The 144,179-nt window shown below is 45.5% G+C and overlaps 1 protein-coding gene and 1 long non-coding RNA gene across 11 annotated transcripts in view; both read right to left on the bottom strand.

Annotated features, from left to right (window-relative positions):
* Nucleotides 1-3,866, bottom strand: part of LOC149128140 (uncharacterized) — a 15,289-nt gene extending 11,423 nt beyond the window's left edge. Inside the window, exon 1 of one of the 5 annotated variants that reach the window (XR_016230432.1) lies at nt 2,762-3,866. This is a non-coding gene — a long non-coding RNA (uncharacterized LOC149128140). Of the gene's footprint in view, nt 1-1,801; nt 2,738-2,761 lie in introns of those variants that run through there. The other 4 variants (XR_016230433.1, XR_016230430.1, XR_016230431.1 and 1 more) reach the window with 4 other exon arrangements.
* Nucleotides 3,867-78,161: 74,295 nt separating this feature from the next.
* Nucleotides 78,162-136,806, bottom strand: ATL2 (atlastin GTPase 2). 6 transcript variants are annotated; one of them, XM_051839515.3, is made up of 14 exons: nt 136,659-136,806; nt 106,215-106,459; nt 95,483-95,617; nt 94,824-94,928; nt 91,507-91,557; nt 91,179-91,235; nt 89,209-89,301; nt 86,882-87,020; nt 85,969-86,096; nt 84,867-84,923; nt 82,832-82,903; nt 81,411-81,842; nt 79,977-79,991; nt 79,551-79,877 (listed from the first exon to the last, which is right to left on the bottom strand). In XM_051839515.3, the coding sequence occupies exons 1-14, from the start codon at nt 136,774-136,776 to the stop codon at nt 79,770-79,772; spliced, it is 1,755 nt and encodes a 584-aa protein (XP_051695475.1). In that variant the 5' UTR covers nt 136,777-136,806; the 3' UTR covers nt 79,551-79,769. The 6 variants fall into 6 exon arrangements, with proteins under 6 accessions (XP_002709959.1, XP_002709960.1, XP_089182666.1 ...); XM_002709913.6 differs by lacking the exon at nt 79,977-79,991 and having other exon boundaries at nt 78,162-79,877; XM_002709914.6 differs by lacking the exons at nt 79,551-79,877; nt 79,977-79,991 and adding an exon at nt 78,162-79,378.
* Between the last annotated feature and the right edge of the window lie 7,373 nt (nt 136,807-144,179).

Below are 144,179 nucleotides of genomic sequence, written 5' to 3'. Positions count from 1 at the left end.
CCCCCCCACACACACCGCACACTTGAGTTGTGGGCTGAGCTGGTGTTTAACGACCCTGCAGTGTGGACTTCTCGTCACTCCGGCATCAGTGGTGAGTAGGGGATGTAACCAACTTTGGTACATATTTGATAATTACTTAAAAATGACTCCATACTACCCAGTTTTGATGTCTTTTCCTGTACGCCATTTCATAAGGAAGACGTTAGCAACCATGGGTTCATGTCTGAGAAACACTTGACCACATAATGTCTTAGATTCAAAACACATTACTCGGTGGAAAAAAAGGCACCACCCAGCACCCACACCCGTCCTAATTGTGAATGGACTTAATTTCTGAGTTCCAGACGCTGCTTCACAAAGCTATAAAAACAGTTAGGGCCTCGTTAAAACCCCAGGGACAGAGCCCACAAACAGCAACTTATGTAGTCCCTGAGAGAAACGTACCTGAACAGTCTTTCTTTAAAAAAAATCATTGAGGTTTTTTAAAATATTTATTTATTTATTTGAGCAGTAGAGTTACAGACAGAGAGAGGGAGAGACAGGTCTTCCATCCACTGGTTTACTCCCCAGATCGCCACATGGCCAGAGCTGTACCGATTCAAAGCAAGGAGCCAAGAGCTTCTTCTGGGTCTCCCATGCGGGTGCAGAGGCTCAAGGACTTGGGCCATCTTCTACTGCTTTCCCAGGCCATAGCAGAGAGCTGGATCAGAAGTGGAGCAGCCAGGACTCGAACTGGCACCCATGTGGGATGCCAGTGCTGCAGGCGGAGGCTTAACCTACAGCGCTGCCCTGAGCAACCTTTCTAAACACTAGGCTGCCAGTGTGGTAGAGGCAGATGATCTCAAGGCAGAGACGATTTCCAAAACATTCAACACCGACCCATTAGAGGAGACAGCCAATCAATCCGGATAGCCCCTGATTCCGACAGGCAGCCTACCTTTCCTTACCTGTTAAACAGGTAAGATTATGTGGGGGCAGAATGGCTGCTGTGAGTGGTGGGAAGGAGAATCAGCCTGCCCACCCTAAGTCGAAGGAGCCAACCCACTCCAAGGAGGAGGCGTGGATGAAAAGAGGCAAGGGCGGAAGTGAGACAGGTGGAGGGAGCAGATGAACAGGGGTGGGAGGGGGTAGCATGGAAGCAGCAAAAAGCTAGGAGAGGAGTTGAATAAAAATATGATAGTGTTCACAAGTGATCATTTTCTCCTACCACTGTCGGGGCTGGGGGTGGGGGAAGGGCACACTTTCACTGCAAAGGGCCAGACAGTGACTAAATACTTTAAGCTCTGTGAGTGGTACAGTCTTTGGTCAACAACTCTGCCCTTGTGCTGCGGTGTGAAAACAGCCATAGACAGTGAGTAAACAAAGGGTGTGGTTGTTTTCCAATAAAACTTTGCAAAGACAGATGAAGGGCCAAATTCAGTCCACGGGTCACAGTTTGCTGACTGTTGGTATAGTGTAAACCCAGCAGACAAGGGTGCTTCTCACCTGCTGGGACCTCCAGAGTGCCTACCATAGTCCTTGGCACACAGTACCAGGAAATGTTAAGGACCACACGGAAGAGGCAGTTAATAAGCCAAAATAGTGGTCAAAAAGCCAGAAGTTTGCAATGGAATTTACAACTTTTGATCTACAAAATGGCAATGTTTCTATGTGTCCTCACACTGTGGAAGGAGCAAACAAGCTCCAGTGGGCCTCTTTTATCCTCGTCTAATCCCATTTGTGAAGAGGGAAGTGTCATGACGATAGCATCTCAAATGCCCTACTTGGAGCATCATCAGCCCAGTGGTTGGGTTCCACATACCGAGTCTAGGAGGACAGAGCCGACCTGGAGTCCGGCACTCCCGGGTCAGGCAGCAGCATGGCAGGGTTCTTGTGAGGGCCCTCCTCCTGGCTTCCAAGTGCCTGTCTTCTCACCAAGTCTTCACACGACCGTGTCCACTTTCTGCTCTTTTTTTTTTTTAGATTTATTTATTTGAAAGGCAGAGTTCAGAGAGAGAGGGAGAGACAGAGTAACACCATCTGCTAGTTCACTCCCCAAATGGCCACAAGAGCCAAGATTGGGGCCAAGCAGAAGCCAGGAACCAGGAGCTTCTTCCAGGTCTCTCACGTGGGTGCAGGGGCCCAAAGACTTGGGCCATCTTCTACTGCTTTCCCAAGTGCATTAGGAGGGAGCTAGATGGGAAGTGGAGCAGCCAGGACTCAAATGAACGCCCACACAGGATGCCACAGCAGCTTTACCTGCTATGCCACAATGCTGGCCCCAGAGCTGCTAATTCTTTTTTTTTTTTTTTTTAAGACTTATCTATTTACTTGAGAGGTAGAGTTACAGAGAGAGAAAGGGAGAGACAGAAAGAGAGGTCTTTCATCTGCTGGCTCACTCCCCAAATGGCTACAACGGCTAGAACTGGGCGGATCTGAACCCAGGAGCCAGGAGCTTCCTCTGGGTCTCCCACGCGGGTGCAGAGGCCCAAGCACTTGGACCATCTTCTACTGCTTTCCCAGGCCATCAGCAGGGAGCTCATTGGGAAAAGGAGCAGCTGGGACTCAGACCAGCTTAGGCAGATGCTTAACATACAATGCCGAAGCGCCGGCCCCAGGCTGCTAATTCTAAATTAAAGGGAGGCATGAGGGCCTCCCTTTCATGATTTGATCCAACCCTCATTACTTCCCAGGGGGCCTAACCTCCAAATACCATGACCCTGGAGTTTAGGGCTTCAGCAGATGAACTGTGGGGGGTACACATTCAACCCATAATACTTACGAAGGGACTTTCCGCTAATGTTCACCGAAACATCAGTACTTTTTCTTTCAACAAAGGAAAAGCGGCCTGGATGACGCTCCCTTGAGCTCCCTCTTGCAGGTGGATATTACAGCTGTGCATGGGAGAGAGCCTCCAGAGGGCTGATTGGGGTCCTCACACCCAGTGTTCAACGTCGTCAGACTGGGAGGGAGCTCTCCGTGCTGTACAGGCAGTGTCTCCACTGAGGGCAGATCCGGGCCGAGGACTGCTCCGAGACCAGAACGCAAACAAATCGTCCGCCTTTACTTCCAACCCATTCCTCCTCTCTCACCTTTGGCTCCTAGGACACTCCGAGCTTGACGGCAGCCTCTGAGAGGGGCACATTTTTCTTGGGAAAGCTTCTGTCTGGGGAGGCCGAGCCACTGTTCCGTGGCCGGGAAAACACAAGGCAGCACATGTGAACTTGATTTCGCGGTTGGTTTGCTTTCATTTATTTTCATTTGGCACCTGGCGCTGCGGCCATCTTTCCAAGCTTGCCTGACTCCTGACTTCACCCATTCTTCAGGCCCCTGTGGTTTTTGACATCTTTCTCGAGTCATTGACCAGGCTGGTGGCAAGCTGCCTTGTAAATTTCCAGACTGAAGAAATGACCCCAAGGGACAACCTTTTGAGGCAACAGGAGGAGAGGCACAGCTGAACCTGAGCAAAGCCTGCAGATGCCAAATGTTCAGAGAAGGAAAAGCTAAACGGGTCTAGCACCAGCAACAGCTTTGCCCTCCAAGGGGGACATGCAGTTCTGGCGTGAACGGAATCCTAACGTGGTATCCTCCTGCTGACTCAAGTGCAGAGGCCTGGGGGCCTGCGCTGTGGCTCAGCAGGCTAAGCCACACCCTGCGGTGCCCGAAGCCCATGTGGGCATCAGTTTGAGTCCAGCTGCTCCACCTCCGATCCAGCTCCCTGCTAATGTGCCTGGGAAAGCAGTGGAAAATGGTCCAAGTCCCTGGGCCCCCTGCTCCCAGGTGGGAGATCAGGAAGCAGCTCCTGGCTCCTGGCTCCTGGCTTAGGATTGACACAGCTCCGACCATTGTGGCCATCTGGGGAGTGAACCAGCAAATGTAAGACCTCTCTCTCTCTCTCTTCCTCTCCTTCTCTCTCTGTGTAACTCTGACTTTCAAATAAATAAATAAATCTTTAAAAAAAAAAAATACAGACGGTCCAGCAGGCATTTTGCCACTGCAGGAGTAACATTCCATTTGTGTGCAGGAGTGCATGTGTGTACGTGGGTGTGTGGCCATGGACACATTTGCTTTCCAACATTTTCCAGCAACTGTTGACAGAAGCACCCCAAGCCACCAGGCATCCAGTGTCTCCCCGCCTTGACATGACCTTTCTGCTCTCTAGAGCAGCAGCCGAGGTGTTGCAATGACAGATCATCCCTGTCCTTGTTGGTCTGGCTCCCTCAGTGTTCTGGAAAAAAAAATCTGTATTTCCTTCCTCCCCACCCTCCCTCTCCTCCCAGCCTGTCTGCTCCTGTCACGCAAAGTTAAGTCATCACCCAGTGGGAACCAGGGCACCCTGTTCCAAGGGCTCTGCACTGCCACCAAGGGGCAGAGAAGGGGAAAGACCTCTGCATTTATAACCCAGTGTTGAGCACAGATCTCCTCTCTCTCGCCCATCAGGGCTCCCCCTGGCTGAACCCCTTTCCTTCACTTCCTTTTCTGCAGCCCCTTGCTCTCCAGGACCCCACTTCTGAGATGGGGGACCAGGACTCCCTGACGTACAGAATTGAGCCATGTCAAAGCACTCCATCTTTCTCTGTCGCTTAGAGCTCAGCTTTAAAGCAACCAAGCTAGCTCTTCTTCCCCTCTGTCACTAAGATTCCTTTCTCTTGGAGGCCTTCGTTGGCACTATCTGATATGCTTTGAAGAATGCAGCTTTCTTTAAGACAGTTTGAGTTTACTAACTCTAGCCTCTGGGTCTGCTCTGTAAAATAGCAACACGCTATCTCACTCCCCGCTTCCTCAGAGCTGTGGTGAGGAGCAAATGGGGAAAGACACAGGGTCTTCCAAAAGTTCATGGAACATGCATATTATGGAAAAAAAACATTCATAGGTTTCAATCTTTTTGCACCAGAATGAACTTATCTTTTAATGCCACTGCCCACAAACTTTTATTTTATTTTATTTTATTTGAAAGGCAGAGACGGAGAAAAATCTTCCATCTTCTGGTGTACTCTCCAGATGCCCACAACAGCCAGGGCTGGGCCAGGATGAAGCCAGAAGCCAGGAATTCAATCCAGGCCTCTGTGTGGGTGGCAGCGACCCCAGTATTTGAGACTTGACCTGCTGCCTCCCAGGGTGCACGTTAGCAGGAAGCTGGAGTTGGAAGAGGAGCCAGGATTCCAAGCCAGGCACTCGGATACGGGCTGCAGGCTTCCCAAACGGCGTCTTAACTGCTGCACCACACACCTGCCCCAACAACCCTTTTGAAGTACCCTGGCACGTGCAGGAGCTCTGATTCATAATGGTGCTCAGGAAGAACACCTCTCCCACCCCTGTTGTTCACCGTGACTACAGTAAATTCACAATGGCAAGTCACACGCTGGAAGAATGCTTCCCAGCCACAGTCACCTGTGAGCCTCACACAGTTCTTGTGGCAGGCACCATTGTCATCTCTCACCCCTAAATATCCCCGGTGTACCCCTCTCTGACTTCCTGCTCTGATCTCAGATAGCATTCCTACTTGTTAGTGCCCTGTCTTTTTCCCCTCCCTACTGAGTTATGGGGAGATTTGCTATACAACAATAGATAACTAATACACTCCCCTTGCCACAACATGGCATTCTTAGGTCCCTAACTGCCAAATACATTTTCATTTTTGCAGGGGTTTCTTCCCCCAAAATGAGGCGGTTGTTAAATGCACATGGCCTGAGGCATTAGCGCCTTGTTCTTTCCTGGCTTGCTGGCTTTATTTTAAAAAGCAATGCCTTCTTTAGTCGCAGCTGATTCTCGTTGGTGGAGGCATCCTGAGAATTCATCTCTTAAGACGTAGAAGATGGGGACAGGCGTTTGATGCAGCAGTTGAAACACTGCTTGGAACACCCACGCCCCACACCCCATATCGGGTTGTCAGGGTATGAGTACTGGCTCCGTTTCCAATTCTGGCTTTCTGCTATTGCACACCCTGGGAGGAAGCAGGGGATGGCTCAACTTCTTGAATCTCTACCACCTGCCACCCGCATGGGAGACCCAGACTGAGCTCCAGGCTCCTGGTTTCGGTCTGGCCCAGCCCTAGAAGACTCCTCTCTCTCTCTCTTTCTCTCTCTCTCCCTCTCCTCTTTCAAATAGAATGAAAAAAAAAAAAAACTAGATCTTGCCTACAAAACAAATGAAAGATGACCTCCCTGTGTGAGGACACTGGATAATTCATTACCCAGGAATGCGCTGTGGAGCCTCCTTTTGCTCGCTAAGTCTTGGGTCCCCTTCTCCCCTGATTGGTAACCATGACCGCAGATGCTGATGCAACCTTTCTGCCCTTGAAACAGATCCTATTTCATCAACTGTGCTAACTCCAACAGGCCCCTGAGTTTCTTCTCTCCTGCTTGTACAGAGAAAAATAAATATAAATAGCACTTTAAAACAGACATGTTCTTAATATTAAGTACATAATATCTACATGGATGGGGTAAACATAAAAGTTCACGGAAAGTGGAATTAACAGGTAATTGTGGTGGGGAGCGTTAGGGTGCACAGGGGAGGCCCGCTGCTTGCGATGTCTGCGTCCCATATTGGACTGCTACTTCAGTTCCAGCTACTTCTGATCTGGCTTCTACGAATGCATCCTGGGAGATGGAAGATGATGGTTCAGGTACTTGTGCCCCTGCGACCCATGTGCAAGACCCAGAATGAGTTCCAGGCTTCAGGCTTTAGTCTGGCCGAGCCCTGCTTGATGCAGGCATTTGAAGAGTGAACCAGCAGGTGGAACATCTTTCTCTCTCTCTCTCTCTCTCTCTTCCCTAGATGATCGCGACAGCCAGTGCTGGGCCAGGCCGAAGCCAGGAGCTTCATCTGGGTCTCCCACATGGGTGCAGGGACCCAAGCACAAGGGTCATCTTCCGTTGTCCTTCCCAGGCCATAGCAGGGAGCTAGATATGAAATGGAGTAGCTGGGACTCAAACCAGCACCCTTACGGGATGCCGGCATCTCAGGCAGCTGTACCCACTCTACCACAATGCAGGCCCCCAAAATCAACTATTTTTAAAAAGATAATTGTGATGCAAAAGCATTTTGAAACCCATGCAAATGAGATGTCCTCAAAAAGTTCATGAAAAAGTTTATTTTAGGGGCCAGTGCTGTGACATGGCAAGTAAAGCCACCGTCTGCAGTGCCTGCCTCCCATATAGGCACCGATTCAAGTCCCAGCTGCTCCACTTCCCATCCAGCTCTCTACTGTGGCCTGGGAAAGCAGTAGAAGATGGCCCAAGTCCTTGGGCCCCTGCACCCGCGTGGGAGACCCGGAAGAAGCTCCTGGCTCCTGGCTTCAGATGGGCACAGTTCTGACCGTTGCAGCCAATTGGGGAGTGAACCAGCAAATGGAAGACCTCTCTCTCTCTGCCTCTCCTTCTCTCTCTATGTAACTCTGACTTTCAAATAAAAAATGAATCTTTAAAAAAAAGTTGATTATGAAAAAACTGTGCATGGTTTTCAGAAACTTTTTGCACCACAATAAGCTTTTGTTCCAGCTTCCACACACTAATGAAGCACTCTCCGACACTATACTTTTCTATCATATTCCTCCTTCTTTTGGGTTCTAACTATATTCATCTGCACCTTTCTCCTGAAAGTATTCTTATGAGCTCATAGCTTTTCACAAACTCAATTTGTATCAATTAGCCACATTGGTCTTAGCATGTGATGTTCACATTTGCACAATGGGGCTCATGGAAGCTCCCAGAAGCACCACCTCTCAGCTTCTGGAAAGTTCCTTGTTTTCAGGCTACAGCAACAAGATGTCCCAAGCCCTCCTTTTTCCTGCCCGAACACTGGAATCCAACTAATGGCCCAGAAATTCTGATTGCTTTAAGAATAGTATCAGGAATTACAGCCTACACGTCTCACATCGTCGTGAAGCAGTGTTGCTCCTGCGGCCACTGCTGCTTGGGGACTATTTTGTGACAGAGCCAGAAAAGGCGATGCTTAGGGTAGGAATTCCTACTGATTTTCTTCATGTAAGCGTTCTTCAAAAAGTCTGTGGGAAAATGGACTTAGAAGATAAGGTTAAGGGGCAGGTGTCTGGCATAGCAATTGAGACAACTGCATACCCTCCCACAGCACTTGAGTTCAGTGCCCAGCTCTGGTGAGCAGTTCCAGCACTGGTGATGAGACCCTCGGAGGCAGCAAGAGACGGATCAAGGAGTTGGGTCCTTGCTGCCCACACGGAGGACCTGGACTCAGCTCCTGGATCCCTGCTTCCACCACGTGACTCAGCCCCAGCCCTTGCAGGTGTGTAGGGAATGAGTCAATGACTGGGAGTCTCTCTCTCTCTCTCTCACTCTCTCTCTTTCCTCTCTCTCTCTCAGGTAAATAAATAATGTTTTAAAGGTAAGGTTATTTTGATGTAAAAACATTTTTGAAACTCATGCACAGCTTTGTCATGATATGCATTTTCCACAGACTTTTTGAAGATGTCTCATATGTGCAGATTTCGAAATTTTTCTAAACCACAATAAACTTACGTTTTAATTCCACCCTCCGTGAGCATCTCTGGAGCACCCCCACCGAAGGCATTAGGTTGCTCTGCATAGTTGTAGTCAGGGTCTCTGGGAAAAAAATAGGCTGAGTGTTCCTGGAATTTCTGGGAGTAGGCAGTGTTCCCGTCACACAGCGAGCCAGAGGGCTGCAGAGACCCCGCTGCTAAGCACCCGACTGCACCGCCCTGCCCGGGGCCCTGGGCCCGGAGGACAGCAGGGGGCTCGCGGCTGGCTCCAGGGCAGTGCCTACAGCATTGCACTTCCTTCTCGGGATTAGCGCTTTGCATCTGCTTCTTTTCTCCTCCATGTTTGTTCTTTGCCCACCAGCAGCTCCCATACCCCCTGCAGGGTGCCAACCACCCGGTTACTCAGGACTGAGGGGCTTTCCCAGATTGGAGGATTTTCCATTTGCAAACTAGCACAGTCCCAAAGCCTACCAGCTTGAGACCGTGACCCGACCCCCTAGCCCCCACAGCCGCCCACGCACTGCCAGCGGTTTCATAGCCGAACAGAAGGAGGAGCTCACATCTTCACAACTTTGGCACCACGCAGAAAACAGACGCCCCGCACGTTGCTCCAGAGACTGCGGAACACCGACGAAAAATGCATTGCGATGCGCACAGAAATCCATCGCTGATTTCAAGAGCCACGCTGCCGTACAGACAAATTCTCCAACACACGCAGCCAAGGTAATTACATGCAAAGCTGGGAGAGGCCAAGCGGTCTAACCCAGTAAACAAACAGCTGTGAACAATTTGGTCGTTCAAAAAGCCCTGGCTTTCTGGCTGCAAAGCCTGGTTTTCCTTCCCTGTCTCTGAGAGCCCCGTGGAAGATCTGAAATTCCACCAGCAAATTCTGTGGGAGCAAGGAGAGGGAGATGCAGAGACCACAGCCCTTGGAGGGGGGCACACTCGGAAAGTGCACCTCGTATTAGTGATCAACAATTCAAGTGAAAGTGTCTGAGAGTAGTCCAGAACGTTCATGGAAAAGTGGAAATGAAAAAGCTACGTTTAGCTGAAGGCAAGGTGCTACAGCAAGCTAAGCTACCCCGTGGGGTGTCTGTGTCCCGCATCAGAGTGTCCTGGATGGGGTCCTGCCTTGGCTTCCAACCCAGCTGCCTGCATGGCCTCCCTGCGAGGCAGCAGATCACAGCTCAAGTGCTTCAGTTCTGACACCTACGGGTGAGACCCAGTGGAATTGCAGACCCCTAACTTTGACCTGTCTCGGTTGTTGTAGGCATTTGGAGAGCAAAGCAGCAGATGAAGGTTCTCTCTCTCTCTCTCTCTGCCTTTCAAATAAATTTAAATAAATAAACAAACAAAATAAATAAATGGTTTTTCTTTAAAAGATAAGTTTATTTGGGTATAAAAAATTTTTTGAAATCCATACATCCAGGAGATCTTGCAAAAGTTCATGGAAAAGTCAAGGTGGCATGTGCCAATGCCATCTCACTACTCCAAGTGATCAATTTCAGTTCACAATTGATCATAATGAAAGGACTAAGAGTCAAAGGGAGCACATAAACAAGTCTAGTATCTGCTAACACCAACCGATAGAATAAATAAAGGGGAGAGTGATCCAACATGGGAAGTGAGATACTCAGCAGACTCATAGAATGGCGGATGTCCTAAATAGCACTCTGGCCTCAGAATCAGCCCTAAAGGCACTCGGATCTGGCTGAAAAGCCCATGAGAGTATTTCAGGCATGGAAAGCCAAGACACTCTGGCAAAAAGATCTCTGTGAGTGAGATCCCAGTGGAAAGAACAGGTCTTCAAAGAGGGAGGTGCCTTTCTCTGAAGGGAGGAGAGAACCTCCACTTTGACTATGACCGTGTCTAAACAAGATAAGAGTCGGAGAACTCAAGGGGCTTCCATAGCCTTGGAAACTCATAACTGGTGCATAGGGAGATTACTGATGCCATAAACAGGAGTGTCAATTGGTAAAGTCAACAACAGGAGTCACTGTGCACTTACTCCTCATGTAGGATCTCGGTCCTTAACGTGCTGTACACTGAGGCTTAATGCTATAACGAGTACTCAAACAGTATATTTCACTTTGTGTTTCTATGGGGGTGCAAACGACTGAAATCTTTACTTAATGTACACTAAACTGATCTTCTGTAAAAAAAAAAAAAAAAAAAAAAAAAAAAAAAAGAAAGAAATTTTCAATTCCCAACTTGACTCTCACTGGGATTAAACATGACAATAGGTCTGATCTGATTTCATCATCATTTTAAAAAAATCATCTATTATTTTTCACTTTATGTTTCTGTGTGGGAGCAAACTGTTGAAATACTTACTTAAGGTATACTAAGCTGATCTTCTGTATATTAAGATAATCGAAAATGAATCTTGATGTGAATGGAAGGGGAGAGGGAGTGGGAAAGGGGAGGGTTGTTGGTGGGAGGGACGGTATGGGGGGGGAAGCCATTGTAACCCATGAGTCGTACTTTGGAAATTTATATTCATTAAATAAAAGATAAAAAAAAAAAAAAAAAAGTTCATGGAAAAGATGTGTTATAGAAAAACTACGTGTGGGTTTGCTTTTTTTTTTTTTTTTTTTGGCACCAGAATAAACTTGTCATTTAATTCCATTTTTCCGGGAACTTTTTGGAGTAGTGTCTACTCACAGGCACCCTTGTGAATGGTGCTTTCACAACTATTCTGTTCAGAGCCTTGGCCACTCACATGCTGAGTGAATTTGTGACTCAGGCAGGTCCCAAGGGCTCAGAAGGCACTTCCTTGGGCCTTGAATGAAACTAGCAAGCCAGAGTCCCACCCGCTCCCAACCCTAGGGAATCTGATCCAACATCCACCTACAGATGAGTAAAGTGAGGCCTGGAGTAGCTGGACACTGGGAAAGCTGGGACCTAGAACCCTAATTCCCTGACTCTTTTCACCGACCGAACTCCACTGTCTTCCCGCAGTGCCCCTCCGAATGCACGCCTCTTGCTTCGCAGAATTCCAAAACAAACCTTTCAAGAAGAGTTTGAGTACCGAGTGTGAGCTGCTTTCCTGGACTTGTAATCGCTGAGAGCAAATCTTAGCACAGGAAGAGAGACAGCTGGGTCAATTTCATGGGGCACCAATAATATTCAAACACGGCAGAGCTCTTGTTGCCAACAGCATAGCCCTGACCCTGGTTAAGGGGGAAAAAAGCAGGCAAACTGAGTGGATTCAATGACAAAATTGTCCCTTCTTCTGCTTTTCAGACTGGACTGGCCCGCCACTCCTCCAGTAAGGCTTTAAAAAGCCGTAAACTCACTCTCACCTTAAAGTCTCCACTCTTGCTCTTCCTTCTGCTTGTTTGCCCCAGAATTTCACATGGCTTTTTTTGTGCCTCAACTGAGCCAATTGGTGCTTGCTCGGCCCCAGTCCCACCTCACCTAGTAGTCTCCAAAATCCGGGCACACCAGAGCCCCTGAGTGTGGCTTTATTTGGCAACAGCAGCTTTGCAGATGTAATTAAGTGAGGACTCGGATGACATCATCCTGCATGATGGTGGGCACTAAATCCAATGACGGTGCCTTAAAACCCTGCATCCCGTGACTCCAGTCTGCCTTGCCAGCCTCAGCTCTGTGGATTGTCTGCTCTGACCATCTGTTCCTGGCAAATCAACCTTTCTACCATCTAAAAAATGTGACTTTAGCATTTCCCCATGCACAACCCTGCCAAGGACCTGGGAAACCCCCCCTCCTCCCACCTGAGCCTGTCCAAACATTACTCATCCTTCAAAGTATGGGTCAAATCTCAAAATTTCCCTTCTTCTGTGGCGCCCTTCCTGATGCAGCCAGGCTGGGCACAAGGTCAGAAAAGACTCCAGCCCCACCATTCACACATCCTGCCATGCTGCCTCGGCATGTATGGGTTTCTCCCTGGAATAAAGGAGCCGTGTTGAGCCATGTTTCCAAGTCGTTCTGTCTATCTGTTTATTTGGATTGTGTTGCTAGTGTCATTTTCTGGCTTCTCCTTGCAGAGTCTTGAGTGATATATGGAATGAGTGACAGTACGTGGAATAAGTGATAGGTCACCTGTGTCGTCTAAACAAACATACAGCATAGTGCTCCGCCATGCTCCCACAGTAACACAGTTCTCCTGGGCTCTGCCTCCTAGGACGCAGGCCAGGCCAACTTTACCGAATGGATTCAGAGGCAGAGGAGGGAAGATGCCCAGTCCATTTTCTCAGGATGCTAAGGTCATTTATTTGATATCTTGATATTTCCAGAAATAATTGGGCAAACATTTGGAGATCCTGCACAATTAAGACAGGATGGCAAAACAAACAAACAAACCCAAACCAAAAACAACAAAAAAGGCAAAAACCAACCTCGCCACCTTCCTTTTGGGGTCACCATTGCTGCCATTGTCACCTCAAGAGCTGCTTCCTGCTATTGGTTGCCTGGAGTCACGTTGAGCTCAAACTACATGACCCTGAAATCGCTCTGCAGAACAGGGAGCACCCACCTTCTGCACGCGTGCGCCTGCACGCACACACACACACACACACACACACACACGCTGAGTCTGGAGGGACACACGATTGTTCTACTAGCAGCGCCTCCATCTCCAGGGCTCAGAATGAGCCAGCGAGCGCTGAGCGTCTCTTATCCTCTTCCCACCCCCTAAAAGTTATCTTCTGTACCTGAAAACACGCTCCTTCCTCACCCAAGCCCCCTCATCTCCTCTCCCCCTTTTTCTGCGTGGCCACAGCCCCTCAGGATTCCACAATCCACCGTTTCAGCACAAGGTTTGGTTCTCACTCAGGAATCAGAAACTGGAAGCGCAGGGAACAGAGTTTTGCCCAAGGTCAAAGTGACTCTGCCCCTTGTGAGACGCTGCACTGCGGAATTTTTGCTACCCAGCCACCCAGTTGAACCACACGCAAATGCAAAGCTTTTGTTTAAAACACTCTTCACGAAAGCCTCCACCCATCAAATAACTGAAAGCTCAGACCGCTGATCAGATTGTCAAACCACCAGGTTGTCAGAAGCAGTTTGAAATTAGGCTGTCAACCGTCTGATGGTGTCTTAGGAACAGACATCAATTGTGGTTGGCAACCCGAGTGGAAATAGCTATGGAGACAATGACGACCCTGGCGAAGGTGCGTATGTTCTTCCCCGCCTTCTGCCTTCTAAGGTAGGGGGGCTACTCACCCCATCACTGCCCTACACGGTCTCCTCCTGCTGGAAACACGAGTTCGCCACTGAATTCACTTCCAAACAGCAGTTTACCGTAATATACTTAATTTCATTTTCTGATCCATGTACTTCAACCTTGTATATTGGCACACACTAACTATAAATACACCAAGGAGAAAGGTCCTGTGTAATCTGGCCATTTATGGCCACAGCACTTGGGGAAAGAAACTTCGAATTCGCTCCCATAAATTAAACGAGTTCTCTGTAAGAGCTCTTGTTGAATTATAGCCGACACCAGTATGAACAGCACAGCCACACGACTGAATTCTTTCCAGCGCCAGCTCCATAATTCATCCTCTCCCACATGTCCTCCATCCTTGAACTTAGCAGCTTTTTCTTAACAAGAGTCACTTACAGGATCCTAATTGGGGATCTAAGAAGAAATAAGTTTAATAACCACTCCAAGACTCACAACATTTCAAGGAACAATTTTATTGTTTCTTTGAGAGGCAGAGAGAGAGAGAGAGAGAGAGAGAGACTTCCCAAATGCCCACAACAATGTGGGGGTGGACCAGGGTCAAAGCTGAGATTTGGGAACTCAGTCCAGGTCTCCCATGTGGGTAGAAAGAACCCAGTTACTGAGCCGTCACTGCCACCTCCCAGGGTCTGCATTAGCAGGAAACTGGAGACGGGAGCCGAAGCTGGGTATCAAACGCAGACCCTCTGGTGTGAGGTGTGGGCATCTTAACCACTAGGCCAACCACCTGCCTCCGCATCTTGCATTGAAAGACTATAGGTAAAAGATTGAGTGAAGTGTCTACCAGCTACCGTGCCCGCTACTGAAGTCTCTCACCATTCTGAGTTTCAGTCTTCTCATCTGCTAACTGTTCAAAGGGCTCAATCACTCACAGTAACTTTTATTATCTTCTAAAGTCCCCTTTAGGTATTGTGATACATACATAGCTAGATGGAGAAAAGGAAGGGGCGGTGTTGGCTGGACGGTGGTCTGTACTGAACTGTGACCTCTCCGTAATTCACCTGTGGATGCTCCAACCCCCCGCACCGCAGAACGGGACTCTGCACAGCTCTACTCAATAAACACTTTTCATCATGGTTAACTTGTTACTTGTAAGTAAATAGCTCTTCATTTTATTTAGAATATAAACAGTAGACCTTGGAGTTTGTGGCTTTAACATTTGTGAATTAGGTTCTTCATGTATGATTCCAGAGACAGATAACAGAGGCATTTGCTCTCTGTTTCCTCAGGAATTTGAGTCGTAAGAACCACGACATGTGGGTGATCCCAGTTGACTGCCCACCAGCCTCTTAAATCTGCCGCAGGCTTCTTAGGTTATTAGTGTGTATCCAGGAACTCTGATGAAACAGTAACAATTTTACTTCTGGATGAAAGTGGCCTGGAAAGAGAGCCGACTTCTAGTGCTGATAACGTAAATTAAACACAAGAAGTCTCAGCAAGTTGTGCTTCTTATCCAGAAAATAGTAATTCAACATAAATATCTAATTTGATAGTAACACCAGATGGAAAGGCTGTCAATTCTACATTCTGCAGAGAAACAGAACAAGTGATTCATGAGACTGTTTCAAGTGCTCAAATAAAAATTTATTTTATAAAGTAAACTATTGGTATATTTTATGCACTGGTTTAGTCTAATTTATGCTGTGTATATTGCTGTTGGCCACATTCGTATCCCCAGGGGCTTACTTCTCCCAGAGAGGTTTATCAGGTTTCTTTCCGTACCATGGAAGACTTTCCAGAAAATGATCCTCACATCGGCTGACTAAGACTGTTCTCCACTCCGTGACTCCCGACTGCCCTGTGACCCCCACATCGGGGAAGGACTGCCGACCACTCCGCTGGAAGAGGGGCCGCAGTCTTCCAGATACTTCAGGCCCCAAGCCCTACTTTTGAGGTCAAAGGAGAGTAAGTTGTTTCAACAATCTTGCCGAGCATTCCCAAGACCACCTTCTCTTAAATAATCTCTTAATTTGTCCCTTTACATTGGTTTTATGGGCACAATATAGAAGCTTGTTTCAGTTAGTACAAGAAAGTATCTTAGTTGACTGCAGAGTATTTTTTTTTTTTTTACGAATTCTACTGTGGAATTTCTCTCTCTCTCTCTCTGTCTCTGTCTCTTCCTACCTTCTTTCCTCCCTCCCTTCCTTCCTTCTTTCATTTCTTCCTTTCTTTCCCTTCTTCCTTTCTTTCCCTCTCTCCCTTCCTTCCTTCCTTCCTTCCTTCCTTCCTTCCTTCCTTCCTTCCTTCCTTCCTTCCTTCTTTCTTTCCTTCCTTCCTTTCATTACAAATAGTACAGTCGCTAGCCTTCCACACAGCTGCCAAAGATTCCTACCCCAGTTAGCCCCTCCTGCTGGAATAGGGCTGACCCACAGAATCACCAGGGCATTGCAGATACAATGGTGCACGGCTCCAGGATTAGGTTATACAAGAAGTTGCGATTTCTGCCTACCTCTCGGATTATTGTTCTGGGGGAAGCTGGCTGCCATGCTGTAAGGACCCTCAACCACCTCCATGGAGAGGCTAGCACGGCAAGGAACCAAGGCCTCCTGAGTACATCCTAACACTTATTTCCCAGGCATGGGAGTGAGTCCTTGGAAGGAATCCTCTAGCCTCAGACAAACGTTTACAAACCACAGCTTCAGTCAACATCTTGACGGCAATGTTATGAGCTGGTCCACAGAAACTGTATAATAAAGTTTCATTGTTCTTTAAGCCATCGTGCTTTGTAGTATTTTGTCTGCAGCAGTAGAGAACTAAGATAGCTAATTAGAAAGACTTGGCAGAGATTTTCCTAAATACCGTTATAAAGTCCTTGTTTAAAAAGACATACAGTCTTTTTACGGAGATCATCTAACTTTGTTCTCTAAATATTAGCAATCCTTGTCCCTGGAAGGGAGGTGACAAACGGGCCGATGGGAGCCCCCATTTTACTGAAGTACCCGGCACACTCGCAAGCTTACCTCTCTGTCGGGAGAACCCACAGGGTGAGCTCCTGAGTCCCAGACACGGAGTCAAGGTCAAGAGAACTCTACGGTTTCTTCTATGAACATAAAACTTAGGAACGCTTCCCTTTGTTTCCCGGATGTATTTTGATGTAGCACAAAAATCCTTTTTTTTTCCCCCTGTGCCATATGCCAGCATTGATTGACTGAGGTGTAGACTCGGGCGAAACGTTCATTTAATTACACACGAAGCTCCACTCCCAGAACAGAATTTCACTCCCAGAACAGTGGGGTTGTTTTGTCAAACGCTCAAGACCTCAATTTGCCGTTGGCTCGCCCCCAGCGCAGTCATGCGGTCAGTCACGCGAGTTGTCACAAAACACCGGGTGCCGGGTGGGCGCCGCAGCCGGAACCCGCGCTCCCCCCACTCACCCGCCCCGGCCCTCGCTCCCGGGAGCAGGTCTCCAAAGACGGAAATCGAACGTGTGTGTCGGTTCGGACTTAGTTCTCGCGTTTGTTTTGCCCAAAGCATGGAGCATGGCGGCGAAGATGGAGACACCTTCACGGCCTGTTAGTCACGTCTGACCAGCGCTTCTCAGTGGGCTGTCAGATGAGAAAGGCGCCTCCTGCAGCCATCTTAATCAGCGTCCGCCATCTGCGAGGTCACGGGGATATTTCAAACAATTTTCAGCTCTCATTAGTAGAGCGCGGTCCACAGGCAGGTCCTTATCTTTTGTAACTTTTGCTGCCACATCCTGAGACAGGCTCTGAGGGCTGACATGTTCCCCATGGGTCAGCCCGCCGTAATGAGCCAACAGGCCGTGTGGCCTTTGCACTCCCTAGCAGTACATGTTGATGTTAACCTTTCGTGTGGCGAGATGTCGCTTTTACCCTTGGCTTCTGCCATGGAAGTCTCATTATTTCTAATAGGCTGTGGCAATTAGGGTTTTGGGGCTGTCGATCGCAGAGCCCTGGAGCGGGGAAGGGGCGCTCGGGGAGAACAGTTGCTTTTTCTTTACGTGAACAATGTGATGCATAGTTCAGCCCGAATCTGCCGACAGCGAGGCCGCGGCGCACCTCCGGCCGAGGATGGGAAACCCCGCACCCAGCCCTTTCACATGTCCCCTCCGCGCAGCAGCTACGGGCTCTTTCCAACCCCCTTTTGTGCAGAACGACGTGCGTGCCAGATATTTCGGTGCAATGGACTTGGCCTAATAAGGAAGTCATTAAATGGAATTATTTGGGAGAGAGATGGGTCCATTCAAAGAGACCCTTTTTTCGTTTTTCAGAGACAGTTGGCTGTTTAAGGAGAAGGATGACACTGACAATCCCGCATCTGGGTGGCTCAGGGGCCCTCTAGGAGGCTGTGTTGAGCCTGACAGGCCCAAGAAGTCCGCTCTGAAGTGTGATTGTGAAATCTTGACTCCTGGTGCACCTCTCCAGGCGTCAGAACCTGGCGGAGTGTCTCCAGCCGCGGGAAAAGTTGCCCTTCCAGGTTAGAGCAATAAGGTGGTAGAATCCTACAGGCCTGGGAGATAAGAGGACGGAGTACGTAAAGAAACCACAAGGAACTGACAGTCTAACAGAGGCTCAGCACTCACATTCGCTCCCGGTCTGTGACCCGAAGCACTTTCCTTCTTAGAGGGAAGCAAAACAAAATTAAACCAGCTTTTTGCTGCAGATTAGCTGGGGCTGAAGATCAACAAGAAAAGCTTAGGCTAACTTGTAGCCATCACATGGTGAATGTTCTACATCAGGACAAGATTTTTCCAAACAAATGCAAGAAAAAGCCCCCATATTAATCTGAGTGTTTATGAAAATAACACTTGGGAAAGCCCCTCCAATGACTGTCTCATAAATTCAGAGTGTCGAGTGTCAGGGCATCTGGTGGGCTGCTGTTGAAATAATCTCTCCTGCTGACACAGCAGTGTGGTTGGTGTCTGAGCGCCCTCACTCTGGGAGCTGATTTACTCTTTGTTCTGCAAAATGTAAGTTCGTTTCAGTTGGCTCCGTCACAGTATAAACATTTGATAGCTGTAAGGTGGAGAGTTCAAAATGCATACCCAATAGACATGGAAACTTAATACTTCACTGAGTAAGAAACTTCCAGAAGAGACTCATAGGAATCTCCTCTCCCTCCCTCCCTCTCTCCCTCCCTCTCTCCCTCCCTCCCCCCATCCTTCCTTCCTTCCTTCCTTCCTTCCTTCCTTCCTTCCTTCCTTCCTCAGTTACTCGCTGTGCACTGTTAGGTTTTGGCCTAGGAGCTGTTGATGTTATGCAAATGGTACTGAAAGCTGTAACCTCTTCTTTCCAGGCTACTTGCTCCCCCACCCTACCCCCCCCACCCCCACCCCCCGCCCACCCCAAGCCTCTCTCTTGCTCCCTGCCTGAGAAAAAAAGAGTATGGGCCCCTATCCAGAGGGAGGGGTCTACTGTGGCATGGGGAGATTTAGCGGTGTTTAAAGATACTTTCGTACTTGTGGCACTGACTTTTGCGTTTCATTCTTGGGTCACTTTCCTGCCACTGAGGCTGCCTCACACGTGGGAGGCTCCTGCTGGGGGAGGTTCCAGCAGGAACAGGCTAGGGCTGGGGAAAGGAGGGCTCTGTCCCGCAGCTCTCAACCCACAGAGAAGAGAGCAGATTCCTCTTGTTCCTTGGGAACATCCCTATTGCTTTTTTCCCCTTTTTTAAAGATTTATTTATTTGAAAGGCAGAGATACAGAGAGAGCGAGAGAAGAGATACAGAGAGAGAGAGAGAGAGAAAGAGAGAGAGAGAGAATCTCCCATCCACTGGTTTACTCCCCAGTGGGCTAGTCCAGGCTGAAGCCAGGAGCCAGGAGTTTCCTTCGGGTCTCCCACATGGGTGCAGGGGCCCAAGCACTTGGGCCATCTTCCACCGCTTTCCCAGGTGTGTTAGCAGGGAGCTGGACTGCAAGTGAAGCAACCCTTATTCTTCTGAGTTGGTAAGGCCTTAGGTCCTCAGAGGAGGGTGTGGGCGTAGGGAAGGGGCCACACTGGCTACTCTGCTGCTTTTGGTCTCTGGAATATTCAGACCTCTGGGCAGAAGTCTTCCCTGCTCACATGCACGGCCCAGGTCAGTAGGACTCGAGTTTAGGAACAGGATCCGGGGGTCTGTTGGCAATGAGTTTACATCATTCTGGAGTCTCCTGGTTTTTTGTTTTGTTTTGTTTTGTTTTTTCGTTTGTTTGTTTGTTTGTTTACAGGCAGAGTGGACAGTGAGAGAGAGAGAGACAGAGAGAAAGGTCTTCCTTTGCCATTGGTTCACCCTCCAATGGCCGCCATGGCCGGCACATCGCGCTGATCTGAAGCCAGGAGCCAGGTGCTTCTCCTGGTCTCCCATGCGGGTGCAGGGCCCCAGGACTTGGGTCACCCTCCACTGCACTCCCAGGCCATAGCAGAGAGCTGGCCTGGAAGAGGGGCAACCAGGACAGAATCCGGCGCCCCGACCGGGACTAGAACCCGGGGTACCGGCGCCACTAGGCTGAAGATTAGCCTATTGAGCCGCAGCGCTGGCTTGGGGTCTCCTGTTTTTATAATTTTTTCCTGAGCCTGTGGAAACACCAGATGGTGGGTTGAGGAAGTGGGGCCTTGGGATTTCTGTGTGGACTTTACATTTTGAAGATCAATTTGTAATGTACAGAGCAGACACACAGGCACTCTTGACTGTGCTAGAACAGCAGTACAGAAAGGGCTGCTCCTTACTGTGTTGCCCTTCTGAGCAAGCAGACTGTTGATATAACAGGTCTCCATGCTGATTATCTGTCTATCATCTATCATCTATCTATCTATCTATCTAATCTGTCATCTATAATCTATACATCCTAGTTTTCTAGGGCTGCTGTAACAAAGTGTCATAGACTGGGAGGCTTAAACAACAGAAATTTATTTTCTCACAGTTCTGGAGGCTGGAAGTTCAAGTTCAAGATGTTGGCAAGGTTGGTTTCTTTTAAAGATCCACTCCTTAGTTTATTAATGGATGCCTTGTCTTTCTGTGTGTCTGTGTCCTAATTTTCTCCTCTGATAAGGACATCATTCATATTGGATCAGGGCCCACTTATATTATTTTTAATGATCTCTAAAGACCCTATCTCTGGGGCCAACGCTGTGGAGTAGCAAGTAGAACTGCCGCCTACAGTGCCAGCAACCCATATGAGCACTGTTTCATGACCCTGCTGCTCCACTTCTGATCCAGCTCTCTACTATGGCCTGGGAGAGCAGTGGAAGATGGCCCAAATCCTTGGGACCCTGCATCTGTGTGGAAGACCCAGAAGAAGCTCCTGGCTCCTGCTTCAGATCAGCCCAGTTCCAGCCATTGCGGCCATCTGGGGAGTGAACCAGCAGATGGAAGACCTCTTTCTTTCTCTCTCTGCCTCTGCCTCTCTATAACTCTTTCAAATAAAATAAACAAATCTTAAAAAAAAAAAAAAAAGACAAACAACCACCAACATATGTTTATCTCTCCTTTCATTGAAATATTTGAAGTCAAGGTTACTTAATGATACAATTGTAATAATAGTAGCAATGTTCTCAGCACAATTAATAGAAATAGGAAAGTCGAGAAAAAGACACACTGGAGTAATACAAGGTTAGTATAGGTCATTTAAGTTTGAGGTATTTATGTATGAGCAGGTGGAGAAGGCCTTCAAATAAATGTGGATCCAGGCCTAGTTCAGCTGATGTGATGAGAACGGAGAAAATGATGAGTGGAGGGAGTCAGTAAAAGGACTTAAATCCAAGGCACGAATAGATGAACAAACAGATTGAGACCCAGTGAGGAGTTTAAAGAACAGAATCCAAGCCCAGGCCTATGAGATACCAAAACTTACATCTGCTTACTCTTTGGAACAGAGTTCAAGAAAGCTTGTGTGGTTCTCTGGATTGGGTTACATTCAAGGCTATAGGTTAAGCATTTAGAATTCAGCCTATTTCTCTTTATCAATGGTAAACAATCCCAAGCAGTCACTATTTCTTTCACTATAAAACTCTCTCATAAAAAAAGCAAAGAGTTATTCACAAAAAATAGACTATCTGCTCTAACACCCAGCTCCAAGTCTCAGCAGCTTCCTAAAGTTTATTTATTTTCATTTATTTAAGAAGCAGAGCAACGAGAGAGAGAGATTGATTCTAACTGGTGGTTCACTCCCCAGACATGTGCAACAGCTGAGGCTGGACCAGGCGGCAGCCAGGAGCTGGGAACTCAGTCATGGTCTCTCACGTGGTGAATACTTGAGCCACCGTCGGCTGCCTCCTGGGGTGTGCCTCAGCAGGAAGCTGGGTCAGAAGCAGAGGCGGGGTCTCGGGCTCTCGTCCTTGGACTGAGAACATTAGCTTTCATAATTCTCTGTGCTGTGTATTTCATCTTTGCATCATTTCCAACTCAGGAAGTACAAACTGTGTAAAGACTCATGCAATTCTACTTCATTTTATGCATTCGCAAATTTGACTTTACAAAAACACATCTTCACGATGCTGACTTTGTGGAAACACAGTGCACCTGCATAAGGTCACTGAGGCTTCCCCAGCAGCTGAGGAGCGGTCCCTTGTGTACATCCGACTCGGTGAGATCTTCGTGGGCTCTATGGGTCATCACATACGCGGTGGTGACCAGTTGTAGTTTTTGATCCATCTTATAGATTATCTGTCACAGTGTTTCATTTGACCACGGTTATAAAGCCAGGTTCACACAATTACTAACACAGTATTATAGGTTAATGCACTTCACATTTTGACCTATTTTTTATGAATACAGTTTGTTGTCTCATAACCATTATATTCATGTGACTATTATTAGAATACTGGTATTTATGCTTATAAAATGTGTATGTTGTTACTGCCTATTGTATTGTGTATAATGGTTCATGAAGTGTTCTTCCCTATCACATATGATTATATATGTTTCTAAAATAGAGTCCCTTCTAAAAATGTAAATAAAGATCTTTAAAGAGATTTTTGAAAATTATTTTTCCCCAAATTATGTATTTGGGATTTTGGTTTTTCATGATTTTAGATTTTTTTTTTTTTTGACAGGCAGAGTTAGCGAGAGAAAGAGACAGAGAGAAAGGTCTTCCTTCCACTGGTTCACCTCCCAAGTGGCCGCTGCGGCCGGTGCAATGGCCGCTGCACCGCGCTGATCCGAAGCCAGGAGCCAGGTGCCTCTCCTGGTCTCCCATACGTATGCAGGGCCCAAGGACTTGGGCCATCCTCCACTGCCTTCCCGGGCCACAGCAGAGAGCTGGACTGGAAGAGGAGCAACCGGGACAGAATCCAGCACCCCAACCGGGACTAGAACCCGGGGTACCAGCACCGCAGGCGGAGGATTAGTCTAGTGAGCCATGGCGCCGGCCATGATTTTAGATTTTAAGAATTTTAGGGGCGGGCGCTGTGGCACAGTAGGTTAATCTCCACTTGCAGTGCCAGCATCCCATATGGACGCCGGTTCTAGTCCCAGCTGCTCTACTTCTGATCCAGCTCTCTGCTTTGTCCTGGGAAAGCAGTAGAAGGTGGCCCAGATCCTTGGGTTTTTGCACCCACATGGGAGACCTGGAAGAAACTCCTGGCTCCTGCCTCCTGGCTTCGGATGGGCACATCTCTGGTCGTTGCAGCCAACTGGGGAGTGAATCAGCAGATGGAAGACCTCTCTCTCTCTCTCCCTCTCTCTCTCTCTGCCTCTCCTCTCTCTGTGTAACTCTGACTTTCAAATAAATAAATAAATCTTAAAACAAAGAATTTTAATCTTTCAGTCTTCCAACATTCACTTGGACATGCTGCAACTTGAATATTGTAAGAATGATATTTAATGATGGGTAATTTTCAAAAAGGACATAAATGATTCCATTTATAGGAAGTTCAAAACAGGAAAAGCTAATGAATGGCTTTACAAATCATCATCGTGGTGGCTATTGTCGGGGTGAGGTGGGTAGTGACTGGAAGAGACATGCAAAGCACATCTCGGGTGGAGGTAATTTATGATTCCCGATCTTGATCTTGGTGACAAGTGTGCTCCCTTTGTGGAAATGCCTAGAGCCCTGCCCTGATTTCCCTCAGCCCTCTGTATCTCTGGGCTCAACCATCAAGACTGAAAATATTTGAAAAAAAAGTTGTGTCTGTACTGAACACGTACAGACTTTTTTCTTGTCATTATTCCCTAAACAAGATGGTATAACAACTACACACATAACATTTACATTGTATTAGGAATTATAAGTGAACTAGAGGTGATTTAAAGTATGTGAAATCTCTATTGTCAGAATAAGTAATCTGACAGTACTGGCTAGCATGTGAGAAAAGGAATCCCTTACACACAGTTGGTAGGGATGTAAATTAGTACATCCACAGTGGAAAACAGTATGGCTATTCCTCCAAAAAATTAAAAACAGATCTACTATACAACCCAGCAATCCCACTCCTGGGTATACAGCCAAAGGAAATGAACTCAGTATGTCAAAGAGACATGTGCACTCCCATGTTTATTCCAGCACTTCTCACAAAAGCCAATCAATGGAATCCATCTAAGTGTCCATTAACTGATGAATGGATAAAGGAAGTGTGGTACAAATATACAATGGGATACTATCGAGTCATAAAAGGATGAAATCTTGTCATTTGTCATGACATGGATGGAACTGGAAGACATTATGTTAACTTAAATAAGTTAGGCACAGAAAAACAAATAGTGCATAATCTTGCTTGCATGTAGAATCTAAAATGTTGATCTCACGGAAGTTGAAAGTAGAAATAAGAAAATATGGAAAAAGGCTGACCAGGGAGTGCTAAGTTCCATTTAGATAAGAAAAATAAGTTCTGGTTTTCTATTGCACAGTAGGGTGACTACAGAGAATGGTCATACACTAATTTCATTTGAAGGCTAGAAGAAATGATTTTGAATGTTTTCACTACAAAAAAAATGAATTTGAGGAGATAGATATGTTTACCCTGTTTTGAACACTACACAATGTATACGTGTGTGGAAACATCCCATGATACCCCACAAATATGTACAATGTTTGTGTTTCAATTAAAAATTGACACACAGAGCACAGAAGACGTATATGCAGGCTCCATGCACACACTTCACCGTCTTCTCTAAGACACTCGAGCATCCTCAGATTTTTGTGTCTATTTGGTGGGCAGCGTCCTAAAACCAATCCCCCAGATTCTGAGGGAAGACTGTGTTTGGTACATTGTTCTGTTTTCCTGTTGTATACTAGTAAAGAATGTCCTCATAGAAAACCAAGTTTTAGGGTTGAAAGATGCAGTCAGAATTGCAAATGGTGATATCTGTGGAAATATAGATGTTTAACAAGCAAGAAGAGAGGTGGGTATATGTTAGTAGTAACTGACAGAATGTTACTGGAGAGAAATGCACATATGTCATTCATTACAACAGTCATAGATAATAAAGGAAAGAGAAAGCTAAAGAAAGGATCTTGGGGAATATTACGTACAGGTTTTGGAAGAAGAAAACAGATAGAAGAGGATCAACAAATGTATGTACTTTGGAGCCAGAGTTCCTAGGTTCAAATCCTCCCTTTTCTCATCTGTAAAGTGAGGCTACTAACTGATATGAACTTCACATGAGACACAGAGCTGCAAGAGGATGAGAAGTATGAAAAGGCAGCTGTTCTGGCAGTTAGATGATAGGCTACAAACAATGGTGAGGAAGTAGAAGCAGTGATTAGCAACCAGCTGTCAAAAAGACCCCACGTGGATCCTGCACTCTCTGATGTGAAGGCAAGACTTGGTCAACTTTTCTAGTTCCCAAGTACTCCCTTGTGTAGGATACCAGTTGACCAGGTTCTCCATTAGACAAGGACCTCCAGGCAAATGAGTTAGAAAGAAGTACTGTCTGGGAACTTGGAACGCACACATCCCCTTCTTGTAGAAGCAATGCCTGCTCTGAGCACCTGTTTCTGAGAGTAAACCATTTTTCAATAAAATTTATGCCAGGAAAGAGCAAGGAGGAGAGAGGAAAAGAAATCCCAGGCAACGGTCTTCTGAAAGTCAACTCAGCAGTTCTAAGTTCCTTCGCCAGTGGAGCCACTGATTGGCAGCACATCGGGTGAAATGTATATGACGTAACTAAGTATTGCTCTTGCCCAAGCCTTCCTAGGAACATCTCAGCCACTTGCATCTCTGCCTTCAAAAATGCATCTTCCATAATAGATTCGTTTAATTTTTCTGATGCTTTTATGTTGCCTGTGGGCAATCAAAGATGCCTGTCTTCCGGCATGAATATAGATTCATTAAAATGTACCAGGTTCATTGAAATTCTCACATCGTTCAGGAGGCTTCCATTTCAATGCTAATGGAACAGAAAAAGAAGACTGAGAATCCAAATGAGCATCTTTCTCCTGTATCTGTGACAGACAGATCCAAAGAAGCCAAAGATACAGGATGGTTAATAAAGTGCAATGCCTTCCTGGAAAGGCATCGCTGGTACCTAGAAATCTTGTCACTACAGGAACCGGGTAATCAGGTTTCTTGGTCAATTTTCCAATGCTATCACAAAATGTCTAAGACAAGACCATCCATTTATAAAAGGGGGCATGTTTTTTCTACCATTCTGGAGGCTGGTACCTCCTAGAGCATCATGCTGGCATCTCCTGGTGAGACAGAGCAGGTGTGCAGTTCAGGTCTCTCTGTAATGCCGTCATGGGGCCCCGTCTTCATGATTTCACCTAAGCCTGGCTACCTCTCAAAGTCCCCCTCCCTCTTTAAATACCACCAACATATGAATTTAGGGATTGAAGTTCCAGCACATGAAATCTGGGGGACAGAAGCAGATCATGGCAGTGAGCTCACTCCCAAGATGTTGTGCAAGTTGTTCCTTTAAAATTTCAACGAAGTCCAAGACTAGATCATGCAAAACTAGAGCGGAAAAAAGGGGATTTTATAAAGAAATCACTACACTGAGCATAAATTCTTGTGTTCCTGGTAGAGTATCAAAGCAATATATTACAAAATTCATTTAAAAATATCCTATGGGGACTGCATTGCAGCGTAGTGGGTAAAGCCACTGCTGCGATGCTGGCATCCCATATGGGTGCCAGTTCAAGTCCCAGCTGCTCTGCTTCCTGCTAATGTGCTTGGGAAAGAAGTGGAATGTGGCTCAAGGGCTTGGGCCCCCTACACCGGATGGGAGACCCGGAAGAAGCTACTGACTTTGGCCTGGCTCAGCTCTGGTTGTTACATCCATCTGGGGAGTGAACAAGTGGATGGAAGATCTCTCTCTCTCTCTCTCTCTTTCTCTAAATCTGCCTTTCAAATAAATAAATATAAATATTTTTAAGATCCTATGACTAAAAAAAATTACTCCTGGAAATTTGTCCTAAGGAAAGAGAGGAAAAACGAAAGGTGATATATGAAAAGATCGGTTCAAGAAATGACAAACAAAAGCTCTCCATGAAAAGACCAATTTTGCAGAGTTATTCCTAACAGCAAAAGAAGTGGGGAGTAATAACCAATATGAAAAACTGTTTTGAATGCTAGCATAATATCAGTGTTATTAAAATGGTAATTATAAAGCCTATGAAAACATGGGGAACTTTTAAAATCAATTTTAAAATCTAACACATGGGCTGGCGCCATGACTCACTAGGCTAATCCTCTGCCTTGTGGCGCTGGCACACCGGGTTCTAGTCCCGGTTGGGGCGCCGGATTCTGTCCCGGTTGCTCCTCTTCCAGGCCAGCTCTCTGCTGTGGCCTGGGAAGGCAGTGGAGGATGGCCTAAGTCCTTGGGCCCTGCACACGCATGGGAGACCAGGACAGGCACCTGGCTCCTGGCTTCGGATCAGCATGGTGCGCCGGCCTCAACACGCCAGCCTTAGCGACCACTTGGGGGATGAACCAACAGAAAAAGGAAGACCTTTCTCTCTGTCTCTCTCTCTCTCTCACTATCTAACTCTGCCTGTTAAATAAATAAATAAACAAATAAATAAAAAAATAAAATCTAATACATGAGAAAAGCGGGACATAAAAAGGAACAGACACCGATTACTGCTCCATAAAAGGTTACTCGTGTTGACAAGAAACCAGAAGAAACATCAGAACACAGTTTGGCATGATGAGATTCTGAGTGATCATTCTTTTCTTTTATCAAATACGTGTCAAGACTTCTGCTACCAAGCGGATACAACAGATGTACTTTTTGCCTTCTTCCCGCTAAGCACATGCGCACAAGGACTTTACATGGAGAGCACACACAGACAGTCTTGAAGGTGGAGAAAAGGCAATTCAGCCCCAGACAGCGAGACTCATGGAGCACCAAGATGGTGAGCCCCATGGGTCTACTTTTCCCCCTTATCCCCTAGACTCGGAACCGACTTGGAACTGACAACACTGGCAGCCCAGAAGCACCAACAGGCAAAGACCCAAAAATGCCCCAGTGAAACTCTGCTCTCTCAAGCAGAAGGACTAGGCGAGGGAAAGCCTAGAAAAATAAAAAAATAAAATAAAAAATAAAACCTTTAGACAATCTACACAGTAACTGTTCTACTCCAACCAAACATCGCAGAAAAAAAAAATGTGGGTGCACGCCCACCCAGACAGGCAAAGACCCAGTAAGAGTCCACACTCCCCGTCCTCACCACCTGTCGCTGCCTGTCCTCACCACCTGTCACTGTCTGTCCTCACCACATGTCGATGCCTGTCCTCTCCACCTGTCACTATCGTGAGGCTGTCCTGAAACTCCTCAAAACCCCTCCAGCATCCTCTGAGACAAGAAAATTATGATAAGCTGTTACCAGCAGACCTACTCCAAATGAATGGCCACATGGAGTTCTCAAAACAGAAAGGAAACCAAAAGGAAGAAACTTGCAACAAGAAGGAAGAAGAAATAACTCAGTGAGCAAAATGGGGTAAAGACAATGAGTTTTCCTTCTCCTGTTAAATTTTCTAAATTATGTTTGGTTTTGAAACAACAATTGTAGCACTATGGTGACAGTCTAACAGTATGTAGAGAACATGCTTAAGACAACTATATTGGGGGCCAGCACCATGGCTCACTTGGTTAATCCTCTGCCTGCGGCGCTGGCATCCCATATGGGCACCAGGTTCTAGTCCTGGTTGCTCCTCTTCCAGTCCAGCTGTCTGCTGTGGCCCGGGAGTGCAGTGGAGGATGGCCCAGGTCCTTGGGCCCTGCACCCGCATGGGAGACCAGGAGGAAGCACCTGGCTCCTGGCTTCGGATCAGCGCAGCACGCCGGCCGTAGCGGCCATTTGGGGAGTGAACCAACGGAAGGAAGACCTTTCTCTCTGTCTCTCTCTCACACTGTCTATAATTCTACCTGTCAAATAAAAAAAAAAAAGACAACTACATTATATACAGATACAGGGGAAAGGACACAAATGGAAATCCATTTTCATAACTGGAAAAATGACACCACAATAGACTATGATACATACATAAATATAATGTAATGATCAGGGAAACCACTCAAAAAGTGATACAAAGAGATACATTTAAAACCATCGTAGACAAGGCAATAAAATGAAAACCATGAAATGAAAAACAGAGGGAACAGATTTAATCTCTTGTATGTCAATATTTCCATGAAATGTACATGGTGTGGATATACTAATTAAAAGTCAGAGATGAGCAAAGTAGATGAAAGTGCACTTCAAATATTACACAGGCAAGCTGAAAATAAACTGCGTGTGAGACGTCGCTACCCAACCTTCAACTCTGGCTAAAATATTAAAGAGCAGTCATGGCAAATGCTGGCAAGCATGGGAGGAATCACTCGCGCAGCGCTGGTGGCAATGCAAAATGATCGCCCATTCCGGAACACAGTTTGGTCATTCTTACCTACCACCCGGCCATCTCAGTGGTGGGCGTCCGTCCCATAGACATAAAGACCCACAAAAGCTCGTGCACAAATGTTTACAGCAGCTTCATTCATAACAACCAAACTCTAGAGACAACACAGATGGCCTTCAGTGAGTAATGGTTAAGTGAATTGTGGCGTTTCCGTGAGGCCACCACAAGACACACCAAACAGCAAAGTTCAAGGCAAGGTTTACTGTCGGGCTGGGGAAACCCCACAGCCCAGAGGGAGAGAGCAAAGGAAAAGAGGACCTGGGCTGGACCGCAGGCCTTGTGATAGACTCACAGGGGTGAGGGAACAGGAGCAGCGAGTCCCGTTAGGGTGCGGGTGGAGCTGATGCTGTGGTTGGGCCGTTTGGTCACCTGACATCTAGTGAGCCAGGCGGGTGTAGGACTGAAGCTTACTATGCAAGATGGCGACAGGGGCCAGAGCCTGAGATGTCACCCCCCACCCTGAGACTTATGATGGTGCCACAGATATGACAGCACCATTTTACTAACCATACCCATACTATAGGATACCCCTCAGCAAGTTAAAAAATGAACAGACTATTGATACATACAATAGCCTGGATGAATCTTTAGAGAATTATGTGGGAAAGGCAATCCCAAAAGTTTGCCTAGAGTAAGACTCTGTCATAATAATATTCATGAAATGATAAAATTATTGAAATGGAGAACAAACTAGTGTTTGTGAGAGATTAAGGAGGAAAGAACACTGGTAGAAGGGGAGTAGAGGTAGCCACAAGGGGGCACACGGGGCAGGCGTTTGGCACAGTGGCTGACACTAACTGGGTAGCTCACATGCCATGTTGGGTCCCCGGGTTCAAGTCTTAGCTCTGCTCTCCATTCCAGCTCCCCACCAACACAGACCCTGGAAGTCAGCAGGTGGTGGCTCAAGTACTTGGGTCCCTGCCACGCATGTGTGAGACCTGGATTGAGTTCCAGGCTCCTGCCTTCAGCTTGGCCCAGCCCTGCGTGATGTGGCATTTGGCAAGTGAACTAGTGGATGGAAGATCTGTCTGTCTCTTTCCCTCTTGTTTTGTGTCTCTCTACCTTTCAAATAAATAAATAAAAAAAAAACACTTCTTCAATGAGATAATTAAACTTACATAAAATGTATTTTTTAAACACTAACAAAAAAAGGTGAACATGAGGGAGACTTAGTGGTCATGTGTGATGATGAAAGTGTTCTGTACCTGGACTGCATTACTGTCTGTATCCTGAAAACTGGGCTAAATTCTTGTGCTTAAGATGCTACCATGGGAGGAACTGAGCCAAGCACGCACACAGGATGTCTCTGTATTATTTTTATTAAGTGTATATGAAGCCATAATTGCCTCGAAACTTTTTTAACCTGTCACTTTTTTATAGCAGCTCCTTGATATTTGAGAATAATACATCCACATCTTCAGGAATCTCCAAATAGCATTAAAGGGACATGTTCACCCCAACCTCATCTCATCCCACTGCCTGCAGGAGACTCATCCATGTGCACATCCTCACACACTTCGTCACACTTTTAGCTTTTACTGCCATCTCATCTCTGCCTTTATGCACATTTTCTACAATGCCGTCCTCATTTTCCGAGACCCGCTACACAGGGCAAATCAAGAGGCGTGGTGCTGCCTCAGGTGACACAAGCCAGCAGCTCCTGACTTGCTCCACCTGTGCCCCCTGCAAAATGCCAATTTATTGCAAAGCTGGAGTTTGCTGGGAGGCCCCTGAGCAGTAAGGACCATGGTGTTACATCTGAAGATGCCAGGGGCACGCTGTAGCATTTTCTTTCTTTCTTTATCTTTTTATTGAAACACCCAAGCAGGATCAGCGCCTGGCCACTAAAGTGGCACTTGCCAGTGGTAATAGGGAAATAAAATCACTGTATCTTTCTGCGGACTCAGACTGACGTAGGGTGGAGTCCGGGGCAGAGTGGTCTCAGAAGGATTGCTTCGTGGGCACCAGGTGCCCTTGCTCACTGGGCCTGGGTGGCTGTCGAGGACGGCCCTCTGAGCCCCTCCCCAGAGAAGTCGCAGCTGGAAGCCAGAGCTGTTTTTTTAACCCTAACAAGATCTGTCATTAGATGCTACTGGAGCCTGATTTAGCCTCTTTCCCTGCAGGCCTTGCTAATGGAGGTCAAAGGTCATGTCATTGCTCAGCACAAGCTCCTGGGCCCCAGGCCTTTGTACCCAAGGCCCCATAGTGGTGATGGGCAAGCAGGCTTTTGGTCCTTGGAAGACAGCGTGTAATCAGCAAACCACGTCCCTAACAAATGGGCCCCTGCAAGGCCGGCCGGCTACAACCATTTATGTTATTTACAGCTTTCTGTCCACCCAGATTAAACACAGGGAATGAAAAATGGACTCTTTTGTCCGGTAAACTGATGTCATTTCTTGTTAAGACAAATTGAGAGCAAACCTAGATTTTGTTGAGAAACAATTTTTGCTTCTGAAACAGTCTCAATGAAGATGGGAGCCTTTCTGGGGACAAGGACATCTTGTAGGACATTAGCGTTAAGTGACTGTTTTCTAATAATTTCACAAACACTTTTGCTTCATTGTTTTCTAGCAACAGAATATATTTTAGCCAACGGCAGTATCTCCCACTTGTTCATTGGCAATTTGTGTTGTAGATAGCTCGTCGCCGCATTCCTCGGCAAAGAATCAGCAGCAAAGCCAGAAGATCTTGGCAACCCAGGGGAGTACTTTTGTGTTTGGACTGTGGGCATTTGTTTCTACAGACACATCGGTGCTTTGGATGCTGGGGTCAAGGGCAGTACTGTGCTCATTATCTTTACCATAGAGAACCATGGGCCTAAGGGCAGAGAACCTTATCAGGGTAACCTTTTTCAAACACAGTGTGTCGATTTAAACTCAGAAACGCTTTCATTCAAACCAAGTAGGAGGAAGGCCTTGGCCTGATCAGCAACTCCACCCATCTGTGACTCCATGTACCCCACCGTCCTTCTTGGGCCTGAACAGGCTGCACAGACTTAGCATGGAAACTAGAGGGGCAGGCATTTGGTGCAGCACTTGAGCCATACGGGGTGGTCCACATCTCATATTGGAACACCTGGTTCAAGTCTCAGCTCCTCCACCTCAAATCCAGCTTCATGCTAGTGAGCATGCTGGGAGGCAGAAGATGATGGCTCAAGAACTTGGGAATGTGCCACTCGTGCGGGAGACCCAGATGGAATCTCTCTCTCTCCCAAATAAAATGAAAATAAATACAAAAAAATTGTTTTTATTTTGAAAGCCAGAATTACAGAGAGAGAGAGAAAGACACACAAATACACACACACACACAGAGAGAGAGAGAGAGAGAGAGAGAGAGATCTTCCATCTGCTGGTTCACTCCCTAGATGGCCACAACAGCCAGTGCTGCACCTGGCCAAAGACAGGAGCCAGGAGCTTCACCTTGGTCTCCCATGTGGGTGGCAGCAGCCCAAACACTTGGGTCATCTTCCACTGCTTATCCCAGGTCATCAGCAGGGAGCTGGACTGGAAGTGGGGCAGCCAGGACACAAATCGGCAGCCATGTCAGATACCTGCATTGCAGGTGATGGCTTTACCCACTACACCACAACACCAGCCCCAGTAAATACAAAATCTTTTACATGTGTCTGGAGTTAGTTGCTGGAAGGCATGGGTGCCTTCTGCAAAGCTACATTTGCATGGGGAAGATGCACAGTCTCACTGTGCCTGGCTTTCTCATCAAGTCAACATGACTCTCCTATCCACCTGCCAAGGAGGCAAAGGTGAGGAGCAGTGGATTAGAGATGACACTGTGCTATGCACCCAGGCCACCCATCAGGGTTATGTGCGGTGACTGCTTATACTAGTGTCTTTTTAAGTAATTCTATTGATGTAATTTGCATACCATATAATTCACCTACTGAATTCAACAGTTTTAGTATATTCATAGAGTTTCGCAATCATCACCCAAATCAATACTGGAATTTTTTTATCACCCCAGAAAGATACCCTGTACTCACTAGCAGTCACGTCCCTTTTCCCCACCCCACACTCAGCCCCAAGCAACCACCATTCTACATTCTCTCTACCTAGATGGGCTTGGGCTAGACACTTCAGGTAAATGGGGCCGTATGATATATGATCCTTTAGGACAGCTTTTATTTTTCCATGCAGCTTATTTTCAAAGCTTAACTCTATGCCATTCCATTTTTATTGGAGGCTCATATCCCGCTGTAAAGAGACCATATCTGGCCTGTGCACTCAGCAGCCGGGGCCTTCAGGACAATACCATCTGCTGCTATGAACATTCTTGTTTCCTTTGTTTTTGTGGACACGTCTTGTAATTTCTCTTAACATACCTAGGAACGGAACTGCTAAGTCATATGGCCAACTCTTCTGAGGAACTGACTGTGGCCCAAAGTGGCTGCACAATTTCACATTCCCATCTGCATGTATGAGGGTACCAATTTCTTTCTTGTTTTTAGTTGATTGATTTTTTCCATTTTATTTGAAATGCAGAGAGATAATAGGAGACACACAGAGAGACCTTGTATCACATGGTTCGCTCTCCAAATGCCCACAACAGCCAGGAGTGAGCCAGGCTCTCCAATATAGGAGACAGCAGATGATGGCAAACAGAGGTCTAACCACTGTACCACACACCCAACCTGAAGGTTCCAATTTCTCCACATCTTTTCCACCATATTTTATAACCTATTTCTTTAAATACAGCCACCCTAATGGGTGTGAAGCAGTATCTCATTGTGATTTTAATTTGTATTTCCCTAATGGCCAGTGACATTGAGCATTTTCCACGTGCTCATAATGTGGACTTCACTTTTTTCCTAATGGCAAGAAATTTAACCATGAAAAGCATCAAGAAAGATAGAACTCTGCAAGGACCAGTTGTGTTTTGTGTGTGTCAAGTGTACGCCTCACTGGAAGATTGGAAAATAGTTTCACTTCGATCACAATCATTGTTTATCTGTTCCAGCATTCCCCCCACCCCAGAATCATCCAAGTCCATTTCTTTGTCCTAAAGTGGGCCAAACTGTTGCAAGATATTTTCTATAAAACTCTCGGAAAAACAGATGAGCTCCAAGACACAGCCAGTAACTCACCTTCTCCATAAACCCCAGCACACCAGATCATCTGACTTTCACAGGCAGCACCTACAGAACCCTGAGGGAGGCGGCGTGGGGCAGGGAGGCGTTCACGTGGTCACGTGTGTGCCTGGTTCTGCCGGCGCTCAGCCTGTGAGTCAGCCTCCCCACAACACCTTTCACGGGGAAGCGTCCTTGTGAGCGCCTGTTCAGTCGATCACAGCTGCAGATTTGCAGTCACCTAAAGGGCATCCCCCCAAGAGGGGTGGACAGGGAAAGTGACAGTGGCCCTGTGCATCTGTTCTTTGGGTTTTTTAAAAAGATTTATTTATTTATTTTAAAGGTAGAGTTACAGAGAAGCAGAGGCAGAGAGAGAGAGGGGTCTTCCATCTGCTGGTTCACTCCCTAGATGGCCACAATGGCTGGAGCTATACCAATCTGAAGCCAGGAGCCAGGAGCTTCTTCTGAGTCTCCCACGTGGGTGCAGGGACCCAAGCATCTGAGCCATCTTCTACTGCTTTCCCAGGCCATAGCATGGAGCTGGATCAGAAGAGGAGCAGCCAGGTCTCGAACTGGCGCCCATATGGGATGCCGGCACTGCAAGCAGCAGCTTTACCCGCTATACCACAGCGCCGGCCCCGGATCTGTTCTGTTCACCTAGATGTTGACTCAAGAGGCTGACCTTGAACAGTGGCCACTGAGACATCTAGAGAAAGCTAAGCTGCAAAAGGCAACCCTGTAGAGTGTTTTGGAGAAGCTGCTGGCTCTGGGACCCAACGAATCTCAATCAGAGCCTGTCCCCGGCACCCGTGAGCGTCTGATCCTACAGAGCTCGTTGTATTCTTCTGGGTCTCCATTTCCTCCTCTGTAAGGCAGAGTGACTAATCATAAAGTGCTCAAAGAGCTGTTGTGAAAACGAATGAAGCTGTGTATGGAAAGCGCTGAGCAGGGTCCTTGGTACAGAGACGAGACACAGCAAACGCAGTTACTGCTGTCGGTATGACCGCAGTCTACCAACCCACCCGATTTCAGTTTCCAGGCCTTTAGATGCACTGTTCCACTGTACAAAATGCTGCCCTGCACATCTTCCCCAAGTAATTCCTATGAACCCTCTGACCCAGGCTTCTGCCGAGCCCGCTCTTGCCCGGACCCCCAAGAGCAGGCGCCCAGCCCTCGAGCTCAAAAGCACACCCTTTGTCCTATTCCTGTGGCCCTCACCCCGCTCCAGCAGCCAGACCCTGGGCTCCTGCGGCTCATGGGACCTCCACAAACACCCGTCCCTGTTTCTCCTGCCTCTGGGAGGGAAAGACGCTAACGACTCAGGAGAGTTCCCCATGTGCCGGCAATTTCTACAGCTCAGTTCGTGCAGTCGTCCTGGAAGACCGGGCGAGATAGGCATCTCCCTGTTCTATGGATGAGAGTTTGGTGGCTCGGGAAGCTAATTAACATAGTTCCTGAACCTCGACTTGCCGCGGCTCCCAGGCATGGCCGAGGTGGGCACCCAGGGTGGGCGCTCTTTCCAAACCCCTGCGGGCTTCACCCTGCCGTCTGGAGGAGCCTGCTCCAAACCTTCCTCGGGACCCCAAGGCTCGCCCCAGGGGCACCTCGCCTGGCGGCGTGCACACAGGAACCAGGACGCCTGTCCTTGGCTGGCTACCATGAGGAAGACGGGGAATCCATCTTTCCCCTTATCTTGTCTTACAGGCACTTTATTAAAATCTGCTCCTCGTGTCTGCTTCATTTGGGATGTTGAGAAGGTGATGGGGCAAACCCTTTGCGGGGGATGACAGGGGGCTTCTTAGGGAGGAGAGCTTAGGGAGTGGCCGTCGGAATGGGCCTCCAGGGCCTGAGGTCTGGCGGTCGAGGGTCAGGGGTCGGGGCGCAGGGAGTGGCCAGGCAGGGGAAGATGCGGGCATGGCGGTGGATGGAGGACACAGCCCGGGAGGGGCCTGGCAGGTGGAGCCGGGGACGCATCAGTGAGGGACTCCCTGCTGCAGCTGTCCCAGCCCTGCGCCGCCCTCAGGGGCACCTCCCTCCTCTGTGACCTGCAGATGTGGAGGGCAAGACGTGAGTGTGAATGAGGCTCATCTTCCGTCGAAACGAAGAGCTCCAGAAGTGGCAGCGGCCACAGAGCAAAGACTGCATTTGCTCATCAGTTTTATTTATTCTCCAGATCTGTATCAAGAGCTTCCTTTGTGCCAAGCAGGGAAAAGATGGAGTGAAGCGGTGACCTGTGTCTTCTGGACACGTGTGGAGGGAAAGGCCATGTTTGCAGGGTACTCTGACATCAAGGCCTCTCATGCACATTGAGCCCTCAGTAAGGAAGGGGGTCCAGCAAGAGATAATCAGGAAAGGCTTCATGGTGGAGGTGGCATCTGACCACCGATCAATGGAAACAAAGTACAATCCAAGTGGAGGGAAAAACATTAGCCAAAGGAGAAAAGGGCAAGCCAGTCATGTGAGTGGGAGCTGTGAGTGCGTCGTTTGGGGCTGGAAACTAAACTATTTGAGGAAGGAAATGATCCTGGCAATGCAGTTTGGAGCAGGACCACAGGACCTTGAACGCCACACTGAGAAGGTGCAGCTCCCCCTGTCTTCAAGGATGGCGTGTCCTGACCAGGAAGGTGGCCGGGTACACACGGTGGGCTAGGCTGAGGGAAGGCACAAAGGAAACGGACGATAACAGAACCCAACAAGAGGCAGCCCCTGTCCGCCCGGGCTCGTCTTATACCACATCACTGCAGACCACAGTGGCCAAAACAAGAAGGATTTACATCCAGCTGGAAACCCTGCCCCTCACCGCTTCTCTCCCAGGGCCACAGCGTTGGGGCAGGCAGCTTCTCAGACTTGACCAGGGGCCTTGACAGAGGGAGGAGAATTCTCCATGGCCTGGCTCCAGCCTCTGGATGGTTTGACCTGGAAGTCGCACATTTCACTTCCGCTCAAATCCCGTTGGCCAGGATCAGCGGGGTGACCCCATCCCACTGCGCCCAGAGGGGAAGGACTGGAAATACGGGGAGAACAGTGTCCTGACCACTACCGCCCTGTGGTAGTGGCCCAGGGAGGAGGCAGCCAGAGCCAGGTCTCAGGGGTGGTGATGGGAACAAGAAAGGATGAGTTAAAAGGAAGTTATGATTTCAGTTATTTAGAGAATAATACAGCTAAGCCTTTAGTAGTGTATAGTCCATCAAAAACACAGTAGCAGTGGTTCCCAAATTTGTGAAAAAGTCATCTTTTTCTTTCTTCTTTTCTTACTTTCTCTCTCTCTCTCTTCCTCTTTCTCTCCTTCTCTACTTATTGCCTCTTCTCCTCCCCCCACTTCCCACTCCCCCCTTGACGGAACAAGAGAAAGTCACGGAACTGGCATCATCATACGATCCACCCTTGGAGAACTGGGACTCCGCCATATGCCACGGCAATGGCTCAGGGACCATTTGTCTTCTTTGTCCGTGTGTCTGCAAGACCCTCCGCACCGTGCACATAGAACTCACCAGTACATGCTTGTTAAATAAGTGAATGGATTTCATTGAGAAAAACTGACTCAGCACAAAATGCTACGCTGTCTGCACCACTCCCAGCTTTATGCTCACTTCCCTGCATAGAAGAGAAGTCACCCAGGATCACAATGGCCCAGCCCAGCACGAACAGGTCACCAAGACACAGAAGACTTCACAGTCCAGATCCTCCCAGCAGGACTCTCTCCCAGGGGTTCTGCCGTTTGCAGATGAAATTCTCTTCCCGGGAAGAGCAGGAAGACACCTGTTGTTCATCTTAAAAATCCTCTTTTCCACTTGTTCATCGGAGTCGACAGGGAACGCCCTCCACAGAAAACAGTCTCTCGGGTCCTATTGGGAACACAAATGCGTGCTGAGCAGTCCAGGGGACGAAGACCCACCTGTGCGTGAAGTTTGTATTCCTTAAACAAAATTTTTTTTAATTTTTTAATTTTAAAAAAGATTCAAAAAATAAAAGAGACCTGCCTGCTCTCTTCCCCCAAGCATTTACCAGGGGCCAGCTCTGCCCAGGTGGACAGGACAAAGGGACACGGCCCAGTTACACCTGTCCCTAGAGGATGGGCTGCTTGTGAATGACAATTAACTCGGGGCAAAACGACATGGCCTACCCTCTTGCAAAAGCCGGATTCATCTTGGACTGAATAAAGTCCATGTTCCCTCAAGTATTTCCCCATCCCCAGGTGCATACACCCTGCGGGATGGCTGCTCCTATCTTCTGCTGGCTCCGGTCACTCAGGAACTGTCCTCCTCACTTCCTCCAAGGACTGAAGGAATTCTGTGCAAAGAAAAAGAAAAAAAAAAAAAACTTGTTCAACCAAAAATCCAGCCTAAATTTGAAACACAAGCATTTGAACTGATGATGCTGTCATTGCAAAAAATATAACTTTCCACCGGTGCTGCGGCTCACTAGGCTAATCTTCCACCTGCGGTGCCAGCATCCCGGTCGGGGCGCCGTATTCTGTCCCCGTTGCCCCTCTTCCAGGCCAGCTCTCTGCTGTGGCCCGGGAAGGCAGTGGAGGATGGCCCAAGTGCTTGGGCCCTGCACCCCATGGGAGACTAGAAGTACCTGGCTCCTGGCTTCAGATCAGCGCGGTGTGCTGGCCGCAGCACGCCGGCCGTGGCGGCCATTGGAGGGTGAACCAATGGAAAAAGGAAGACCTTTCTCTCTGTCTCTCTCTCATTGTCCACTCTGCCTGTCAAAAAAAAAAATATATATATATATATATATAACTTTCTTTTAGAAAAGAAACTCCTCCTGCTGATTGTATGAGTATTTTAAACAGATCCATTTTCTTTTGTAATTTCTTTTTAAATTTCAGGTTAACGTATAATATTTGCACATTTTAAGGGGTATAATGCAATATTTCAGCACATATACATAGCTTAAACTAACCACACCGAGCTATTCTGTGTTGAAACCCAAGCAGACTGAAATTAATCACGCCATTGTCCAAATCCCTGGACCATGCTACCACCAGGGATTTCTCAAATGGCACCGGGAACCTGGACTCAATTATCCTGGAGAGCTACATGCCATTTCGAAGTTTGTGGCTTACTTCACTGTGTTTAAAGCAAAGGCTATTAGATGCTAATGCTGCCCAGATTGCCCAGTATTCTGTGTTGCCAATGGCAGAGCCAGATGTGGCCCACATCAGGAGAGAGAGACACATGACAGCGTTTTTCCCAAATGTCTGCAGTAAATCACAATTTGCAAAGAGGACAATTACAGCTGTGTGGTGCCAGGATAATTTCCTCCAAACTGCACTCCCATAACCTCATTTTCTTCTCAGGGGAAGTCAGGGCTCCCTTTGTGGAAAATCTAATGCCTGATATTAAAGAATCCACTCATCTGCCGCGAGCCCAAGACTATGGCAAGGGGCTCCTGTAACCAGGACCACCTCTTGACTGTGCTGTGTGTTTTGCTTGGGTGGCTCGCTCTGTCTGGAGCACGTAGCTCTCATACACTCCAAATCCTGGCCCAAACCTCCCCTGCATCCTCTCTCTGTGTGGGTCATTCTCCTAGGTTGCTGTTTCCTGCCATTTTCTGTATTTGTCCTTAGGACTGTAGGTGGGGTCCCCTGGAGAGCTTAGCGTCACATTTCGGCCCCCATAGAGCAAGTGTAGAGCAAGTGTAGAGCCGGCCCACCCCAGGTGGCACCTGCCACATCTCCTTCTTCCCACCTGCCCTCCACTCTGCTTTGCTTTCTCACCCACTTCTCACCTGTCACCTTGCACTAAATGATCTAATGTTATATTATGTCCTAAGTCGCTTCAGGAACCGGTAGAGCTTGAATACAATTCTTTGGACTACCGTGCTTCCCTCCCGGCACAGGTGCACTGGGACTGCCTTAGCTCCCACGACATCACAGGCTGCTTCAAGAAAACACACGTACATGCCCTCCGCAGCAGGTTCTGTTCTAGCGTCTGAAACTAAGATTTTTGGTTTTTGTTCTTCCTTTGATTAGAGAGTATATTGCAAAACTCTCTATATGCTCTCTGCAACCCAGAAGTATCATTCCATGTGGCATAGGAAGTAGCATGATCAGAATGGCTGAACAATTAAACCAGTGGCATGAACTGCTACAGCGGGGCCAAGACCGAGTCCCAGTTCTGATCCAGATCCCTGCCTCTGTGTCGTGTCGCTGTCAGTGGATCAGTATAAACTGTCCAGCCCTGGAAGCTGCACTTGGTGATGTACACTAATGGACAGTAGAAGCTTGACCAGGAAACATCTGGCCCAGAAGTCAATAAAACACTGGAGGCAGAACGATTAAAAGGTGAGCTTGCAGAACTGGTGCAAATTAACTTCATAAAGGACTGAAGAGCCCCCAATTAGATCTGTCAGAGAGAGACAAGAGAGACCTAATAAGGCAAGAAAAACACTCCAGGTACAAGGCGAATGTGATCCTGGAAGACAGGTCGTGAGTCAGCGTCCAAGCTCGGAGACACAGAAAGGGAGGGACATGCACATGGTTTGGGTTCATAGGTCAAGAGAAAACTGATCCACCTGTGGAAACAGCACAGCAATCCTGGCCCAGCCCCTTGGAACGCAGTGAGGATGACATATGGTGGTTGATTCCAATGCAGAAGGCTCTGATGAACAAATAAACTGGCACTTCTCATGTGAAGCCAGAATCCGGAACCTGTGTTCGCCGAGAATCTTCCAGGTTATTGTCCCAATAACACTCTCTTTAACTCTCCCTCAATGGCCGTGCTCATCATATTTACCCACGGTATGTAGACACATGTCCGTGTCTGTCTTCCCCACCAGACCATCAGCTGCTCATGGACCGTAGCACAATCTTTCTTATGTTATACATATGTTGTATCTTCCCAGTTCATCTAAAGATGGGAAGCAATTCCAGTAAAGTCCAACATCGGATTGAGGGGGAACTTAACCAGTGGTCCTCCTAGTTATATACAGAGCAAACCCTCCTGAAGAGGAACATCAAGATTATCTCAAAGATGAATAATGAAGGCAGGGTTGTATGGGCCCAGAGACAGACACATTACCCAGCAGAGTGGACCAGATAACACAGACAACCAGAAAGAGAGAAGGTAGGCTACCCGAGAATGGCAGAGAAGTCACTGCAGGTCACTAAGGAAACCATGAACTCTTCATCAAATGCTGTGGGGCCGCTGGTTCCTTACAAGGGAACAAAAGAGAAACAAAAACCATGATTGAACTCTGCTTCACACCACACCAAAAAATCCAATCCTGGTGGGTTCAGGGCAGATACAGGCGGCAAAACTCTATAACTTTTGAAGATGGTATAGAAGACGATCATTAGGACCTCAGGTGGTAACAGTTGTTTCAACAGACCCAAAAGTACAAACTGCAGAAATAGATTAATGTTGCTGCATTCACATGGAGGATTCTGCTTAACCCTAGCCCCCACGAAAAAAGTGGCCAGAAAAAACACAAACCTGAAAACATCTGTGAAATAAAAAATGAATAAAACTAAGAGAGAGAGGATTTATTTTTTAAAATCTCTTCAAAATCCAATAAATAAGTTAATAAACTCAAAGCCAGATAATCTAGCAGGAAGACATCAGGCTAAACACAGTTCACAGCACAGGAAATGCAAATGGGCTCTGAATGTATGACTCAACCACAACACTAAGTAAGACCCCAGTGAGGGGCAGGCCCTGCTGGGGATGCCCTCACCCATGTCAGAATTCTGGGGTTCAAGTCTTGGCTCTGCCTCCAATTTAGCCTCCTGCTGCTGTGTACTCTGGGAGGTAACGGTGTTGGCTCAGGTACTTGGATCTTTATCACCCACATGGAGCTGATTGAGTTCCCGGTTCCTCGCTTCAACTTGGCCCAGCCCTAGCTTTGACCTCGCCCTGGCTTTTATGGCATTTGGGGAGTGAATCAGCAGATGGGAAACATTTCCCTGTCTCTGCCTCCTCTCTTTCCTTGTCTCTCTGCCTTTCAAATAAAATGCAAAGAAATAATAAATTTTGAAAGATTTAAAAAAAAAGACACAAATGGGATTCCACTTTTCACCCACTAGATTAAGAAATATTAAGAAGTCTGACCCTGGGGCCAGTGCTGCGCATAGAAGATTTAGTGCTGGCATCCCATATGGGTGCGGGTTCTAGTCCCAGCTGCTCCACTTGCCATCCAGCTCTCAGCTGTGGCCTGGGAAAGCAGCAGAAGATGGCCCAGGTCCTTGGGCCCCTGCACCCACATGGGAGACCTGGAAGAAGCTCCAAGCTCCAGGCTGTTGTTGCCATTTGAGGAGTGAACCAGCAGCTGGAAGATCTCTCTGTGTCTGTCTGTCTGTCTCTCCTTCTCTCTGAACCTCTGCCTTTCAAATAAACAAATAACTCTTAAAAAAAAAAAAATAGCCTCACCCTATTAAAGACATGGTGAGAGAGTGAGTCAGCGCCTACTCCACTGTGAGTAGGAGTCTGTATTGCTATAATCACTTTGGCGAAATTAAGTTGAACATTCACATACTTTACAGCCTGGGAAGTGTGCCCTAGAGAAGCTCTTGCACACACACACAAGATTTATGTGACTCCACAGATATGAGTGACCCCGAGGGAAGCTCTCGCACGCACAGAGTTACACATGGGAATGCTCACAGAATCTTTGTAATCACAACAGGAACAAACCAAGTGTCCAAAGTGTCCAGAGGAACACGAAACTGCTACGCACAGCCCCTCACACCCACACTCCTGAAATGCTGACAGAGAGGCAGACATGGTGAACTACATGCAAGACGGATGAATCTTAGGATAGTGAGTGAAAAAAAAAAAAAAGACTGCATGGAATAAAATATCATCTTGATTAAACAAGCAAAATTAAGTGATACATAATTTGATCATGCGGATATGCATGCTAAATTATTTTTTAAGCCAGAGGTTTATAGAAATAAAATTTAAAAGGATGGTTCCTTCCAGGGGTCGGCAGAGGATGGTGTAGGCCAGGAGCCCACCAGCTGCAGCCATGGGGTTGTCCATGTTCCCTTCTAGGTAGGACTCACAGGTGTTCCATCCTTACCAGACTCGTCACTTCACGGTGCCTCCCTCACCTTTTACAAGGCTCAACTACTGCACACAAGTGGTCAAAGCAAAGAGCAGGTGTCCAGACTTCTCTGAGAACACAAAGACAAGATTTCCCCCAGCTACTCGTCATTCTGCCAGTGCCCACACATTCACCAGCCTAGAACGTTGGAGGTGACCTGAACAGCAAGGTCATCTCACTAAGGCGGTGGGGAAAATTGAGGCTGGGGGTCATAGGTGACCATTCCACGACCAGGAGCCAAACGCAGACCACCTGGCTTCTTCTCTCCTTCGACCACGTCCCCAGGCTGTGCCCTGTCGTCTGGTAGTTCATGAACTGAAAGCATCAAGTCTTTTTTTTATCTGTGTGCCTCTCAGACCCGGCCAAGGGTCTAGCAATTTGTTAGCCCTCAAAATGCATCTGTTTATTTAATACTACGAAATTCTCATTGGATTGGTCACAAGATATTTCCAAAGTGGTAAAAAATATTTTTCTTTCCTGGCTCAGTGGCTTAAACCAAAAAAGTGATTCCTGGCAGCAAGACAAACTAGCAGCCACATCCGAGCGCGCATGGCAGAATGCGCATGTGCAGGCACACTGCCGGTCAGACCCCTCCAGCAGTCCGGGCGCGTTCTCCAGCTGGTCCCAGCAGGCCGGTTCGCGTGACTGACTTGCTTTGCTTAAGGTGTAAAACACAGAGGGTGGGAGCCAACCCCCCAGCAATGTGCCTCTGTTGCCTCCAAGGCGAGGAGAGGCCAGGATCTGTGGTTTGCCTGTGGAATGAGCAACGGAAGCACTTTCCCTTCCAGTCTAGCTGCCTAACGGCTGCCAGGGCCCGCACTGCCTTCGCAAGTTCCTGGCAAGGCACGGAGTTTCCAGATCACTTCCCTGGCAGCTTCCCTGGCGCTCGGGTTTCCCCAGGCCCTCTACTTCTAGTGGTTGCAGCTCCCTTAGGTGTCACCATTCTGCCACCCTTGGCTTGTGTGGACCTCCCCTCCCAGCACCTGGAGGCGGAGCCGGGGGTCTCGTCTGGGGCAGTCTGCAGCAACTCCCTCTGCTGCTCCTGCCTGGACGGCTCTGCAGCAAAGGCTGGGAAGGCAGAGTGGAGCTGGCCTCCCTGGAGCGCTGCGGGGGCCCGAGCGTCTCAATGTGGCCTCACTTTTCCCACCTGCGATTAACAGCGGCCAAAATCTCTGATTTCTTCCCAAGGCTTTCCTGAGAGCGTTGAGTTGACAAAGAACTCTGGCTTCCCGTCCAGGATCATGCTATATCTCTCCTTTCACTCAAATCGCCTTCCATAAACATCCATGTCTCCTTCGTCAAATCCTACACGTTTCCCAATCACCATGTCCCACGGTGTGCTGTATATGGGGTGACTCAGGCACACGACTGAATGAGGCGAGATAACGGGCCACTTCTGCACGGAGAGCCTGCGGCTGGGACCTCTCCCGAGGCTCTGCACCAAGAAGGCACCGTTTCTTTTCTGAAAACAATGCCCTGTCTCTCCCATAAAGAAGCACCACCTTCTTTGGGTCCAGGTGTTCATTTGTCACTTCGGGTTGGGATACCAGGTGTCTACAGAGGAGGTGCTGCTCGCACACCGTGATGCCAAGAGCCAGAGACCCTGATGATACACATTTTTTTTTTACTTTTAAGACCCAATTTCTCAGGAACTATCATGCAGACACTTACAGAACACCTGTGTGTAAGAAGTCCTTGAGCTTCTTAGACCTGGCAGCGTGGATGCTCAGAGGGGGAGGGCAGCCCAAGAGGAGAAGCCCAGCCACAGCTGTGTCCAGCTGCCGTCCCCACATGGCTCCTTCAGGCACCCAACTTTTACAGAATACAAAGCAGCCAACTCCTACGCGACTGCTTTCCTCTAGTTCACTCGCAATCCTCCAGAAAATTCCACCGCGCTTTACAAAGAAAACAGAGGTGCGGGACTTTCTTGATCAAGAGTACCGATGTCAGGGGGGAGGGTGGAAGGGCACTGGACGTGGATGCCCCAGGGCTGCGCTCAGCCTCACTGAGCCACCCACATCGCCTGGGGCCAGTCACCTGCCCTGTCACTTCGTGTCACCCGGAGGTGGGAATGCTAACAGCCACCACATAAGAGGTGGGCAGGCACAAATGACTTTGCCAAGAGCTGTGCACATCTTAGTCTTATATTTTTACCCCAAGACTATTAACAAATGCACATAAATATCCTATTTCAGGACGTGTATTTAGTGCTTACCAGAAGACAGAATAAGAGAACTCTAGAAAAATTACATGAGCAAAAAATAATACCAAACAGTAGTTTGTATTTATTGAACACTCACTGCATGTCGGGCACTGTGCTAAGGTCTTCATATGCAGTATCTCACTTAATCTTCAGACAAGTAATATCATCCATGTATTTTTTTAAAGAAACACTATTTTTATTTATTTTCTTTGAAAGACAGAAAGACAGATCCTCCATCCACTGGTTCACCCCCAAATGCCTGCAATACCTGGGGTTAGGCCAGGCCAAAGCCAGGAGTCAGGAGCTCAATCCGGGTCTCCCTTGTGGGTGGCAAGGACCCAACTACTTGAGCCATCACTGCTGCTTCCCAAGGTTTAGGTTTGCATTAGCAGGGAGCTGGAACTGGGAGTGTAGCCAGAACTTGAACCCAGGACTCTAACATGGGATGCCGGTGTCCCAGACAACTGCTACACAAATTGTCTTCTCCAATTCACCTAATTTTTGCAAAGAAAAAACTAAGTTTAGCAAATTTTAAGAACTTGACCAAAGTCACCTCATTCTAGGTGGCATAGCTGGGATTCAAACTCAAAATTCCAAAAACCTTGAGTTGTGCCCCAAGCAATTTCCAAACTGTCACCAAAAAAAGTATAAGGGCTGGCATAGGGCATAACAGTTAAAGCCACCACCTGCGACACAAGCATCCATGTGGGCACTGCTCCTCTTCCAATCCAGTTCCCTGCTAATGGCTTGGGAAAAGCACCGGAAGATGGCCCGAGTGCTTGGGCCTCTGCCACCCATGAGGGGAGACCCGGATGAAGCTCCTGACTCCTGGCTTTGGCCTGGCCTGGCACTGGCCATCATGGCCATCTGGGGAGTGAACCAGCTAATGAAAGATTCCCTTTATCTCTCTCTGTCTCTCTCCCTCTCTCCCTCCGTCCTCCATCTCTCTCTGTAACTCTTTCAAAACAAATAAATAAATCTTTTTTAAAAGAAAGTAAAAAAAAGAAAAGAAAATAATAAAATTTGCAAAGGATATTTGAAAAGTTCATGAAAATGTGTAGTATGAAAAAACTATGCATAGATTTCAAATTTTTTCACCAAGAGAGACTTATCTCTTAATCTCACTTTTTCCATGTTTTGAACTTCTCCCTCTTTTTCAGTAAATGTCTTATAAGTTGTGCCATGGGTAATACTATTCATTAGTCCAATACAAACAAAGAGCCAAAGGGAGAGAGAAACAGAGGGATTACGGGTCGCTGGGAAGACATCGTAGAAAAAGTAGCATGGTACCTGGGCCTGGAAGGATAAGTATTTTTACAAGTAGAGAAGGAAAAAGGTGACCCAGACAAACAGAAGGGAGCACAAAGACCTAGCACCAGAAACCAACGCACATGTAGGGTGACATCTTTTGTGTGGCTGGAATGTAGGAAATCAAAGGGAGACATGGGCTGAGAATAGGAACTGCTAATTGTCCCTAGTATTCATTTGCTCCTTCTTCCTTTTAATAAGAACCTTCTCGATTTCATCTTGGCATATGGCTGCCCAACCTGAGACTACAATTCCCGGCCTGTCTTGTCGTAGGCTGTGCTCATGTGACCAGGTCTGGGCGGCTGGGACAGGAGCTACAGTGATGAGCTACAGACCGCGGGGCCCCTGCCTGGGACTTGCCTTTCTCCTCTTTTAACTGCATGGAAACGATGACAACAACAAGGGCAAGTGTCTTGAACCCAGATGTGGAATCCACAAGTAGAAGGTGACAAAGCTTCCTGCCACACCTGGCCACTTACCTGTAGGCATGTGAGAAAGGGGTAAACTCTTACCTTGCTAAGTGATAGTGCTTTGCATTCTTGTACAAACTCCAGAACCACAAATGTTTGTCATCTGCTCTCTAATTCATACAGAGTCCACTCTACCGGGAACTGCAATGCCATGGCAAACATTTGAAGAAAATAGTATGCAGGGAATAGGGAGTTGTCTTTAGTTGGAAGCATCTGTGTTCACACAGGGAGCTAGTGTCTAATTCCCCTCTCCTTAAGAGCATGGGTGTACTACTGGTGTGCCATATACATTACGCTAGCTGAAGCTTAAAGTCAAGAATTCATTTACCAGGGTCTCATAACAGAAGGTGGTTTAGGTTCTATTAAGGAAACTTTGCTTTCAAGAAAGGCAAGTGGCAATATATATAATATCCACATATTTAATTATATTTAAATATATATAATTTTCCATATATTTCTGAGCAAAATTTCATGAATTATTATAATTCCACTAACTCCCTTCCTTGGGCTTCCAGAAAGTGCCATTCCCAGTTATTTTAGGATAGCATTACTCTAAGGTGGGCAAAGTTTAAACCAATGGTACCCAAATGACATTCACCATCTTTCCTTTTTTCTAAGATTTATTTATTAGGGCCAGCATTGTAACACAACAGTTTTAGGCTGCTGTCTGCAACATTAGTACCTGTTATAGGCAAGTGTGTGGGATCTGGCTGCTCCATTTCCAATCTAGTTCCTGCTGGTGCACCTGCGAAGGCAGTAGAAGATGGCGTAAGTTCTTGGGCTCCTGCTGCCCAGGTTGGAGACCCAGATAGAGGTCTAGGCTTCTGGCTTCAGCCTGATCCACTTTGGCCGTTTCAGACATTTGAGAAGTATACCAGTGGATGGAGGATCTCTGTCTCTCTTTCTCTGTCTCTATAACTCTGCCTTTCAAAATAAATAAATAAATCTACAGAGATCTTTCCATCGGTTCACTCCCCTCAATAGCCGTAATGGTTGGAACTGAGCCAGGCCATAGTCAGAGCCTGGAACTTCATCCCGGCCATCTCCCACTGCTTTCCCAAGTGCATTAGCAGGGAGCTGAATCAAAAGCTGTGCAGCCCTCAAACCAGTGTCCATATGGGATGCTGGCATCACAGATGGTGACTCAGCTCACTATGTCGCAATGCCAGGCCCTCACCATCTTTCTTCTGTGTCAGAACACAGCACACAATTAGGCCTGTTATGTTATCATTGGCAATACAATTTAATTAGTGATTGGTTCCCAGGATGCTTGTAAACAAACTGCAGACACGGGCAGTACACCGTGCCAGGGAGCATCAGGAGAGAGTCGTCCCAACAATCCAGGACCAGCTTGCTTCGTTTCCTTTAGCTTACAGTCAAAACAGAAACACAAGATGGAAACATTTTCTAGAGAACTTGGATGGCTCTGTAGCTCTTCTGGTTGCGAAATTCAGGTGCAAACAGCCAACATTTTGAGACATGCAGCCTATTAACTAATCTTGGGCTTCCATAAATCTTACCTTACAAACATACATTCAAGATATTACTCAATATGTGTTGTGTGTTGAGTATTTCTACTAGACTTATTCTACGTGGCTCCACACTGAGGGAGAATAAATTTAAACAAAACACAAAAAGTTGTAGTTCTCAAATTGTCCCTAAATCAAATAAACAAAAAGTCCGGATAGCATTACCTGAAGATAAAACAGTCCATTGATTGCATCCTGGGAAAATTCAGTATGTTTTACTATCTTGTAAAAATGTATTTGTGTTTATATGTAAGATGGAGTTCACGCTTAGGATCAAGTAATTGCCGGTGGGGTTTTTTACCCACATGAGCTTGTGTGGAACACTAGAAATCCACATGGATGTGCAGTAGGGTTTTGATGTGCCAGAGGGTGCTGTGCATGGAAGAATGCCAGTGTCCCTGAAACCCCGCCCCTAAATGCCAGCAGCACCTCCAATCAACCATTCATGGAAAACACCCCCCAGGCTCAAAATGCTCCGCTAGGGGGCAGTAGTGCTTCCAGTGAGGACCCCAGAGTGCCTAGACCGGGTGCTTTCTTAATTCTCTCCCTAGTGCACCTGCAGTGTCTCTGCAAGGGTGTGGCCACGGGGAGGCTGGCACAGGGATGTGTTCAGACAGATGACTACACGCTGCTGGCTTCCGATCAAAGCGCTGAGCCCGTGTGTCCCAGGACTGTCTGCATCTCAGAACTGACCCGAGGAGAGAGGGGAGGCAGGCAGCCTTCTCACGGTGCAGGCCTCCTCAGTAAGCCTCACCTGCTCAGGTTCCCACAGAACTGGGAGGAGGAGGCACCCACCGAGTTAATTTGAGAAGCATCAGTAGAAAGTGGGGGCGACACAGACCCTCATTCCCGAAGTTCCCCAGGAGGGCAGTGGGTGGCACTGGTGGCTGGCAGGTAGGTTTCGGAAGGTGGGTGTGGAATTCTGATGAGAGGAGGGGGAGTGGGAAGAGGAGGAAGCCACTGTGGGAGGGAGTCGCCAAATCCAAGAGCCTGCCACACACACACACACACACACACACACATACACAGTGTTAGAGTAGGTGCCAGGTAATAAAGAGAGCCTGGCCAGGGTCTGTCTCAAAGCTGGTCCATGAGCTCTGCGTACCCACCCATGGTTATGTCCCTGGTCGCTGAGGGTACAGTGGAAATGGAGGTACCTGGTCTTGTCAGGATCCAAAACATTGGCTTCTTAGCCAATAAGGTAAGAGCCATCACAGTGGGAAGAGACAAGCAGATGCCCCTGAAAAGTCCCCTTTCAGGTAACCAAGATAGCAAATCCAAACCAATATTGTAAGGGAGAAATGGCAGAAAAGGATGCAATCTTCAAAGAGCGAAGGATGCCTAGGTGGTAGCTCCCTTCCTACTGCCACTGAACTCACCAGTCTGATCCCTAGAAAGGACTAATGGAATCTTGAAGATGAGAGTGGACTACCCAAGACACGCACGTGGCACGCCAGCCATACCACAGCAACAGAGCCCTGTGTACCTGTTACACAGCCCCTCCTCTGGTGGATGTGTTCTTTTCCACCTGTGCTAATTTTCTAGTGCTGCCATAACAAACCATCACAAACTGAGTGGCTTACGACAGCACCAGTTGGCTGACAGCTCCTTAGCCTGGGTCTCCATAAACAGTCAGTAGGGCTGCATTCATTTCTAGAGGCTCTGGGGAAAAACCCATTTCAATTCTTTTTCCAACTTCTAGAGGTCACCCACATGCTTTGGCTCATGGCCCCCTCCTCCAAGTTCAAAGCCAGCACTGCTGCATTCACTAATGATTCTTCTGTAGTCATCCCTCTAACCCCAGCTGGGAGAGGCGCTCCAGTTTTAAAGACCCATGCAATTAGATTGAGACCACCTAGGTAATCACTCCATCACAAGGCCCTTAACTTAATCACATCTGCAAGTCTCTTGCCACATCCACTAACACGTTGCCAAGTCTCCGGGTTTAAGGCCTATTTGGGGGTGGGGTGGTCGTCATTCTCCCACCTGGTCAGGAAGCAGAGCCAGAGACTGCTCTGTTCAGTTGGCGCAGACAAGCATGCTAGCAGACTTACAGAGCCACACTGTACAGTCGCCCCAGGCCATTTCTCCTGCCCTCTGCCAGCATACGGCCTGGAGAGCACATAGATCTCTTCGTCTATGACACCATGATCATTGTACAAGATTGGCAAGAAAGGAGCAGCCCATCACAGGCTTTGGCAAGACACAGGCCAGAGGGCGCGGGACAGATAAAAGCTGAAAAGGTCTGGGGTTCAGGGGCCTGCACCATGCGGGAGAACTCCTTCCAAAGGGAAGGACGATTACGATGTTTTGTAATTCCTGCTAGAAGGATGCCTAACAGCTGGCAGGTTGCTTCAGTTCTCGTGCAGCAGGTTCTGCATGGACGCACCACTCTGACCCATGTACTGAGTAGCACAGAAGGCTGCAAGCTTTGAGCAAGAGCCCGGAGCAGAGAAGAGCTCTGCAGCAGGTGCTATGCCCAGGGAGATGCTCCGGTAGCGGGAACATCTCTGATGGGTAAAGGTACCGTGTGGAACCAAGTTGATACCATCTTCAGCAAATAACCATTCACCACTCAAAAAACTAGTCTTGACATGCTACTAGGCCCTGGAAGAGATGGACACAACATTCCCCAGAAACCAAAGCTACTCACCAAGGGCCAGGTATTGTCAGCCCCATGAAGTCGCAAGGTCAGGTCCAGCCATTGTCCATTACAAAACAGAAGCTGGCACATGTGGGGTTGAGCACAGAACAGGGAAGGGGTAGGTGCAGGTGTCCTAGTCCCCCAGATCATCCCCTGCTTTTACATCAGCGCCTCTAACCGGGCACAGGAAATGGGGCAGAGCAGGGCGGGGTAAGGCAGATTCTTCACGATTGGCTGTTGGAGGAAGGGTAAGGCCAAGCTCGGTTCACAGAGGAGTCAGCTCCGCCTATGATGTGATGTTTTGGGCCATCACAATAGCCCCTCGGGATAGCTTTGGCAGACAGTGGTGAGAAAACCCAGTGGGTAGAGATTAGAGCAGCAGTGCTGGTCGTCACTTTGTGTGGAAAGAGAAGTGGTCCATGGTGAAAAGCTACAGGCAGGCCGGCGCCGCGGCTCACTAGGCTAATCCTCCGCCTTGCGGTGCCGGCACACCGGGTTCTAGTCCCGGTTGGGGCGCCGGATTCTGTCCCGGTTGCCCCTCTTCCAGGCCAGCTCTCTGCTGTGGCCTGGGAGTGCAGTGGAGGATGGCCCAAGTACTTGGGCCCTGCACCCCATGGGAGACCAGAAGAAGTACCTGGCTCCTGCCATCGGATCAGCGCAGTGCGCCGGCCGCAGCGGCCATTGGAGGGTGAACCAATGGCAAAGGAAGACCTTTCTCTCTGTCTCTCTCTCTCCCTGTCCACTCTGCCTGTCAAAAAAAAAAAAAAAAAAAGCTACAGGCAGTGGGCAATGGCTTGGCTGGCAGGCCAGGGATCTGCCAATACAGTGGTGAGAAGATGGAAGACAAGGATGTATGGGGAAAGACATGTGGAGGATCTACAGAGCGAGCAGATCTTTATACCACATGTAAGACGCACCAGAGAGTACCTATCAACACAGGTGAGACAGTAAAAATCAAGTGAATGAGCTTGCCAGGTGATGCTAGCTGGCCGCCATCATCAACCACATGGAGCTGGCACAAGAGGTTCACAAATAAAGTAGCACCGTGTTGTAATTCTGGGCTCTGTGCTTGTTGGGGTTGAAAGCTACTTGACACTTTCTCTGTTTCTTCCAAAGTAATTGGACTATGTAGATATTCTATCCCTTTGAGCTCCACCTAAGTCTCCCATATGGGTAGCAGGGGCCCAAGTACTTCCAGGTACATTAGCAGGGAGCTGGATCAGCGGCAGAGCAGCCAAGCCTTGTACTGGAGCTCCAATGTCGCATGCCAGCATCACAAGCTGGGGCTTCACTCCCACCCCCATCTCTCACTCTGCCTTTAAAATAAAGATACATAAATGCTAGAAGTGAGGGGGACAGATGTGACGCCTGTTCTTACTGTTGTGGTAAAATCCTTGCTGGGAGGCTGGGATACATTGCTTTGGAAGATTCTAAGAATTTCTTTCCAAGATAACCAATTCAACGACACGTAGACATACAACAAGAGTCCTTAGACAGGAAGTCATGTTATCTGATAGTCCAGCCAGCAGCGCGCACACACACACACACACACACACACACAGTTTATTTTCCCTTGCAAGGGCAGTGAGAAGAAAATGACTCTTCCTCAGATTACAGTGGGATAATTTTATCTTCCCCAGCAGCCTGAAGTCGTCCCAAAGCACAGCAAAGCAAGTTTGCAGCCTTGGAAGGACACCATGTACTGAAACATGATTTTGAACTTCACCCTGCCTTCCCTCCGCCTACATTAAAACTCTAGGAGGATGTTGTCTTTGGATGATACGTGTCCGGAGACTTCTTCAGGGTACACTAGAAGTGCATCTTTCATATCAAAGCACAGGCCCTAGCTAACTGCGGGATGGTTGCGTAGAAGAACACGGTCTGCTGCCCTGGGACGGCCACACCCTCTGCCAGCCTTCACGCTGCTTCCAGGCCATCGCCAGAAGCAGGGTTGACCCCAAACACCCACCCCTGGTCCTTGGGCCCTGCAGTGTCTCACACACAGCCCTCCCAACAGCCCCTTTGCTTAGGTTGAATTCTTCCTCACCATCCTGTCCTACACCCTGCATTTCTGAATTTCACGTTTGCTTCTTGGGAGGACGCAGACAGAATTCAGTCCTCCTGTGTGGGTCTCCTGCTGCTCCCGTGGGAACCCCCTCGACGGCAGCCCCTCCAGGCCTTCCTCGTCGTTCTGAGACCCCTTCTCATACAGTGATTTGGGCGATGCCTCTGTTCCAGAGGCTTAGCTGACTCCTGTGTTTGCCTCCTCTGACAAACTGTAGCACAGGAGCTTGTCACTCTTCCACGCCCTGCCTTGCACTCACAGGCCTGCTGCAGACCCTGCACGGAGGCACGCATTGGATGCTCAATAAATAAACATTTGCCGAGTAAACTAAAAGCTCCCCACTGGAAGCACAGCATTTCTTGTTACGACACCTACACAAAAACTCGGCCAATAAAGGTGGCTGTCACCTTGGTTTTGGTTTGGTAAACATCTGTCAGTTGTGTCTCTCACACCCCGTCCCGTGTCACCAGGAATTGGGAGACTGTCACCCTCGCAGTATCTAAAACGTCATGTGGGGTGCTCTGCTCAACTTCGGGACCTGAGAAGCTGCTGGCGGACTTTGAACAAATCCTGGAATTATCTATAATTGAAAAATCAGACTGCAAGAGGCTTCAGAGCCACAAAGGAGGTCACTCCTCCCACACCTCGCACCTCGTGCTGCTCTGCGTCCCATCCCCTCTCCCCCTCCGACCTAACAGCCTGCCGCGGTCACGGTCACGGCCGCGGCATCCTCTGCAGATCCCTCAGGCCTCAGAGCTCCTGTGCTTGGCAGCCTGCAGCCTTCCTGCTGGCCCTGACACCCACAGACCCCCGCGTGTCCACACAGCCCCTCTGACGGCAGTGGAGCCTACCGGAGGGAGCTGGTGGTCTGCAGAGGCCGAGGCTCGCAGCTGGGGACTTATTCCCAGGCTTGTCTCAGCAGGGGCTACAGAAGTGGGGAACAAGCAATCGAGGCCCCTGAGGGTATGTGCTTAGACCCTTTTTCAGCCCCACATGACCTCCCTTCAAGCCTCTCCACACTTTGACCTGGGCCAACCTCCAACCTCTGCCCTCCGACCCCTGTGAACACAGCAAGGCCCAAGGCATCTCAAGTCGCACCTGCAAAGGCCAAAAAAGTGGAATAACAAAGACCATTACACCTGCCGAGTGAGTAAAGCTCTTCCAAGCCCGTGAACACAGAACTGTTCTAGCCGCACAGCGCTTTCTTCAAAAGGACCCGGCCTCCGCTCTGTTCCCTGGGGCTGCTCCTCCGGCCTCGCTGCATCCTTTCCCTCTGACAGCTCTGGGAACAAACATGGTGTCTGTCGGTGCCTCTACACCCAGCACAGTTGGGCCAGCAGATGCACCTTCTCTTGCCCACCCAAGAGCGCTGATTACGGGAAGCCACACACCACAAACACGGCTCCGCGTGCTAACCAGAACATTCTTTCTTCCAAGTGGCTGAAGCCCCAAGCAAACAGCCAATTAGAGCAGGGCTTTATTGGAAGGGCCCTGGAGCCTCCACCGGCACATCTGCGCTCTCAGGACTTACAGCGGGACCCCCATGCCGTGAGGACCTCTTGCTCCAACTCTCCTCTCTCATTTTCCCCAAACAGAGGGGCTTCTCCGCGTGACTGAAAATACAGCCGCGGGCAGCCACGCATCATGGCCATCCCGCCCACCTCTCTGAGTTAAGATGCCTCCGCCAGCAGCTTCTCTTGGAACCATCTTGGGGAAAGCCGCTGATTGGCCAGATTCTGTCACGTGCCCATCTCTGACCCAATCACTGCACTCAGAGATAAACATGCGCCCGCCTGCCTGGCACAGATTTCTGGGATAGGCAGCGCCTCTGAGCCACCCGGAAAGGGACTGAGGAGACGTAGGTTCCTCCGGAACGAGGGGTTTCTGTGAGGCTGAGACTGTGGCCAGCTCAGAGTCAACATTTCAACAGAGGGTTAACCGAAAGCAATGACCCCATGGAGTCCAGCTCCGAGCATTAGAGTCTAGGGTTAGGAGAATCTTCTAGAACCCTTCAAACCACGCGGAGGGTGCCGCCTACGCTCCCTCCCTTTCACAACCAGAGTTGAAAACCAAGCACTTGCTGGGAGCCTGTGCCAGGTTTTTCCTCTTAGACTTCATTTAGCTTGAAGGGATTCTTCACCTCATCTCGCGCATGTGAGCTAGGGAATGAGCGCCGGTTCACTGGGTTCACCATGAGAAACGCGATGCCTCGCCCCGGGCCAGCCTTGTGGTGACCATAAGCCGGCATTACACAGGCTTTTCTTGGGAGACCAGACATAACCGAGCCACTTGCCTTTTCGAATGACTTCAGCTAAGGGCTCTCCGTGCTATTAGTGGACCGAGTCCAAGTTATCTCTGATTTGCGGCCGCTTGACTGGGTCCTGAGAGCCTGAGCTTTGCAAGAGGGAGTCATCGCCTGGGAATCCCGCCCAGCGGAGGGAGCACGGCCTTGGAGAAACTTGACTCCTTGCGAGAGAGGAAAATAAACGCAGAGGCTTCTCCCGCCTCTGGGAGATGGGGCTTCAGCCCTTCTGCATCCCCGCTTTCTGACTGGGGGAATGTTTTCTTAGAAAGGAGAGGCGGGCGGTGGAGGGGGGGGGGGGTCTTCTCGATCCTTCCACACAAAGCCCAAAGCCAGTTAGGAAACCATCCACCCGCACAACCTGTACGGCAGGGCAAGGCCCCACACCCGCAAGCAAACTGTCAGCCTTCACATAGCACCACGACTGGGCCTGTGGATGTCGGCCTCGCGTGGGAGGGCGGTGTGTGAGAGATCACAGCGCAGACCACGCCTCGCCAGCCCAAAGAGAGGCGCCCTTTTGTACAGGAAGCCGTGTGACCGTGCGCATGGAGGTTCGCTCTGTGTCTCGCTGCCTCGCGGTTGAACAAACACATAAAGGAAAGACTCCAATAAGATAGCACTTGTGTTGCCATTGGAAACCTGGCTTCAGTTTCAGAATCATAACAACCAAAGGTTATCTCAGGTTTAGAAGGGACTTTTTTTAAAAATGAACTTTAAGATTTATTTTATTTATTTGAAAGGCAGACTATTAGAGACAGAAGGAGCGACAGGGACATCCTCATCTACTGGTCCGTTCCCCAGACGGCTGCAATGGCTGGGCCTGGGGCTGGGTCAGACTGAAGCCTGGAGTTGGGAACACCATCCAGGTCTCCCACATAGGTGGCAGGGGCTCAAGTGCTCGGGCCATCTTCTGCTGCTTTCTTAGGTGCATCAGTAGGGAGCTGGACTGGAAGTGGAGCAGCTGGCACTCGAACCTGTGCTCCGATCTGGGATGCCCATAATCCTAGGCCCCTTAACAAACTTTTTAAATTATGTATTTGTTTATTTTCATTATATTTGAAAGGCAGAGAGAGCGCACGCTCTTTCATCTGCTGGCTCATCCCCAAATGCCCACAACAGTCAGAGTTGGGCAGGATCTTCATGCGGGTGGCCGGAGCCCAACTACTCCAGGCACCTGCTGCCTCCCAGGATGCACATTGGTGAAGGAGCCAGAGCTCGGACCAAGCACTCGATACGGGATGTGGGTGTCCCAAGCAGCCACTTAACCACCGAGCCACACACCCTCCCTTTAATAAACCTACCGGGGAAGAATTTTGGAATTACAGAAAAGCAGCAAGTACAGTACAAAGAGTTCCCATGCTCCCAGTTCCCTGTGAGACTGACACCTTCATAACCACGCTGCATTTGTCAAAGTGAAGAACTCGACACTGGCTCAGTGCCTTCGGCCAGATGTCACTGTTTTCCCATCCGTGGTCCAGGCTCCCACATGGCATTCAGTCATCTGGTCTCCTTTTGTGTCCTCTGTTCTGGGACAGCCTCTCTGGACAGTCTGTGTTTATCATGACTTTCAGACTTTTGAAGGATACTTGTCAAATAGTTCATGAAATGTCCCTCAATCTGAGTGGGTCTGAGGTCGCCTTGTGGTTAGACTTGGCTTCTAGGCTTTTCAAAAGAACACCCAGAGCTGCAGTGACTCGGAGGGACTTCTTAAAGAACAAGGAGCTCACAATAATTCAGGTCCCTGCCACCCACCTGGGAGACCCAGATGGAGTTCCTGACTCCTGGCTTCAGCCTGGCACAGTCCCAGTTATGTGGGTATTTGTGGAGTGAAACAGTGGATAGAAGAGAGTCATTCTCTCTCTCTCCTTCTGAAATAAAGAAATATATATATATATATATTCAGATTTATTTTATTTATTTGAGAGTTACAGAGAGAGAGATCTTTCATCTGTTGGTTCACTTCCCAAATGGCTGCAACAGCCAGGGCTAGGCCAGGCCAAAGCTTCTTCTGGGTCTCCCACATGGATGGCAGGGGCTCAAGCACTTGGGCCATCTTCTGCTGCTTTTCCTAGGCCATTATCAGGGAGCTGGGTCAGAAGTGGAGCAGCTGGAACCCCAGCTGCACCCAAATGGGATGCTCGCATCACAGGTGGCAACTTTACCCGCTATGCTACAACACCAGCCCCAAGAACTAAATATTTAAAGAACAGGGAACTCAGCAGTTACAAACTGACTTCCCATGAAGCTAATCCTATTTTGTTTGTGCCATTCTGTTTTTAAAAAATTTTGAGAGGCAGGTGTTTTGATACAGTGGGTTAAGCCACCACTCGGGCCACCTGCACCTCATAATGGAGTACCTAGGATCAAGTCCTGCCTTCCCCTCTGCTTCCATCCAGTGTCCTGCTAACGTACCTGGGAGGCTCAAGTCTCAACTACTTTGGTCCCTGCCACCCACATGGGAGGCCCAGATGCAGTTCCTGGCTCGGGGCTTCAGCTTGGCCAAGCCCCAGTTGCTGCAGGCATTTGGGGAGTGAACCAGCAGATGCAAGATATTGAGAGACCTGAGCCTGGATCACGGTGCAGCTATTTTAAAATAGGCCTCCATCTTGTAATTTGGGCCTGGTCGGGCCCTGAATCCTAAGCCAAAAGCTACTGAAAAAAAGAAAAACAAACTCCCCTTGCAATAAGCTCCCCTAGCAACAGCCAATCAGCAGATAGCAGGGAAATACCTAAAGTTCCAGGTGTCTTTTTGGACAGTTAAGGGGATTGATAACATCCCGAGACCCTGCCGTTTGGCACATGTACCCTAGCGGCTCGGACCCTATACTTTAGCCAATCATTTTAAAAAGCATCAACTCCAAAAGCCATCCAACCACCTTTCCTAGGTCCATTCCTGCTGCTGGATGCACTTATCAATTTTAAGAGATGTTCTTTGAATTTCCGCAGAATGAGATGATTGGCTGCATGGTGCTATAATGTATGGAATGTCTCTGAAAACCCTGTGTAAACTCTGCAAAGAAAACGGGAGGAGTCCTCATCCGAAGACCTCTGGGACAGTTGGAGGCGTGGACCCTCGCCCGGGCTAGAACAATAAACCTCTTTGCTCTGGCATCACCGAGTCTCTCGTTGGGTTCACTGAGTCTGATCCGAGTCCAGTCTAACAATGTGTGTGTGTGTGTGTGTGTGTGTGTGTGTGTGTCTTCCTCTCCTTGTTGCTCTGCTTCAAACATTTTAAAAGAAACTTTGTGCCAACTTTTTGCTGAATTTTCCAAATCCAGACTTTCAGCTTCTCTCAAGAAATAGGAAGCACCAATGACCCCAGGCCTCCCCCACAGCCAGAGGAGGGCACTGAGAAGCAGCTGGCCTCGGTGGCGGCGGGCAGGCTGGGGGAGGCAGGAAAGCTCCTCTTAGGGTCCCCCAAGCCCTGTGGCCTCCCCAGCACGGAAGCCCAGTGTCAGCTGCCATCAGCCATGTCCACAGTGTTGGTTTTCTTACAGGAAAGAGGGATGTTTCTATGTTTCTATTATATCAGAAATGGACCCTGATGGTCCCAAGCTTCAAGAGAAATGAGGCCAGAGCATGGTAAGGTGAGCCTCAAGGAAGCCACACTTCTCCTGGTGACAAGAAGTGGCCGGGATGCACGCGTGCATGGCGCTCTGTAACTAGTCCCCACGAGCTGGCCCTCACCTCTTGCTTAAGCAAGGCTTGTGGGTCTGAGGGAAGCCACTTCCGAGGGAAACAGGTGGGTGAAGGCAGGAGGGTGAAGCCTCCAGGTGCCCTGATTTCCTGCCAAGACCCTTCCCAGGCCAAGGGCCAAACCCGGGGCGAGCCCTGCCCCCTCCAGTGCAGCTGGGCCCACTCCCCGCAGGATTTCCAGGACCGCAAATCCCATCTCAGGAGCATCCTAGAGACCCTGAGGGCCTGCCTGCTTCCACCTCTGCCCTTGCACTCCCGCTGTGTGTCTGTCAATCAGTCAGCCCCTGTCTCAGAGGCTGGAATTCCCAGCCCCAACCTCCCCATCCCAGGTTCAGAACCCCTCCTCCTTCCTCTCCCCCTTCCCGTCCTGCCTGGCACCCTGGCCTTGACAGCTGTAGGCGCTGCATCGAATGACCACAGCAGCTGTTAAGGTGGGCAGTGAGCCAAGTCTCCAAGCACCCTGCTCACGTGATGAACCCCACCAATGCACCCCAAGAGTAGTCCCGAGGCAGGAGGAAAGCCGGTCCTCGGAGTGAACCCTCAGCGCTCTGGACCCTGCTCCTGGGACAGGGGCAGTGCAGTGCCAGGCAAATCACCTCGACCCTCCGAGTCAAAGCCCCCCCCCCCCCCAGCAGGCCGGCGCTGCGGCTCACTAGGCTAATCTTCCGCCTTGCGGCGCTGGCACACAAGGTTCTAGTCCCGGTCGGGGCGCCGGATTCTGTCCCGGTTGCCCCTCTTCCAGGCCAGCTCTCTGCTGTGGCCAGGGAGTGCAGTGGAGGATGGCCCAAGTGCTTGGGCCCTGCACCCCATGGGAGACCAGGATAAGTACCTGGCTCTTGCCATCGGATCAGCGCAGTGCGCCGGCCGCGGCGGCCATTGGAGGGTGAACCAACAGCAAAGGAAGACCTTTCTCTCCTGTCTCTCTCTCTCTCACACTGTCCACTCTGCCTGTCAAAAAAAAAAAAAAAAAAAGCCCCCCCCCCCATCTGACGAACCCAGCATCGTCTTCACATTTGTGTGTTAAACCTGCACCCTACTCCTGATAGAACTGACGTGAGGGCGGCATACTCCCGTCTGAACATGGGGCCTAGCCCAGCGGGACTGTTCCAGTCCTTGGTATAGGGCGTGCTCAGTACATGTTAAATGAACAAATGACTGTAACAAACAAGGTGATAAAATAATGCACGGAAAAGCGCTTTGTAAGTCAGCAGGCTTTATCTATATGTGAAGGCCTGGGGACGCGCCCTGGGCAGTTCCAGGAGAGCAGATCCAACCTGACCAGCTCCCTTCTCAGAAAACCTGCTCTGCCCCACAGCCAAGGCCTGTGACTTGGCTCCGCCCTCTGGCCAAAACCCATTGGAGCAGAGGTTAACACCTGACTTAGACCCGTCAGTCTATTGGCAGACAAGCTGGCCATCAGCCTCTTCCAGTATCTGAACCCGCGTAGAGCGGCTGGTGGAAGTGAAGTCGTGGAGTCATTGCTGGGGCCACCAAGCAGCAGAAACCACACGAGAAAGAAGACGTAGGGAGATGGCCTGGTCCTCAGAACTGGAGGAGGCACGAACAGCTCCCAGCATTCCAGTGGCACTTCCAGTTTGGTTGTACCTTGTCTGTTGTCCTTGAATGTCTGAGAGATTTTACCCTGACATTGTGTAACAAACCCCTCTATGCGTAAGCCAGGGGCACCTGCTCCTGAGAGCCAAGTTATATTTCATGAAGACACTGGGCAATCGGGACAGTCTCCTATCAGCAGGCACAACCCCTACCCACCTGGGAAGCCTGAGGCAGGGGCACTCAGCTGAGGCCAGAGGACGAGGGAGAGGGCCCTGCTCAGGTCCAGTGCAATGCTGCTGATGGGAATGACCACGCCCTGAACACGTTCAAAGGTAACTTCTCTTGGATGAGCAGAGGAGGTGGAGCCAGAAATCGGGAAAAAGTTTCAAAGAAACCAATCTTCAGCCTGGCACCAGGGGGTCCCAGCCGGCCCGGGAGATCTCTCAGGACCCTCCCTGGAGGTGCACTGGCCCTGGAGGGCAGGGAAGTCCATCGGGCCGGGCGTTGGCCAAGCTCACATCAGATCAGAATGCAAACCAATCGTGTGGGCAGAGCAGCAAACCAGGAGGAGACCCAGATGGTCTCGGGTATGGCCAATGGGGTTCCGGTAAGAGGCGCCCTTGGCCGGGACCTGTGAGTGATGGATGGTGTTTGTCGTAAGATCAGAAACCGTGTGCCCCGAGGAGCTCGTGTTTCTGCTTTTCTTCAGTTTCAGGCAGAATCCTCCACTTTTGCCAGGGCTGAAAGCTCTCGGGTTTCTGAAAGCTGTTGGATTGAAAAGGTTGGCACGGCTCTCTCTACCTCGGCTCCGCCCTGCTCACAGACAGGGGGATCGGCCGTCATGGTGGGCTCAGAAATACCAGAGCGTCCAACAATAAATTTCTGCAAATTCTCAGAGACTGAAAACAAGGGGAGGAAGTGGGCAGTGAGGGAAGACCGTGGATATGTCCAGCGCCGAGTGAGGCTCTCCTGCAGGACAGAACTCAGTCCTCGCGAGACTTCCAAAGGTGACCATTGCTTGTTTCTCTGAAAAGAAAACGGAAGCTTAAAGAAACCAAATCTGAGCTGCTTGCCCAAAGTTCCACAGCTAACCTGGAGCCAAACAGAGATCCTGAGCCACGCCTGCCTCTCTCCAGCCGCCAGCGTTTCTGTCTCGATGTAGGTGTGACCTGGCTTCCTGAGCCAGCCCAAGAGCAGGTGCTGGAGGAGCCGCTCCTGACCCCACGGCCCTCGGTGAAGCCCCTGGGGCAGGATGAGGGGAAACCTGGAAATGCGAGCTCTTACTCCTGTTTTCTCATTTGTTATTTTTAGGTTCAGGTCTTTAATCCGTTTGGAATTTATTTTGTAATGTGATGCAAATTAGAGGCTTAGATTTATTTTTGTCTTAATGGATAGAAGTTTTAAACATTTCTTTATTCGAGGGCCGGCGCCGTGGCTCACTAGGTTAATCCTCCGCCTTGTGGCGCCGGCACACCAGGTTCTAGTCCCAGTCGGGGCGCCGGATTCTGTCCCAGTTGCCCCTCTTCCAGGCCAGCTCTCTGCTATGGCCAGGGAGTGCAGTGGAGGATGGCCCAAGTCCTGGGGCCCTGCACCCCATGGGAGACCAGGAGAAGCACCTGGCTCCTGCCTTCGGATCAGCGCGATGCGCCGGCCGCGGTGGCCATTGGAGGGTGAACCAATGGCAAAGGAAGACCTTTCTCTCTGTCTCTCTCTCTCACTGTCCACTCTGCCTGTCAAAAAAAAAAAAAAGAATTCGTTCGAAAGTCAGAGGGCCAGAGAAAGGGAATTACAGAGAGAGAGAGAGAGAGAGAGAGAGAGAGAGAGAGATCTATCTCCTATCTTCCGATTTACTCCCTAATGCCAGGGCCAAGACCCCAATCCAGGACTCCCATGTGGGTGGAGGGGCCCAAGTACTTGAGCTATCACCTGCGGACTCCCAGGGTGCACATTAGCAGGATGGAAATCGGCAGAGCCAGGATGTGACCCACTCAAATACAAGGCGTCCCAAACAGTGGCTTTTTTTTTTTTTTTTTAAGATTTACTTATTTATATATAAGATGCAAAGGTACAGAGAAAGGGAGAGACAGAGAGAGGTCCTCCAACCACTGATTCACTCCCCAAATGGCCACAACAGCCGGAGCAGGGCCAATCCGAAGCCAGGAACCAGGAGCTTCCTCGGGATCCCCTATGTAGGTGCAGGTGGCCCAAGCACTTGGGCCACCTTCTGCTTTCCTAGGCCATAGCAGGGAGCTGGATCAGAAGTGGAGCAGCCAGGACTTGAACCGGCAACCGTGTGGGATGGCAGCGCCACAGGCAGAGGCTTAGCCCACTACGCCACAACACCGGCCCCCAGTGACGTAACTGCAGTCTCAAACACCCAGCCCTATGATTCCTGTTTTAAAGAGTCATTTCCCTGATGAATTAAAGATGCCTGCTTTGTCCTCCATCATGTTTCCGTATTCACTTTGTCAGTCTCCTCTCGGGGTTCCCTGATCCACCCCAGTGTCAGCCCCTGACTGCATGTGTCCTCTAGCTGCCTTTTAGACTTTACTGCCTCGTAAAGTCACCGTTTGTGACGCTTCTCAGGTATTTATTCTCCCATATCACCTTTCACATCTGTGTCTGCTTCCCTCCTTGCAACCAAAATAAACATTTTGATTCTAATTGAATTTGATTGCATTTGCATATTAATATGGATTATTAATAAGGACAGACACTATATATTGCAGTAACATGATAAATGGCTTCATTTATACACTCTTATGTCCCTTAACACAATTTTATAGTTTTTTTTTAACACACCCATCTTTTAACCATCTCATTGGGATCATTCCTAAATACCATGTAGTTTTTGTTTTTATGGAGAGTGGAGTTAGGGAAGTGCTGCGACACGGCAGGTTAAAACACCATGGGTGCTGGCTTCCCATATGGCTGCTTCACTTCTGATCCAGCTCTCTCTTATGGCCTAGGAAGGCAGCAGAGGATGGCTCAAGTGCTTGGGCCCCTGCACCTGCGTGGGAGACCCAGAAAAAGCTCCTGGCTCCTGGCTTCAGTCTCACCCAGCTCCGGGTGTTTCAGCCATTTGGGGAGTGAACCAGAGGATGGAAGAGATCTCTCTCTGTTTCTCTCTCCTCCCTGTAACTGTCTTAAAAAAAAAAAAAAAAAAAAGAATGGAGATATTTGTATTTGTATTTCTAATCAGATATGCTCATTTAGAGACAAGTGATCAGCTTCTTAGTGTTTCTCATATTCAGCACCTTACCAAATCCCCTTCATTCTAATTGCTTCTTTAAATCACTAAATTCTGAGTACATACTTACATTTTCTACAAGAAGACAATGTTTTTCTCGAGTGTTTCACACATTGTCCTAGTGCATATAAAGCAATCCTAAATAATTGTAATAGAAGGAAATTCTGTTCTATTTCTAACCTTAAAATAGTTTCAATATTGCATAGTTTGACATAGTCATTAATATGTTTAAAATTTTTATGCTACTCTTATCTGAGATGGAATTTCTATTAGTAATTGTTAAATCTTATGAAATGTTTTTGTAATGACATTTTACTCCTTTAATCTGTTTAACATAGTAAATTTTATTGATAAATATCCTAATTTTGAATTATCTTTACATACCTGAAGTAAAAGTGACTTAATTTCCATGTATTCATTTTACAATTTCCTACTGGAGTTTACTTATTAATTGTTATTTAGAATTTTTACTTCTGCACTCATAAGTGAAAGTATTTAATTTTCTCTTTTTCTACCTTTAGCACATTTTAGTATGAATATTATTCTAGCTCCATAAAATGAACCAGAAACTATCTCCACCTTCTCCTTTGGCCTGGGATAGTTTAAATAATTGCCTGGTGCAGTTTCATAGATGCTGGCACAAAAATTCCTGGATTGGAAACAAAGGACAGTTTATTCTTCAAAGCAACAGCAACGCCTGGGTACCAGCAGCTTTGCACCAATGTCCTAACTCCAGCTCCCGCGGGGCCACGTAGAGCGAGCCTGTTGGCATCCACACCTGCACTAGGTTCAGCCGCAGGGGAGGAGCCCCGGGCTGGGGACCTGATTACTTTATAGCGGGCAGTAAATATATCTACTGTTTGCTCCAGAGCACTGTATGTTCCAAGGTCGCGGGCAAACCTGCCCTTCACTCTGAAACACTGCACCTTCCAAGGCTGTGTAACACACAAACAACCTTGAACATGTAGCCCAGAGCAACGGGCAGTCAGTGCTTCACTCACAGATGCACAACAATGGGAAAGACGCCTGGAGAATGCTTTCCCACGCATGTACAGCTGACACAAGGAAGCTTTTTCTATATTTTTAAAATATCTCTCCCTAGTACTCTCCAAAAGAAGCAGCAGCGAGACCTGTCTAGAAATGGAATGGTTGCCTTGAGATTTAAGTGTTCCAAAAAAACATGGGTTACTTCCTTTAGAGACAGAATTCCTGGATTGGATGGGTAGGGCAGGGAAGAGCCTTCACATTCAAAAACTCCACAACATCCAGTAGTCACGTCTGGGGCATTTCAGAGTCCTTTAGCTATCCCTGCTCATTGCCTCCCCATCTTATCATATTCATAAGCGGACCAGGGTCCAGGGATTGGAAGTCACACACACACACACACACACACACACCAAACACATGTACCGAACAAATCATGCTTGGGATTACCCATGTTTCTTAATCTCTTCAAACTCTTTTTTTTTTTTTTTTTTTGACAGGCAGAGTGGACAGTGAGAGAGAGAGAGAGAGAGACAGAGAGAAAGGTCTTCCTTTGCCGTTGGTTCACCCTCCAATGGCCGCTGCGGCTGGCGCGCTGCGGCCGGAGCACCCCGCTGATCCAATGGCAGGAGCCAGGTGCTTCTCCTGGTCTCCCATGGGGTGCAGGGCCCAAGTACTTGGGCCATCCTCCACTGCACTCCCGGGCCACAGCAGAGAGCTGGCCTGGAAGTGGGGCAACCGGCTCTTTAAACTTTTTAAAATGAGATCAATAGGAGGACATGTGAAAAACACGGTGGGCATAGGAAAGTCACCAGTGAGCAGGGTCAGTATGGCCCTGTCCCATGGAACGGACTATCAGGTGGGCAAGACGCACAGCTTAGCAGAATAGGAAGCTGTGATTGGCGCTCAGATTCCCTAGGAATCCACTTCACTACACAGTCACTAGCTCTCTCGAGAGCCGGGGCCGGGAGGGGGCGAGTGCAGTGACTGTTAGGAGGAAGTCAGAAAGTGAGCCTATGTGTGTATGAGAAAGGCCTGAAGACCCGCGCCCGCTGCTGATTTGAAGCTCCAGAAGCCCAGCATCTTGCACTTCAAAGTCCTGCCCGGATCCTGATGACCCTCCAGGGGGTCCTGCCCCTTCTACCTGGCCTGATAACCACCCTTCCTCTAAGGCGGGGCAACGCCAGCCAGGCTTCCCCTGTCTGCTAACTTCAGGGGGAAAAACTCAGAAAGGAATTTTTCATATTTACACCCAACTCCTTTGTTCGGGAGGAGAAGGAGAGGAGGAGGGAAAAGGTGGGAAGGCAAGACCCATCCCCTTACAAACCCCAGCCTAAATGTGCGCCACACACTCTCTCTCAGGTCCTGTCTGGAGAGGTGCCCATCTGTTCTTATGGATGTCCCTACCCTAATAAACCTTGCTATTTTGCTTTCCACTGCTCTCTGTCTCACCCCTGAATTGTTTCTTGCGTGAAGACAAGGACCCTTTGCTTCTCCAGTAACAGTGACCTTGTGATTGTCCCATAGAGTAATGCAGCGGCGGGGTGGGGAAAGCTTAGAGCAAGGAGACCCCCGGCAAGACCCAGGAGGACGGACGGTGTTGCACTTCTCTCTCCAGATCCGCCTCTGTGAAGGAAACTCGAGGAGTTCGTGCCTCAAATGGATACTGCCAGCTTCAAAGCTCCTAGCAAATCTAACACAGCATTAGACAGCCCAAACTCAACATTCTCTTAAGGGCTCCGCCCAAAATGCAAGACAGATCCCCAGGATTTCCTCTCTCCATCTTCTAACATCACGCTGATTCCACCCTTGTGATCATAACGATATGTAAAACACACTCATTTGCATTCCTTACATGTCCGAAAATGCCCTTATGTTACTCGCACAGGCTGAGCAGTAGGAAGAGCAGCTAGTGCGGAAACAGGAACAAGATGAGCTAAGGAGAAAGATAACTTCTTATCCATCCTCTCAGCTAAGAGACAAAATGTGTAAGCAAGCACAGAAATGAAAATTCAGACTGATGGATCGTTTGGGTTTGCGGTCTCTATTTTTGAAAAGGATTTTGGCAAAACTATATTACTTAGCAAGTTCTTTTAGCAACTCTTCCAGAAAAAAATATTTACTCTGAAAGAGGAAATGTACCCTGCCGGTTCACTTTATTTCCAGATGTGAGACGGGGTGTGACAGTACCTAAAGTCAGATAAGCAGTAAGCATTCAATGTCAAACCAGGTTCTGGTTTCCCGAGAGGGTTGAAGCCACAATTACCCTCAGCCTACACGGGAAATGCTGGGCTAGGGTGAACGGCTTTGGAAAATGGACTTCATCTGCCCCCTGCTGTCCTCCAGGTAGCTAACAGGACTTCCCAGTTTAGCACAGGAGATGGGTGATTTGTCACACGCCCAGCTAGAACCCAAAGGCTATGACATACACGCTGAGCACGTGGCTCACCTCAGTCCCCAGCATACAGCCAGCTCCCGGAATACAGCAGGCACTTAATAAATGTGAGGAATGAGGGAAGACACTCAAAAGCCAAGTCTGCTCCTCTTGCTTTTCTTCTCAAAATACCCTAACGGATCCCTTTTTCCCCTACTTAAAATTCCTTTCAACAGCCTGCAAAACCCACCTGCAGCCCCTAGCTGCTCGCTGCTCCAGTACTCTCTGCTGCCCCTTGAACGCGATACCCTGCTCATTCCTCGGGCCTTCTCCTCCTCCTCCCCCTCCTCCTCTGCACACCTGGGGCTGGAGGCAGGCACTTGGGTGTGGGACACAGGTGTCTTAACCGCGCATACGTGCACGCCTCCCCCGCCTGCCCCGCGGGTCTCCGCCCGGATGTCACCACTCGGACACTCAACACTCAGGGCTCCAACAGTTATCGTCCCCAGTTAGTTTGTTTGGTTTTTTCCCCTACAGTACTGAAAACAAAACAAACCGTCTCATTTGGCTGATTATATTTGTTCTCGTCTGACCCTTCTTCAAAGGCTGCATTGCTTGGGAGCGTTGTTTAAGACCTGCGGGCTGCGGATGCCGACGTCGGGGGTGAGCTTCGCCAGCAGGGTGCACGGAGGGACCGGGCTGCTTCTAAGGCATGGGTGTGGTGCTGGGAGCCCAGCGGCGAGGGGAGTGAGACAGGAGGTGCCGGGGGGGGGGGGGATGGAGGAGGTTTCGTTGAGCCCGAGAACTGCTTGCCAGGAAACCCTGGTAGAGGAACTGGAAGGCTGGAAAGCCGCGGCTGTCAGAAACGGAGGTTTGCCAGGCAGGACAGCGACTCAGCACAGGGGTGGAAGAAGAGACCGCGGGCTCCAGCAAGCCGCCGGCTCCGTGGTTGACGTGGAGCTGATTTCCGAGCATACTCCCAGAAGGGACAAGAATAGAGGTGTGCGCGGGGGCCTGCAGTCCTCAAGGGAGGAGCAGAGAGGACAGGCGACAGGCCTGATGCCTTTGCCGGTCTGTTTCACAGGAACAAAACCGGAACCGGGCAGTGGGGCCTAAGCCAGCGCGCGCTCCTAAGCTCCTGCGGAGTGGTGGGCAAGCCGGGTATGAAACGGAGGAGAAAGGGAGAGGGAGCCCGGCGCCCTCCGCACAGAGTTGGGCAGGGGCTGGAGGCAGGAGTCGAACCCAGGCACTTGGGTGTGGGACACAGTGTCTTAACCGCGAGGCCAAACCCTTGCCCCTCAACGATATTGCTCGATCCAGGGCTGACAGTGCAGTTCAAGGACCCCTGCGAGTTCCCTGTGCACCTTTTCAGGTTTTCCCCGTAGACTGCAACCAAAACAACCGGCTACGACATAGGAAAGCAGAAGCTGATAGGAGAAACCAGCTGTATTCTGGTGAATCTAGTGTTTTATTGGCGAAAATGTAAAACAAGGCCATTATTTCCTTAAAATATTTCTCTGAAATTTATTATAAAAAAATGTTAACACACATGCGTTAACATGTTAACTTGGCGCAACAGTTTAGAAACCGTTTGTGTGCCTGTATCCCATATGAGAGTGCCTGGGCCTGGCTCCGCTCTGAATTTCAGCTTCCTGCTAATGCACACCCTGGGAGGCAGTGGGTAGTGGCTGCCACCCACATGGGAGACCAGGATGGAGTTCCTGGTTCCTGGCTTTGGCCTGGATTGAAAAGGTAGATCGGAGCTCTCTCCCTCTCCCTCTCCACCTGTGTCTCTGTCACTTTGCATTAAAACACATTTAATTAAAAATAATTAACTCTTAATGGAAGCCTACAATTTGGAGAAAATAGTTGCTGATCATATATCTGATACACAAGGAACTCACACAAGTGAATGGCAAGAAAGTAAAAATAACCCAGTTTTCAAATGGGCAAAAGATCCGCACATTTCTCCCAACACAACAAATGGCAAACGGCCATAGGAACAGGTGCTCAACATCCCAACTCTTCAGGAAAGTGCAAATCAGAACCACAATGAAATGCCCCCTGACCCCTGTGAGGACAGATGTAACGCAAAAGACAAGAGATAACAAGTGTTGGGGAGGGTGCAGGAAAAAAGGAAACTCTCGTGCGCTATTGGGGGCGATGCAGATTGGTGCAGCCATTGTGGGAAAGAGTAGGGAGGCTCCTAAAGAAATAAAACAGAGAGCTCCCTCCTGACCCAGCGATCTCTCTCCTGAGTACACACCAGAAGGGAAATCTCTAGCTTGTAAAGACATCTACCCTTGCACACTCATTACAGGGTTATGCACAATAGCCGGACAGGAAAACAAGAGAAACGCCCATCAACGGCTGGCCAGGTGACCCGTAGTGCACACAGACGAAGTCTTTACAAAGGAGATCTTGCCATTTGTATTAAGAATGAGCCTCCAGGGCATTACACTAAGTGAAATAAGCCAGATGGAAAGAAGATACTGCATAATCTCACTTACCTATGGCATCTAAACAAAAAAGAAATTGACGACAAGGAAATGGTAGAAGCGGTTACCGGGATGGCAGTGCAAGGGCACAAAACTGCTGCCACGCAGGATGAGCAGGTCGGGAGACCTCAGACCCAGCCCGGGGACTAGGGCTGATAACGGGGTTGTACACTGAAAATTCAATGAGTTTGGAGGTATCCTTGCCCCCAAGAAAGAGGCAACTGTGTTAGCGGATAGCTAAGTTAATTTGCTTGACTGTAATAATCCCTTCTCTGTGTATCAAAACAGTATGTGGCAACCTCAGGTAAGATTTTCTTAAGGTAACATATAGTATTCTTATTTTCTAAGTTGATATTTTCATAGTTTTGCTTTAATTTCTAATGATGCAAGTAATGACAGGCCATTTGGGGGTCCACAATTTTTTTTTTTTTTGACAGGCAGAGTGGACAGTGAGAGAGAGAGAGACAGAGAGAAAGGTCTTCCTTTGCCATTGGTTCACCCTCCAATGGCTGCCGCACACCACGCTGATCTGAAGCCAGGAGCCAGGTGCTTCTTCTGGTCTCCCATGGGGTGCAGGACCCAAGCACTGGGCCATCCTCCATTGCCTTCCCGGGCCACAGCAGAGGGCTGACCTGGAAGAGGGGCAACTGGGACAGAATACAGCACCCCGACCAGGACTAGAACCTGGTGTGCCGACGCCGCAAGGCAGAGGATTAGCCTGTTGAGCCGCGGCGCCGGCCCACAATTTTCATTTGAGTGTCATAAGGGGGTTCTGAGCCTCGCTGATCTGGACGTGTTCAACTTGGGTGGCAGGGATCCAACTAACCGAGCCATCATCCGCTGCCGCCCAGGGCACACGGTAGCAGGAAGCTGCAATTAGAAGCGGAGCCAGCAAAGCGCCCACCATTCCTGTTCCAGTTCTGCTTCGCACCGGCTTTGCCAGCTTACCGATTCCCTCACTAAGTAGTTGAAGCCACTTTGCTTAATGTTCACTATGTATTTGTATGACAGTCGCATTTAATGTCAAAGATCATGCTTTGCTAACTGGCTACATTTCTCCTGATTTACACAATCCAGCCCTGAAGGTCTTTTGGTTTTTTTGTTTTGTTTTTGTATCCTGAAGCAGATCGTAAGACAAGGAATATATGAGAAGTCTCAGCTCGTTTGTGAACATTCCCTCAGGAAAGACCGCAGTGGTCGGCTGTGCCGAAAACTGGTTTGTTCTTTAAAGACAGTATTTAAAGGAGAGAAGCAGCCCAAAGCTTTGTGAAGCCGATGGCGTCCTTTCCAAAGAGTATCTCAGCTGAAGAGCAGGTCTGTAATTTGGGAGAGAATGCTCACTTCAACGTGGAAGGGTAGATTTTCAACATCTGTTCTTCCCCACCCTGCCCGGCAGTGAGGCCGTATCATACAACCCAGTCTCAGTTTTGTCTGCATGGAACGCTTCCCTGGTTAGAAAAAGACCGCAGGGAAAATCAGTATCCCTGTTACGTATCAGGAGACACCGCTCTAATACAAATTCTTCAAACTTCAGGGTGTGCGTTAGAATGATCTGAGATGCCTAGAAGAAAGAATTCACTATACAACACTGGGGAAGGTGGGGGGCCCAAGAAGATGCATTTAAAACCAGCGCTCTGGGTAATTCTAACTAAAAATAAAACCCACAGTATTAGAATCCCTGCATCCGTAAGACCCTTCGCAAGCTGGCCTAGGTCTTTGTAACTGCACCTGCAGTGCTGGATCCACCTCTGCCTCTCAGTCTCCCTGCCCAGAGCCAGCCTGGACCCCTGCCACATTCTCTCCCATCGCCTGGTTCCCTCCCTCCCCTGCCTGTGTGGAACTGCTGTCTTCACAGTGGTGTGAGGGCAGTTCACGGCTCCCTGGACTCTTAACGCCAGCAGTCCTGGCTTCCAGCCCCAAAGCACTCTCCCTTTGGTAAACATGGGCAATCTCTGAACCTCAGATGACATCTCTATAAAACACTGATTTAAAAATACCCGCCCTAGGGGGCCGGCGCTGTGGTATAGCAGGTAAAGCCGCCACCTGCAACACTGGCATCCCATATAGGCACATGTTCGAGTCCCAGCTGCTCCACTTCCGACCCAGCTCTCTGCTACGGCCTGGGAAAGCAGAAGATGGCCCAAGTCCATCTAGGGAGTGAACCAGCAGATAGAAGACCTCTCTCTCTGCCTCTGCCTCTCTCTCTGTAACTCTGCCTTTGAAATAAATAAATCTTTAAAAAGACAATACCCACCCTAAAGCTATGGCACCACTGCTGGCATTTGGTTTAGATGCTAAGTATATCTGGGCTTCCCAATTGTAGAATTTTCAATTTCCCCAGAAAGAAACGCCTTGTCTGAGTATTGTGAACATTTTTTTTTTTTTTTTTTTTTTTTTTTTGGCCAGGCAGAGTTAGACAGTGTGAGAGAGAGAAAGTTATAGACAGTGAGAGAGAGACAGAGAGAACTCCCCTAATGGCCGCTGCAGCTGGCGCTGCGCTGATCCGGAGCCAGGAGCCAGGTGCTTCCTCCTGGTCTCCCATGCAGGTGCAGGGGCCCAAGGACTTGGGCCATCCTCCACTGCCTTCCCGGGCCACAGCAGAGAGCTGGACTGGAAGAGGGGCAACCAGGACTAGAACCCTGGGTGCTGGCACCGCAGGCGGAGGATTAGCGAAGTGAGCCACGGCACTGGCCATGAACATTCCTTTTTAACACACATGATAAATATAAACAATCTATCTCTTCACTGGACAGCCTTGTAAACTGAATTGTAGAACTTGCGAGCAGATATTAGATTGAATCGGCATACTAAATTCAAGGACAATCCATATCCTTACAGTTATATGACCCACCCTTGTCCTCCTCCAAAGTTATTTTGCAACAGTTTTTTTTTTTTTTTAAACTTCATGAACATATTCCTTAGTGTTTTGATGCCAAGGGGAGAAACCCTAGCCAGATTTTATATATATATATATATATATTTTTTTTTTTTTTTTATTTGACAGGTAGAATTACAGACAGTGAGAGAGACAGACAGGTCTTCCATTGGTTTACTCCCCAAATGGCCGCAACGGATAAAGCTGCACTGATCCAAAGCCAGGAGCCAGGAGCTTCTTCCTGCTCTCCCATATGAGTGCAGGGCCCAAGCCCTTGGGCCATACTCCACTGCTGTTCCAGGCCACAGCAGAGAGCTGGACTGGAAGAGGAGCAACCAGGACTAGAACCGGTACCCATATGAGATGCCGGCGCCGCAGGTGGAGGATTAACCTAGTGTGCTGCGACATCGGCCCCAGCCAGCGATATTTAAGAGCCCATAGTTGCCAAATAACCATCCAGCACAGATGGAGATGTTCAAGTATGGAAACCAATGGAGGGCTTGCGGTGGACTAATCCAGCCCACGTTAAAATATTCTGCTCATTTACCAGGCACACAAATACTTGAGGAACAGGCATTTAGCCTAGTGTGATACACTCACGTTCCCTATTGGGGTACCTGGGGTCAATAACTGCACTCCAACATGCTGCCGCTGCTGATCATAGCGGGCAGCAGTGATGGCTGAAGTCACTGGGTTCTGGCCGGCTATGCGAGAGACCAGGATTGAGTTGCCAGCTCCAGGCTTCCACCTCAACCTTAGCACCAGCCCCGCCTCAGCACTGACAGCATTTGGGAAGCAAATCAGCTGACTGGAGCTTTCTGGGTCTCTGAAATTAACTTTTAAAATCATCAGTTGGGCCAGTGTCATGGTGCAGTAGGTTTAATCATCTGCCTTCGGCGCCAGCATCCTATATGGGCGCAGGTCCTAGTTCCGGCTGCTCCTCTTCCAATCCAGCTCTCTGCTTTTGCCTGGGAAAGCAGAAGAAGATGGCCCAAGTCCTTGGGCCCCTGCACCCGCATGGGAGACCAGGAATAAGCTCCTGGCTTTGGATTGGCACAGCTCTGGCTGTAGCGGCCATTTGGGGAGTGAACCAATGGAAAGAAGACCTTTCTCTCTGTCTCTCCCTCTCACTGTCTATAACTCTACCTCTCAAATAAATAATCTTTAAAAAAATGATCAATCACTATTAAAAGATTAAATATTCAGGAAACGTGGTTTCTTCTTTTCAATGAAGTTGATCCAGTTGAGGAAAAAGTTCTGATACTTTCACTCAGACTAAACAGCAACCACCACCACCACCCACAATCCATCTTGCTCATTCTCAGGAAGCAGTGTGAAGATAGAGAGATTATTTGGTAGGTTTTTTTTTTTTTTTTTTTTTTTTTTTTTGCAAATTATCACTCCCATAATTTGAAAACAAAATGAAAAAAAGGTTTGAAAGTCAGAGTTACAGAGAGAATCTTCCACCTGCTAGTTCACTCCCCAAATGGCTCCAATGGCCACTGGGTCAGGCTGAAGCCTGGAGCTTCAAGTCTCCCACGTGGGTGGCAGAGGCCCAAGCGCTTGAGCCATCCTCCACTGCTTTCCCCAGGCAATTAGCAACGAGCTGCATCAGAAGTGGAGCAGCTGGGACTCAAACCAGCGCCCGTATAGGATGCTGGCATGGCAAGTGGCAGCTTTACCCACTGTGCTACAAAGCCAACCACACCCCGATAATTTCCAAATGTCCAACAGGGTCTTGCAGTACATTTCCATCACATGCTAACACCCCTGAGAGGTAGACAGTGTTCCCATTTTATAAATGAAGCAACTACGACTCAACTGTTACATGAGCGCTTGCCCGGGCTCACGTCGCTTGCCAAGTGCTGGTGCTGGCGTTCCCACAAAGCTCCGTTCTGACTGCATACACCTCCTTTTCCTAGGACTGAGACTCCAGGATTCCAGTTCTAGGTCATCCAAGTTTTTGGGTCATCTTCGCGCTTACTAGGCCGAAGTCTCAACTCTGCTGTTTTGCATGACCTTTCATTCTTGCTGTCAGCGACTACGCTCACTTACTCCCGGAATCACTGTTGGCTAATTGCCTCATACACTTGTCAGGCTTTTTAAATTCTTAAGCAACACCCCAAAGGACAGGAGGGGTAGAGCTTGCTACAGACAAGCTTCAGAAAGTACAGTTGGAAAAAGGAAAGAAGGGAGGGAGGAAGAAAGAACAAGTGCATTTGGTCAAATAGAAGATGGAGCCTTGAAACCACAAAACTGAAATCACGGTTTCTCTCCGTGCGCCTCCCTCCCACACCCTTCACGTTATTTGAGCCTCTCACCAGCCCTGTGGCAGGAGGAAAACTGTGGCAAAAATCAAGGTTCTGAGCAGAGATCCCAGGTTCAGTGTTTCCTCCTGCAAACCCCATCTACCCGCAGAAGCAAAGCCACATGTGACCAAGAATTACTTGACCTAGGAAAATGTCCAGGGTCAACAAAGATGAAAACTAATTTCCAGTGCATGATGCTATTTTGCATAAAGTAAAAGCCAACTGTATACGTTATGCATGCACAGGTGTGTCAGGAAGCACTGGAGAGACTTCAGAGTACAAACAGGGAAATGTCCACTTTTAACACTCGGAGTAATTGCCACCTTGTTTCAGTATTAGCAAAGTCTTGTTTTCTCCACTCCTTCGAATGCAGCCAAACCACAGCTTCATCTTCCATCAGGGAAATCACCTGTCTGTGCCTGAAGCTTCCTACTGACCCAAACCCTGCAGACGGGAAACAGAGGCCTGGCCCTGCAAGCCCAGGACACTACTCAGACTCTTGAGAAAGCGGCTTCCTGTCTGTCCGGCAGGACCAGGACCGAGTATGCAAAGTACCAATACATTCATGTTTCATGACAGTGCTTTTATTGAGCTATACAAAGACTGTCATTTCCCTTCATGAGCCTTTTTAAACATATCTTTAGGCTTTAAACACACACACACACACACACACACACACACACACCCCCCTACCCCTAATCAGTCATTCTCTGGCTCTGAAGTCACAAACCTAAATAACTGAAGGTTGTACCTCAATGAAGTTATGTTAAGGGCAGCTCAAATTCCTCAGCCAAAATCCCAACAGAAAGCAAATCTGAAGGAGAGGTGTTCTTAGGATCTAATGTAAGACCAAGTGCAGAAGGTGGCAGCAATTCTCTGCTGCTTGGCAAAATCCTTATTGAGCTCTGCTTGGGAACTGCAAGAACAAAACTTAACTTTGTGACAACAAAACAGTAGAACTAAACCTAACACCCATGTCCACAGCACAAGTGAGGTCTCTAGCCCTCCCAAGTCAATTCTAGAAGTAAAATAAAGAACTGCTCTGAGTTCTCTGAAGATAGCCCTCAGAGGTGAAACACTGCTATTCAGTTTGGTAAGTAGAATGCTTTCACTGGGGCCGGTGCGGTGGCACAGTAGGTTAAACCTCCACCTGCAGCACCGGCATCCCATATGAACACCGGTTCTAGTCCCGGCTGCTCTTCTTCCCACCAGTTCTCTGCTTTTGCCTGGGAAAGCAGAAGATGATGGCCCAAGTTTTTGGGCCCCTGCACCCGCGTGGGAGACCGGAAAGAAGCTCCTGGCTTCGGATCAGCGCAGCTCTGGCCAACGCGGCCATTTGGGGAGTGAACCAACGGAAGGAAGACCTTTCTCTCTGTCTCTCCCTCTCACTGTCTGTAACACTACCTCTCAAATTAAAAAAAAAATGCTTTCACTGAAGTAAGTATGACCAGTAAAACCAAGATCCCAATTTCTGTTCATGTGCCTGCTTCCCAAGTTTGAGGCTCTCACCAGCCCTGTGGCAGGAAGGTAAGTGTGGCAAAAACCAAGGTTCTGAGCAGGGGTCTTCATGGGTAACACGCAATGTACACTCCTCAGCAGTCACAAATGACTGTCCCTTTCACAAAGGCAACCTTCTTAATTGGAAGACAAATCATTGCCATTGAGAACATCTTCTACAAAACCTAACGTAATACAGATCATCAGAAGTTGAACCACAAAACATATACTAACACCAGTTTTGAATTTGCCTTTAATCGCTTGCATTGCTTCTTGATTAACAATGTTCAGAGTCTTCCAGTTGAAACCAAAGTGCTTTCTTAGAATTCTGTAAAGAATTACATCTTCTTTGGGGAAAATACTCTTTCCAACAAGAAATACTAAGAAATCCAATAGTCTGGATTTCACAACTTTTTTTTTTTTTAAGGTAAACTATGTAAGTCTTTAGTTTCAGAAAAATTGCTATTATACAACAACTTTTTATTTTTCATTCATAAAAACAGTCCATAGCATTCAGAAAACAGGGTGGTGGGAGAAATAAAGACACTCCCCAAGCGGATTGTGTTTAGCAACATGTGAGTAGGTAGCAATTTAATACAGATGGAGACAAATATAACCCATATAAAAACAAGACCTGAATGGGGGTGGGAGGGAGATTTATCAACGAACATAGATTTAGAGGGGTCACTCATGCCACTCAACATCTGAATTTTTTTCACTTAAAAACCAAGCCAGGTACTTTAACAGATGTTCATAAAGGCAGCAATAAACAAAAGTACTGGAAAAATACATATACCACCGGAAAAAAAAACCAGAAGAAATTAATAAATCCCCTGCTACATGTAGGCTAATGACAGCAAGTTCTCACTTACACAGACACAGAAAAATACCTTTTTACAACAAGCTTAGCTTCGAGGGACAGTACCTAAGAGCTCTCCACTTGGGAGTTCCCTGCTCACTTTCTCTGCAGTAGAAACAAGTATGGTTTATGTAGTGGGATAAATAATTCCTTAAAAAAGAATCACAAGTTTCACTGTATATATACAACAAATTTTTAATTATGTACTGAAAATAAATTACAGGAAATAACTTTAAAATGCAACAGAGGACAAAGTCACGATAAACATTCCCATTGAATTCCCTTGGGGGGTGAGATTGCAGTGCTCAAGATAAATATCACAAATATATCAAAAACTTCCAATTGTCTATGCATTCACACACTGACAGAGCCACAAACATTCCTTCCACAGGGACTGTACTTCTTAGCCTACCACAGAACCAGATTTTGCCATAAACTACAAAACTTTTAATACAAAATCGTATTTATATATTTATAATTCATATACATGCCCTATCTGTGATTTTAGAAAATAAAAGCTACACACTGTACAGACACTCTTAACTCACAGCTGTAGGCAACATTTTTGGATGGAATTTCTCCCCCAATAAAATTAATGGCATATTTTATGTACATGAAGGCTAAACTGCAAAAAGACAGTTCAGTTTCCCAGATATGCATCTCCTTTTAGGGCAGGTTTATAAATTTAAAAAGGCAAGACAAATGTACACCCAGAATTACTTCCTTAGCTACGAGAGTTGTCATGTAATTGCGGTGGAGTCTGACACATGCATTTATGTAATACTGGTACTGAAGGCAGTAAAGCAATATATACTTTTAATGTGGTGGCTCAATAAAGGCTTCATTGTCATTCCAATCCGATTCTTGATACAGTGATTCATAAATTCTCTACAAATTAAAACTTCAATGGGACACACTGTGTTAAAGAGACTCTAAATAGATTTCTTAAAATATTTCCCTGAAATATCCTTTTACATAAAATTTCACTAACATTAGAATAAGTAAAAAGAAAAAGAAAGAATTAAACATGGCACGAATGTGCATGAGAAACTAATGCTCCTCAGCCAATCTCCGTGTCGCAGGAGCCATTGCAAGAATGCTTAAAACCAACAAACAGTTTCACACTCTGTGGCAGCCGTCTGTGAAGCCAGTTACACTAAACTACTTCTACAGCTGATTGTAAACTTTGGTTTATTTTTATTTGAGTTCTCATTGTACAGCAAGCATGAACAAGAGGGAGAGTGGAGTCCGTGAGGAGATGAACTGTCAGTCTGTCTTTAATCGGGCATGGTGAGACACCTGGTCAGTCAGGCCTGCTTTGATAGAGTTTGTTACAGACTGCCTTATGTTCTCCTCCATCAAATTATCACCCAGGGGCTTCAATACCTGTGGTATGAGAAATGTGCAAACAAACAAAAACATGAGGTAAAAAAAGAGGTACATATAAAAATAGATATAAAAATTCAATTCAAAGCAATGACGAAAATAACCAGGAATGTGGAAAATAAAAAGATGCTTCTCCCCAAAACAAAAACAACAAATTATGATGCTACAAATAATGCAGTTAGACATTTTATAATGCAACAGAAATTACTTTCCTCTTATTCAAACCATTTACAATTCCTATGAGATGGATGTGCAATTCCATACCCTATATGCAGCATCAAATCTGGTATGTATACAGCATTTATGCAGACCGGCCCAGACGGTCCTGCTTATTGTCCTACATGTATTAAGTGTGAACACTTCAGATACAGAAAAAGGTTAAAAATACTGTCTAATTTCTCTTCTTGTTATTGTTGGGTGACAGTCTCTGTGGCTGTGCTGATGAAAGAGCACGGTGAACCATCCGACGTCTAGTAACTTCAAAGAGTTTGGAAAACACCTAAAACATGGAGCGATTCGTTAGGAGAGTGACTTAGACTACAGCCTTGAAACTAAAGAGCTTATGATCACAAGAATTGAGACTTTGTAGGTTTCTCACCTTCCTGGGACTCCTCTGAAGCAAAAGAAAAGAGAAATGCAAAGAGATTTAGATAAGGTTTGTTGACACACCACGAATCTCTGACTAGTGATCACCTTACCTCAACTACACTGAAAATAATCTTACACACTTCAAGTCTTCCATTTAACTGCTTTGTAATATCGGCACTTCTAGTATCCTAGAATCAATGCTGTACAAAACATGTTTTTCGTAAGAAGACAGTGTACAATTACTGAAGTTAATATTACAGGAATATAATGATGGTCCAAAATGTTTAAGCAGATTCATTTAAGGTGGTGATACTTTTAATCCATCTCCTACCAGAGGATATCAAAGGAAAGTGTAGTTGTAAAGCTTATTAAGAGGTAAAAACTCACTCCAAATACCCACACATAAATTTCTCAATCAGATCTCAATAAATAAAGCATTTCTCTAATGAACAAATACAAAATCCAAATTAATATAGTGGACCACTTAATAAAATAATGACAGTATTACAGGAAAAGTCAACACCCATTCAACCTTCTTCAAAAACTGGTCTATTTCTTCAGCCTTTGAATTTACAGCTAAAACACACACACACAGGCCTGCATACCCTAAATCTTTAAACAAATTCAACCCCTCATCAGCCCAGAAACAGCATCTGAAACGCCTGCGGCATCCTTCATCAGCAGAACTGCAGCTCGCATTCTGGTCCTTGACACGGTGCTCAAGGACTTCATGACGATCATTTTAATGACATCCTGAAGTGCAGCTCTGCACTGGGCAGTGCTGGGACACACTGATGGGGGACACACTAAAGGGGTCTTCTTAACAGGCACTCACTGGAGAAGAGCTCCCGGCTGACTGATCCTGGTTTGAGGTAAAAGATGAGGACTGAAGCTGGGTCTCTGCTCACAGTGCTTTGCTTCTCTCATTAGCATTTTCATGGTTCAGAGGTCAAGATTTCTCAGAAAAGAAATTCTACCTGATTGTCCCTTGGAGTACCCCAGTAAATCACCAATTGTCTTCATGGAAGTCAATAAAAGGCCATCCAGTATTTCTCCTACATTGCTTGTTGCTAACATTACTAACAAATTTCTTTTGCTTTCCAAAGTAATGCATTCCCAAGCTTTTCCTTACCTTTACACCTGTTCATTGATTGTATTTTCTTTTCTCAGCCCTACCCACTATCTGGTATAATCAAGGCCTATGACTAACAACCTATCCAGATATCAGATTTAAGCTAACCAAAACACATTACAACTCTAACTTGAAAGAAAAAAAGCCTCTTCTATTTATGCAGGTGCTACATCCAAACAAAGCAGAAAACATCCTTTTTGATATTTTTCACACAAAGAAAATGGAGGTAAGCAAACACTGTAGAAGTAGAGGGGGAAAAAAAATCAGAGAAAATGAGGTTAGTCACTGGAAAACCAAAAGATAGATACCAACCTGTTCCCATAGTGTTTCAGCAATCTGATCAATCACTGTTCCAATTTCTCTGAACTCCCCAGAGTATTTAACATACGCCCAAGTACAGAGAGATGTCAGTGCCAACCCCATGACAAGGTTACACAAGACGGCTATCGAGTTCAGGCCGATGAAGCCAGTCAGTCCTGAGATTATATACATTGCAAACATGACCGCAAACAGCGTGGCGGGAGTGCGAGCAGCATAGAAGATGTTTTTGCCGTCATTGTGCTTTATGAAATTTGCATAGGTTTCTTCAATTTCAGCCTCGAGCTGGTCCTGATAACGGCGGCAGAACTCATCTCCACCCATTTTTTTCACAGAACGAAACTGTTTGATTGCCACTTCCTTGAGATCCAAGTGTTTTCGCTCCAGATCTGAAGGTGCAATGTAAGGCTTGTCCCCACCACAGACCTGAAAAGACAGAATTACAGCAGGACAGATTACCTGCTAGCAATAATTAACACTTTCTGAAACTTCTCCACACAGAGTTTTCAGCCCCATAAAGTCAAATCACACCATGGTTGTTTTCAGTTAAAGCATAATAACCTCACAGGTAACTACAACCGATTTATGTTTAACTGACTTAAGCAAAACCATTTTCCAAACAAAATACCAATGAAACTAAAGACCAAAAGAAAAAATTTACACTGCATTCTGTATCTGACTTCAATTGACCCAACAATCACCATAATAGTATAAAAGACTGTTGCAAGAGAGTGGATAAAAGGTAATAAAAAGGTATTATACTGACTGAGCAAGTCAAGTGCGGAAAGTGCTATTAACCTTAAGCTAAAGTTACTCACATCAGAGCCCACTAATAACACTCTGAGTCAGAAAATATTTCGGTAGCATTTATGTAATAACTTACCCAACTGAATCCTGCACTCTGTAACCATGTGAACTACCTTCTTACAATTTATTTCCAGTAGAGAACATAAACTTGGGGCCGGCATTGTGGCGCACTGGATTAAGCTGCTGCCTGCAGCGCCAGCATCCCATGTGGGCACCGGTTCAAGTCCGGGTTGCTCCACTTCCAATCCAGCTCCCTGCTGATGTGCCTGGGAAAACAGCGGAAGATGGCCCAAGTACATGGGCCCCTGTATCCACATGGGAGACCAGGATGAAGCTCCTGGCTTCAGCCAGGCCCAGTCCCAGCCACTGCAGCTATTTGGGGAGTTGCCAGCAGATGGAAGATCAATCCCCACCCCACCCCACCCCAACTCCAGCTCTCTAACTGTACCTTTCAAATAAATAAATATTTAAAAATAAATAAAAAGGTTATAAAGTAGAATTAGGGAAGGATACAAAATGATGAGACTAAGAAGCACAAATAAGTTCAATTACTTTAAGTATAAAAATCTATCCCCCTCTGGCATCAGATTTAAAATTCAGTTACAAACCTGTTCCATACTTTTGCAATAAATGTCTCTTGCTCCTGCTACTGCAGCAAGATTATTAGCTTCAGCTGTTGCCTAAAACAAAAGTTAAATGCACCATAATTATGCAGAAATATCCTATAATTCTGTAAATTCTGATTAACACAATTATGTACAATAAATGAGTCTGAAAATGAGCCAGAGGAGATATCAACTTTCAATTTCCTTTCCAAGGAACACAACACTGGTATAAGGGTCCACATGGTAAATGCTTCTAACAAAGCTGCCCACCTAATTTCATTTTGCTTAAGTTTATGTTAAAATAGAATTGTAGAGGCCGGCGCGGCGGCTCACTAGCCTAATCCTCCGCCTGTGGCGCTGGCACCCCGAGTTCTAGTCCCGGTCGGGGTGCCGGATTCTGTCCCGGTTGCTCCTCTTCCAGTCCAGCTCTCTGCTGTGGCCCGGGAAGGCAGTGGAGGATGGCCCAAGTGCTTGGGCCCTGCACCCACATGGGAGACCAGAAGGAAGCACCTGGCTCCTGGCTTCGGATCGGTGCAGTGTGCCAGCCATAGCGGCCATTTGGGGGGTGAACCAACGGAAAAGATGACCTTTCTCTCCGTCTCTCTCTCTCACTGTCTAACTCTGCCTGTCAAAAAAAACATAGAATTGTAGAAAATATCACATATACTTAGGAAATGGACAGAGATAAATACAGTCATCCTTTGGTACCCAAGTGGAGTTGATTCTAAGATCTTCCCCAAATACTCAAAAATCCATGGATGCACAAGTCTCTTAGATAAAATTGTTTAGTGTCTGCATTAGAATCCACACTACCCGCCTATACACTTTTAGTCATCTCGGGATTACTTATAATGCCTAAACAATTGTACATATCCAGTACAGATATAATTTCTTTTCAAACACTTTCAGTCTGTGACTGGTTGAATTCACATATGCGGAACCCTCGTGGAGGCAGATTGTAGTTATAACCCTAACATGTGCTGAGTCTCCAGACGTAGGAGTCAGGAATTACGCATATGGGTCTCCCTCTCATAATCAGTGTTACACAAGAGACATTTTCAAACCTGCAAAATATCTTATTGCCTGAGTTTTATTAGAAAGTACTGCTTTTCCACTACAAAACTGAGAAACTGCCCAAAGTAGTAAATCATAAAAACAATGAGCTGAGTTAAAACAACACTGTCCTGGGGCCGGCGCTGTGGCATAGAGGGCAAAGCTGCCGCCTGCAGTGCCGGCATCCCACATGGGTGCCAGTTCATGTCCCAGCTGCTCCACTTCCGATTCAGCTCCCTGCTGTAGCCTGGGAAAGCAGTGGAAGACAGCCCAAGTCCTTGGGTCCCTGCACCCACGTGGGAGACCCAGAAGAAGCTCCTGGTTCCTGGCCTTGGATCGGCACAGCTCAGGCCACTGCAGCCATTTGGGAAGTGAACCAGTGGATGATCTCTCTTGCTCTAACTCTGTCTTTCAAATAAATACATCTTTTTTAAAAAATACAACAGCATTGTCCTAAAAAAGCAGCATTTTTTAAAAAAGAAAAAACTTATTCACTAGAAACAGGTGTAAATCATTAATACCAAATGAAATAAGCCTTATTTCAAACAGTAGTCATTGTTAAAGACTTAGAGAACAGAAGCAGCTTAGTCCAGAGAGGCCCACATCCAGCCATCTTATACAAAAGAACTGTTTCTACACTTAGAGCACCTGAAGAGAAGCACCAAGGACTTGTGTATTTCTTGTGGCTATATATGGGTAAGGTCTGCAATCTGCAGTTACAAAAAAAAAAAAAAAAAAAAAAAAAAAAACCACCTAAAAACTTTAGGACTTATGACATGCATTGTCTTAAATATTGAAAACTTATCTGCATGCAAAAAGCATCTCCCTGTGCTCCCACCAACATTGCTGTCTGAAAATTTTGTTCTGCCTCATGAGTAAGTGCTTTGTCTTTATCTTTCTTTCTCTTTTGCTCACTCCTTCCATCCTCTCCCTCCCTCCCTCCACCCCCCACCCCAACACACACATAAACACATTCTCTCTCTACCTGAAGCATGGACTTTGGGTGTGGAAGCTCCTCTCCTTGATAGATTTTAATGTAAGCCTAAAAAGATAGAAGATTCATTATACTGAAAGGCTATTACGCCATTTGGCTCTAGATCCCCCACAAAAGGAAAAGCATTAATATAAAAGTTATTCATAACATCAAAAGGATTTCTTAGACTTTAAAGATCATATAATCTCATTTCAAAGTTAAACTCTATTCTCAATATCATTAAATACATATACTGCTAAATAATACACAAAAGAAATATTTCTAAATATAATTCCAACTTAAATAGAAGTTATATCTCCTATTTAAAAGTTGCATATAAAATAGTATCCTTTTATGAGGTGAAAACCATAATTTTTTACTGCCAATGTTTCTTATAGACATGTTACAAAACACTTGAATTTTACTCTGTATTTACTTGTATTTTACTCTGACAGCTTCAATTATATTTAAGCTGAAGAAAAAAAATTACCTAATTGTAGTTCAAGAGTAAAAAGGAATGAATGGGAATTTTTAGAAGCCAATACAGCAGTCTTTTATCTTAACCTTCTACTGATAGAAAATTAATGCGTAACTAACAAAGACGGTATATGAGTGATCAAGTGTCCAAAAGTTAACAGAAATCCACTTATTTCCCCTTCCATCTTCTGCAAGTACTGCAACTAACACAACCCCTACAAGAGTCTTTTTCTGACAGACAGGCTATCAAGACTAGAGAAGAGCAGGAAAAAAATAGATACTTTTAGTTTCATTCATCAAGAACTTGGGTGGAGAATTACATTCCTAATTCCTATTATCGCTCAAAGTGACAAAGCAGTAGTACAGTTTAATAAATAGCTTCTCTCCATACCAGACATGGAGAAAACATATGAAAAATCTGTGAACAAATAAAACCAGTTTCCAAAAGACAGAATAGTCTACAAAAATCTTTCAAATATCCTTAAATATCACTGATCCACTCAACTCAAGGGAGAAAAATTCTAATTTTTTTTTTTTGCTCTGAAATAAAGACAAGAAATTTCTTATACATGTATGTGAGTTGTAAGTCAGCTACATTTCTACCTTGGACAAACCATTAATTTAAGAGGTTGCCTACCTTAAAATACTCTACAAGATCTCTACAAGTGACTTTAGATCCACTGATCTCTTTTTCTACCAAGTTTTCAGGGGCAAGCAGCAACGGAACCAAATTTCGAAGCTCTCGTTTAAAGTCTTCATCAATATCTAGTGGATATGAAATTGGTCAACATCATTAGACCAAAAAGAAAAGAATTCCATTGGCAAGAGTTCATAAAATCCTATTTTATGAAATAAAGAGGGCACAGTATCCATTACTTAAGGTAGGTTCATATAAAAGAAATGCTCATCCAAATATGCCATATCTCCTAGGAAGAATATAATCCCCTCTGCTCTGCCATTCTCCTATTAGTAATTCTTCCAGTTCAAATAATACACAAATAAAACAAATTATGGACTATCAAAATAAATCCTGTATTAACTAAAATATTCTTTTCGAAAGAGGCAAACAATGCACTATACTGTATTAAATTTTATTACTAGATTTTGTTTCTCCAGTCACACTGTAAAAGTTCTGTCAACTTATGCCTTCTGCCATAATACTCAACATTATCCTGAAACACACAAAAATACCACTGAAACAGGGAGGCCTAAATCTGATTACATCAAAACAACAGAATGGCAAAGATTTTTTTGGCAGACTGCCATCAGGTAGAATTTGAAAAGTGATGTTCTCAGCCTTCAGAATTTCTGGAACATCACTGCTGGGTGACAGACTCCAGTCTAAAATAGGTTAAGCAATGCACTAGACGGATGCAAACACCAATAGAAAGCTACAGTGATGACTTGCAAGCACTATAATCACATCAGTAACAATGAACCAAAACAGCCTCCAGTATCCAACCGGAAAGTTAAGGAACAACATATAATTTAAAAAAATTTTTTTCAGCCTCTAAAAAGTATCTGATTGTAGCAAGAATGGGAATTCCCACCTTTCAATCTCCCATCAAAACTAGGATTAGTTGCAACTTTAAGACCAGGATGTGGCAAAAGGAAGCAACCAAGATTTGAGAAACAATTGTGAATGTGCTTCCTTACATTCTGCAGCTCTTCATGTTGATTTTGTTTTACCTATGGGCAGAAGAAGACAGGGTACGTAAAAAGGAGGAGAAAAAAAATGTAAAACAGAGCACACACACACACACACATACACACACACACTTGAATCAGATTCTACACCAGAGGGAGTATACAAAAAATAAGAAAAGGCCCATTTCTGAACAGTTTGGTAAGACTTCAAATTTTCTTAAACCAGGAAACAAAGTCCTAATATCTAATATTGAATAACAAGTTACAGTTGTGACTTACAAACCAGTAAGCAAAAGTTGCCTTTAAAGTACTAAAAATGGGCCGGCGCCGCAGCTCACTAGGCTAATCCTCCGCCTGCGGCACCGGCTCCCCAGGTTCTAGTCCCGGTCGGGGTGCCAGATACTGTCCCGGTTGCCCCTCTTCCAGGCCAGCTCTCTGCTGTGGCTCGGGAGTGCAGTGGAGGATGGCCCAAGTGCTTGGGCCCTGCACCCCACGGGAGACCAGGAGAAGCACCTGGCTCCTGGCTTCGGATCAGCGCGGTGTGCCAGCCATAGTGGCCATTTTGGGGGTGAACCAACAGTAAAGGAAGACCTTTCTCTCTCTCTCACTGTCCACTCTACTGTCAAAAAAAAAAAATACTAAAAATGAAAAAAAAAACAAACCAAAAGAGCACGTACTTAAATGCCTACAAATAAAAAGGAGAGCCTCCGAGCAGAGTAAGAGCTGAGGTGAACAGTGCCAGTGCATCAGAGAATACTACAGACCTGTTAGGGGTTCAGGCTCTCTCTACATGGTTATTTATGCAGTATGCTACTTATCAGAGTTTTGGGGAGATAGGTTGTACATTCTAAAATAAAAGCGTTTTTAAACTTGGAAACATTTTCAAGAGTCCCAAAGACTCAAAAACTATTCCAACAAAATACTCACTCATAATTAAAATCTGGAATCTTCATCAACTGTAAAATGGAGTAACTGTTGTCTACTGATTCGATGGAATACTGCATAGTAATGAGAATAAATGAACTAAACCATACAGATGAATCTCAGAAACTAAAAATGGGAGGCTGGGGGACGAGAACATACTCTGTATGTGATCTCATTCACATAAAGTACAAGACCAACATAGCCTGGGAGAAATCAGGACAGTGGTAGAAGGTTTGAAGAGCTAATGTTTAGATGCAGGCACTTTTAGGTGCTGGTTATATGGCAATGTTTATCTTGTACAAATTCATCAAGCTACATACACACTTATGATCTGAGTAATTTTCAAATACACATTTCACTGAAATATGTTAAATAATCTTGTCTTTAAGGGACCTAACTCAGAGTTTAGTTAGTATGTCTGATGTGCTTTGTGGTAATTTTTTCTGAAGAAATCACAGAAAACTCAGAATATAATCATCTGACAGTTAATCTCACATTAAGAATAAGAAAATTATACTGCACCTCAAGCTTCTGAATGTAGCTGAGAAACCAAATGCAGCATCACACAGACAAAATCCTAGTAAGCAAAAGATGGCATTCTCCCACTCATGAACAAAGGGGTCCTCATGCACCTTTTCTGTATGTAAGCAGACAGGCAGTCTGTACGTATCTGATCAAGTATTTCCACAGGGCACAGGTTGGGGTGCCCCATGATCACATAGGTGAGGTTATTTCCCAGAATGCCTTTGTGTGGCATATTGCATAGGAGTCAGGATATGTGGGTCCTGGTTCCAGTCATCAGTTAAATGACCACAGGCAAGTCATTTTTCTGGGTTCATTGTGTATAAAATCAGAAGGCTGAACTAGATGCTGTTTAAGATCTCTTGGCTAGCTCTACATTCTAGCACTGTATGAGAGATAGAGTTCTTCTGAGAAAGGGATTCACATTTTGAATTCAACACACACAAAAAAGTCACAGTATCCAGCCTGTCCCCAGGGGTCAGAAGCTCAGTTGGCCCAGAGACGTACAAGAAATCTAAGTATGTCAAAAAAGCTAAGTCTCCCTCAAATTGTTACCTTTCAATGTCTTGTTCACTGGCTCTAAGAAAAATACTTGGCTCAAGAACATTGTCCACTAAGGCAGGAGTGCAGCCAATTTACTTTTCCCCAATTATGTACAGAGTAACCTGGGTTACACAATGTACTCAATGACACTTAGGTTGGTAGGGTAAGCAGCAATCCAGGCCGCCCACCTCTTCACCTGGCCTGGTGCTTATGCTCTCATCTCTAGGAAATGGGGGCTTACCTGCAATCTCTTTTCAAGGAACTGTTTTCCACCTTCCAAACCATATGAATGTTCGTAAGGATAACTCCAATCTCGAATCAAAAACATTAACGTCTACATACAGAGAAAATATATCATTTCTTACAAAATTTTATGAAAAAAGAATTACAACTTTAACAGCTGAAGCCACCTTTTCTCTCCTAAACAATCCTTATCGAAGGCCAAGCATTTGGCCTAGCCATTAAGACACTGCTTGGGACACCCATATCCCAGATGGGAATGCCTGGGTTCCAGTCTTGGACCCACTTATAATTCCAGCTTCCTATTAATGTGTATCCTGGAAGGAGCCGGTAATGATAGCTCAAGTTGCTGGGTCCTTGCCAGTCATGGGGGCAACCTGAATTGAGTTTCTGGCTCCCAGTTTCAGACAGTCCCAGACCAGCCCCTTGCAGGCATTTGAGTAATCAGCAGATGGGAACATTCTCTGTGTCTCTCAAATAAATACTTTTTTAAGGGAAATCTATTATTAAAAAAGAAACACTCCTTACTGAAAGTTAAAGAAACCCAACGGTTAGGATTGCTTATGGTAATATAAGGTCCCACCTAAACCAACAAAATTCTTACCCCTTTAACAATAAGTGATTTTAGAAATTCACTGCATATAAGTAGAATCACCACAAACTGTAATATGGGATTTTAAAAAATGAACAAAAGGCATACCAACACATATAGATTACAATTCAAAATCAAGGTTGTATAACTAAAAGACCAAGATTGATTATAGATTTGGTGTCAAGACACCACTTTCACAGAATGTTTTATTCATCAAGAATGGGCTTCTCTACCTTGGCACTACTGACAGGGTCAGATTACTGTTAATTAAGCACAGCTATCCTGTGCACTACAGGATGCTGAAGCGTATCTGGGGGCTGGTGCTGTGGTGCAGTAAGTTAAGCCACTGCCTGAAAGGTCAGCATCCCCCACGAGCACCAGTGCCAATCCAGCTCTCTAATAATACACCTGAGAAAGCAGCAGAAGATGGCCCAAGTGTTTGAGACCCTGCACCCACGTGAGAGACTTGGACAAAGTTCCTGACTTCTGGCTTTGGCCTAGCCTAGCCCTGGCCATGGCAATCACTTAGGGAGAGAACAAGAGAAAGGAAGATCTATCCCCCACCCACATCATCCCTCTCTCTTTCATAAAGAAAAGCATTTCTGCAATAGAGGCCAGTAGCACTAACCTCCCTCCCAAAGCTGTGACAATTAAAAATATCCCAAATTTTGGCAAAGGTTCTCTGTGAGGCAAAATTACCCCAGTTCAGAACATTTCACCCATTTACACAAAAAGAAGTTATAACCTACCCAACTACTTCATAAAAGCGATAACTTAAATCAGAATAGCCAGAAAGGAGGCAGAATTCATGCCCACGTGCTAATAATCATTAGCAATGCTGTCATACAAGAAACACTTCACACACTGATGTGCCAAAGAGTGAAGTCCTTTTCCCCTACTATAACTGCAAGTAACCAAACAATACTAACAGAAAGTTGTAAATTACACTTCCTTCAAAAAAATAGACTATCTGGAACTTTTCAATATGAAACCAAAATGAATAATAACAGGACTAACTTCAACTTAAAATACTCATGCTATAAAAAGTAACTCAGAACATTTTGTAGTTTATAATGTATAAAAGAAATCTGACATTACTGTTAAATGCCCCATATCTTAATTTTTAAAAATTAAATACCTATTAATAGTATATTATACTCATTAATCTTAGTGAAAATGGTAAGAATCAATCTAGATTTGTTGTTCTTTCCTCTCCTGTTAGCCTGCTACTGTCACCAGCAGACTGGTTTCAATTCCACTGAATTTGTTGCTAGAATTCAGTTTGTTGTAATATCTTTGTATCTCCAAAATTATACGCTGAGATGGCATAACAGCTTCTCACAGAGAAAAACTTTTTAAGTAATGTGATACTTAGTTACCTGAAATGGTTTCTGGTAGATTTCTTCCATTGCAAGTCTTCCATACTCTGTAAATAACTATTAAGCCACGTTATTTAAAATAATGCCTCCAAAGAGATTGAAAGAAGACAATTTGCAAGACGATTCTACATCTGAATGCCAAATGTCAGAGCCTTTAAAATCATTTAAAAGTTACACATTCAATTTTTTAACACTGAAATTTCTTCTAGTTAAGAAGTCACGAGTCAGTTTAAAACCACAGAATATTCAATCTTGTTATATTAAAGGATTCTAAGTATGAATTCACAAAAATATGAGATATTTTGAATACTCTTTTAGACATACATACTTGTAAGTGTTGAAGATCATCTTCTTGAATATTCTGAGATAAATTATACACCTATTAAAACAAAATATATTTTGTTATTAGTGTTTTATTATGAAAACACGGTTTGTAACTTCATTTATTCAGCACAAATGAATTATTAGCCATACCTTTGTTGACACACAAAAGAATTTTCTTTTTCCTAATAACAGTCAAGATAAAACTGGCAGCAAAAATTTGAGAAATTCATGAATACAAAGCATAAAGTGGCAAGCATAAACAAGTATAGTACACAGTAGCTTTTTTGCTTCTCAAAGTTTCTTTAACGTTATAACATGATCTTTTTTTTTTTTTAAGTGAAGGCAGTTTCCACAATCATTTTTCTAAGTCAGTAAATCTGAGGGGCAATAGTTCTACAAAGATAAATTCCTCCCTGGTACAAACAGAATACATAGTTAATTAGCAAGTACTTCAACCACCATCTTAGATCTCTAACGTTCTCTTTTTACTCAGACTCATCAGTCTAAATGTGAAAATTTTCCAACCCATGTAAGCGAATGAAAACAACAGTAGGTGGCACTCTTTCCCTTTCTAATATTTTCAGGAGGCCCTTCCAAGACACCAACAACCATGACCAGTAAGAAGGATCCAATGTCCTCAGGGAAGAGAAAGTGTAGTTCCTTTAAGATAGAGCTTTTGAGGGCAACCTACCCTGCCATGGAGAAAACTGGGCATCTACAGATAACAACTCTGCTAAGAGATAGTATACCTAAACACACAGTGTTAGTTCAAAGAATGTGTTCTAACAGCAAGTAAATGATAACCTAGCTGAACTACTTGGAGGTCAAGAATGTAAACAGTCAATACAGGCCAGCAAACCTAAAATTATTTTTCTCAGTTACTAATTAATTCCAACAGGGTATATTTAAAAAGTAATGAATGACTGAGGTAATTAACCTTTAAACTTAAAGCCTGATGCCATGACCACCCTATTTTTAATCCATTTGAGCTTTAGCATTTGGAAATAGGTCCTGATCCTTTCACTGTCAGAGCCAGGCTGCAAGCAGCAAAGAAAGAAGGGGAGGGGTCATTATCTTATATCATTAGTACTTAGCATACTCCTTTATATTTAGTAGGTGCTTAGTAAGTACTTACTGAAAGAATAAATAACAAGATCAATCTGTCATAGACCAGCCAAATATCTTATGTAGAAGGGAAACCCACACTTAAAGGGCATGGCGGGGGAGGGGAAGCAGTAACAGAGATATTAATCTTTCTTGATTATTCATAGTTTTAAAAAACTACTTTCATATACATTCTCATTTAGATCTCATTTTTTACTACAAATCCTCACGTGAGACAAGCAAGATGGGTGTAACTGACTGGCTTTAAGTGGTAGTAGAAGACCAAACCAAGTCTCCTATCAAAAAGCTGGATATTGGGGCCAGCGCTGTGGCATAGCCGGTAAGCCGCCACCTGCAGTGCCGGCATCCCATATGGGGGCCGGTTCAAGTCCTGACTGCTCCACTTCTGATCCAGTTCTCTGCTATGGCCTGGGAAAGCAGCAGAGATGGCCCAAGACCTCGGGCCCCTGTAGCCATGTGAGAGACCTGGAAGAAGCTCCTGGCTCCGGATCAGCGCAGCTCTGGCCATTGAGGCCAACTGGGGAGTGAACCAGCGGATGGAAGACCTCTCTCTCTCTCTCTCTGCCTCTCCTTCTCTCTCTGTGTAACTCTTACCTTCAAATAAATAAATAAATCTTTAAAAAAAAAAAAAAGCTGGATATATAAAGAACACCAAGGGACAAGTTTTAAGACGAAGAATTCCTTCATTACAATTTAAGGCAAGTCCTAAAATCAACTAACTTGAGGAGCTAAAAGGTAACAATAAAAATTCAAAGAAATGGCTCCTGCTTTCTCAAAGAAATTACAGTTGTGTTATCCTACAAAATGAGAAGAAAAAAAGGTAGAACAAAATGGAAAAAAGTCACCTTAAGGGTCCCGGTAGCATCACTTAGTGAAATGACAAGCTCTATAATCAACAAAAGCCAGGCTGAAAAGTATTCCTCTATTAGCTCATATTAATACGCTATCTTCTTTCCACCCTGACAGCCAGGCACTTCAAATAGAGGAGGAGGAAAACAGGAGCTCACAGAGAATGGCCTTATGTTCCAGAGAGTACTGGAAAGCATACCAAAAGTCCTAAGACACTGTGACAATATCAACTACAATTCACTGCCACTAAGAAGACTTCCTTATCTTAGGAGACTCATCTACCCCTACCTTTTAAAAAGTATTTGCAAATAAACTTCTTGACATAACATCACCAGGTTGTATGGCCCACCCACCATACTTCAATAATTCATTTTTCAGCCACAGAGGTATCAACCACAGAGGATCTCATAAAACAAAAATTAAATACTGGCCTAGTTTGAAGAAAACAGAACTTGACAGAAAACCACACACAATTTGAGTATAAAAGGGATTTTGGGGGCCGGCGCTGTGGTGTAGCAGGTAAAGGACACAGCCTGCAGTGCCAGCATCCCATATGGGCACCGGTTCTAGTCCTGACTGCTCTACTTCCAATCCAGCTCTCTGCTATGGCTTGGGAAAGCAACAGAAGATGGCCTGAGTCCTTGGGCCCCTGCACCAATATGGGAAGACCCAGAGGAAGCTCCTGGCTTCGGATCAGCACTGTTCCAGCCATTGTGGTCAACTGGGGAGTGAACCAATGGATGGAAGACCCCTCTCTCCCTCTGCCTCTCCCTCTCTATGAAACTCTTCAAAATAAATAAATTAATTTAAAAGGGGGGTGGTTTTCACCCCTTTCTAAATGACACAAATGCTATAATCTTTTAAGCTTATTATATAAGCATCACATAGGTTTCCTAAATTAAATATGAATTCTTATGTGTCTATTTTAGTTCAAACAATCAAGTACTAGTTGTCACAGATATCAAACAGAAAACCGGACTTCTGCTGGCTTAAACAAACAGAAAAATACACTCCTACACTCTACAGCTTACTGTGTCTGGCAGTCTTATAACTGATTTCAATTACAGATATCATGCAACACCTTTTCTTAAAAAACAGAAACAGTTTCTATAATGGAAAAAAAAATACACAAAGGAATTGGCTATTAGATTACTGCTTCCTTTAAAACTACCCAAAGTATAAAATTCCACATCGTGGGCCAAAACAGCAAACATGCAAATGTCAATGACCAGTAAGAAAGGGAAACAACTCTTTAATTTTAGTCTTATTCTTTTAATCACAAGGCATTTTAAGGAAGGGTAAAAGGTTTTAGGGTTATGTGAAAGGTTCACACCACTTATCTCTCACCTGCACAGAACTAGTCATAGTGCTTAAAGCAAACACTGTGGCACAGTCTTTGATCGTTGACTGGCTATCAAAGGCACCCTGGGTATCCATTAGCAGCACAGCCACCTGGGAATTTAGAAGTTGAAAATACTTAGAATAGTCATCAAATATGGCCATAAAAATCAAATACAAACAAACTATAAAATCAGTAATTAAATCAAGAAAAATACGTCACATTTTAACATAATAGTTCATAGGTTAAAGTTATCAGATATTTGGGGCCAGTGCTATGGTGTAGTAGGTAAAGCCACCACCGGCATCCCATATGGACACCAGTTCAAGACCCGGTTGTTTCACTTCCAATTCAGCTCTCTGCTATGGCCTGGGAAAGCAGAAGATGGCCCAAATCCTTGGGCCCCTGCACCCACTTGGGAGACCCTGAAGAAGCCCCTGGCTTGAGATCAGCCCAGTTCCAGCCATCGTGGCCATTTGGGGAGTGAACCAGCAGAAGGAAGGCCTTTCTGACTCTCCCTCTGCCTCTCTGTAACTCTGCCAAATAAATAGTCTTAAAGTTATTAGACATTAATAAGTCTGTGTTGTTTTGATTTTTAAAAGCAGAAAAATAGCTCGGGAAAGTATACAGGAGAAAAAAATAGTAAAATGTATAAACAGAATTTTACTTTTGTTCCATTAGGTCTGTCAATCACAAATACTTCATTCCAAACTTGTATGCCTGTTGTCTCTCTTTCACAACCACCTCGCCATGTAAAGCCAGTCAATGGTTCATTGTTTCCACCAATCCAACTTGGAGAATCCTGTTAAAATCAAAGATATATGTAAAATAAAACACATACAAAACTAAGAACTAAAAAACTTAAGAAATCACCTATTTCATATTTTATAGATGAGGAAACTACATCTAGAAAGATAAAATCCACTGTATAACGTCGGACAAATAGTTGCAAAACAGTGTATGACTCTGCCTCATAGATATGGTCTCCTCCAGAAGAAACTCCTTCTAATCACCTCACTCTGTAGGCCTCTAGTTAAAGGGGTCATACCCAACTTTTCTCTTCTTGGAAAGATTTCCTAAACAATTAGAAATCAGAGAAAAACATAAACACCAGCTATATTAACATCTTTCTATATAGAGAAGTAAAACTAAGTTCCAGACAGAATGACTGTCAAAATAGCATTACTCTTAGAATAGCTTATACAGAAACGTTTTCATACTACTTTAATTTTCTCTTAAAAATAACCCCAAGATTTGTCTGGTACCCGATTTAAACAAAACAACTATTTTTAAAAAGGTCTTTCTAAAATCCAACAGAAAAATTCAAACCCAAACTAGGTATCAGATCAGACTGTGTTTAGTTGGGGTAAAGAAAGATGATTTGGTAGGCCAGCGCCATGGCTCAATAGGCTAATCCTCCGCCTGCGGCGCCAGCTCCCCGGGTTCTAGTCCCAGTCTGGGTGCCGGATTCTGTCCCGGTTGCCCCTCTTCCAGGCCAGCTCTCTGCTGTGGCCCGGGAGTGCAGTGGAGGTTGGCCTACGTGCTTGGGCCCTACACGCCCATGGGAGACCTGTAGAGGCACCTGGCTCCTGGCTTCGGATCAGCGCGGTGCGCCGGCCACGGCGGCCATTGGGGGGTGAACCAATGGAAAAGGAAGACCTTTCCTTCTAACTCTGCCTGTCAAAAAAAAAAAAAAGATGATTTGGTGTGATAAACATTATTAGATACTCAAAGGATATGCCTTGCATTTGCTTTGAAATATCTGGCAGCTGGGGCTGATGTTCTGGGGCAGCAGGTTAAGTAGCTGCCTGCAACACCAGCATCCTACATAAGCGCTGGTTCAAGTCCTGGCTGCCTAACTTCCAATCCAACTCCCTGCTAATTCGCTTGACAAGGCCCAAGTGGTTGGGCCCGTGCTACCCAGATGGAAGACCTGGACGCAGTTCCTGGCTCCTGGCTTCAGCCTGGCTCAGCCCCAGTTGCTTCGGTCATTTGGGGGGTGAACCAGCAGATATAAAATGTGTTTCTCTCTTCATTTCAAATAAAAATAAATCCAAAAAAAAAAAAAAATCGAGGGTGGACAGAGGAAAACAAGACCAGCAAAATTATGGGTACACTAGGGTTCATTACACTATTCTCTTTATTGGGGTATGTTTATAATTTTCCAAAATGTTTTAACAAAAACCACAGAGCTGAACTATTACAAATATTCTAAAATTACACAAAACTTAATATAGTATAAGGTAATTTATCTAAAAAGTTAAATCTGGGATATGAGTTCTTTTGACAGGCAAGTTGTCTAGACATTAGTATGCTTAAAAGTCCACATTGAGTATACTCAAGGTATTCCAAAGATAAAACTGCTTTGCTTCAGAAATACTTTATTTGCTTGAGTATCTAATCTAAAACAGATTGCAAAGCCCACATGGGGGTGGAAGAAAGTTAAGGCAAGATCAATGACAAGTAAGGCACTTTATGAAAAGTAAATGTAAGGCAGCCAAAAACCAAATGTAGACTATCACCTACTGTGACAGCACAACAAACTCCAAACCATCTATAATTATCACTGTCCCACAAATTCCTTGGATCATAGCTTTGGCCTGGCTCAATCCTGGCTGCTGCAGCCATTTGGGGAGTGAATCAGCAGATGGGAGATCTCTCTCTCTCTCTCTCTCTCCTTCTCACTCTTTGCAACTCTGCCTTTCAAATAAACCACATCTTAAAAAATGCTAATGCATCTGAGAAAGTAGCAGGGGACCGTTCAAGTCCTTGGGCCCCTGCACCCATGTGGGAGACCCAGAAGAAACTCCTGGCTTCTGGTTTCAAATTGGCTCAGCTCCGGCCACTGTGGCCATTTGGGAAGAGAACCAGAGGATGGAAGACAGACCTCCCTCCCTCCCTCCTTCCTTCCCTCCTTCTCTTTCAAATAAATAAATCTTTAAAAGCAAAAAAGATGTCTTCTCCAAAATATCTATAGAAAATGTACTCTTAAGAAATTGTCCTCTGAGAGTAGAGAATGAGGTACAGATACATTTGTTACCTTAAAGATTTCTCCTCCAAAAATTGTTAATATTAATATAAAAGGAACTTTAATTATAAAAGAAATGCTTGATGACCTAAATGAAAAGCTGGTGTTTGAATAGTGCTTATATGTAATAAGAGTTTGTTACTTATTTTTCCAAAAAATGGCCTAAATTAAACCAGTTGCTTTAGAATCCTATATCTAATAGTCTTCAGAAAAAAAAAAGTATTTTTTCTCAAATCAAAAATCAAAATATGTGATGACACAGATACCATAATTTTGATATTACAAAAGAGGCAGAGTGTACATCTGGGGCTTAAAGGTAGAACAAACAGTATTTCAAAGGCTACAAACGACAATATTTCCAGGTAATAGATTCAGGAACGCAACCAACAAAGCTTCTTTGAAAACATTACAACAAGGACTTAAAAAAATACATTGTTGATTATTTCATCTCATCTATTTCTGATTCCTCTAACTCCAGTAACATTTGATAACCTTTACCCACTTGGGAGACCCAGAAGAAGCTCCTAGCTCCTGGCTTCCGCCTGGCCTAGCCCCAGCCATTGTGGCCATTTGGAAGTGAACCAGGGGATGGAAGATATATCTCTCTCTCACTCTCCTTCTACTTCTCTCTGTGTATCTCTGCCTTTCAAATATGAATAAATATTTTTTAAAAATTTTCAGTTCCAAAATAAAAATCTTAGGTGGGGGTGGGGGTGACGGAGTGCACCACCAATTGTGCTAACTTGAAAAAAAACTAAAAAGAAAAAAAAGGCAGTCCATAGTTCACACAACCTTTGTACCCAAATCCCCTTAGCTTATGTTCAAGAAAAAAATAAGCTCAATAACTCCTTCAGGACAGTTTATTTTCCTTAACGACTTTAAAATTGATAAATCATGCCTACTTCTCAGATTGGCAAAATAATGTAAAATTCAAAACTTTAGCAGCTTGTTACCCTAGTCACACACAATGTTTCACTTGTAATTAGTAAAATATACAAAAGAAAATTCAGTTAAAGCAATGGTTAAATAAGCTGAATTCCTACATTGTCTGGAAAACAGTTTTATGAACATATGAACCTGCATCAAGCATAATGATTTGAAATTAACAAAATACATACCTAAAATTAAAAAGACTGACAATACTGTTTACAAGCTCTGTGATAACTACAAGTCTCTTACATTGCCAGTAGAAACGCAAATCAGTGAAACCACTTTGGAAAAATTGTGGCAATAGCTACTGGAGTTAAATAGGTATTTCACCCCATGAACTGGCATTTTTACTTCCGGGTAGAAACCCAACAAAATTAAGTGTTTAACATCACCAAAATTTGTGCAAGAATTTTCATAGCAGCTTTATTCATAATATACAAAAACTAGAAACAATTCATGTTTATCAACAAAAGAGGTAAATAAACTGCAATGTATTCATTCAATGAAATACAACTCATCAATAAAGACATTTTAACCCATGTTAACATGGATCTCTTAGACTTAATATTAACTGAAAGAAAAAAAAAAAGACACAGAAAGTACAAACTTCATGACTATATTTTATGAAGTTCCAAAGTTGGCAAAACTAATATATGATGAACTGGACCTAAGAACTGGAGATATTAAAGCAGGGATGAGGGCAGCTGTAGCAAGCAGGAAGCATCCTCTGTCTGTTCTGAGAGGCAGTGGTTAAAAAGAATACATACATAAAAAGGACTGGCTACACTAGGGTTTCTGCCTTTTACTGCACAGAAGTAATACCACAATGAAAAATTAAATGATACTAGGAAGAAATACTTTAAAATATTGTTCTTTTTTCAAATACATATTTTTCTTTAAAAACAACATGAAACAAATCAAGTTTCTCTTCATGTATTCACACATTTCCCATGAGTCTTACATCTCAAACACTGCTAGTCTTCGAGAATATGGTAAAATCTAGCTCAACATTCCACAGGGCTCATTCTGGGATATTTGTGCTTTCGGTAAGTTATTTGTAGCAGTGCATGCAATATTTAAAGGCAGTTTTTACTCCTGATCTCTGGCAGCAGTTTTGAGAGCAGCTGTAAATAGTAAAGACATTAGATAAAGGACTGTTTCCTTTAAAAACCCTTAAAAATGCCTTTGCCGAATATGTCATAGACGGAATCAAACTTCTGCATACCAAACAGAGCAAATAACCTTTATTCTTAAGCTTAGCTACCCATGGGCAGCAAAAATGTTACCATGTTTACACTAGCTGTTGCCCTCCTATGGTCCATTTCAACTTCTTTGGAGCAAATAGTGAAAAGTGAGCATTTACAAAGAACAATTCAGTGCAGTAAGATCCAACAAAGTTCCTGTACTTCACATACTAGAAATATATAGAAGAAAAGACTAAATATAATTTTACATAATAGTTTTCTAGAATAAAGGCTTGGGCATCCGACTACCAAGTTGAAATACTAATATTGCTACAGAGGGTTATTGTGAATACTAAGATAATATCTATCTAATGCTTAGTAATCAGAGAACCTACAACTCAGTACAAATTCCAAAACCATTATATTAAACATTATCTTAAAAGATAACATATCTCGATAGAAGACATCTTCATCATCTATGAAGTACTCTTGTTAAGAGTCAAACTTGGACCAAGTCACTAAAATTAACAATTTACAGAAAATTCATAGGACAAACATATGAAACTATACAATCAGCAAATCCAGAGTGGGAAAACTCCGTAAGATCAACAATAATCTCCAACAAATAAATTGCCAAGAAAGAGAAAGAGACAGGAAAATCTAGAGTTTATAACAATGTAGAAACAACCAATCATATTATGGACCACATTTGGAAGGATCTGGACCACTAAAGATTAAATAACATATCTGAGGCTATTGCAAAGCTGAACAATATTTAGACATTTAATATTCAGGAACTGATTTTAAAATAAAATGACATTACTATATCAAAAGTCTATCTTTAAGAGACACATACTAGAGTATTTACTAATGAAATGATTTCTGGAATTTATTTTAAAACAACACATAAAGTGTTCAGTGAGTTAGTATACAGATAATGGAGTTAACTGCTAATTGCCAAGTACATGGGCATTTATTATACTACTTTCTATCTTCACATGCGTTTAAGCTTTTTAATAAGAGTTTTTGAAAGGAAAAATATGGAATAAGAAAAAAAGCAAATCAACCACCACTGTACAGAATAATTAACTAGGGATGGAAGTATAGCCTCGTGATTAATTCCATGTCAGAGTGCCCGGGTTCAATTCCAAGATCCAATCCTGATTCCAGCTTCCTGCCAGTGTACATACTTGGGAAGCAGCAAATGAGAATTCAAGTGGATGGGTCCCTACTACCTAATGGAAGACCTGGATTCAGTTCCCAGCTCCTAGCTTCAACCTCAATTGTTGGCAGGTACGTGGGGAGGAAACCTGTGAATGGAAGCTTACTCTCTCACACAGATGCACTTTCTCTTCCTCTCAAATAACTTTTTGTAAAAAAGCAATTTAACTAGAAGAATTCAATAACAGCTATCACCATTACTTAGGGTCAATATCCCAAGCACTGTGTTAATTTTTACATTATAGAATTTAATTCTACTAAATTAAGTTTTGACCCTTGAAAACCTTGAAACTTTTATAATAGCCAGATGTGATAATTGTCAATATTTTTCTAACAATTCCTATTGACAGGGTAGTAATTTATAGTTTCGAAGTGTATGATTCAGAAAAATCAGCTGACTAAAAATTTGAAGATCAAAGCAAATATCTGACAGATAAATAGATAAATGAGATAAAATCATACAGAATACAAAAGTCAACAAAATTAATGAACTATCACTACATGCCAAAGCCGAAGGACAACTCACAGCTACAGTGTTAATGAAATTAAGTCAAACAGTACTATGGTATGATTCTATTCATGTGATGTTCAAAAACAGATGAAACAAGCCTGTGATGAGAAGTTCAGAAAAGTGGTTACTTTTGAGGGATAGACATAAACAGGAGAGAACGCAGAGGTGAGGGTTCACTATACTTACCTGGGTGGTGATAAAACTTATATATTTAAAATGTCATCAAGTATCCAATTAAGAATTGTCCACCTTTCTGAATATAAATTGAATTTTTTTGAAAACAAAGAAAAAAATTAAAGAGGAAAAAATCTTTATCTGAACTACATTCCTGAATAAATTAATCAGAATCAGAGACTGAGAGGCACTTGAAAAAAGACACACATATTTCAAAGGAAAGTCAAGCTATCTCAACACCAATTCTGTCTCTGACTATAGATTTTAATCTCTTGCTTAACCTCTTTTACACATGAAGTAATGATTTTTAAAAGAAATTGACATAATGAACCCAACAGTCCTAACAGTATTTATATTAAGTTGTTTACAACTGTTTCACTGGAAAACTTCAAGTACCTCTCCAAGTAACAAATATTCTATTTCAAAATTGTTACATAATACTTGAATTTCTGAGGTATTTCATTATTAGAGCATTCATGGCAAACAAAGATCAGCTCAAAATGATTACTGTGCTTTCAATTCAGTAAATCAGCAACTCTAGTTATACTTTCTTTTCTCACCATTTCATGGTGAAAGTCTTACTATAATTAATAATTAATTCTAACATAATGTGAGGAAATTTTATTCTAGAAACTACTTCACCTAAAGTTTGTAAGACAATGTCTTTCTTCCCACACTTCAACTTATTTTCTTAGGCTGAAAAATCTACACAAAGTTACTTACTTCACAAGAAAATGAGACCTAAAAATCAGAATATGCCCTGTACTTCATGAAGATTTTTAGTAAAAATCCCAGAATGTTGTTCTTAGTTTTAGATACTTTGCTACTAAAAATTTTTATTCAAGAGATAAGTGTTCACATTCAGCTTTATGATATTATTCCCTAACTACTCAAAATGAAAATACTCATCTATTTCTAAATTATAATGTGAAAAATTTACCTGTTTAGCCCCTTTGGGGAACTGCATCTTTACACATACTGACTTGGTTCAAAGCAGAATATATACAAAGTCAACATAAGCCACTGTTCTTTAACTTTTTTAAGCAAGTACCCCATCTCTATATGCACACATGTCAATAAAAGAAACTGAAAGCTAACCCACTGCTATTTCCCCTTTATTTCCATCTCACAGGAAAAGCACTAAATCCATTGGAGTCATGCTATTCCAAAAAGCACAGTTTAATGTAATTTTTGGTTAACAGAAACAGGTGACTTATAACTGGAATTATTTATGGGAATCTTACAAGTGAAAACTTAGATATTTCAACTTAGAGCCACTAACTAGATGAGTTATATTCTCAAGCCATCATATTCTTTCTGTGGCTTCAAGAAGGGGAACTTTTATTATCAGTGATTGTAAATACATGACAAATACAGGCTGCTACTCTCCTCTAAACTGCCGCTACCAATTGATCAGAGCAGTTATCAGAAATGGCAACTGAGGTGAAACTTATCTGTTATTCTTAGGCAAGTGATCTAAGCTTCCTTCCCCTTCTAACATTCTACTCACTATCTGTGACCTACCTGGAATCGAATCACGTGCAGTGAACAGCTCAGACACAGATGAATACAATATATACAAGGTAACTTCAGAAGGCCTCAAAGTACAGAGACTCTCTAGCACTTTTAAAAGTATATAGATTTTCAGAAAAACAATATGCCACTACTTATACATTGTTCTCTTCCAGATGTCAAACTGAGAAATTAATCAAGTCTAAATTTTAAAAAACTTTAAAATATATCTTTCTCAATTCCTTAAGGACGCAATTTTTTTTTTTAATTGCAACTACATTCTTGATATTCAGGCATATTTTAGAATGCCTGAAAAGATTCCTGTGAAAAGAATGTACTGAACAGTTTCCTGGAAAACCAACAGAGAATGTTTCTTATCCCAAGGCAGAGATATGCCCAGTTACAGATTTATACAGAACTCATAAATGTAGCACCCTGATAGGTGTTTAAGTAATTACAGAATTCTGTCAAAGTGTTACTTCTATTGTCTTCATGAGGCTTCTGAATGTCAAAAGTCTTTATTAAGTCAGACTTCCCTAGTGCTCCAATTCTTTCTTGGTCCCTATCAAATGCCTATTCCCTAAGGCCAAATTTCACTGCTAGAAAAACATCCTTGGGGCCAGCAGCAAGTTACAGCCCTGGCCTAAAGCGCTGGCATCCCATTGGGTGCCAGTTCTAGTCCCAGCTGCTCCTCTTCTGATCAAGCTCTCTGCTATGCTCTGGGAAAGCAGTAGAAGATGATCCAAGTCCTTGGGCCCCTGCACCCATGTGGGAGACCCTGGCTCCTGGCTCTGGATCGCCACAGATCTGGCCATTGCAGTCATCTGGGGAGTGAACCAGCAGATGGAAGACCTTCTCTCTCTACCTCTTTCTGTAACTCTGTCTTTCAAATAAATAAAATAAATCTTTTACCAAAAAAAAAAAAAAAAAAAAAAAACCATCCTGGGCGTAGGTGCTTAGCCCAGTAGTTAAAGATGCCCGCATCCCACATCAAAGTACCTGGATTCAACTCTCAGCTCTGGCTCCTGACTCCAGCTTCCTGCTCATGCAGACCCTGGGAAACTGCAGTGGGGGCTAAGTAAACGGGTTCCTGACCTCCACATGGAGACCTGGACTGAGGGTCTGGCCCTCCCGCTTCAGCCCTATCTCTACCACTGTGGGGAGTGAACCAGAGCATAGAAGTTCTTTCTCTTTCTGCCTCTCAAATAAGGAAGGAAGGAAGGGAGGGAGGGAGGGAGGAAAAGGAGGTGGGGGGGGAGGGGAGGGGAGGGGAGTGGAGGGGAGTAGAGGGGAGAGGGTGGGGAGCGGGAGGGGAGGGGAGCGGAGGGGAAAGGGATGAGAGGAGGGGAGGGGTGGAGAGCAAAGGGGAGGGGAGCGGAGGGGAGGGAAGGGGAGGGGAAAGGAGGGGGGAGGGGAAAGGAGGGGGGAGGGAAAAGGAGGGGGGAGGGGAAAGGAGGGGGGAGGGGAAAGGAAGGGAGAGGGGAAAGGAGGGGAGAGGGGAAAGGAGGGGAGGGGGAAAGGAAGGGAGAGGGGAAAGGAAGGGAGAGGGGAAAGGAAGGGAGAGGGGAAAGGAAGGGAGAGGGGAAAGGAAGGGAGAGGGGAAAGGAAGGGAGAGGGGAAAGGAGGAGAGGGGAGGGGAAAAACATTCTGATACAAGTCACGGGGGAGAGTGAAGTTGTATAGAGGAAGGAAGATTCATCAATCAAAATAGATACATGCCTACCAAGGCCCAATTTTTATGTTAGGATTATCAAGAAGGAACACCCCAATAGAAATTAACTTAGCCAGAAAAAAATTAAGTAATATCAATAAAATCTTAGCTGTGTGAGCTGAGATGAGGGTATAGTCTTAAAAGTCAGGAAAGCACTCCTGTGAAAAGATCAGCCAAGAATACAGCAAGATTTGACAAACAGCAAAACATACTCCAGGAACAACAAAAACTACAGTACATGAGGGGGCTCTAAAAATTTCATGAAAAAACAAAATGAAAATACAAAGAATTTACATGAACTTTTTGAAGCCCTTCATATTTGACATATGGAGGCAAGAGATGAGCCTCAAAGGTCATAGAAAGTTATGGAAGCCACTGTTAAGAAACTGCACATTATTCCCAAGTGTCACTAAGCACAGGCATTTGGCACAGTGGCTAAGATGCCAGCTGAGACACCCACATCCCATATCATGGTGTCTGTGTTACAGTCTTGCCTGCACTTCCAATTCCAGCTTCCTGAACCCTGGGAGGTAGCAGGTAATGGCTCAAGTACATGGGCCTCTGCCATCCATGAGAGACCTAGATTGAGTTCCCAACTCCTGTCTGTTGTGGGCACTTGGGGAGTGAACCAGCAAATAGGCAGTATTTGTTTCTCCAACTTTCAAATAAATTAAAAATTAAATTTTTAAAAAAAGTAACAGCCACTAAAAGGTACTTATTTGAGTAACATAGGTGTACTTTTCTAGGGGTCTCTATCTGCCTACTTCACTCACTGGAAAGGTGGCCAAGAAGGAAAGAGACATCAAGGAGAAATAACAAAATGGAAGGAAAGATAAATAATACTCCAGAGACCTTCAAGGTACATTCAGACATCTTGGGACAGAGACCCAGAACAGATGCTCAATCACATGCATCATTGTGCATACATGTATTGTACGCAAAAGGAACTATGGTGATGGAGAATCAAGAGTTCAAACAACTTCTGTTACTGCCTTAAACAGAAATCCTGTAAGAACTGTATTTCTATAAAATTAAAGATACAGATCTTGGTGGATTTTAGCTATCTAAAAACAAAAAGGTTGGTTAGGTTTGTTTTTAATTTGGTTCAATTTAAAAGACACTATTCACCTTGTTATACATATATCTAAGCATGAAGTCCAGCAGAAATGATTTCCCTTTACGAAAAGCTCCTGCCACGGATACCACTACTATGTTAAGATCTCGTATGTGCTCCTGTAGCAATATTTGTTCCAAAGCTTCTTCATCAAGTTCAAAGTTATGGTCATCTTCATGAGCAAGAACAATCTGTACTGGACATGGTTTCTTCATAACCTCATCAGAGTTTACTAGGTCATCATCTTCATAATTCTCACCTAGAATTAGAAAAAGAAAACAGGTTATTTGATTCCCTGTATTACAAACTTTTGCTTAAGAACTACAACTGAAACACAACTTCAAAAACTCTTCCCCCTTACAGATCATTTGAGGACAGTTACAAAAAATGTTCTGGGGCTGGCACTGTGGCCTACCAGGTAAAGCCGCCAACTGTAGTGCCGGCATCCCATATGGGCGCCGGTTCAATTCCCAGCTGCTTCACTTCCAATCCAGCTCTCTGCTATGGCCTGGGAAAGCAGTAGAAGATGGCCCAAGTCCTTGGGCCCCTGCACCCACGTGGGAGACCTGGGGGAAGCTCCTGGCTCCTGGCTTTAGATGGGTGCAGCTCCAGCCATTGTGGCCATCTGTGGAGTGGAGTGAACCAGCGATGGAAGACCTCTCTCTGCCTCTCCTCCTGTGTAAATCTTTCAAATAAATAAATAAATCTTAAAAAAAATTAATGTTCTATGAAGCCAGTACTATGGCATAGCCACTAAAGCCACCACCTGCAGTGCCAGCATCTCATTTGGATGCCGGTTCAAGACCTGGCTGCTCCACTTCCATCCAGCTCTCTGCCATGACCTGGGGAAGCAGAAATCGGCCCAAGTCCTTGGGTCCCTGTACCCGCGTGGGAGACTGGGAAGACGCTCCCGGCTCCTGGCTTGGGATCAGCATAGCTCCAGATGTTGCAGCCATCTGCGGAGTGAACCAGCAGAAGGAAGACCAACCAACAGTCCAACCGACCTACCTACCCCTCCCTTTTTCTCTCTCTGCCTCTGCGTAACTCTGCCTTTCAAATAAATAAATAAATAAATAATTTTTTTTGACAGGCAGAGTGGACAGTGAGAAAGAGAGAGAGAGAAAGGTCTTCCTTTTCCTTTGGTTCACCCCCCAGTGGCCACTCCTGTGGTGCGCTGCAGCCACCAGTCAGGTGCTTCTCCTGGTCTCCCATGGGGTGCAGGGCCCAAGGACCTGGGCCATCCTCCACTGCCTTCTCGGGCCACAGCAGACAGCTGGACTGGAAGAGGAGCAACCGGGACAGAATCCGGCGCCCCGACCAGGACTAGAACTCGGTGTGCCAGCGCCGCAGGCAGAGGATTAGCCAAGTGAGCCACGGTGCCGGCCCAATAAATATTTTTTTAAAAAGTTAATGTAGGCTACTGCTCCGCCTGTGGCGCCGGCACACCGGGTTCTAGTCATGGTCGGGGCACTGGATTCAGTCCTGGTTGCTCCTCTTCCAGGCCAGCTCTCTGCTCTGGCCAGGGAGTGCAGTGGAGGATGGCTCAGGTCCTTGGGCCCTGCACCTGCATGGGAGACCAGGAGAAGCACCTGGCTCCTGGCTTCGGATCAGCGCCGGCCTCAGAATGCCAGCCACTGCGGCCATTGGAGGGTGAACCAATGGCAAAAGGAAGACCTTTCTCTCTGTCTCTCTCTCTGTCCACTCCACCTGTCAAAAAAAAAAAAAAAAAAAAAGGTTAATGTTCTAGGTCAAAAAATAAGGAGGTACCTTTCTCTGAAGGGAGGAGAGAACTTCTACTTTGACTACGACCTTGTCTAAATATGATCAGAGTCGGCAAACTCAAAAGGCCTCCATAGCCTTGGCAACTCATGACAAGAGCCTAAGGTGATTACTGACGCCATAAACAAGAGTGTCAATTTGTTAAGTCAACAACAGGAGTCACTGTGCACTTACTCCTCATGTAGGATCTCTGTCCTTAATGTGCTGTACATCATGATTTAATACTATAACTAGTACTCAAACAGTAATTTATTTTCACTTGGTGTTTCTGCATGGGTGCAAACTGATGAAATCTTTACTTAATATATGCTAAATTGATCTTCTGTATATAAAGAGAATTGAAAATGAATCTTGATGTGAATGGAAGGGGAAAGAGAGCAGGAGAGGGGAGGGTTGTGGGTGGGAGGGAAGTTATGGAGGGGGAAAGCCATTGTAATCCATAAGCTGTACTTTGGAAATTTATATTCATTAAATAAAAGTTAAAAAAAAGTTAATGTTCTAGTACCTGTGGATTTCTCACTGCTTCTATAACAGGACAAAGAACACAAGATTTCCCACTACAAATATAGGTAAGCAACAATACTAAGAACAGCCTCTCTCTCAATTAAGTCTTAATTTTGAAAAATACATATTATAAGAAAACTATGCGTGGATTTTAAAAAAAATTTCGGCTCCAAAATAAACTTTTAATTCTGTTCTACATGAATTTTCTGAAGGATATGAACAGTGAATGTAATTTTTCATTGTAGAACATAAAGGGCGATGATAGCATGCAAAGAAAATTCCAAAATAACACAATAAAGCTTCTGCATCCCTAATTTAATAGGAGAGGATCAAGATGGCTGAATAGAGGATCTGCAACCACCTCAGCCAGAAAGCAGTTTGAGGACAAGGGAAGACCTGTAACTGCAGAAACCTAGCTGAGAGAAAACTGCAGTTGCAGTTCCTACAAACATCACAGGACTCCGAAAACCAGCAGAGGGAAAGCACGTCTTACCCTGCCACTGCCTACTAACGCTGCCAATGCCTACCATTCCTACCTTGGCTCCCCAGCCAGGGGATGCCATCTTGCTGGGAAAAGGATTCTATATATAAAATGTTAGACCTGCAGATACTGACAGAGGGAAAAACTTCAGTAAGGAGGTGCAAACTGCATAAAGACTCTGGAGGACAGTGAAGAAAGAGGATACTCATCACCACAGCTCACCACTCCTTTCCCAGCTACCCTGCCAGGGGATGCCACCTTGCTGATTAGAGAGTCACCAGCACATACCCTATGGGACCTAGGGAAGAGCCTACAGGCATTCCAGTGCTGCAGATTCACACTTACTAGTGTGCAAGCCTTGGTGTAATCTACCGGACTGGAGCAAGATCCTCTTAACATCTCCCAGAGCTGTGGCTTGGGCTGTTGATGCTAGAAGCCTTAACATAGCAGGAACTGGGGAAGGCCTTATCCACATCACAATCCAAGGGCCATAGTCGTTGGTGCCACAAGCCCCAGAATTAATTAAGCTTGCCTTATGGCAAAAGAGAACAGCCTCCTACGTCCTACGGCACCAAAAACGCAGCTACAGGCCAGCGCCGCGGCTCACTAGGCTAATCCTCCACCTTGTGGCGCCAGCACACCGGGTTCTAGTCCCGGTCAGGGCTCCAGATTCTGTCCTGGTTGCCCCTCTTCCAGGCCAGCTCTCTGCTGTGGCCAGGGAGTACAGTGGAGGATGGCCCAAGTGCTTGGGCCCTGCACCCCATGGGAGACCAGGAGAAGTACCTGGCTCCTGCCATCGGATCAGCGCAGTGCGGCCATTGGAGGGTGAACCAACGGCAAAGGAAGACCTTTCTCTCTCTCTCTCTCACTGTCCACTCTGCCTGTCAAAAAACAAACGCAGCTACAGCTATCATAAACCCTAGTGTGATTGACACTCAACTCTCTGGGAATTAAATATACACTTTTGGAACTCATGTCCACTTCAAAGTCAAACTATTACTTCCACAAACTACTGCAGACTAAACAGCTGTGGCACTTGTAGACATTGTTGACACTGATTACTACTGAAGAAATTACTTAGAGGTTACATTTTGGACTTAGTACCAAAGCCAAATAAACAACCCAAGGGATACCCCATATTCCATCTAAATGAGAAAGTCTTTTCCAATGAAACCTACTCCATTAAAAAAAAGAATATTACACGTGATTTGCAGATGTCAACATAGGAACATAGGAATCATGAGGAAGCCAGCATCACTCTGATATCAAAACCAACAAAGACACAACACAAAAAGAAAACTACAGACTAAAAAACTTGATGAACACAGATGTAAAAAATCCCAACAAAATATTAGCAAACTAAATCCATTATTACATGAAAAAGATCATACATCATGATCCAGGGGGATTTATCCCAAGATCCAAGGGTAGTTCAACATTTACAAATCAACAAACATCATAAACCAGATCAACAAAATGAAGAACAAAACCATTATGATCACCTCAACAGATGAAGAGAAGCCATCTGAGAAAATTCAACATTCTTTCATGATAAAAAAAAAAAACTCAAAAAATTAGATATGGAAGGAACACGCCTCAAAATTATTACAGGCTATATATGACATACCAACAGCCAATATCATATTGAATGCAGAAGAGCTGGAAGCATTTCCCCTCAAATGTGGAGCAAAACAAGGTTGTCCACTTTTACCACTCTAATGCAATACCGTATTAGAAGTATCAGCAAGAGCAAGTTGGGAGGAGAATGTCTAAACAACCATGTTTGCAGATGATATGGTACACAAAAACTCCAGCAAAAACTGTTAGAACTGATGAACAAGTCAGTAAAGTCACAGGATTAAAAAATCAACATACAAAAATAGTGGTATTTTATACACTAATAATGATCTCATTGAGAAATAAAAATCTATTCACAGTAGCCACAAAAAAAAAAAATCAAATATTGGGTAATAAATTTATCCAAAGTGAAATTTTCTCTACAATGAAAATTACATAACACTGATGAAAGAATCAACACAAAAAATGAAGATACTCCATATTCATAATTGAAATAACATTAAAATGACCCTAGATTCAATATAATCACTGTCAAAGTACCAATGATAATCTTTACAAAATTAGAAAAAAGATCCTAAAATTCATATGCACTCACAAAAGACCCAGAACACAGAAAGCAACGCTGGGGGGGGGGAAAAATCAAGCTGAACACATCACCATACCTAATTTCAAAGCACACTACAAAGTTATAGTTATTAAAACAGCAGGGCATTTGCATAAAAAAACAAATCAATGGAACAGAATAGAGAGCCCAGAAACTAATCCATGTATATACAATCAACTGATTTTTGACAAAAGGTTCTACATTGGAGAAAGGACATTCTTTTCAATAAATGGTGATGGCAAAACTGCATGCATATATGAATGAGATTAGATCTGTACTTCTCACCATACACAAAAATCAATTCAAAAAGAATCAAAGACCTAAATGTATGACCTGAAACTATGAATACAGGGAATACTTCAAGATGTTGGTTTAGGTGATGATTTCCTGGAGAAGACCCCAAAAGCGCAGGCAACAAAAGCAAAACTAGACAAGTGAGATTATATCAAACTCAGAAGCTTCTGCACAGCAAAGGAAACAGGAGACTGAAGACACTCCAACAGAATGGAAGAAAATATTTGCAATCCACTTATCTGATAAACGATTAATACCCAGAATGTATCAGTAACTCAAAATAACCCAGTAAGAAAAAAAATCTGATCCAGTTAAGAAATGAGCAAAGGAAATGAACAAACGGCCAACAAATATACAAAAAGCAATGGGGGGGGGGGGGGGGGCTGGCACTGTGGAGTGGTGGATAAAGCTAACACCTGCAGTCCTGGAGTCCCAGCTGCTATATTTCCGATCCAGCTCTCTGCTATGGCCTGGGAAAGCAGTGGAGGATGGCCCAAGTCCTTGGGCCCTGTACTCGAATGAGAGACCTGGCTTTCTCTTTTCTCTCTCTCTCTCTCACTCCCTCCCTCCTTCCCTCTGTCTTTTAAAGATATATTTATTTGAAAGGCAGAGTTACACATAGAGAGAAGACAGAGATCTTCCAACTACTGGTTACTCCCCAAATGGCCGCAACAGGCAGGTCTGGGCCAAGCCGAACCCAGGAGCCAGGAGCTTCTTCCAGGTCTCCCATGTGGGTACAGGGGCCCAAGGACTTGGGCCACCCTCTGCTGCTTTCCCAGGTGCATTAGCAGGGAACTGGATTGGAAGTGAAGCAGCTGGGATTCTATGGGATTACAATGCTACAGGTGATGGCTTACCCAGTAGGCAACAACATCAGGCAAAAGGGGGACAACTTAGACACTGCTGGTGGGAACGTAATTTTGTGCAGCCACTATGGAAAACAACATGGAGATTTGTTTTATAAAAAAAAAAACTAGAAATGGAACTGCCATATGATCCAGCAATCACACTACTGGGCATATACACAAAAGACATGAACCCACTGTATCAAAGATACCTGCTTCATCATGTTTACAGCAGCACTATTTACAATAGCTAATCAATCCATGTGTCAGCAGATGAATGGAAAAAGAAATAAATACAGCAAATGCAAATAGCAGAGATAAATTTCCAAAGTTTGGGCTCCTGTTCTTTTTTGAACAAACACCTAATAGTTTCACAGGACACATGCCTTATCTGAAATTCTCAACCAATTGCTTGATCTGACTAGCAACAAGTTACTCCTGGGGTTCTTACACTCTCCCAGCCAAAATTTTTAAAAGGTCTTCCACTTGAACCTGTCAGTTTCCAAACTAAGGAGATATATGGCATCCATTATGTTCAAAGCAATGACTGTCCCTCTTCTACAGGACAGAATTACTCCAGTGAAGATCAGTATATTCCTGGTCAACAATGCAACAATACTTGACCCACATAACTACTATTCAGAGATTTGCAAAGACCATTAAAGGAATAGTCTTTGCATTACAAGGCACCTTTAGTTGATTGCAAAGTCAACAGTATTATTTCAAAATGTGCTGCAGTGACAATGCGTTATAAAGAGCAAACAATTTCAAAGGAGAATTTTTGGATTATAAAAGCAATCAATATCTAATTTAAGAGGATATTATGGGGGCCGGTGCTATGGCATAGTAGGTTAAGCCTCTGCCTGCGGCACTAGCATCCCATGTGGGCGCCTGCTTAGTCCCAGCTGCTTCACTTCCAACCCAGCTCCTTGCTGATGGCCCAAGGGATTGGGCCCCTTCACCCATATGGGAGACCCAGAAGAAGCTCCTGACTCCTGGCTTTGGATCAGGTCAGCTCCAGCCATTGCGGCCATTTGAGAATGAACCAGTAGATGGAAAATCTCTCTCTCCCTTTGTCATAACCCTGTCTCTCAAATAAACAAATCTTTAAAAAAAAAAAAAAGGATATTATCATTGTTTGAATGGCATACAGCTACCACCAGGTATGAAATTTGAATGAAGGTAAACAAATCCCAGATTAATGTATTTTTAGGTAAGCTCAGATAAATGATGGCATGCAACTTGTGTGCCTAAAAAGTTCACAAGCTTAATCAATTGCTAACACCATATGCTAAGGAGTACAACTATCGAAATGTATGCCCCTAACTTCTGTGTCTGTGTTTTCACCTGTAAAATCGGGTTAATAACAAGTACCTACCTCATAAAGTTGCCATTAGGATGAGCTGAACTATTCATGGTACATAGGAAGTACTATGCATATAGGTGTTATTAAGGTAACAGCAGTTTTAAAATAGTCAATCCAACAAGAGCTTTTCATTTATACCTTGAAACACTGCAGTGATTTTTTTTTGTTTTGTTTTGTTTTTGTTTTTGGACAGGCAGAGTGGACAGTGAGAGAGACAGGGAGAAAGATCTTCCTTTTACCATTGGTTCACCCTGCAATGGCCGCTTTGGCTGGCGCACCATGCTGATCTGAAGGCAGGAGCCAGGTGCTTCTCCTGGTCTCCCATGCAGGTGCAGGGCCCAAACACTTGGGCCATCCTACACTGCACTCCCAGGCCACAGCAGAGAGCTGGACTGGAAGAGGGGCAACCGGGACAGAATCCAGTGCCCCGACCAGGACTAGAACCCGGTGTGCCGTGCTGGCTTAGCCTATTGAGCCGTGGCGCCAGCCTACACTGCAGTGATTTTCAACTGACTGGTTTAACCATATACTGATACCACCATGCATCCATTTGCTCAAGTACAATCCCGGGAGCTGTACTTAACACCTCTCTCCTCTTCCTTACCTCTAAATCTAAGCAACAGCCATGTTTCTAAGATTTCTTCATTTCAGAACCTCTACTGATACCATCCTGTTACCACCACCACCATCGTCTGCACTTGGACTGTACTACCTAACTGATCGCCCATCATTAGTAACTCTTGCCCTCCCTTCCCAACTCAATCCAATCTCCAGAGTAGTAACTAAGTAACAGTCTAATTAAATTTAGTCAGGTCACTCTCCTTTAAATCACTGTTACAGGACGAATGACTGAAATCATACATATGCATTATAAGACTGTCAATCCCTCTTGTTCCAAACTGCCCTCCAACCCCTCTTTATAGAGGACAAAGCCAGCCTTTCTTCAGATATGTATGCTATTAAGCTCTTTCTAGACTCAGTCTTCACTCACCATATTCTTCTGCCTAGAATATTCTTTTTGCCATGTTGTTCCTCTAATTTATACTTATTCCTAAGTCTCAGTTTAAATATCATTACACAGGAACAAGAATCTGCCCTGAGATTCCCAATCAAGTTTAGTACTCTTATACACTCCCATAACTTTAATCTATCCTTTGAATATTTATGTAAGAACTTATTTTAGATTGTCAGTGCAATTATGAGATCCCTCAAATTAGTTTACCACCACCACCAGAAATAAACGGAAACAAGAAAACAAAAAAAAAGCCTTAAGTTCCTTACCATAGTCTCCATAGTTCAATGTGATCTGGCTCCTGTCACATTCCTAACACACTCCTGGTTCAGGCCTAAAACTCCAGGTGAATTGGCCCTCCTGCTGCTCCTTGAACAGGCTACATCTAATTCCCACCTTAGAATCTTTGTCCTGTATTGCCCTGTCAGGAATGCTCAGCTCTGTCTCTAGAAATTCTTATAACTTACATCTCCATCATCCAGCCCCACCCCGGCTCCAATGGTATCTCCTCAGTATGATCTGCCCTGCCCACTCAATCTAAATCACAGACAACGTTATCACTTAACAAAACTGATTTTTTACAGCCCTCTTCAAAACACAAAGAAAATCTTTTTTCACTTATTTACACTTGTATCTGTAAGCTGCCCCTCCATAGAACGTGTATCATTGAAGTCAGAATCTCAAGCAGAGGGTGAGCACTTGATGCAGCATCTGATGGCTGTGTGGGACACCACATTCCACACTGGAGTGCCTGGTTTTCCACTGAGTCCCCACTACTCTTTCCAATTCAGCTTCCTGCTAATGAACACTCTGAGAGGCATCAGCTGATGGCTTGGGTACTCGAGTCCCTGCTACCCATATGGGACACCGAAACTGAATTCCAGGCTCTTGGATTCAGTCTGGACCAGCGCTATACAGGCTTTTGGAGAATAAGGCAGCAGATGTAAGATTCACCTCTGTCTCTCTCTGCCTTTCAAATAAGGTAAATTATGTAAAATGTTATTAAAAAAATAACATTTTAAATATAAAAGAAAAAAAAAGAATCACTGTTTTGACTACTCTATCTCCTGGCACCTAGAACAGTGCCCTTGAAATCTACCCTAGGGGCTGGCACTGTGGTGCAGCGGGTTAACGCCCTGGCCTAAAGCGCCAGCATCCCATATGGGCACTGGTTCTAGTCCCGGCTGCTCGTCTTCCAATCCAGCTCTCTGCTATGGCCTGGGAAAGCAGTAGAAGATGGCCCAAGTCCTTGGGCCCCTGCACCCATGTGGGAGACCTGGAAGAAGCTCCTGGCTTCGGATTGACACAGCTCTGGCCGTTGCAGCCAACTGGGGAGTGAACCATCAGATGGAAGACCTCTTTCTTTCTGCCTCTCCTCTCTCTGTGTAACTCTGACTTTCAAATAAATAAATCTTAAAAAAAAAAAAAAAAAAAAAAGAAAAGAAAAGAAATCTACCCTAGCAATACATTCAGTGGAATACTTCTTGAAATAATGAAATTCAAACATTTTACTCAGGAATCCTCACTTATCTTTATCTGTTTTAAAAGCAAATATGATAATTTCTTATGGAAATACCTCTAGCAATTCAAGAATTGTATGCATTACTGCCACAAAGTCACAATAAAAATTACAAATTATGAAGTTCTACCATGTAAAACACCTTAAAAAAATCATAATTGGTAAGGGCTAGAATATTACAATGACCCAATTTGGGGACTGGTAATTTTATTAAAACCAACAAACAGGAGCCAGTACTGTGGTGTAACAGGTAAAGCTGCCACTTACAATGCCAATATCCCATACTGACACTCAAGTCCCAGCTGCTCTACTTCCAATCCAGCTCCCAGGTGATGGCCTGGAAAAAGCAGTGGAAGAGGGCCCAAGTATTGCCACCCACATGGGAGACCTGGAAGAAGCTCCTGGCTTTGGCTTGGCCCAGCCCTGACCACAGTGGCCATCTAGGGAATGAAACAGTGGATGGAAGATCTCTCTCATTCTCTCATTCTCTCCCTCCCTAATTCTTTCAATTAAAATAAATAAATCTTTAAAAAAAAAAAAAAACACAACAACAACAACTAGTTTCATTCCTGCTGCCATGGAAGGGTTAGTAGGTTTCTTTAAAATGTAAAAAGCAACAAAAGCCACTGAGCAAGAAAGCTTTGTTAACTTGAATTTCACCTAGATTAGTTGGCTATGGTTTCATGTGGCCAGTTTTTTTGGTTTTTTGTTTGTTTGTTTTTTTAATGTTTATTTGAAGGACAGAGTTACAGAGAAAGGGAGAGACAGAGAGAGAGGTCTTCCATCTGCTGGTTTGCTCCCTAAATGGCCACATAGGCTGGAGCTGAGCCGATCCAAAACCAGGAGCTTCTTATGGGTCTCCCACACAGGTGTAAGGGCCTAAACACTTGGGCCATCTTCTACTGCTTTCCCAGGCCACAGCAGAGAGCTGGATTGGAACAGAAGCAGCCAGGACTCAAACCAACTGGCTTTGGTTCAGCCCAGCCATTTGGGGAGTGAACCAGAGGATGGAAGACCTCTCTCCCCCTCCCTGCCTCTGCTTCTCTGTAACTCTGCCTTTCAAATAAATGAATAAATCTAAAAAAAAAAAAAAAAAAAAAAAAAAAACACACACACATGCAATAGCCACCATCATAGACATCTCAACTGGTTAAGTTTACACAATTCTGACTGAAAAATTGAAGTACAGCAAGCATTCTGTTGCATTCGTACTACAACTGTTGTACCCAGATCACCTGCAGACAAGTTTTTCAACAAGTGGGATGAGACTCAGAGCATTTCCTCAAGTAACAGGAGATGAAACATGACATTACCATTATGATTCTGAAGACAATCAAAGCAATGGCTACCAAGAGGTAGAAGTGGTTCGGTCCAAGCAAAAGCAAGAGTAAAGGTTATGGCAACAGTTTTTTTTCTTTTTTGAATACTTAAAGCATGTTGCTTGTTGATTTTCTAGAGGGCCAAATAATGAAAACATGTGTTTATTGGTGTTTTGAGAAAGTCAGCCAGTGCTTTAACATAAAAACACCCAGGAAAGCTTCAACAAAGAGTCTTTCTCCACTACAACAATGTTCCCACTCATTCTTTTTCTTTTTTTTTTTTTTTTAAGGATTTACTTATTTATTTGAGTTACAGTAAGAGGGAGAGACTGAGAGGTCCCCCTAAATGGCTGAAATGGAAGGATGGGGAGATTCTAAGCCAGGAGCCAGAAGCCTCCTCCAGGCCTCCTACATGGGTGCAGGGGCCCAAGCACTTGGGCCACCTTCCATTACTGTCCCAAACCATAAGCAGAAAGCCGGATCGGAAGAGGAGCAACTGGGACAAGAACTGGCACCCATATGCGATGCCAGTGTCCTAGGCGGAGGTTTAATCCACTATTCCACAGTGCCAGCTTCCCCCAATTCATTTTCTTAAAACAAGGGCAGGCACAGGCATTGTGGTGTAGGTTAAGCAATTGTTTGGGGTAGCCACATTCCATATATGAGTGCTAGTTTGAAGTCCTGACTACTCCTTGTCAGATAACTTCTGCTAATGTGGTGCCCGGGAAGGCAGCAGATGATGACCCAAGTATTTGGGTCCCTGTCACACACAAGGGAGAACTGAATGGAGTTCCTGGCTACTGGGTTCAGTTCGGCCCAGCCCCAGCTGTTACACACTTGGGAAGTGAACCAACGGATGGAAACTATTATCCTCTAATCTCCGGTTGCTCTGCCTTTCAAATAGATAAATGATCTTGGGGGTGGAGGTGGGGGTTAGTGGGAAATCAATCCACCTTCCATTCCTAACTTGGCTACTCCTGACATTTTTTTGTCTTGTTTCCCAATCTTATCTCTAAGGAATATCCACTTTTTCTTCAGTTACTCATGTAAAAAAAGACTGCACTGACATGGCTAAATTCCCAAAACCATCAGTTCTTCAGGAATGGGCTAAATGGCTGCTATCATCATGCAGCAAAGTATCTTGAACTTGGTAAGGCATATGTTGAAAAATAAAATTTATATTTTTAATTTTTATCTTTACTTTGATATCTTTTTTTTTGTTTGAAAGGCAGAGTTACACAGAGAGGAGAGAGGGAGAGATCTTCCATCTGCTGCTTCACCCCCAAGATGGCCTCAATGGCCAGGCTGAAGCTGGGAACCAGAAACTCCATCTGAGTCTCCCACATGGCTGCAGGGACCCAAGAACTTGGGCCATCCTCCACTGCCCACCGAGGAGCATTAGCAGGGAGCTGGATCAGAAGCACTGCCATTATGGGATGCCAGCAGCTCAACCTGCTGTGTTACACTGCTGGCCCTTATCTTTACCTTTTAATTTTTCTACAAAAAATCCCCTCATATCATGTTCCTAATATACTTATCAAAGACAGGTGAGGATATTCATGTTCTGGTGTCTGTGTTTAAAAATTAGCTTCAGTATGCAAAATACAATCTAATACCACTCACAGGGGCCTTATAGCTGTGAAGCCAAATCTGGATATTTTAAAGAAAAGGAAAATATATGACTAGAACAATGAGAAGAGAACAGGGCCAGGTCTTCTCATTTAGTTTTGTTTACTCTACAGCACTGCTGCTCCAGCTTCTAACATGAATACAAATCACATTAGGATCTTGTTAAAATACATATTCTGACTTAGTGAATCTTCACTGAAGCTTCAAATTGTATTTCTAACCCTAAAATGATGCTAAAATTGCTGGCCCTAAGACTATACAGAGTAACAAGGGTCACAATATTTTATAGGTGTGCAATATGTAAATACTATGCATTTTATTTCACTTCATGTAGTCTACAACAATGTTAAAGAAAAGTTTCAAGCTAAACTATAGTGTTTTATGCTTCCTGGAAGACTGCTAACTGATACAAAAAACAGAACTCTAGTCTACCTATTGAGGATTCTATGTAAAGTACAAAAAAAAAGTAGAAAATGTTTTAAAATGTTCACCTGACATACAACTAGTTAGAAACCACTGCTCTACAGTGATCACCAGTCATCTGGCTGAGCTTTTTATAGCTGTGCTGGGTTTCACCTTCCAGACTCACGCTGCCTGCAGGCTAGGTAAGAATACAATGAAACAAATTCCAATATTTTTTTGACAGACAGAAGCAACTATTAGCCAATCCAGTATTAAAAGGAAAATTTTTCAATTCATAACTTGCTATTATAAACTATTATTAAGAATTATAGGAACCAGTGCTGTGGCCTAGTAGGTTGGGCCTTCGCCGGTGGTGCCAGCACCCCATATGGGTGCCGGTTCTAGTCCCTGCTTCTGCACTTCCTATCCAACTCTCTGTTGTGGCCTGGGAAAGCAGAGGATGGCCCAAGGGCTTGGTCCTCTGCACCTACATAGAAGACCCAGAAGAAGCTCCTGGCTCCTGGCTTTGGATCAGCCCAGCTCCAACCGTTGAGGCCATTTGAGGAGTTAACCACAGGATAGAAGACTTCTGTCTCTCATCTCTCTGTAACTCTGCCTCTCAAATAACTCTTTTAAAAAAATAGAATTTAGGCCGGCGCCGCGGCTCACTAGCTAATCCTCTGCCTTGCGGTGCCGGCACACCGGGTTCTAGTCCCGGTCGGGGCGCCAGATTCTGTCCTGGTTGCCCCTCTTCCAGGACAGCTCTCTGCTGTGGCCCAGGAGTGCAGTGGAGGATGGCCCAAGTGCTTGGGCCCTGCACCCCATGGGAGACCAGGAGAAGTACCTGGTTCCTGCCATCGGATCAGCGCAGTGCGCCGGCCGCAGCGGCCATTGGAGGGTAAACCAACGGCAAAGGAAGACCTTTCTCTCTGTCTCTCTCACTGTCCACTCTGCCTGTCAAAAAATAAAAAAATTAAAAAAAAATAAATTTATAAAGTTAAATTTCTTTTATAAAATTAGAACTACAAAGCAAATTGCAAAAATAAAAACTTTAAAGATTCCAGAAAATGACCTATTAACAATGTCAGTTATCAAAGACTTACCCTCATAACCCTTTTGGCAAAAAAAAAAACATCCTAAAATATCCAGGATTTAAAAAATTCTTTAAACAGGCCGGCACCACGGCTCACTTGGTTAATCCTCCACCTGCAGCTCCAGCACCCCAGGTTCTAATCCCGGTTGGGGCACCGGATTCTGTCCCAGTTGCTCCTCTTCAGTCCAGCTCTCCGCTGTAGCCCAGGAAGGCAGTGGAGGATGGCCCAAGTGCTTGGGCCCTGCACCCACATGGGAGACCAGGAGAAGCACCTGGCTCCTGACTCTGGATTGGCGCAGCGCGCCAGCTGTAGCAGTCATTTTGGGGGTGAACCAACGGAAAAAGAAGACCTTTCTGTCTAACTCTACCTGTCAAAAAAAATTCTTTAAACAGTATACAATGTAGTTTATCTCTTTCCTCCATTACTATCAAATCAGGAGACAAAGATATTTTTCCTGTAAGATTTACATATTATTTTCCACTTGAAATCTACTGTTTCCATAGAAACTAACACTGATATCACAGAATTTCTGCTGTTCCCACTTAAAAGGACACTGAGGTTCCAAAAAAATTGCTTTTATGCATTCATCTAAATATAAATAAAGCAAAATATAAACTAGATTACTCTAAGTATATAAACTTTCCCAAAGCTTCTCATTAAATATTAGCCAATTCTTAAAACATATACTGTGTGTGAGTGTAAAGTATTTAAGGAAAAAAAAAAAGCCTGATGTTAATTTAGATATTTTAGATAAAGTTGCAGTTTATAAAGTCAGCTTTCTTGACTAGTTAAGAGAAGCTAAAATAAATGGCTTGGGGCTCCAAGTAATAAGACAGAAAATCACAAACATGATATTTAGATTCTGCAAGTCCTCGCTAAAGCCCTAACATTGGGGTTCTTCTCCATTTTTTTCTAAAGAGTAATCTTGCAGAAAATCTCACCTCAAGTCGAGATATAAAAAGGGTCTTAAACCTACCCTTAGGTATTTATGGGGAAGGAGAGAATGGGAGGGAAATAAGACTTTTGTTCTGTGGTCCAGGTTTTTAAAGAATAAAAGCACACAATCCTAGCATATTTTTTTATTTTCATATTTTAATATTTTTAGCTTAACCTTTTTAGGTACTTGTTTATACCCTAGATGAATTTTTTAACATTTATTTATTTATTTGAAAGTCAAGAGTTACACAGAGAGAAAAAGAGAGGCAGAGGCAGAGAGAGGTCTTCCATCTGCTGGTTCACTCCCCAGTTGGCCACAATGGCCAATCGGAAGCCAGGAGCCAGGAGTTTCTTCCGGGTCTCCCAAGTGGGTGCAGGGGCCCAAGGACTTGGGCCATCTTCTACTACTTCCCAGGCCACAGCAGAGAACTGAATAGGAAGTGAAGCAGCTGGGAATCAAACCAGTGCCCATTATGGGAAGCCAGCACTGCAGGCAGTGGTTTCACCCGCTATGCCACAGTGCAGGTCCTATCCTAAGGGAGTGATATGGTTCCTTGTTTATAACTACATACGCAGAATAAAAAAAACAAATGGAAAATCTCTATATATATACTCTATGGAACTCTGCCTTTCAAATAAATAAAATAAAATCTTAAAAAAATAAAGAAAGAAAGAAAAACAAAAACAGGGGCTGCCACTTTGGTGTAGCAGGTAAAGTTGCCATCTCAGCGCCCATATGGGCGCCAGCTCCAGGTCCAGCTGCTCCACTTTCGATCCAGCTCCCTGCTAATACACCAAGGAAAGCAGCAGAAGACAGCCCAAGTGCCTGGGCCCCTGCACCTATGTGGGAGACCCTGAAGAAGTTCCTGGCTCCTGGCTTTGGATCAGCCCAGCTCTGGTCATTGCAGCCATTTGAGGAGTGAACCAGCAGGTGGAAGCGCTCTATCTTTCCTGCTCTCCTGCTTGCTCTGTGTCTCTGTAACTGTGCCTTTCATATAAACACGTTTTTTTCTTCTTTTTTTTTTCTGGGCCCCATTTTAAATCTTTAAAAAAAAAAAGAAAAAGAAATCAGGTCACAAAAGAATACATATTTGAACCACTTACTAAAATCTGTTAAATGGAGCAAAATACTACATATTATTTATGAACTATATACATATATAAATACAGAATTGGGAAAGTAGGAAACACACAGACCACCTTCAGGACAGGTGTTTATCTATGGAAGGGTATTGAAAGAATCCTCCAACCATACTCTAACATTTATTTCTCTTTTCAAAAGGATTCAAGGGGCCAGCGCCATGGCCCACTAGGTTAATCCTCCACCTGTGGCACCAGCATCCCATATGGGCACCAGGTTCTAGTCCCAATTGCTCCTCTTCCAGTTCAGCTCTCTGCTGTGGCCCAGGAAAGCAGTGGAGGATGGCCCAAGTGCTTGGGCCCCTGCACCCACGTGGGAGACCAGGAAGAGAGGCACCTGGCTCCTGGCTTCGGATCAGCGTAGCTCCAGCCATTGCAGCCATTTGGGGAGTGAACCATAGGATGGAAGATCTTTCTCTCTCCCTCCCTTTCTGTCTGTAACTCTGTCAAATAAATAAATTAAAAAAAAAAAAAAAGAATTCACACCACCATGGCAAATATTATATATCGAATGTATGCAATGGCACTTGGCCATCTATTTTATCTTATCCCTCTGTGTCACTTTTCTAAGTTTGAAATATGTTACAATTGTGTTTAATGAAACATTGTAAGTTGCCTCTGAATTTACTTCCCCAAGGAAGGCAACTTAGATTTATGGAATGACACAATGTCTTTATAGCAGCTCTAGGGAAGTAAGCCTCAAAACAAAACGACCCTGAGACTTAGCTATTAACCCCATCTCAGGGAGAGGAGATGTGCGCATTCAGGAAACATGTTTTTAAAAATTCAGGATTCTGCAGCTAAGAAGTGCTACAAGTATCAAGACCTGTCCTTTTACTTTAAATCAATGCCGTTTCCACATAGCAAACTTCCTTTCAGTGTTACAGAATAATTCTTGTAAAGATCAATCATTGTTCTCCAGTGATATAACCAAAGTACGGATACTCAAATTAGTCCATGTTTTGAGTGATGCTTATATTTTAAAATAAATCCCTAATATTAGCTCATCTCATCTATTTTCCTGAGTAAAAAAATACAAGTTCAGAGGACGAGTGGGTTTAAAAGGCTTGTTTTTGTTTGGGAGAGGTGGACTGACATCTGGTGTTTCAGATTTTTAGCTCCCTAAAACTGGATTAAGGAACAAAAATTAGAATAACCAAAATAATCACACCTACAGATACACATCCATTCCTTAACAGACAAGATGGGGGGTGGGTATTTGCTACTGAATTGTCAATTCAACTTTAATGTAGTTATAATGCATCCATAAATATTTACTTAGCCACAGCCACACAGTAAAACAGTAAGCCAAATGCACACCAAAGCTTAAGAACTACCACCTGGTGGCTTGCTCAGAATAAAGATTCTTGGGCAGCACTGTGGCTCAGCGGGTTAATGCCCTGGCTTGAAGCACCGGCATCCCATATGGGCGCTGGTTCGAGACCCGCTGCGCGCTGGTTCCAGACCTGACTGCTCCTCTTCCAGTCCAGCTCTCTGCTGTGGCCTGGGAAAGCAGTACAAGATGGCCCAAGTCCTTGGGCCCCTGCACCCACGTGGGAGACCTGGAAGAAGCTCCTGGCTCCGGATCGCACAGTTTCAGCCATTGTGGCCAATTGGGGAGTGAACCACCAGATGGAGCACCTCTCTTTCTCTCTTTCTCTCTGTGTAACTCTTTCAAATAAACAAATAAATCTTAAAAAAAAAAAATTCTTGGACCCACCTTCGGGGTCTGATTTGTGCATAAGTAATGATGCCCAGGAATCTACATTTTAAATAAGCACCCCACTAACAACCACCAAATTATCATGAGGAGGAGGTAAAAGGACTAAAATTGGAGGTACATAGGCCTTTATTCCTTAAATAAAAGTCACTCAACACCTATGACATGGAGCTAGGAACTGGAGATTTAGTAGTGCACAAAACAAACAGAAACACAGAGAAAGAAAATTCTGGACCAGCATGGCATAGTAGACAAAGCGACAGGCTACGATGCCAGCATCTCATATGGGTGCCAGGTGTTCCACTTCTGATCCAGCTCCCGGCTAACATGCCTGGGAAAGCATCAGAGGATGGCCCAAGTACTCAAGTCTCTGCACTGGGATGAAGGTCCAGGCTCCAGGCTTCAGCCCAGCCCAGTCCTGGCTCTTGCAATCATCTGGGGAGTGAACCAGTAAATGGAGGATCTCTCTCTCAATCTCTCATTCTCTCTCTCTCTCTTTCCCTCCTTCTTTCCCTTTCTCTCTTTTTGGAACTCTTTCAAGTAAATAAGTCTTTAAAAAAAAATCCTGGGGCCAGCACTGTGGCGTAGCGGGTAAAGCCAACACCTGCAGAGCCAGCATCCCATATGGGTGCCAGTTCAACACTTGGTTGCTCCACTTCAGATCCAGGTCTCTGCTATGGCCTGGGAAAGCCAGAGAAAATGGCCAAAGTCCTTGGGCCCTTCCTCCACATGGGAGACCTGGAAGAAGCTCCAGGCTCCTGACTTCAGAATGACCCAGCCCCAGCCGTTGCAGCCATTTGGGGAGTGAACCAGCAGATGGAAGACCTTCTCTCCTTCTCTCACTCTCTCTCTGCCTCTGCAACTCCACCTCTCAGATAAATAAATCTTTAAAAAAAAAAAAAAGTGTAGATATTGATTGGAGGGGCCAGCAATGTAGTATATGTAGTGAGCTAAGCCTCTGCCTGTGGGGCTGGCATCCCATATGGGTGCTGGCTGCTCCTCTTCTGATCCAGCTCTCTGCTATGGCCTAGGAAAACAGCAGCAGATGGCCCAAGTCCTTGGGACCCCATACTCTCACGGGAGACAGGAGGAAGTTCATGGTTCCTGGCTTCAAAAGGCCCAGTTCCGGCCATCAATGCCATTTGGGGAGTGAACCAGCGGACGGAAGACCTCTCTCTCTGCCTCTGCCTCTCTGTAACTCTGCCTTTCTTTCAAATAAATAAACAAACATTTAAAAAAAAAAAGACATTGCTTGGGAGGCTGCCATCCCATAACAGAAAGCCTGCTGCCGATGATGGCTCAAGCATTTGAGTCCCTGCCACCCACACAGGGGACCTGGATGGAGTTCCCAGTTCTGCCTTCAGAATTACAGGCATTTGTGTGAATCAGAGAATGGGAGGTCTGTCTGTCAGTCTCTCTCTCTGCCTTTCAATAAATAAATAAATAAATAAAAAGTTTAAAGGTGTAGGCTAAGAATGCTGGGCATTACCCTCAAAGGGAGCCACTGAAAATTTGGGAAGAGAGGAGTGATAAGATCAAAGCTGTACTACAGAGGTAAACTGAAAGTCATGAGTGAATCCTAAGTGTGATGAGAGCCTAAAAACAGGGCGATGAGATAGAAGGCAACTGCAAGAACTCGTGTATTAAATGAGAAGTCCAAGTCAAGACGTTGACAGTAAAAATGAAAAGGGGTGCACTCAAGAGCTAGTTCCTGAGACAGCCTTCTTTGGCTGAGGCAACAGTTAACGTTAAATTATTCTACATTTTCTATAGACATTCTCTTTTCACATAAGCCTTTATAAAGCAACATGTAATACATTTCCATTTCCAGAAGTATTTTTTGGCACAGTGACTGCAAGGAATCCATCAGAACTCCAGGTTTCTTTGACTCAGGCAAATAGTTAATCATTCCTTTTTGGCACAAAAATTACCTTAGTGGAAGTTCAAGCTATAAAACTCACAAAAAAAAATAAATAAGCTATGAAACTTGGGATAACCAGTTAGTAAGAGTCATGCACACACATACACACACACACATCCAAACTTAAATTTAGACAGGGTTATCATAACAAATCTCAAAAACAGACTTGCCAAGATTCTGGAAATAAGACTCTAAATTCTATTTTACCACATCTCTCTACCTCAGATGACTGCTACAGCAACAGTTTAAAAAAAGAAAAGCACTCGCTCAAATTCCAGACTTGGCTCAACACAGGCAAAATTCTTAGTACAAGAGCAGCTGTAAAATGAAGGGAATGGTGCCAAAAACAAACATCCTTCCAACTAGATAAAATGTGACTAATTTGAAAAAACAAAAGGTAAGAAAGTGAGAGCTTCCCACTACAGTCTCCTGTCCTTTCCCTAGTTTGGCAATTTTACAGCTCATGTCAGGATTCCTTCTGGTAAATAAATACACACGCTCAAAAATGGGTAGGGAGAAACACATCGCCACAGTTTTTAAGTCACATCTTGGGCTACTTTTTCCAGGAATTATCCAGTTATTTAAATCAATTCTTTGCTCTGCTTGGTTACTGAAAAACAGCTCATATTCTTTTTATTAAATATGCTCTAACTTCATTTCATCTCTCAGTTACCTCTATCTAACTGCTTTAAAATACTTTGTAAGCATCCTTTTAGATTGCAAATTCTTAGAAATCAGGGACAAATGCTTAAAATTACTTTGTAAAAAGGTTCCCATACTTCCTTTATATCTCCAAATCAGTAGTGCATCCTATGAAAGTGCTTTGCTCTAGACGATCCACCAGTGCACTCTTCAAAGCTTAACAAAACCCACTCTCCTCCATGATATTTTCAACAAAACCAGCAGGCAGTAATTTCTACTTCTGAACTTACAAATCTAAGAATAAATTTAACTCACAAGTATTCATGAAGTTTAAATGACCTCCAGTTTACATGAACTTTTGGAACATGTATTGCCACACTTTTGTATGCACATATTCATTACAAGCAACTGAAAAGCCTTGTTATAAGGTAAGTACACAGTATGTCAAATAACATCAAGGGAGAAAGCAAGTTCTGTGTCTAAGTATAGTCCTCTTTTTGCCTGTCCCACTCCCCTCTCAAATCCCAAATGAAAGCTAATTCCAATCCCTTACGTTTTCTCCAGCCCTCAAGAGAAGGGACTTTATCTTTCAAACTTCTGAAGTAGGTTTTTTAATTAAGGAAACTGAGTGCTCCTAAGCTTGCTTTCCTTCTACCACACTACTGGGCACTGGGCAGATGCTCATACTCTGGCAATAAAATGAGAGAATTAGGGCAGGTGCTTGGTCGTTAAGATGCCCCCTGGGACGCCGACATCCCATATCAGGGTGCCTGGGTTTGAGCCCCAGCTCTGCCTCTGATCCCAGCTCCCTGCTACGGCATATGCCGGGAGGCAGCAGCTCATGGCTCACGCCCTTGAGTCCCTGACACTCCTGGGAAATTTGGGTTGAGTTCTGGGCTACTGGCTTCCATCTAGCCCAGCCTTCACTGTTGAGGGCATCTGGGGAGTGAACCTGTAGACAGGAGTTCTGTCTCTCTCTCTCTCACTCTGCCTCGCAAATAAACAATAACAACGACACAGGCATTTGGTACAGTGATTAAGATGTCCACAACCTGAATTTGAGTACCTGGGTTCGAATTCCAACCACCACTATTCCAACTTCCTGCTAATGTGCACCCTGGGAGGCAGCAGGTAATGAATGACTCAAGTACTTGGGTCCCTGTCACCCCATGGGAGATTCACACTGAATCAGCCAACTATTGCAGGCATTTGGGGAATGAACAAGTGAATGGGAGATCTCTAAGTCCACCTGACTCTCTCTTTGCCTTTCAAATAAATTTTTTAAAACTAAGAAAAAAATTTTAAATAAAAAAATTATAGAGATTATACAATCACGTGGTGAAATACGATATTAAATGAAAAAGCAAAATATAGAAATGGGCATTTGGTATAGTAGATAGGATGCTGGCACTTCCAGCTACTCCACTTTAGATCCACTTTCCTGCTAATGTGAACCCTGGGAGGTAGCAGATGATGGCTCAAGTACTTGGGTTCCTGCCACCCACAGAGCAGACCCGGATTGATTTCTGGGCTACTGGCTTCAGTCACAGCTGTTGCAGGCATTTGGAAGGTGAACCAGCAGACACATGATCTCTCCCCTCTCTCTCTACATCAAAATAAAATAATGAAGATTTTTTCAAAAGCACATTAACAAGGAGATCTCAGTTTGGGAAAAAATTAAATTAGGTATTTAAAAATAATAAACACTAAAATGCTAACAGTGGTTACCACTAGACTGTATTTTTCTTTTTTTTAAATTTGTGATTCCAAAGTATCTGCAGGGGCCAGTGCCGTGGCATAGCGGGTAAAGCTGCCACCTACAGTGCCAGCATCCCACATGGGCACCAGTTCAAGAGCCAGCAGCTCCACTTCCTATCCAGTTCTCTGCTGTGGCCTGGAAAACCAGTAGAAGATGGCCAAAGTCCTTGGGCCCCTGCACCTGCGTGAGACCCAAAAGAAAGCTCCGGGCTCCTGGCTTCGGATCAGCACATTCCGGCCATTGCGCCTAACTGGGGAGTGAACCAGCGGATGGAAGACCTCTCTCTCTCTCTCTGCCCCTCCTTCTCTCTCTGTATAACTCTTTCAAATAAATAAATCTTTATATATATATATATATATAGAGAGAGAGAGAGAGAGAGAAATATCTGCAAAGACGTCTCACTTTTGAAATAAAAAAAATCCTTTTTTATTTTGGGGGTATATGTGGGGGGGGGGGGCAGTGCTAGTATTGTGCTGCAGAGGGTTAAGCCAATACTTGTGTCTTTGGCATCCCATATCTGAGCACTGGTTCAATCTCAGTTGCTCCAGTTCCAATCCAGCTCCCTGATAATGCACCTGGGAAAGCAGTGGAAGATGGCCCAAGTGCTTGGGCCCCTGCCACCAATGTGGGAGACCAGGATGGAGTTCCTGACTCCTGGTTTTGTCCTGGCCCAGCCCTGGCTGTTGCAGCTATTTCAAGAGTGAACCAGGGGCGCGCACCCCAACCCCGGAGCCGCCGCGTGCCATGGCCAGGCTCCAATAGGGTGCGCACAGCAACAGGAGCCTCGTCGCCTGGGGCGGGGGCGGGGGGGGGGGCCTGCGGGTGCCCCCGGAAGTGAATGTGGAGGCCGCACACAGGCTGGCAAAAAAACAAAAAAAGAGTGAACCAGGGGATGAAAGATCGATCTCTCTTTTTCTCTCCCTCCCTCTGCTTTTCAAATAAAGAAATCTTAAAAAAAAAAGCCACTTAGCTTTTAGGTAAGAACAACCACATTATCCAAATAAACTTAAAAGCTGTGATCAAAAGCCCTGCTCAATAACAAATATAGATGTAACTTAAAGGAAGCAAATCTCTATCATAATACCTACTTGTAACAAGATATTTGGTATCAGCTACATCACTAAACTTTCCCACGAACTGCTAGCCTACTTCAGAATTTAGCTATTTGGGGGAAAACAACACACAAAGTACACTGCTATCTTCCTGCAATAATATGGCTCTCAACTCTAAACACTGTCTTATCTATTTAAAAATTAAAGTGCTGATGGAAATAAGACAGCAATTTCTGAAGATTTAATAACTGCTTTCAAAATATACTTAAGAACAAAGGTGATTTTCCTGTCAAAACTTCTCTCCAATTTACCAGTTAAAAAAAAAAAATCACCCCTCTCTGGCAAAAATGAACTGAATCCAACTTTTGATATCCCATAAATCCATTCATGGATATGAAAACAGCAGCTCATTTAATGTGCCACTTCCCACCTCCAAAGTTTTTTTTAATAGGTTTTAGTTTCTGAAGTGCCTGTACAGGCATCATCCCCTTAGTTATAAAGACTCTAAGTTTGATAAGGTAGATATCAACCACCAGGAAGGGAAAAATGTGACAGATAAACACTAGAGATCTCACATTAAAATCCAAGTCTCCATTCTAAACGCATTCTGAAGATAACAGGAAGCTTACAGGACGCCAAAGTTTTTAGTTAGGAGTAGGCTTTTGGTGTGGAGGTTAAAACAACTCCCGGAAGCCTGCGTAGCATATCGGGAGTACCTGGCTTTGAATCCAGACTCCATTCCTGATTCCAGCTTCCTGCTTAATGTGCACCCTGGGAAGCAGCAGGTGCTGGCTCACGTAGTGGGATTCCTGTCACCCACAGTAGAAGACCCAGACTGGAGTCTTGGCTCCTGGCTTCAGTCTGGCCCAGCTTCAGACTGGCATTTAAAGAGTGAAGCAGGGGATACAAGATACAAGATATCTCCCCACCCGGGCTTTCTACTTTTCAAATAAAAAAATTAATTTTACAAATTTTCGTTTTTAATTACAATGTTGAAGATATCATTCTAATCACAACCCATGACTCTAATACAAAAGAATGAATGAATGAAGGCAATAAAAAGGTTTTAATTAACTTCACTCTCAGTGGTGATTTCAAGGCAATCTTTTAAGGTATCCCTGTACATACCAGATCCAAATTCGATTCTGCAGATTTGTCATTTAAAAAGTTGGTACAGGGCCGGCACTGTGGCATAGGGATAAAGCCACCAGTCTGCAGTGCCAGCATCCCATATGGGTGCCAGTTAGAGACCCAGCTGCTCCACTTCCTGTCCAGCTCTCTGCTATGGCCTGGGAAAGCAGTAGAAGATGGCCCAAGTCCTTGGGTCCCTGCACCCAAGTGGAAGAGCTGGCTTCAGATCGGCCCAGTTCCTGATGTTGTGGCCATTTGGAGAGTGAACCAGTGGGTAGAATCTCCCTCTCAATCTCTCTCTCTCTCTCTCTCTGCCTCTCTGTAACTCTACCTTTCAAATAAATATATAAATCTTAAAAAAAAGTACACTACACTTTGAAACTGACTAATCTTAAACTAAGAATCTTATAATTCGAATAAACAAGTCCAGAAAACTACTTTGTAGCATCATTGATTATCTTAAATGCATGCTTATTGAAATGAAGATAGTTAAGAAGCATGAATACATATATTTATCTTAGTTTAAAATTTGAATTCAAGCCAGCCATTCTGAAAATTTTTAGTTCAAAATCTCACCCTAACCAGAAATTATGGTAACAACTGCTTCCAATAGGATAACTGGCACCAGGTTAAATGAATACTCACAATAACCTTATCATGAATATATTATCAGCATTTTAAAAATAAAGTTAAAAACTTGCCCATCACCCTGAGCCAAACTAACAACTCTGTCAGAAAAAAAAATCAAAACTTTTGATTGCAAATATAAACATATAATAGCACAGGTAGTTAAACTGGCACGTTCTTACATATACTACTGTCTTACACAAAGAGACAGCTTAACTATAAAATGTTGCAAAACACTTATACCTATCATCTGCTTCCACAAGAGGGCTGTTATGAGATAATTACCACTACTACATACGACAGCTTCAAGCCTGAGAGCTTAAGTGAAGTCACGCAGCTTTTGATTCCTCGTTCTTTTCCCACTGTACCATCTTCCTTCTTGATAAAGAAACACTGCCACCAAAAACAGCATTTTGTAGTAAAAGACGACATGTACCAGAGATCCCAGAAAAGCAACTTTCATCAGTTACACACTATTTAGCCAACAAGTTATTATATTGGCTAGCAAAATATCCAGTTAGCTACTAACTGATATTTTGGTGTCAATCATGGGAACACAAGTTGTATGAATAATTTTTATTAAACGGGTATGTTAGCAAGGGAATTCTCTAGATTCATATTTTACTTGTACTGGCCAAAAGGTCAAATCCAAAATTAGTCACATTATCTCTAGGGAAAATAGAGGGTGTATGAAATTAGTCTTTCATGACTTAAACATTGTTTCTAGTAGCTATCATCTGCCATAAGACAAATTACTACATAGCCATTTGTCCCAGAGTAGGCAGTGAAGGTGACTGCTTCAATACACACATTCCTTGCAAAATTACCCAACTTTAGCTATATGTATATACAATCAGGGACACGGGTATGCTTACTGGTAACCTGAAAAATTAACTGTAAAATAGTTATTTTGGCTTTGAACTTCTGAGCATTCCATGCTTCTTCATGTCTATCCAAGAACTGTTCTACTTCCTTCACTAACTGTACTTCTTTCTACAACAGCCACCTTCTCTCTTCCTTTTTTAAAGATTCCCACTCCACTCAATGACTTGCCTCACCTTTTTTACTGTACAATTTTCTCTTCCCATCAGTCTGATCGCAAACTTCACTTACACTAGATTTTACTCAGCCACCTCTAATTATATGTGATAATGTCCACCCAAGAAGGGTCCTTAACCTCCTCCAAAGTTTAATGAGGAATAAGGGTGCCTCAGAACCATATGGGCACCGGTTCAAGTCCCGGATGATGCACTTCCGATCCAGCGCCCTGCTAATGTGCCTAGGAAGGCAGTGAAAGCTGGCCCAAATCCTTGGGCCCCTGCACCCCATGGGAGGCCCAGAAGAAGCTCCTGGCTCCTGGCTTTGGACCAGCCCAGCTCCTGCCATTGCGGCCATTTGGAGAGTGAACCAAGGGATGGAAGATTCTCATTTATTCATTCTCCCTTTCTCTCGCTCTCTGCCTTTCAAATAAATAAGTCTTTACCAAAACAAACAGAAGTTTCTATGACTGTGAACAAAATCACACTCACTCTCTCCAATGGGAACTACAACTTCATTCTCTCATAGGAAGGCTTCAGGAAGTAAAACAAAACCAGGACGTTGGCCAGCGCCGTGGCTCATTAGGCTAATCCTCTGCTTGCAGTGCCGGCGCACCGGGTTCTAGCCCCGGTTGGGGCGCCGGATTCTGTCCCGGTGGTTGCTCCTCTTCCAGGCCAGCTCTCTGCTCTGGCCCGGGAGTGCAGTGGAGGATGGCCCAAGTGCTTGGGCCCTGCACCCGTATGGGAGACCAGGAAGAGAGGCACCTGGCTCCTGGCTTCAAATCAGCACAGCGCACCGGCCGTAGCAGCCATTTGGGGGGTGAACCAATGGAAAAGACTTTTTCTCTCTAGCTCTGCCTGTCAAAAAAAACCAGGACGTTGCACATGCCTTATAAAAGTACCAAGTATTACCCTACTGCCATCATGTTTTCAGGCTGGTGTTTTCTTCTGGATGTCTCTCCAGTTTTACATCTATAGAAAAAGAGGCCAGGGCTGTGGCACAGGAGGCTAAGCTTCCACCTGCAGTGCTGGTATCCCACGCGGGCGTCTGTTTGAGTCCTGTAAGCTCCTCTTCTGATCCAGCTCCCCGCTAATGCTCCTGTGAAAGCAGCAGCAGATGGCCAAGCCCTTGGACCCCCGGCACCCACGTGGGAGACCAGGAAGAAGCTCCTGGCTTCAGCCTGGCCCAGCCCTGGCTGTTGTGGCTATTTGGGGAGAGAAACCAGCTGATGGAAGATCTCTCCCTCTCCTTCTATCTCTGCCTTTCAAATATAAATAAATAAATCCTGAAGAAAAAGAAATCTATAGAAAAAGTCCTCACCTGTTCTAGACCACAGGTAGCGTGAACAGTAAATGATAACAACCTTATTCAAGTAATTAATCAAGTCCAGTTATTCTATGTTCACATCTATCTTCCTCATGGTGAATGATGTCCACATTTTCCAGAAGGTGAATAACATACCTGAGCTCTGAAAACCCAAAATGACTACAAAATCAAAATCCATTGTGTGTCATCAAAGATAAAAAGGAAAACCCCGGGGGGACTCTCCTTCTGCAGAGCTGTAAATCATTACCGAAAACAGCTTAACTTCTCCTCTCCGCTTCTGACTTTGAGAGCCTGCAGTAAAGCTTTCCTAAAATCGTATGTGTCAAAGAGAACTGCCAGCTAAGCATAGACAATTTTTTCACACATTTTTAAAATATGTCTTGAACTCCAGCATCAAACTAGTTGTTCATCAGTGTTTCCTGGTATTCTGAGCAGCTAATATTACAATTTTGGGAAAGTTCTAACAATTTTAAGAAAGTTACTTTTACTTGTGAATACTTAACAATTATCTTAAAGCCAAAATTTGAAAGGGAGAAAAAAAAACCACCCAACATATATGCACTCAACTTAAGGCCAGAACCTCATTTCCATTCATGGTTAATTTTCTCTATAATAAATCCCTTGGCTGTAAGGCACCTACTTCTCCCCAAGTTCTCTCACAGAATTTCAAAACCCTTTACTAAATGCATTTAATCACACCTACAGAAACCTATAAACCTACAGTCAATCAAACGAGAGCTTACTTGCCTTCGGAAGGTCCTACATTCCTAGAGTGTTTCTCCCGGGTGAGAAAGCATCTTGCTACTGAACTACTTGAGTGACACCTGACTCATCCCAACTCTGCTTCCTCAGAAAGCAGAGGGAGACAGAGTTTCTACACAAACACAGACAAGTCCCTAGTCCTTCCCAGCCCCGTTCAGACTTCCAACAGCATTTCTAACACGATGATTTGGTTGTTAATGCAATAATGGGTGACTCAGAGCAAATTAGCAGGTTCTGGGCTGTTTTAGGCAGCCATTGGGTAGGAATGGCTATCATCAAGTGAAGGTCTTCTTCCCCACCAACGCCATCTCAAAAATAAATAAATAAAAAGCCAAAAACCTATCAACCTATCATAGCAGACACGAGCATTTAATGAATGCTGGGCTCTAAACAGTCTCAAGAGTCTCATCTCTTTTCAATGTACCACAGGATAAAAACGATGTTCATAACCATGACAGAGTCAGAAATCTATGCTTCTCCTAATAAGGCAAATAACAAAACATTCTGGAATGACAACTAAACTAGGGTAACTTAAAAAAAAAAAAAATCACACACACCTCTTCCCCTAGGGTCCAAAAGAGCTGAATTAATCCATCAGCATTCCAAAGCATCTAACTACTCACAGAAATCCCAAGGAGCGCAGATGTGAGGGGAAACCCATCCGATAGTATTTTTGTTTTGCTACAGAGGGCTACCGTTTCTATAACCGGTCAAGTACTGTGGTTGGCAGGCAATAAAAATAAGCTTTATTTTCTTTTTCTTTTTGTCTCAGCAAAACTCGAATTTGTCATCACCTAAAGTATGGTCCAAGGGCTACCATGGAAGATGAAGTCTACTTCCAATAAACTTTCCTAGTAAAGTTGCAGCCTTGTGGTTAATATTCCATCGAAATGCTCTAAACTTAACCCAGCAAAACCTTTCTCAGATTATGAAAGGAGAAATCTAAAAACACCAGATCACACTTAATGTACCTGATGTATTCTTTAATTTGCCCACACTTTCCTGACTGTAGGCTTCGGCGAGGCATAAAAGCCTTGGGGTAAAAAACTTTATGCCTTCAACTACCTCGAAAATTCTCAATCAGGATTTCGTGCGTTCAATTCACAGCAACGAAAGATCAAATGCTAAGCTCCTAAAAATAGGGGTGTCAGGAGCGAGAGAGACACACACAACCCCCGGCTGCCAACGCAAATGCGTCTTCGAGGGGGCAGGGGCGCTCCTGGGACGCATACAGTAGGAGACAGTAGGAGCTCACATTCAGCAAAAACGGGGAGCGAGGGGTCAGGTGACTTCACCCCGGACACCTGCGGTCTGATCGGGCCTCACTGGCGTCCGAGGAACGAGTAACCCCCGCACTCACAGCCCACGGGGACACCTAGACCTGAGCCTGCAACCCTGGCCACGCGCGACTCGCGCGAACCGGCCCCGGGCCGAGGAGCCCCGGCCTGCGGACTGCGGTCCCCTCCAGCAGGCTGCCCGGGGAGCTCGCCAACCTGGCCGCGAGGTGACCGCTCCGCCCGCCTCCTCCTCCGCGGGGCCCATCAGTGAGTGCCCGCTGGAGGACGGGTCGCCCCGGCCGCGTCCCGAGCGCAGGCGCCGCCGACCTCCCCGCTCCCCGCGCCTGCGGCCCCGGCTCAAGGCCGCCCCCTCAGGTCGGGGCGGACACGGCTGCAGCCACGCGGCGGGAGAGCGGGCAGGGGGCCGGGCCGGGCGCAGACGCGCGCGCCGCCCGTTCGCCCGACAGCTGCCAGCTGCCAGCTGCCAGCGTCCAGGCCCCGCGGGCCGCCCTCTCGGGCCGCGCGCGGCGAGAGCACGGGGCGCGGCCGGGGCTAGGCCCAGCGGGCAGACGCGACGGCGGGAGGGGAACAGAGCCAGCCGGAGACTCCGACCCCGCCGCCTGCGGCCGGTGCCCGCGAGCCCGAGCGGCCCGCGCCCTCACCCCACCCGCGCCCTGCGGCCTCTGCCAGCCGGCCCGTACCTAGGGAGGTCGTGGACGAGACGTGGTTAACCTCGGCGCTTGAGTCGCTGGTCCGCCGCCGGCGCCGCAGCCCCTGGTGCGGCTGCTGCCTTCGCGCTGCCTCGTCCCCCTCCGCCATCTTGTACCGATTTAAAATTAACTCCCCACTGACGTCAAACGCCGCCGCCGCTTTATCAACCTCCCGGGAGCCGGCGGGGTGGCCGGCGGGTCCTAGCGCCGCCCCGGCCTGCCCCCGCCCCGGGCCGCCCGCAGGCTCCCTCGCTCCGCCCCCGCAATGCCGCCGGCCGCTGGCTCTCCGCCGCCGGCCGCTTCTGCGAGGAGCGAGGGAATCCGCGGCCGCCGCCGCTGCTGTCCCACGCCCCAGCCTCGCGGATCTCAGCGCCACACCCCCTGAGCGCTGGGCGGGCCTGTGTAGACCGAGAAAGACCTCTGGAGGGCCCGGTGCCTCCTTCCCAGCCCAGTCACCCGGTTCTGCCCACCGCTCCCGTGTGAGGTTGATTGGCGCCCGCACGTGCCGTGGCTCTGGCACTCTTTTCTTCTCCTCATCTCCACAGCCTTAGGCCCGCCCCCCGCACCCCTCCAGCTGTTGCTCGTGCCCGGCTTTTCTCTTGGTCTTTGCTGCCCTCACACAAGTCTGTAAGGCTATCCTTTCCCGTCCGCGCCCACCCCCAGCTCCGCATCCACTCCCCCGGCTTCTTAGCAGTCCATGCCGTAGCCCTCCTGCTCCTGGCTCTGGGGGGAGCAAGCCCAGAGCTGGGGCGGGGAAGCTGGTAGCAGGTGCTTCCCCGACTGTGATGAGCCTTCTTGTGGGGATCAGTAACATCGTGTAGAAAGTTCAAGTCGCTTTTTAAAAAATCAGTGTCGTCCCATGGAGGTGTCTGGGACATGGTACCTATTTCCTTAGATTTTTCTTTTTAAATCACATCACCAGCTGCTTCCGAAGTTCCTTCAGGTGTCCGAATGCTTGCCTTACCCAGTCTCGTCATAAAAGTCTAAAAACCACAGCCTTTCACCCTGCGAGATCCCATCAGGGACCCTCAAGCGTTAAGGAGATTCCCCAGACTGAGCTGCTGGCCCATTGGACTCCGAAGTGGTTCCTTCCCACTACCGGACCCTGTTAAGCTCATAGGCTGCACCTGCAGTGTCCGGAACAGGTCCAGCTTCCCAACTCCAAGAGGATGAGCCCTGGTCCCACGTTCACCTGCAATCGCTCCGGTTAAAAGCCTTCCTCCATTCTTCCTCTTGAATTTCTTATCCCAGTGATACCTCAGGGTTACTCCAGACCCTCTCCTCGCCTGCCCTCCGTACCCAGCAATCCCACGGGAAGTCACTTCCCGCTTGGGCGTCTCTCCCCCTGCTCACCTCCTCTCCAGCCCATCAGCCCTTCCTGATTCAGGCCCTCATCATCTCCCACCTGACCTGTTGCAGTAGCCGCCCATGGCTGCCCTTCTCCCTTGCTGCCTCGGCACAGCAAGTCTGATCCTGCAGTGTCTCTGCCCCGGATGACGCCCAAACTCTGGAGCAGTGGACAAGGACTTTCTTGATTTTTGGCTCCGTCTGTACACGGAGCCTCATGTTTCCCCACACAGGCCTCCCTCCCTTCACTCTCTTCCTTCAACAAATATAACAGGATTCTTAGAGGACCAAATCAAATAACACATTGAGAACGTGTTCTTGACTGTAATCAGCTAACATGTATGAGATGTTTCCTGTCCCAGGCACTGTTCAGAGTGATTCGCGGGTGTTAAATCACGGAGCCGTAACAGCAACCCTGGGTTAGAAATGCTGTTAGATGAGAGAAACAGAGGCGCCACAGGCGACCTGCCCTGCCTCTGCAGCAGGAATGGCTTTGGAGGCAGCAGTCCCCACGGTGACAGTGCTCAGGCTATCGGTGAGTTTCTGGGAGGCAGAATCCTTTCAGATGGCTTGTCCACAGCACGGCCTCTGGAGTTCTGTCTTCAGGCAATGGGAAGTCTATCAAAAATAGCTATTTCTGTGGCATAACAGGTAAAGCCACCGCCTGCAACACCAGCATCCCATATGGGTGCTGGTTCAAGTCCCAGCTGCTCCACTTCTGATCTAGCTCCCTGCTAATGCACCTGGGAAAGCAGTAGAGGATGGCCCAAGTCCTTGGGCCCCTGCACCCGTGTGGGAGACCCAGAGGAAGCTCCTAGCTCCTGGCTTTGGATTGGCCCAGCTCTGGGCAGCATGGCTGTTGAGGAAGTGAATCAGCAGATGGAAGACATTCTCTCTCTCTCTCTCTCTCTTTCTCTCGCTCTCTCTTGCTCTCACTCTCTCTCACCCCTTTCTGTCACTCTGCTTTTCAAATAAATAAGTAAATCTTTTTTTTTTAAAAAAAGCTATTTCTACCAAATGTGAAGTCTTTAATGCTAAATGGAAAAATAGATAAAAGATATCCATGGACAATTCACCAAAAAAGAGTTATAAAAATTATTTTTGAACATATGAAAAAATGTTCGGTTTAACCCATTAAGAGACACACCGACTGAAGCAACCCTGAGACACCATGTCTCAGGTTGGAGGAAATCGAACAGCGTGCCACAGCGAGTTAAGCTACTGCTTGGGAGACCCAGCATCCATTGTCAAGGTGCCTGGTTCAAGTCCCAGCTACTTCATGCTTCTGATCTACCATCCTGAGAGGCAGAAATGGTGGCTCAAGTACTTGAGTCCCTGCCACCCACAATGGGAAACCCAGGTAAGTTCCTGGCTCCTGGCTTCAGCCGACCCGCTATAGGCATTTGAGGAGTTGACTATTGGATAGAAAATCCCTTCTCTCCCTCTCTCCCTCTCTCCCTCTCCCTCCCTCTCTCTCTCCCTCTCTCCTTCTCTCCCTCTCTCCCTCTCTCCCTCTCCCTCCCTCTCCCTCCCTCTCTCTCTCCCTCTCTCCTTCTCTCCCTCTCTCCCTCTCTCCTCCCTCTCTCTCTCCCTCTCCCTCCCTCTCTCTCTCCTTCCCTCGTTCTGTCTCTGTCTCTCTCTGATTTCCATTAAATAATCAACCTTGTTAAAAGTTTATGATTACATTTTGCTGGTAAGGATAAGGGACACAAGTACTATCAAGCATTGTTAATGAGAATGCAAAATGGTAGACCCCCGTGGAAAGGAATTTGACAATCTCCAGTAAACCAACTTTGCTTTTATGGTTCCACTTATCAGTCTCATTTCTGAGTATTTACCCTGAAGATACAACTCTAACACGAGGTTATTTATTGCAACATGATTTGCAGTTACAAAATATTGGAAACTATCTAAATGTTCAAACATAGATGATTAATTAAACAAACTAGGGAGCACTTTGCAGCTGTTTGATCTTTTCCAAACAAAAATCTCTATGAATCAATATATTTCTGAGAGAAAGTTAAATGGAAAAATAAAGGGTTAAAGAGTGTATTTTGTGAGAAAGAGAAATAACAAAATATACATATGTCTACTTATCTGTCTGAAAAGAAACTCAGAAAGATTAACCAGAAAACAGTAAAGTGAGGGCCCACCATGGGCAGAAGGAACATAGGAAAGTGACACTTCTCTGAGTGTACCATTTGTTTAGGGTTGACTTCTGGAAACATGCTCTACATGATCAAAACAATTAAATCCACAAGAATGGGAAGGGAGAGCTGATCTTAACAATATCTAAAATCAATAACACAACCACCCTGGGCAGAAAAAATAGAAAGACAACTAATGCAATTTACAAACATAGTATGAGACCATAAATATTTCTCAATCTTGGTCAGGGTCAGGAGAGTAGAATAGCAAATAAATTCAGAACTTTTTTTGGTAGGCTTGTTTTTATAGAGGTGGAGGGAAAGCAATTGTTCACTTACATAATTTTTAAATTTTTATGTGCTTGGTTTTTTCACTTGAAAGGCAGAGAGAGAGAGATCTATTTATCTATCTATCTGTCTGCTGGTTCATTTCCCAAATGCCCAAAACCTCCGAGCTGGGCCCAACCAAAGCTGAGCGCATGGAACTCAAGTCAGGTCTCCCATGTGCAGGAACCCAGGTATCTACTAATGCCTCCCCGAGTGCATTAGTAGGAAGCTGGGAAAAGAAACTGCGCCAGAACTTGAACTCAAGCACTCTAGTAAGGGCTACAGGCATTCTGAGCCATGTGTCAACAGCTGCACCAAAAGTCCATCCCTCTACACTTAGATGTTTTATAGGATTGAGCAAATGAGTGATGGGCCAATGTTGTTGATTTATTTATTTGAAAGGCAGAGTTACAGAGAGGCAGAGAGAGAGAGAGGGAGGGAGGGAGGGAGGGAGAGAGAGAAAGAGAGTTGTTCCATCCACTGATTAACTCCCCAGATGGCCAGAGCTGTGCCGATCCAAAGTCAGGAGCCAGGAGCCAGGAGCCAGGAGGTTCTTCCAGGTCTCCCACATAGGTGCAGGGGCACAAGGACTTGGGCCATCTTCTGCTGCTTTCCAACACCATAGCAGAGAGCTGGATCGGAAGTGGAGCAGCCGGGACTCGAACCAGCACCTTTATGGGATGTCAGCACTGCAGGAGGCAGTTTTACCTGCCAAGATGCCATAGCACCAGTCCCTAAATGGGGAGTATTAATATGGACTTGAGACTTCTACAACATGAATATGTGTGTGCAGGCAAGAGAAACATACTCATGTAAATGTATAGGTATACATATCGATGTATATACCTGTGGGGAGCAATTCGGACTAGACTAAGTTACTGGAATTAAGACTTATTCTATGCATCTGCTCTCCCACAATATGGCACTGGGAGAGGAGAAAACAGCTTCTACGCAGCTGCCTCCAGTTCAGCCAATAAACTGTAGGACTTGCTCCTGATTGGAGAGCAGCGTACTCGGCGTGTGGGCAGCCGAGTTAGGATTGGCAGAGGAGGACTATAAAGGAGGAGAGAGATGGCATGCACCAGGAACATCTAAGGGGAACATCTAGCTGAAGGAACACCTGTGCAGCCCCCGAGACGAGCCGGCCGGCGGTGTGCCGCTCCCCTGCGGAAGTGGGGAATGTGGCCAGGGGGAACTGCCCTTCCACGGAGGTGGAAGGGATAGTAGCCAACCCGGGAAGAACCAGCAGCAAACCCGGGGAGGGCCGAGCAGACGAAAGAACAGCGCAGGGTCCTGTGTCGTTCCTCCACGAAGAGGGGGAGCGACATATACCAAGTTTCAAATTTTGAAAAATGGAACTAAAAGGTTTGTTTTGGTGCAGAAAAAAATTGAAATCCACACATACAAGGGATATTCAAAAATTTAGTGGAGAATTTGTATTATTCCATCTCCCCATGACTTTTTAAAGTACCTTCACACATGTTGTATGATTATTTATATATCCTGCATATGTTTTCTAATTTTGTTCACAAAAAGGGTCTTTAAGGAAAGGTACCCAAGTAGCAGTGGTCATACCTAGTGCCCAGTCTTGGCCTCTGATATAATTCCCTACTAAGAGGAATCAGAAGTATTGAGAAATGACTGATTCCAGAGTTCGAGCAGAGGTACAAGGTGAGCACGATTTCATTGGCAGAATGTGATGAAGTATTCAAAAATTAGTGAGGCATGGCACAAAGTCACCTTCAAGGGGCTCTCCATGGCCACACTTGGAACAGTGAGCTGTGATGGGTGCAACTTCCTCTCAACCATTTCAAAAACATAGTATGTGTCTACAGAAAACGAGATAGGGGAGAGAGGGAAAATGAAAAGCTAAAGCAAATAGGGCAAAATATTAATACAGGAATCAAGACAAAGAATATACAACTGTTCCATGTCTTAGTCTTGATATTCTGTAGGTTTGAAATTATTTCCAAAAAAGAGAGCTTAGGTTTCTTTTTTTACTTCAAACATGTAAAAATAAAATGTAAAAGGAGCTTTTTTTTTAAGGGAAAAACATCATATCCCTTTGATGGGTAAAAACTCCATCAAAACTGACGCTCCCAGAGGTTAGTGTTGTGGCGCAGCAGGTGAAGCCAACCCTTGCAACAGCCACATCCCATATCAGAGTACATGGATTGAGGCCTGCCTCCACTTCCAATCCAGCTTCCTCTTACGGCGCCTGGCAGGCAGCAGATGATGGCCTAGGTACTCGGATTCCTGATGTCCATGTGGCAAAACCAGAGTTCCTGGTGCCTGGCTTAGTCCTGGCCCAACTCCAGCTCTTGCAGGTATTTGGGGAGTGAATCAGCAGATGGAAGATCTTTCTCTGTCTCTCCCTCTCTCTGTGTTTCTCTGTCTTTCAATAAATAAATCATTTTTTATAAAGTTGAAGAATTCTTTGAAAAACTTACATTCCATGTATTATCACACAGTTGCTAAGAATTACTATCATTAACAATTTAACAATAAAGGAAATCATTTATACTGTCTAGTAGGAAAAAAAAGCAGATCACAATTGTATAAAAACACAAGTGGACATGGAAAACACTGACACAAGATATATTTAAGGTAAAGGAGCTGGCGCCACGGCTCACTAGGCTAATCCTCCGCCTTGTGGCGCCGGCACACCGGGTTCTAGTCCCGGTCAGGGTGCCGGATTCTGTCCCGGTTGCCCCTCTTCCAGGCCAGCTCTCTGCTCTGGCCCGGGAGTGCAGTGGAGGATGGCCCAAGTGCTTGGGCCCTGCACCCCATGGGAGACCAGGAGAAACACCTGGCTCCCGGCTTTGGATCAGCGCAATGCGCCGGCCACAGCTCACCGGCCGTGGTGGCCATTGGAGGGTGAACCAAGGGCAAAGGAAGACCTTTCTCTCTGTCTCTCTCTCACTGTCCACTCTGCCTGTCAAAAAAAAAAAAAAAAAAAAAAAAAAGGTAAAGGAAGGTGATGGGAAAATATGGAACTTATATTTTCTACTACTTTACAAATTTTCTGTGATATTAGCACATGGCCATACTCCTTTTTAAAATTACTCGGCAGGTAGCTCATTTGGACTTTTAACAAATTTTTAATGGTGAAAGAGGCCTGGATTTCAGGAAGAAGGATTTAAATTAGACACCAGAAATGACTTCCTGCCTGGGAAAACAAGTCTTAGAAAGTAATGTCACATGTAAACAATTCCAGTTAGGATATCTCTCTGGAAAATGTTGAACAGGACAACTAATGATCCAGAGTGTCTCAAAATCTATTTCTGATGTGCCATTTGTCCCTTCTGTATAGAATCCTGCTTGTCGCTCCCCGTCTTCGTGGAGGAGCAACACAGGACCCTGCGCTGTTCTTTCGTCTGTTCGGCCCTCCCCGGGTTTGCTGCTGGTTCTTCCCGGGTTGGCTACTATCCCTTCCACCTCCGTGGAAGGGCAGTTCCCCCTGGCCGCATTCCCCACTTCCGCAGGGGAGCGGCACACCGCCAGCCGGTTCTCTGGGGGCTGCACGGGTGTTCCTTCAGCTAGATGTTCCCCATAGATGTTCCCGGTGCATGCCGTTTCTCTCCTCCTTTATAGTCCTCTCCACCAATCCCAACTCGGCTGCCCACACGCCGAGTACGCTGCTCTCCAATCAGGAGCAAGTCCTACAGTTAATTGGTTGAACTGGAGGCAG

Source organism: Oryctolagus cuniculus, chromosome 2 (genome assembly GCF_051225735.1).
Source record: "Oryctolagus cuniculus isolate XC-2025 breed Fujian yellow rabbit chromosome 2, ASM5122573v1, whole genome shotgun sequence".
In the NCBI taxonomy this organism is placed as follows: Eukaryota; Metazoa; Chordata; class Mammalia; order Lagomorpha; family Leporidae; genus Oryctolagus; species Oryctolagus cuniculus.
The sequence above is the reverse complement of the archived record's forward strand: the minus strand, read 5'-3'. Positions and strand labels throughout refer to the sequence as shown.

Coding starts and splice junctions, on each gene's coding strand:
- ATL2 (XM_051839515.3), bottom strand. CDS start 136,776: ATGGCGGAGGGGGACGAGGCAGCGCGAAGGCAGCAGCCGCACCAGGGG. Junction 91,236..91,506: donor ATGATCTTCAACACTTACAA/GTATGTATGTCT, acceptor GTGGCTTAATAG/TTATTTACAGAGTATGGAAG. Junction 87,021..89,208: donor TCCTTGAAAAGAGATTGCAG/GTAAGCCCCCAT, acceptor TTCTGCCCATAG/GTAAAACAAAATCAACATGA.